The following is a 144,179-nucleotide window of genomic DNA, read 5'->3' as shown; positions in this document are numbered from 1 at the left end:
TCCTCTCTTGGGAAATGGGATTATTATTATATGTTTTAAACAGTAACTATCTTCCTATCCACAAACACAAAGATGTGAAAGTGAGCGCAGACAGGAAATAAATGGGGCTTTACTTAAATCAGTCTGACAACTATATCCAAAACTCTTAGGTTGAACACAAACAATACCCTGTTCTCATTCATTGCAGAGCTGAGATGGTGTGTTTATGCAGGCTGACTTAAAAAAAAATAAAAGATTGATTGTTTCTAGAACAATATATAGAAAGAGATGAATAAGAAAAGACTGTTTTATAGTTATGTTGGTAACACTTTATATTAAGATTCCTTAACAAGCTTTGTTAACACATTAACAAGCATTATAAATGAATTTATAGGGTGTTAGTAAGACATTTATTAGTACAATAAGTCTAATAAGGTTTATTAAATTACTTAGTTAACACATTTAGCTATGATGCTAGTCATCCAACACCAGTATATATGTTTTTAAAAAAAAAATATTTGTCTGAATTAAATTATTATATATCTTTTACAGAACGATTTGTGTATGTTTAGTCTGTTTTAATGTCATAAAGTTCTTTTTACAATCTTTATGCTTTGTGGTTGTTTGTGCTAAAAAACGTCCACACTTTAGATGAGGTGCTGCAAAACAATTAATAAACTATTTACAAAGTTAATTAATACATTTGTAAAGCTTATAAGCAGTTTAGTAATATGGATTTAGAAGACAATGGTCTGACTTTAGATGTTAATAAATCTTATTAACACTTTCAGGTATTTGCAAGACATCTATAATGCTAATAAATATCTTACTAGCATCTGACACATTAATAAAGCCTATTAATTTGTTAAGTTAATTAATAAAACTTATTAAGCTTATGAACACTTAGGCTTTTGTCAGGCGTCTACAATGCTAATAAATATCTTACTAGAACCCCAAACAATAATAATACTTCTTAATTTGTTCACAAAGGTTGTTAATAAATCTTATTAAGCTTATTAACACTGACACATTTGTTAAGCACCTATAATATCAGTAAATGCATCATTAGCATCTTAAAAACATCCTAATAATAATGCTTGTAAATGTGTTAACTAAGTAATTTAATAAACCTTATTAGACTTATTGTACTAATAAATGTCTTACTAACACCCTATAAATTCATTTATAATGCTTGTTAATGTGTTAACAGAGCTTGTTAAGGAATCTTAATATAAAGTGTTACCGTTATGTTTTATGGCTGGATTTGAGCAGAAAACCAGAGATGAGGTTTTCTTATGTGATTGTGTGGGTATGTAACCCCTACTTGTAACTCGTTTGCCAACTCCAGATGGCCTCAAAGAGACAAAGGCCAACGCTAGTGACACACACACACACACACACTTAAAACACACATAACGGGGAGCCACCCCTGAGACTACCACAACCAGGTTAGATGTGGGGATCAAATAGGGCGCATAAAGAGGCAGCAAAAGCAAAAACATGAAAGAAGAAAAGAGATAATGGGAACTGGGAGATCTTTGTGACAGCATGAAAGCAACTCCAGTAGTGGATGGATGTTACACTCTAATAAAGTCACAGCACACACTAGAAAACTGGAAAAATAAAACATGTTGCAGCGTATTACCTCCCACTGATCACAGCTGGATCAGAGCAAATGGTTTACCTGAAGTGGAGTTCTTTAAAGCAGAAAATCTGCGACAAAATTTTACAACAAATTTTACCCACAGCTTTATGTTGGCAATCGGCTTGAAGAACAATTTTGACTGCTTTTTTTTATTATTTCTTCACAAAATCAAGGAGTAAAATGTATTCTTTAAAAAAAAAAAAAAAAAAAAAAACACAAGATCATATCCTAATTAATAATTGAAATGTGAAGTGATTGTTTTTAAATGATAAAACTACTATTAAAAAAACTAAAACTGTTATGTCTTTCGTCTAATTTCTTTTTGGGTCGTCACAGCTACTCAGCCGTCTCCATTTACCTCAACCACCCTTATTGTCATGATTTCACAAGGATGAGGAACCCAGATGCTGCAACCCAGAAGGAAGACAGGTAAGTGGAGGATGAGAATGGATTTATTGTTTGCTCCAGATGTGAAGATGGCTGGTTTGAGGAGTGTCCAGGTTAGACGTGGCTGTGGCGTGGCTGGAGGGTCTTGAAGCGGTTAGCGGCTGCCGAGAGTTTCCGTGCTCCTGAGGCGTAGAATGGAAGGTCCGTGCTGCCGTCACTCGTGAGCGGTAGGATCCTGAGACAGGGAGCAAAGAATTAGTTAGAGCCAGAGACTTGGAACAAAGCTGTAACGAGGCTAGAACCAGAGCAGTCACCATAAGGGGTAACAAACTGGCGTCGAGTAGTGGCGTTGATCTCCTTTTGAATCCACAGAAGATGATCAGGAGAGTGATGGCAGCTGGTGGCAATCAGGAACATTAGGGCAGAGCTGGAGGGGGGAGGAGACCGCCAGGCACCGTGACAGTACCCCCCCCTCAACGACCGCCTCCAGGCGGTCCGGGACGCCTATCCGGGTGGGCACGGAAAAAGTCAGCAAGGAGGGCACGGTCCAGGATCAGGGAACGGGAGACCCAAGAGCGTTCCTCCGGACCGTAACCCTCCCAATCCACGAGGAACTGGTGGCCGCGACCCCGGCGGCGGACATCCAAAATCCGACTGACCGTATAAGCCGGGGCACCATCGATGAGCCGGGCGGGTGGAGGGGAGGCGGATGGCGGGCAAAGCGCGCTGTCAACGACAGGCTTGACCTGAGAGACATGAAAGGTGGGATGGACTTTGAGAGCCGCTGGGAGGCGGAGGCGGACACAGGTGGGATTGATGACCTTTTCCACAGTATAGGGACCGATGAAGCGGGGGGCGAGCTTGCGGGAGGTGGCCTGAAGAGGAATATTACGGGATGACAACCAGACTTTCTGACCAGGGTGATATGTAGGACCCACCACACGATGACGGTTGGCCGTACGGCGATTGGTCTCCTTAGTCTGGAGCAGAGCAGCCTTGGTCTGATGCCAGATGCTCTGGCATCGGCGGAGATGGTCCTGAACAGAGGGGACAGCGAGGTCTAACTCGTGGGAAGGAAACAGCGGAGGCGGGAACCCCAGAGCAGCCTCGAACGGGGACAGGCCTGTGGCAGAAGAGGGGTGAGTGTTGTGTGCATATTCGGCCCAAACCAGATACCTGGACCAGTCAGAGGAGTTCCGGTCGGCGAGACAACGCAGTGATGTTTCGAGCTCCTGGTTAGCTCTTTCAGCTTGGCCGTTAGATTGGGGATGATAGCCTGAGGACAGGCTGACTGTGGCCCCCAAGGCCCCACAGAAAGCCTTCCAAACCTGGGAGACAAACTGGGGGCCCCGATCCGAGACAATGTCCACAGGAATACCATGGTGACGGAATACATGCTGGACCAGGATCTCCGTGGTTTCGGTGGCCGTGGGCAACTGTGGGAGCGGGATGAAAAGGACAAATTTAGAGAAGCGGTCTATGACGGTGATGACGACCGTGTTTCCCTGAGAAGGAGGGAGACCGGTTACAAAGTCCAGGGCAATGTGGGACCAAGGACGCCCGGGAGTGGACAGCGGATGGAGGAGACCAGACGGTGGTGAGTTGGAGGTCTTGGAGCGGGCGCAGGTGGTACAGGCAGCCACATACTCCTTAACGTCCTTAGTCATGGAGGGCCAGAAAAAACGCCGACGGAGGAGGCAGAGAGTCCTGGTGACCCCGCCGTGACAGGCAAGACGTGAGGCGTGGGCCCACGTGATGACGTCGGACCTGAGAGATCGGGGTACATAAAGTGTTCCGTCAGGAGGTTCTGGGTGATTGGGTTCCTCACCTTGAGCTTGCATCACTTTATTCTCAATGTCCCAGGTAACGTTTCCAACGATGCAGGTGGAGGGAATGATGGGGTTCCGTGAGAGGGCGTCGGGCTTAATATTGCGGCTTCCTGGTCTGTAGGTTATGGTGAAATTGAAACGGTCAAAGAACAGGCACCAGCGGGCTTGACGGGAATTCAGTCTCTTGGCGGAGCGAAGATATGAAAGGTTCCTGTGATCAGTCCAGACAATAAATGGATGAACCGCACCCTCCAGCCAGTGTCGCCATTCTTCCAATGCTAATTTAATAGCGAGAAGTTCACGGTTGCCCACATCATAGTTGCGCTCAGCAGGGGTCAGTTTCTTAGAAAAGAAAGCGCAGGGCTTCAATTTGTTGGAGGACTCTTCCCGCTGAGATAATACTGCCCCGACGCCTGAGTCGGAGGCGTCAACCTCGACCACGAATTGTCTAGCTGGGTCGGGTTGTATTAGTATGGGGGCTGTAACGAAGAGGTTCTTGAGAGTGTCAAAAGCTTCTTGGGCATCCGAGTTCCATTGGTAGGCCCGAACAGTGGAAGTGAGTCGCGTGAGGGGAGCCGCGATGGAGCTGTAATTTCTAATAAACCGCCTATAGAAATTAGCGAACCCTAAAAATTGCTGAAGTTTCTTACGCGTGGTAGGGGGTTCCCACTTGGAGACAGCCTCGATTTTAGCGGGGTCGGGTCGAATGCTACCTGCCTCGAAGATGTACCCTAAGAAGGGGACGACGGTGGAATGAAACAGACATTTTTCGGCTTTGACAAAAAGCTGATTTTCAGACAATCGTTGGAGTACCTGACGAACGTGGTTTCTGTGCTGATCAGGATGTTTAGAGTAGATCAGTATGTCGTCAAGGTAGACAAAAACGAAGCGGTCGATAAAGTCCCGTAGAACGTCGTTTATGAGGCGCTGGAACACGGCAGGAGCGTTTGTTAACCCGAATGGCATGACGAGATACTCATAATGACCGAGAGGAGTTTTGAAAGCGGTTTTCCATTCATCACCCTCCTTGACCCGTACGAGATGATAAGCATTTCGTAGGTCAAGCTTGGAAAAGATACGGGCCTCCTGAATCGAGTCAAAGACAGAGCTGATGAGCGGAAGGGAATACTTGTCTTTTACCGTGATCTGATTTAGTTCTCGATAATCTACGCACGGTCGGAGGGTTTTGTCCTTCTTCTCGACAAAAAAAAACCCTGCACCGACAGGGGAGGAAGAAGGACGAATGTGCCCCGAGGAAAGTGCCTCTTGAATGTAAACCTCCATAGCGGCTTTCTCGGGGCCAGAGAGATTGAACAGCCTACTTTTAGGGAGAGGAGCGCCGTCCAATAAAGTGATTGAACAGTCGTAAGGCCGGTGGGGAGGTAAGGCACCAGCCTTAACTTTGCTGAAAACGGTGTGAAGATCGTGGTAGCAACTAGGCACGTTAGACAGATCGATCTCCTCAGGAGATTTAACGGAGGCAGAATTAGCGGGTGGAACAGCGGATTGCAAACAGTTAGCGAGGCAGAACTCGCTCCAACCAATAATACGACGATGGACCCAATCAAATTGCGGGTTGTGGTGACGAAGCCAAGAGTACCCCAGAATAATGGGGTTCTGGGGGGTTTGAGTTACGAAGAACCGGGCGAGTTCTCTATGATTACCAGAAGTAATTAATAACACCGGTTCCGTACGGTGAGTAATCACCGAAAGGTGTTGACCCCCCAACCCAGCGGCTCTAATAGGGGAAGGAAGGGACTCTGTAGGCAGGGACAGGCGAGTAACTAGGCTGTGATCTATAAGATTCTGTTCAGCGCCGGAGTCAATCAAAGCGTGGAGATCCAGAGTTTCAGAAACATGACTTAACTTGACAGGAATGCGGAGAAAATCTTTAGAAGATGACAAGACTTGACCCGCCCGCGGCCTGTCCTCTAGCGGGGGGTTTTGGAGTTTAAACGCAGGCTACATTGGTGTACCTGGTGTCCTGGTTTCCCGCAGTAAAAGCATGCCCCTTCGATCCGGCGTCGCTGCCTCTCCTCTGCGGAAAGCTTGGAGTGTCCAATCTGCATGGGCTCGTCGGTCTGACTGCGAGAGGTTTCAGACTGGGTTATAGGAGAAATGTGTGCCGCCGTACCTTGTGGTGGATTAGCAGGACTTCTGCGTGGAGGCTGAGGTCTTTCATGCTGTCGTTCACGTAAGCGGGTGTCCGAACGGAGAGCCGCCGTGACGAGCTCCTCAAAAGAGTGGGTTTCTGGTTGCGAACACAGGTGGTCCTTAACGACTTCATTTAAAGACTGATAGAAGACCCCTCTCAATGCTGGATCCGTCCAGCCGGCTTCCACCGCCAGGATTCTGAAGTCTATGACGTGGTCGCTCACTGAGCGACTTCGCTGCTTAAGAGCCAGAAGCTTTCGTGAGGCTTCCTCCCGCTTACGGGGTTGGTCAAAAACCAGCCTGAATTCATTAATGAAGTGCTCGTACGATAGGTGGGTGACAGGATTGGCGGCCAGGAAAGCCTGAGCCCACTGCAGCGCTTTATTGCGGAGTGAGTTTATGATCAGGGTAATCTTGCTGAGGTCGGAGTCATAATACCTCGGGGCTTGCTGGAACAGGAGACTACATTGCAGCAGGAACCCTCCACAAGCTTCGACGTCGCCGAAGAATGGTTCCGGCTGCAGTCGGTAGTTTTCAGGTGACGGACCGGAAGCGGAAACTGCGGCGATGCTGGAAGCGGGAGGTGATGGTGCGGGGGTAGCCCCCTGGACAGTTAAATTCATCAAAGTTTGCGTTAGACCATCCAGGCGCCGAAAAAGTTCCTGTTGGGCAGAGGATACTTGCGACAGAGCGTCGGCTTGGCGGCCCAGGGCGATGCCTTGCTGGCTGACGGCAAAACGAAGTCCCTCTGGATCAGCTGGGTCCGGAAGTTGGCCAGTTTGTTCTGTCATGATTTCACAAGGATGAGGAACCCAGATGCTGCAACCCAGAAGGAAGACAGGTAAGTGGAGGATGAGAATGGATTTATTGTTTGCTCCAGATGTGAAGATGGCTGGTTTGAGGAGTGTCCAGGTTAGACGTGGCTGTGGCGTGGCTGGAGGGTCTTGAAGCGGTTAGCGGCTGCCGAGAGTTTCCGTGCTCCTGAGGCGTAGAATGGAAGGTCCGTGCTGCCGTCACTCGTGAGCGGTAGGATCCTGAGACAGGGAGCAAAGAATTAGTTAGAGCCAGAGACTTGGAACAAAGCTGTAACGAGGCTAGAACCAGAGCAGTCACCATAAGGGGTAACAAACTGGCGTCGAGTAGTGGCGTTGATCTCCTTTTGAATCCACAGAAGATGATCAGGAGAGTGATGGCAGCTGGTGGCAATCAGGAACATTAGGGCAGAGCTGGAGGGGGGAGGAGACCGCCAGGCACCGTGACACTTATGTCCTTTTGGACCACTTCTATCATGGTCTTCCTGCAGTAGCTTCAACCTCAGCATGCTCTAACCATCATAATCACTGTCCCTCCTCTCAACATGTCCAAAGCATCTCAACCTGGTTCCCTGCATTTATCTCCAAAACATCTCAAGCTACGTTCACACCGCCCTCGGCAAAGACAGTTCAAGAACGCGCTAAACGCAGATTCTTGGTCATCAACACATTTTTTTCCTGAAGAAATCGGGGAACTTTACTCATAGTTCTTTTGAGTTTTATGTTTGTATCTAATTGTCAGTGTAAAGATGGAAAGAGAATGATAATAGAGGAGCAAGATACTTACAGGTCTAATCCGGCTGTTTTCTGGTCTGTGAGAATATTTGGAAGGTGCAGAGATTTCAGCCTGAACATTTGTTCCAGATTATCGGGGAAAAATAGCAATGGTTCACTTTAACCCTTGTGCTGTCTTAGATGATCCCACCTTTACATTGACGTGTTCTCCCTACCATGACAAAGGTGGATAAAGGTGGAAAGATTTCATGTAATCCATGGACACCAGTGAAGATCACAAATCACTGAAGAAAAAAGGTTCAGCTCACTGTCTAGTGGGTCTAGATGACCCAACTCCCAACGTTAAAGTGCCTAGGATAGCACAAGGGTTAATCAGGTAGATAACGCTAATGATTAGATCTTGTGTTACATTTTTTCGTGATTTTACCTGAGTGCCATTGGTTTTGCTAAAGTTCTTTATTTACAACAACTATGACTCTCTTCTTAAAAATAAATATCAGCCAATGACGGTTGCCTAAAGAGGAAACCAAAGGATTGTCTTTACTATTTAAAAACCCATGTCTCATCATATGTGACCTGTCAAGGCTTTGATCCCTCTTAATACTTTAGGTTTGTCACTGACTCCAAAGAAAATTGTGTTTTTGGTGTTTTTAATATGTTCTAATGGCATTTTTTTATGATTAAGGACGTGTATGAAGAACATTTAGCCTAAAATTGCATTTCTTTAAGCAAATCTTTGTGAAACAGGAGCAGAAGAAAAAATGCCGTTGGAAAAAGCTTGTAGTTATGACGTAGAAGCTACAACTCCGCTACATTCTGATGCAACCACTCGTAGACCATTTGACCCATGTACGTCTTTGTTTTCCTCGTCTGAGCTGGCACAGCTCCAATGGGCTTGTAAGCTAGTGGGACAGTGTGTAGACTGATGGATTTTTTTTTTTTTTGGCTAAAAACAACCTAATCATAATCAAATGACCACGGAGAACATTTTTTACAATAGATCAAAGGATGATCGGAGTAGGACTTTAGATTTTTATTTATACCTAAAATATAAAATCTTTAAAAATGTGGGGTTTTTTATTTAATATGACACTTTTTGCAGATTCATGGTTGCACTTTAAGGTTTATCGGGGCAAATAAGTTATGTTTTGAGCATAAATGTACTGTCAAAGCCTGGAGTTACGTCAATATTATCCCTGCGGTTTGCTACCTAAGGACAGATTTTTAAGAAACACAATCCGGTAGGAGGCTGCGTAGGAAAATCATTTTCCCTTTGTCGAGGCGTGCTGACCTTTCATAGCAGGAAAAGCACAGCAGATGCTAAATGATAGAGCTAATTGTTTCACCCCAGAGTCCATTCTGTCTCGCTCATTCTCTTTACTTGGACCGGTCCCTTCCATCATTTCTTCTAATTTCTCTCAATTATTCTCTGCTTCTGCTCTCTCTCGCGGAGGCTCGTTGGTGTGTGAGGGCGCGCATTTGCGTGTGAGTGACCTTCCTGAACTGTATGGCCATTTATGGAGATTAGATAAAGTTGCCTGACTCATTGGCATGCATTAAGCGAAGTACAACAATAACACACATGCGCGTGCACACATCTAAACACACACACACACACACACAACAGAGGTGCACAAGAAGACTGTCTTAAATCAAAAATATAGGAGCAAATTAAAGGTAAAAGCGCTCTTGGTTTCCTTCTTTTGTGAAACCTCCTCTGCTTTTCCAAAAGCCATGTTCAGCATCCTTTTTACGTCTCCCTAATGGATTTTTGATTTTTTCAGAGCATGCAACACAATTAGCTCATCTTTCTTTTTATTAATGACACATTTACTCTTTTCTTTTCCCTCGCTGTTGTTTATTCTTGTGCTAAATTAGGGAGCGAAGAGGCCTTAAAGTGCATTTTGCGTGTGGAGCAACATCTGAATGGGCTGCTTCATTTGTATTTTTACACAACCCATAAAGTCATCAGTGTTTATGTTGAATATAAACGATGGAATAATTTTTAAAAAGGGAGAAACGTGGCTCAATCTGGGGAAGAAGGATCGTTAAAATTCTGTACACGGTCAATTTATCATTGTTTGCTGATTCCAAGAGGCTGAGGCCTTTGTTGTGTTTTGTTTATCTTTTTACAAGGATATTCTTTTAAAAGTACATTTCTTATATTGTCTAAAAGTGTTAACATTTTGACACTATTTAATTGAATCTATCAGAAGACAACAGACACCGCAGATTGATCATGGAGGCAGTGGAGATACGAAAGCGAGCCCACACTTCCATCAACCGGAATGAGGGGGCCTTCCTGCTCTCTCATACCTGGAGCAACATCATCCAGCAAAAAACGGACATCAAGGGGCGAAGTCACTTTTCAAAGTCTGACAGGTGACTGCGCCTCAGTCACAACCATCTGTTTTTAAAGACGTCACATCACCACCACCTGATGACGACTCTTATGAAGGCGGAAGGTATTCCGCCGAAACATGTAAGGTACGTTTGAAGAAAACAAACCGTGCCTGATAAAAAATAATTTAAGAACACTGCATTGGGTCAATGTTGGCCAATTCAATCCTGGGCTGCTGACAGGCCTCACTGAGCAGTTGGGGAAGTTTCCCTTTCTTATAGGTCAGTCCTGTGGGGATGCCACAAGGGACTGTTCTATTTCCATTTCTGTTCATTCTAAATGCATCAGATTCCCACTATGGAACAGAAGAACATTGACGATCTTGCAGTGGTTGGGTTTATCAGAGACAGACAAGTTTTAGGCACACTGATTCATGACTTTGTGGAGTGGTCCCAGGTCAACACTCTGCTCCTGAATTTGGACAAGAAAAAGGAACTCCTAGCGGATTTCAAGAGGAAGAAGATTCTCGTGTAGCCTTTCACCATTCAGAGTGGAATTCAAGTCACTTTATGTATGCAGCAGGATGCTAGAACTCTTCAACCAGCTGGTGGTTGCTGGTGTCCTGTACTAATCTGTGATCTACTGGGACAGTAGCTGCACAGGCTTATCTGCCAGGCAAGACAAGTCATAGGCAGCCAGATGGAGATGCTTGACACTGCTCTCCATCATGAATTGTCCATCCCATCCACTGCATCAGACAGCAGCAAGTGTCAAACTCTAGGCCTTAAGTCCTTACTTGTTTTGTCCTACTATTTTTCCAACAAAACTGTCTTATTTGCAGAACACTTTTGACCCAAGTCAACAGCAGCAGGTAGGAATGGGTCTCTGTGTATGTGAGATCTAAGTCATGCAATTTATTTAGGACACTCTTAATCGACTGCTCCTCCACACAGTCTAAATCCCTTAACTCCCATCTCTACAATCACACTCTCTCCCTCTCTTTTCTTTATTTGCACCCGGTCCAACAAAGAATGAATATAAACAAAACTATTATAAATAAAGCTTAGCCTGAAATACAAAAGGGATTAATACAAATGTACACTTAGTTTGTCTGGAGATCCATAAACCCCTACTGTAACCCCTATTGTAACAGTAAAATCTGTCCAACACAAGAGGCCTTCAGCTTTGATGTGCTTGGTCAGCTGTTGGACAGGACAGGTTAGAAAAAAGAAGGAATGGGTCTCTGAAAAAACAGCAGAATGCTAGCCTTCAAGGTCTGAGGTTCAACACCCCGGAACATTTGATGTGGAGCTCAACCTCAAGCAGACCCATCCAGCTCCACGGCCACACTTGATGGTACAGGATGTATACTGCTTTCTTCACACATCTACAACAAATCATCACATACTGTATGTGTGTGCATTAGTACATATTTTTGTACATATGTGGTCTGTAGGTGAAAATACAGTTTACAGTTGTTAGATATTACTTTGTTGGGTAATGTAGAATGTAGCAATATAGTAATGCAAATACAAATGATTAAATTACTACATCATTCAGAAACAGACAAAGAGAAGAGCACTAGTGGCCTCAAAATACAGCGGGAGACACGATAAAAGGTGAACCAACCAAAACTTAATACTTTTCATTGTGACTCAACATTTGGATGGATGCACATTAATGTACAGCATAAGAAGTAAATGAGATCCCCAATGACCAGAGACATTAGGCAACTGATTATAAACTCAGACTGTACAGTTTTTGAAGCCAACTGCAATAAACACCAGGCCATTTACTTGAAAGCAGATGTTGTTCATTATGCACCAGACTACTCTTTAGTGGCTGTCCAGCAATACACCTTAAAAATATACATGCAGTCCAGTTTCGGATGGGTTTTTTGGGGGTTGATGGAAATTTTTATTGTTATCAATGTCGATTTTTGGAGAATTATTTCATTTTATTTTTTTAAATCAGCTATTTTGCTTTCATTACGGCTCACACGTGAAGATTTAAACTGACATTTCTTTTAATTTCCTTTTTATTTATAGGCTGGTAGACTCAAGGATGAACTCAACAGTCAATGAACCTGTCCCACTTTAGGCTTCATTTTAGTTGTACAGAATGCAATGGCTGACTCCGGAGATTATGAACCCACAAGGTAACTGCTTGCAAGACTCTTGTATAAATTACACCATCAAAGCAGCTGAAGTGTCTTTGAGGACTTCAAAGAATCCATAAAGACCATGTTGTAGCTTGAAACATTTCACTGATGAGGATAGATTAAAGTGTTTTAGTAACACAGCGTCATAAAAGTATTGAACTTTGCATATAGACATGTTTGAACGCCTCCTAAATGGAATAACTCCTAAAACCAGACAGATTTTCTAAAGATTTCAAGTGTTCCACTTGATTCACACCAGTGTCTTCTACACAAAGCCTCACATTGAGGCTTTTCTTCCCATTTCAAAACACTTACCCTTCTGTCGTTTGTTTCCTATGCTTTTGTCACAATGAACCTGCAACATTCTTTTATGCGGTTCATTTAAGTGGCTCAAAACAATCTCCTGAGACTCCAACCAAGACGTCAAAAGTAAAAATAAAGCAGAGACTCCCTCTGGGTTCATGTCCCACTTCCTCGCCAGGCGCGACATGGCCATGCTGTCGCCATGCGACTAGCAGACTTCTGGCTCAAAAAGGGCAGAGCTCAGGGAACAAAATCCCTCTCAAGGAGCAGATGCTTGCTTCCTCTTGACATATGCCCCTAAGATGGAGCATGGTGATGGGAAATCAAGGAGAGATTAGAAAAAGGTTGGAGAAGTAAGGCGACGTGGTGTTAACCTAAAAGACACAGGGGTCTACGGAAGACAAAAAAGGTAGAAGGGATAGTTCCCAAGCAACTTTTTTCTCTCTACTATTTCTAGCTAAGGTGTTTTCAGATGACTTTCAAAAAAAGGTGTATCTTTATGAAAAAAATAACCAACAGGTAGTGCAAGGAGAGATAGGAAAAAGACATAGCTTTATACTTTTCACTGTTTGCATCAGAAAAATGTGTTGGGTTTACATTCATAGGTTTTAGACAATAAATAAGTATGTGTGCATGTGCAGCACAAGAAAATGTACAGAAATGTTTTTTCTCTCAAACAGGCAGCACTTTCATACATACATACATATTCAAATATCACAATTTCAGATAATTACATTTTTTTTGTTGTTGTTTTTATTTTGCCTTTTCGTGTATTCTATGTAAAACATGCCTTGAGGAGACCTTGGGTAATAATTGGTGCTTTGCAGAAAAAAATAAAAATACATAAACAAAAAACAGAACTGAATGGTCCATAGAATCTTTTCATGATAATCTAACCCTGATATGACTACAGTCATAAACAGAGTATGTCCTAGTATATGAAAATTATAGCCACAAAGATCCATAAAAAAGCAAGAAAGGAAATCAGTTTTGTTTATGGATTTTTAATGAGTAGCTAAAAAACCCTAAATACATTTATATGCTGGCAAATGCAACTTAACCAGATAAATACTTCCAAAGCTAAACGATTTTCACAGTTCTTAAACTATTGTTAATATTGAGTAATTAACAAGGCAATTCCAACAAAAATTTTGTCTTTTGTGTTTCTAACATTTTCTTGCTGCTTTTTTCTAATGATCAAGGACATATATTAAGAAAAATCGATCTTAAAGTTGCATTTGACTATTTCTTTATTCAAATCGTTCTGAATCAAGAGCAGAATGCCGTTTGAAAAAGGGTGAGTCATAGGCTTCCTGCTCCACTAGTAGATAACTAGATCCATGAACGTCTTCATTTTCCTCGTCTGAACTGGCGTCTGGTTTGAAATGGCTGGATAGTACCAGTATTGCTCGGCATTTTTGATGCACCAATAATGTTAGGTTGGGGGTGTGAGGGGCTGTAAGCCCGCAGGAGAGCATGATGGGAAATGCTGGCAGGCATACTCCGTGCCTACAGTTCCGCCCACAACTCAGAGACACATTTTTAATGAACTGCTGCCGCTCTATAGAAACTATGTCCTGGAAAACGACAGGGTTTTTTGATTTAGCCAAAAAACGACATAAAAAACTAAAAGACCACTGGGAACGCTTTTACAATAGATCATAGGATCATTGTAGTGGGACTTTAAAGGATTATTTTTTAGTGATTAAGTTGCAACTTCAGTTATGTATATTAGTTGAACTATGTTATTTCAGTTCAGTTTGTTTTGATCCTGATATGCTGTCGCAAGCTTCAGGTAAAAACCACTTCAACTGACACAGGATCTCATCTAATTAGCTAACCGAATAATATCACAATTATGTTTTGTTTTACAATTTTAGTGTATTTAGCTGGAAGCCACATGGAGTTGGTACAAGATTTTAAAAAATGTTTGGAAAAACTATGCAGGTGGTCTTCAGGAAACTTCAAAATAATAAAAGCTCAGTAAGTTTGGAAAAAACCTGCTGTCTGAGATTATTTAAATTATATTCCTAGTTTTTTTTTATCATCGTTAAATGTTATGTAGCGGTTTGCTGTGGAGCCATAAAGGATTGTTTTGTTAAATGTTTACATGTGTGAAGAAAAAAATGCCTAGCATTAAACCTACATTTAAATAAAAAATGAAAGTATTTAATGTTGCAGTTCCTCAAATGGCCACTTGTGGCTGGTTTCAGAAGGAAGCAATGACTCATTGACATGTTACAAAGTCAAGCTTCAAACCAAGAGTTCAGAGTTAGGTTACAAAAACATTTAGATGTTCATTGTTTTATTATCTTTTAATGACAGCTGTGTCGGTAAAATTTCTATTTGTATTTTATTAAAGCAAAAAATTGTACATAATTTTTTTGTTTGTTTTTTAGCACAAAGTCACTTATATTTCTATATGTTTTTATATCTTTGTTTGGGTGTGGTGTTGCAGCCATTTGGGTTAAAAAGCCTATGGGTTTTGCTTCTTGCTCCAGTGTTATAAAAATCCATCTGTCATGGTTTGAGTTTGTTGTGTCTTGTTTTCCGTTTTAGTTCTTGTTTTGTCTTGTTTGGTTCTGTTTCCTGTTTTATTTTGAAAGGTTTCCTGTCTTGTCTTGTTTCTTGAGTTTTACTTCCTTTGGTCCCCATCTGCCCTGATCGTGTTCACCTGTGTCTTGTCTGCCCTGTCTGTATTTAAGTCTTGTCTCTGCCTTCCTCCTGTGCTGGTCCATTAGCCTTTGTCTCGGTGTTCACGTCTTCATGCCATGTTCCTTGTTTCACGCCACGCCACAGTAAGTTTTGTTTGGTTTTTGGCATCCTGCTCTGCAGCGCCTTTTGTTTGTTGGTCATTAAACCCTTTAGTCCTGAACCCGTTGGCCTCCCGTCTCTGCGTCTGGGTCCTACCGGCTCTCAAGCCACCCCACCCATCGTGACACTATCAGGAAAAAAAAAAGAACAGAGGGTGCTAACTTACAAGGATTTGTTTTAATTCTTTCTATTTTTGAATAAAAAATAATCTTTTTTTTTTTGCTGTTCCTCCAATATCCACTAGAGGCTGGTGTCAGAAGGAAGCAAAAATAGATGCTTGTTGCTTTTTCATGACAAGAAAATATATGTGCCTAGTAACGATAGTTATATTTGCTTTAAGCTATAGTTTAAAAAGTATACTTTAAAAAAATTGGCTTAGGTTAGATGGAGCAATCCTGCTTTGACAAATTGTGTTGGTAGAACTTCAGTTAACACCATTTTGTATGTTAAGAACAGGACACAAGAAAATCCTTAGATAAAAATTGCACTTGTATGTATTTTCCGTAAAGACAGGTTTTATATCAAGGACTAAATATTAAAATTCTGGCAATTTACAGTAAAATAAACAATTTTTTTTAATGTTGCGATCATCTAACCAATTTATTAGGACTCACATTCAAAATAATGCATGCTAACAACATTTCTTTTGAAAATGTAATTATTTTCGTTGTGTTTGTGTCATCATATATTAAATGACCTTGCCCCTTTTAGCTCAAACCAAAATTCTGCACACACAAACACACCGTACACAAACACAACCATACAGCCAATGTTGCTGCAAGGTAAACTCTTTTCATTAAAGAAGACAAACACGGGAAAAACACACACAGACTTAGAGTGTGATATAAACAGCAAGTCCTTCATTAATACGCACAAGATTTTAATTAACCGCCATTGATAAGCATTGTCTGTCTTAAAGACATGTTTGTTTGTGGACATGGATTCATGGGTCTGTGTATTTTAAGGACACGCTGTCATCCAGTTATCCTCTTGATTTGTGAAGCGTGAAGAGGCGACGCACATCTATACACTGTTATTTGATTAGATGGGAGGTTTTAATCGTTTTAATAAAGCCTAATTGGCATTTGCTGAAGATGTTGCTTTGGTGAAGTCTGGAAGCACACTAATTAAAATATAAAAACTGTGTTTTGTTACAAGATTTTATTAAGAAGCAGTCAATGATCCTATTTCATTAAGGCATGGCTGTGGAAAAAAAAACATTTAATGAGGAGTTTTTGATTAAGACCTTGCAAAGCATGTTTGACATGCTGTATTTTGGCAGCAGAATAGTGAGTCCAAGTTCAATGCATGCAGATATTGTGGATAAACTGCTAATATTCATAATTTTCTTTAGATTTAGAATAAATTAATTATTTATTAAGCAGACAGTGTAGGCAGTTGAGGCATTATCATGAGATGTATGCTAATGATAAACTACATATTTGTCCACTAATTTGTGTTATAAATGTTACTTCTGTATGAGTCAAATAATTTGTCATTTAAATGAAAATTAAAAAAAAAAAATTTAAATAGCTGTGTTTTGCTTATGTCCTGTTCAATTAGACCTATTACAGAGTTGCGCAATCCCATGCTTTTTGCTAAGTCATGATATGGTAGTAATGTAATGCTTCATAATTATGCATTGTAGACATTCTTATTATACGTATTTCTTCACTTTCCATATAATACGTAATGTCTTTCCAGTTCTTTTATTGCTTATTAACTGTTTGGATCCAACACATAGACGAGCTGAAAAGACCAGAGATCAACTCTATGAGAAGGAGATGTGTTGAACTACATGAGGCAAATGGTGGTCACATCGGTTTTTGGAGACCTCAGACCCCCACAATAAAACCAAACGGCACGTTTCAGATTGGCTTTTTATCCTGGCCAGTCTAAAGCAGTGGTTTTCAACGGCAACTGTGTTTTTATTTGAATCCCCAGAGACATGTTGATAAGAATGACAGCACAGATATGTGGCCGATAGCAGTTTTTGAAAAGTCATGACCAATTAACTCTCTCCACTAATCATTCCTGGGGGTTTCAGCAATACTTCAGCAGTCTGACCAATCAAACGTGGGTAACACCCTCACTCACTGGTCCCAGCATAGGTCAAAGTTTCTTAGTTTCTTCATTTTGGTCTCTTGGTCTTCACCAGTCACCAGTCTTCTGCTAAATGATACCCAGTTCTCCTCGCTTCAAACACAGGAAGTAGCTGGAGTGAGTACCTCATTGTATAGCTACGTTCACACTGCCTTCTGCAACGCGCATTTAAGCGACCAAAGTCGATGTTGGAAAAGTCTAGGTAAACACAAGTAAATATGCCTTTTGGGCTTCCAAGTTCAAAACTCTCACGTTCGCGTCTCCCAATGCAAATTTCTAAGACCGCTTTTGGGCTCTACCTACAAAATGTACGGCCATTGAACGCGCGTTAAAACTTTAACCAGGTCAAACTTTGACCAAGCAGGGACTCAGATTTGGTATTGACATATCTTCTTTCTCTTTCGGCTTTTCCCATCAGGGGTCGCCACAGCGAACAAGTCGCATGGTTTACTTGGCAATGTTTTACGCCGGATGCCCTTCCTGACGCAACCTTCTCAAAGCAACCGGGCTTGGGACCGGCAGAGAAGAAGAGAAGGGAACAGGGAGCAGCCCGGATTCGAACCCAGGTTTCACGGACGGAAGGCGCCGCAAACCAGCACGAGCTAAACCAAGTTGCTGCTGTACATACTGTATTTAATTATTTATGCCATGTACTTTTACTTGCCCTTTGATTTTTCACAACTGTTATATTTCTGACTGGCTGCTGTAACAACCAAATTTCCCTCTGGGGATCAATAAAGTCCCATCTTATGTTATCTTATCTCATGTCGTATGCTTTTTAATTGTATCTACTTAGATGTCATGTAAGGTTAAGAAATCAAGCAGTGATTTTGGTCTTTTAGTCTTCTGTGAATCATAGAAACTAAACCTCTTGACCCCTAAATTTATTTGACAACAAAAAAAACACTTGTGTTTTTGCATTTAAGTAGAAGCTTAATTAAATAAAATAAGAAAAAGATATTTTTATTGATCCCAGCTTGGGAAATTGGGTGTCAGCATTAGGCTCAAAGATACAAACACACGAACAATGGGTGATGATAGAAAACAGAACAAATCAATCAGAAAAAGAAACATCAGAGGAAAACAATCTGTTTGCATGACACTTCTAGAAAAACAGACATGATGGGTACAAGCTTATTTAAAGTCCTCCTCTCCATCACATCTTCAAATGTGTCCATTATGCACATATGGATGACTTTAATTTTTTAATTCGCGGAAGTGCCAAACGTTTATAAATTGATCATGGAAGAGAAATGTATAATTATGGTTTGTGTCCGGGTGGAATTCTAAGACGCCAAGTCTTTCATATATCAAAAATTGAGCTGTTAAAAAAAAAAAGCCTGGACCAAGATCAGCGAGATTTGCACCACTTCGACATTTCGCACCAAGCCTCTTTCAACTCTAGGTGTTGGACATGCGCTAGTAAATAGTGGGAAAACAAAAGAAGAAGCCCCTCCCTGCTCATCCAGTGTGAACACTGGGCTAAATGCACGGTCAAGGACCAGTGTTTAGTGTTTTCCTGAACACGCGTCACATGCCTTGTGTGTCTGTAGCTTCAGATCCACCAGTGAGAATCTGTAAAATCAGTAGTAAATGGAAAACTGGCAGAACAAGAGAGATGCAGGTGATGGTCATAGGTTTGAGGTAGAATTGTTGTTGTGGTTACCCCTCTGAGGTTAGACTGGAGGGAAGCTAGCTCAGTAATCAAAAACTGGCAACCAAGCATCATCATCAGCTCTCTGGACCAGATAAACTATCCTAAAAGTTACAAGGAATCAATCATAAGCTGCTCACTATGAGCTAAGCTGCACAGACACATTTTTGTGCTTATAAACAACAGAGGAGAATTTGTTTCAAAGATAGAAAATTGTGTTTACGACTCAGACAGCGTGTTCAATAAAATGGTGTCTGGTTCTTCTGTGGTTGGCAAGAGTTTTCCCTGAACAATAATTACAGACTATAATCTCACTCTGGAAGATGATGGAGAAGAGTGCAACCACACACACAATCAAACACACACGCAAGCTCTGCCAAAAGACGACACCCAAGACTCCCTTCCTGGATGCACCTCGGGATAAAATAAGTGTAACAACACGCACATCCTCGCACCTGAGTACACTTGTGTGCCAGCAAAAGGCAAAGGCACCGTCTGTTCCTGCCACACACAGTTACACACTCACACCGAACCATGCTCTTTTCTTGGCTTTCCTTGTAATTTAACATTTTGTTTATGAGGTTTTTTGTGTGTGTGTGTGTGTGTGTTTGTCAGTAGAAGTTGACAGTAAGGCTAACCCAAGCTGTGCGTTTCACTTATTTAAAACTTTTCATAGTAATGGAATAAAAACAAACTATTTTGGAGGTCTTCTAGAATAGGAAGCCTTTTCTGATTTATCCAGGGCCAAGGATTTTAGAGTTTGTCCATCTTTATAGTGCCGTCTTGGCACAACAAATAAACAAATAAAATTGAATTGAATTTCAACTCCTAACATATCTCTTTTGTCCTGCAACACACGTTCTGTTCCTTTGTGCTCACCCACTTCCTGATTCCTATGGCTGAAAGAACTAAATTTGTTCTTTTGTCCTACAACAGATGTTCTAGGGGTTTTGTCTAAATCCATTAATTTTAATTTTTCTTTTAACTTGTCCTGTCAAACAGCTGAGCAAACAGCTGAGAGCTAAAGGCCTCTTGTGTTGGACATATTACAGCACTGGGTTATGACTCTTCTGACACATCACAATCCATTAGTTTTCTTTGTTTAATTATTCTACTCGTTCCTGAGATGTCAGATGTTTCAGTATTATTTTTTTTGTCAGATGCTTCTGCTTAAGGTTGCTTTCTAATTTTAAATGAAGGAATCCAGTCATTTCATGGGTCTTTTCTGTGTGGCGTATGCATGTCCTCTCGTTGCATGAATGGGTTTTCGCCGGTCTCTCAGGCTTCCTCCTACAGTCCAAAAATATGCTTAATAGACTAATTGGCCTCTCTAAATCGCCCCTAGATGTGAATGTGATTTTGTGGCCCTGCAACAGACTGATTATTTGTTCAGGATGTGCCCCGCCTTCGCCCAACAGTAGGTTGGGTTGGCTGCAGCATCCCCATGACCCCTAAAGGGATACAGCAGGTTCTTTGGATGGATGGATGGATGGAATTAATTCAAACAATCACTTCATACATCACTGACCATTACTAAATAAATTTAACTGAACCCCTGTTTTTCAGAGCTGCTTCTTTTCCAGCTATCCCTGACCTTTTTACTACTATTGACTTCAAATGATTCCTGGATCTGGCTGACTGAACGCAGTAACTCGTAAGTACAGTGAGTAATTAGAAGACAAGTGTATCCCTGATACACAGTGAACTTCTACCATTCGCACACTCTAAAAAGAGTATTTGGGCTGTAGTTGGAAAGATAAAAATGTTTTTACATTGATCTAACTTAATTATTTAGTTTGGTGAAATTAAATCATTTTTTTGAGTTCATTCAACTTCAGAATAACACTCAGTTGTCTGATATAGGTTTTTTACTTTCAATCAACTTAACCCCTGTGCTATCTTAGATGACCTCACCCTTACGTTGACGTGTTCTCCCTACCATGACAAAGGTGGATAAAGGTGAAAAGATTTCATGTTATCCACGGACACATTTCGCCTGCACAAGTTGTGTGCACAGAATTTGCAGACGCTCTTTAAGTACACACCTTACGAATAACTAGAATGTGGGACAAGGACACCATATGACAGCATCACCCATACATCAGAAGTGCGTGCAACTTACAAACAACAATGGAATGTTGCACTTTCATAACGCCCAATGAGGTGACTGCACAAGCTTCAAGGGCATTGCAAAACACACCTCCCTTTAATGTTATGTAGACACTGGGCATGTGGTGCATTTTCAAGAACACTCTGAACGCGGGTTCTTTAATGCGCTTTTAGAATAGTATTCATACTGGACGGATACTAGCACATGTACTAACAGTTGGAAGAGGGGCTTGGTGCAAAATCTCGCAAACATTGCTACAGGCTTTTTCTCTTTCAGCTCTATCCTGATACATGAATGACTTGGTGTCATATCATTCCAGTCGGGTACAAACCACAATTATTAATTTCTCCTACATGATTAATTTTCAACTGGTAGCTACTTTCGTTAAATAAAAAGGACGCTACCCATTTGCAACGACCAAATCCCGAGTCCCTGATTGGTCAAAGTTCAACTGGTTTAACCTTCAACCCAAGTTCAATGGCAACGTGTTTTGTTTGTAAAGGCCAAAAACAAACCTTAAAAACTGGGTAATGAGGCTTAACCACTAGAGTTTTGACCGCAGAAGTCCAAAAAAAACATTATTGCACTGTCAGAAAAAATGTGCAAAATTTGTACCTTTAGAGGTACAATGGCTTGTCACTGGGGCAGTACCCTCAAGGGTACAAATGTTGTACCCTTTTATATAGGTGCGTATCTGTACCCTTTCAGTATGTACCTTTCAAAGGCAAATATGTACCTCTGTGGACTAAATTGTACCTTATAGTGCTATGGTACCATAATGTACCTTTAAAAAAGGTACAAATTTGTTCTTTTAAGGGTACTGCCCCAGTGACAAGCCTTTTGTACCCTTTGATGGCAAATTTGTACCAGATACAGCACATTAAAAGACCAGTATACTGTTTATATCATTTATTAAACATTCAAAACAATTACAATTCTGACATTTCACAGTATGTACAGTGTCACAACAGGATGCATATATTTACAATTATTAGCAATTTTACAATAATGAAAAATCTATATTTTTCCTTCAGTTCACATTGCATTCATTGTAACTATAACCTTAACATTTGATCAATTGTAAACAGCACATAGCACTTCAGTTACCATTTTTAAACCATGAAATAAAACTTGTGACATTAACAAAAGAAGCACTAGACCTCATTTTAAGTACATCTTTCTACTGCATTCTACATTTTCTAAAAATAGATAATAAAGTAAACTTATAACCAAGTTTAAATGCATAATTTAAATAATAAAATGCATAAATGTGATAAGATAATATTGATACGAATTCTAAAATGAAGAACTATAAAACACACTAAAGATTACCAAGGCTTACGTTTATGTCAATACCTAGTAGATCCTCTGCAAGCATCTCTTCTCTTGCTTCTTTGGAGACTTTGGCTAATGGAGCTTTTCTTTGAACAAGCTCAAGCACCTTTAGCACAATACTGGTAAACGCCGTCCTTGAAGCGCTGGCTTAAACTGACAGGTGATGGATGCATTCGGTCAACATCAAACAACTGAAAATTGAAAAAAATTAGAAAATTAATCATTCACTTTAACTAAAACAAACAAGACATAAAACATTCTAATATTTTTTGTTGCCATTTCCCTTTAGTGATCTCATTGTATAAATATTACTTGGCTTGAATGACTATATATTTATATATGGGTTTAGAAAATTACAATGTTTTTACAATTGAGTTAAAGCTGTTAATGATCATTTTAGCAGATGTCTCAGCTCATATTGACATTCAAAATGTATTTTAAGCTGAGAACTGATTTAAAATGTCACTGACCCCTGAGGCTGTCTTCAAGAAAGGGTAATTCTTTAGTATATCCTCTCGCACTTTGCTGTACTGGATATGCAGGACATTCACATGACCTTCAACGGATGATGCATCCTCACCAATGACAGCAACCACCTATTGGATCAAATTTAAAAGTCCATATTAATAGTAAAAAATACAACTGCAAGCACTGATTACTGGGGTTAAAGCACTTTGAGATGATGTTTAAAGACAGTTTGTGCAGAGTGGTTTGGACTTGATCAGAAATTAACTTCTGAGTTGTAGGCGGGGCTATTGACACAGTAGTTACCCTCTGCTGATGTCCGATCATCCCTTTGTTTACGCCCTCTCGCTCTAGCTTACAGTCCTTCCAACCTAAAACTAACATTAGTGGTGAAAGCAAAATGGTGAGCAATATTGAAGCTTTCCGGCCATAGTTTAGATCAAGCTCAGACAAGTATGATGAAGATGTTAATGGATCTGTTTGTCTGCAAGTGGACGCATCAGAATAGAGCAGAGCAGAGGGACTCGGACCCACCTCATTTCATGTGGTGCGTCACAATAGAGAGCTTCCTCAAACTGCATTTATTTTGTCTGTTCCTGATTCATCCCAATTTGAGTGAATACTCAGATGTGCAGTTTTAAACGTGTTCTTTTAAACGTGCCCATCATGAGAAAAAAACTGCGACATGTTAAAAATGGGGGACCCACTCCAATGAAAGTTATTTTTTAAAATGTAGCATTTTTATGATGACATATTGTTATAAGATTTAAGAATAAAACTGTTTCTGAATATTTATTTTCTCAAATTGGGATGAATCATGAGCAGATGAAAAGATGTAATTTGAGAAAGCTTGTAGTTGTTACATACAAGCTACATTTGGCAGGCCACAAGCTCCCTGCTCCGCTTGTCTTCATTCTCCTCGTCTGAGTTGGCATCTGGCTCACATCTATAAGGCTGGATAGCTCCAATATTGCACGCCAATTCTGTTGCTTGGGGAATCTAGCCACAGGGGTTGCAAGCCAGTTGCCTCTGTGCCGGTCCCAAGCCCGGATAAATAGAGAGGGTTGCGTCAGGAAGGGCATCCGGCGTAAAAATTGCCAAAATAACCATGCGAATCATCCACAACACTTTTGACATACCGGATCGGTCGAGGCCCGGGTTAACAACGACCGCCACCGATGCTGTTAACCTACAGGGTGTCGGTGGAAATTTGACTACTGTTGGTCGAAGAAAGAGGGGAGGCAGAAGGGTCCGTGGCCAGAGAGAGAAGGGAAAAGGCAGGAACATAAGTTTGAGAATAGGGACTCTTAACGTTGGCACAATGACAGGGAAAGGCAGAGAGCTGGCAGACATGATGGAGAGAAGGAAGGTAGATGTACTGTGTGTGCAGGAGACAAGGTGGAAGGGCAGCAAGGCACGTAGTATTGGAGGAGGATACAAACTGTTCTATCATGGTGTTGATAGGAAGAGAAACGGGGTAGGTGTGATTCTGAAGGGGGAGTTTGTAAACAGTGTTCTAGAGGTGAAAAGAGTCTCAGACAGGATGATGAGCCTAAAGTTAGAAATTGAAGGGGTGATGGTGAATGTAGTCAGTGGGTATGCGCCACAGGTTGGCTGTGAGTTAGAAGTGAAGGAGAGATTCTGGAGTGAGTTGGATGAGGTCATAGAGGGTATCCCCAGAGGAGAGAGAGTTGTTATTGGAGCAGACTTTAATGGCCATGTTGGTGAGGGCAATAGAGGTGATGAGGAGGTGATGGGCAGGTTTGGTGTGAAGGAAAGGAATCTGGAGGGACAGATGGTGGTGGACTTTGCGAAGAGGATGGAAATGGCTGTAGTCAACACTTACTTCCAGAAGAGAGAGGAACATAGAGTGACATACAGAAGTGGAGGTAAGAGTACTCAGGTGGACTACATCCTGTGTAGACGAGGTCATTTGAGAGAGGTTAATGACTGCAAAGTGGTGGTAGGAGAGAGTGTAGCCAAACAGCACCGCATGTTGGTGTGTAAGATGACTCTGGAGGTCAGGAAGAAGAAGAGAGGGAAAACAGAAAAGAAGACCAAGTGGTGGAAGCTACAGAATGAAGAAACTTGTGAGGAATTTAGGCAGAAGTTGAGACAGGTCCTGGGTGGTCAGGATGAGCTTCCAGATGACTGGGAAACTACAGCAGAGATTATCAGGGAAACAGGTAGGAAAGTGCTAGGTGTGTCATCTGGAAAGAGGAAAGACGGTAAAGAGACTTGGTGGTGGAATGAGGAAGTACAGGAATGCGTCCAGAGGAAGAGGTTGGCTAAAAGGAAGTGGGATGTAGAAAGGACTGAGGAAGGTAGACAGGAGTACAAGGAAGCGCAGCGTAGAGTGAAGAGAGAGGTGGCAAAGGCCAAACAGAAAGCTTACGATGAGCTATATGACAGGTTAGACACAAAGGAAGGAGAAAAGGACTTGTTCAGGCTAGCCAGACAGAGAGACAGAGATGGGAAGGACGTGCAACAGATAAGGGTGATTAAGGACAGAGACGGAAAGGTGCTAACAACCCAGGAGAGTGTACAGAAAAGATGGAAGGAGTATTTTGAGGAGCTGATGAACGTGGAAAATGACAGGGAAAGAAGGGAGGAAGATGTGGTTGTTGTGGAGCAGGAAGTAGCAGAGATTGGAAAGGAGGAGGTTAGGAAGGCTCTGAAAAGGATGAACAGCGGAAAGGCCGTTGGTCCTGATGACGTACCTGTGGAGGTATGGAAGTGCTTAGGAGAGACAGCAGTGGAATTTCTAACGAGTTTTTTCAATAGGATTCTAGAGAGTGAGAAGATGCCTGAGGAATGGAGGAGAAGCGTTCTGGTTCCGATCTTTAAGAACAAGGGTGACACGCAGAACTGCAGCAACTATAGAGGAATAAAGTTGATGAGCCACACAATGAAGCTGTGGGAAAGAGTAGTGGAAGCCAGGCTTAGGAAAGAGGTGGAGATTTGTGAGCAGCAGTATGGTTTCATGCCCCGTAAGAGCACCACTGATGCCATTTTTGCTTTGAGAATGTTGATGGAAAAGTACAGAGAAGGTCAGAAGGAGCTGCATTGTGAGTTCGTAGATTTAGAGAAGGTGTATGACAGGGTGCCGAGGGAGGAGCTGTGGTACTGTATGAGGTCGTCTGGAGTGGCAGAGAAGTATGTCAGAGTAGTTCAGGACATGTATGAGAGAAGTATGACGGTGGTGAGATGTGCTGTAGGTCAGACAGAGGAGTTCAAGGTGGAGGTGGGACTACACCAAGGATCAGCTTTGAGTCCTTTTTTGTTTGCTATGCTGATGGACAGGCTGACAGACGAGGTAAGACAGGAATCTCCCTGGACAATGATGTTTGCGGATGACATTGTAATTTGCAGTGAGAGTAGAGAGCAGGTGGAGGAACAGCTAGAGAGGTGGAGGTTTGCTCTGGAAAGAAGAGGCATGAAGGTCAGTCGTAGTAAGACAGAATACATGTGTCTGAACGAGAGGGATCAAGGTAGAAGCGTTAGGTTACAGGGGGCTGAGGTGAAGAAGGTGCAGGAGTTTAAGTACTTGGGGTCAACAGTTCAGTGTGATGGGGAGTGTGGAAAAGAGGTGAAGAGGCGAGTGCAGGCAGGTTGGAGCGGGTGGAGGAAAGTGTCAGGAGTGTTGTGTGACAGAAGAGTGTCAGCAAGACTCAAAGGAAAGGTGTACAAGACAGTGGTGAGACCAGCTCTGCTCTATGGGTTAGAGACGGTAGCAGTGAGACAGAGACAAGAGGCTGAGATGGAGGTAGCAGAGATGAAGATGTTGAGGTTCTCCTTAGGAGTGACCAGGTTAGACAGGATAAGGAACGAGTACATCAGAGGGACGGCTCATGTTGCCTGCGTTAGCGACAAAGTCAGAGAAGCCAGACTGAGATGGTTTGGACACGTTCAGAGGAGGGATAGTGGATATATTGGTAGAAGGATGTTGGAGATGGAGCTGCCTGGCAGGAGGGCAAGAGGACGGCCAAAGAGGAGATACATGGATGTCTTAACAGAGGACATGAAGTTGGCTAATGTTAGGGTAGAAGATGTTCATGATAGAGCGAGGTGGAAAAGGATGATTCGCTGTGGCGACCCCTGATGGGAAAAGCCGAAAGAGAAAGAATTCTGTTGCTTGGGGGTTGTGAAGGACTGTAAGGTAACGGGAGCGTAAACAATGGCATGATGGGAAGTTAAGGCCGGTTAACTCTGCAAAACAGTCCTGTCGAGAACTTTAAGGTGAATTCCAATTGAACTGCAGAAACCATGTCCCAGAAAACATTTTTCCCCCTCAAAAAACTGCATAATCAATGTCTGTCTTTGTATAATAATAATGGATTGGATTTATCTGCGCTTTTCAAGACACTCAAAGCGCTTACAGTGTGTCCATTATTCATTCACTCCTCATTCATACATGGTGATGGTAAGCTATGGTTGTAGCCACAGCTGCCCTGGGGCAGACTGACAGAGGCGTGGCTGCCAGTTCGCGCCTACAGCCCCTCTGACCATCACCGGGATCATTCATGCACATTCACACAAGGAATGTGAAGTGAAGGAGGGTGAAGTGTCTTCCCCAAGGACACAACAACATTCTTTGGCTGGTGGGAGCGGGGATCGAACCGCCAACCCTTCGGTCATTGGACGACCCGCTCAACCACCTGAGCCACTGTCGCCCGTATAGTCAATATCTTGTTAATTATGCAGAGCTTTGTTGAAGGAAATACAGAAGAATTATATGTTTGTATGATGAGGACAGTATTCCAGAATGTATTCATTGTGTTGTGACTTACTCGGTGCAATCTGCTGTTTCCCTAGAAAACTTTAAACTAGTTTGGATGATCTGCCTTACTGCACTGTTTGACAACTAAACTGAATTGGAAAGACAACCTGACTTTGAATGCTTGAAATGACTTTGTGAAAAGATTATTTACTTACTTTGGCAAGAGAGGTGTCTTCAAGTCTTCGTCTTGTTGTAGGACTGTGTTGTAATATTATGGTGTCATCAGAGTCCACTTCAACATCTCCACTTGAACTGGTATTGCAGCTCTATGCAAGACAACTCGGCTGATCTGTCAAAGTATTAAAGCTTTGAGTTACTGTAATATTTAAATTAGTATGATAGCAAAAACAAAAAAAGTAAAAACAAAGATTTTTAAATACTGACCGATTTAACAGTTTAGCAGATTTATTATCTTGTCTAAGACAGCAATAGGATATAAAACTCATACTTATTTGCCCGTGTTTTGTTCCCCACACTATCCTGTCAAATAAATCATTAACCCTCAGACTCCTATTGATGCAAATATACAATCAAAACTCTTCAGCTCAAAAATGTTCTTAATTTAGCATGTACTTGAAAGCAAAAACTCAGATTATTTCCCTTGGAAATAAATTCAGGCATCAAAGGGGAATTTACCCAAAACCGTTCAAAACAGAATAGATAAATTACAATTTAAAAGAAAAACTTCACCTTCTGGATTTGTATCTTCGGCCAGACAAATTTCCAACACACCAAGGTTTGGGTTTTCAACAGGAGATCAAAAACCTCATCAACTTCTGTCTTTGAGTCATCAAACACTTTCAAGTCCAAGGTTGGGATGTTGAACTTTTTGGCAGCTGTGACACAGCAAAATTATGTTTACAATACAGCACAGAAATTATCTTTAAATTAAAAAGCAATTAAAAAAATCTGTTTGCATCACAGCTGACAGTTTATCCACAAAGTTGACTGATTCCTGTAAAGAAAAATGCTGGAAATTGTGATGTTTCCACTCACCGCATTCCCAAAAGGATTTGAAGGTCAGCTGAACTTCAAAACTTTTTTTTTTTGGCGTTCGACATGTTCACGCACAGCTTGCATCTTTACTGGTGGGAAAAAAAATAATATATTACAAAAAAGAAAAAAACATTACAACACCAAAAGGTACAAACACAGCATTTATTCAGATCGAAGTCCTGTTCCAAATGAATTAATACATTTTAAAATAGTAATGGCAAATATACAGTTCACACTAGCTGCCACAGCAATGTTGCAGAATTTGCAGAACTGCTAAAAAAAAAACACTGGCGACAATGCACTGGCTTCTAAGGACCTACAGATTTATTTCTTGGAATTTCATTTAAAAAAATTTATTTTTTCCTGGTTTATAGATGAGTTTTTGGTATGGGAAATCGTGACGAGTATCTGGAATCACGGACCTCCATTTAAAAAAAATAATCTCTGCAGGAGAATGTTCAAAATCAACAACACAGTGTAAACTTCGCTTGACCAACAATGAGCGATCATGACAACCTAAACAGTCTGTCACTATCTTGCATTCGAGAAATGGTGGCTGCGCGCGCACAGCAGCTACGGCAGGCTGACATATAAATGGGAAGGACCGCCATACTGCGGTGTAAAAAAAAACGTTTTTGGACTCCTACACATTACAGATTAAAATGATTAACGCATTGAATTCGACGGACCTGATAAATATCAGTAGGAATTATGGAGCTGGTCGTTTCAAAAGTAGCTGGCTTCCTTACTTACTAAGAAAGACAGAAAGAAAAAAAAAGGGGGGGGGGGGGGAGCCACAACAACCGGTGCATCAACGCCAGCGTACATCGGTAAAACGGCGACAGAATTATCTAGTGAAAAAATGTATATATTTCAATGTATTTAACGGAACGCAGTACAACACCAATAAAAACAACAGCTTAATTTATTTAATGGCTGCATTTAGCTGAACTTCAAACGGCTGAGGCTAACCGTTAGCAAACTCCCGCTCGTAGTTTTCAATCTCCTCACAGGCACATACACGGTGGAATAGCAGCATTCCACTACACAAAAGTTATTCCTTACAGATAAAATAACCGAACCCGCTTAAAACAAGTTTCCAACTTATTCTTGAGCAATTAGCAGACTTACCTCAGTCACAGCCTCTATCTTCCTCCGGCCGCTGCGGGATAACAAAATGGCGGAAGAAACGAAACTTAAGAAAGCAGAGTGGGCGTGGTCTCGCTGGTTTACTCCAACATATTTCCTCTACGTTACACCTACGACAAAAAATACTGATGGTAACTCCGAAAAAAGTACTCTCTCATTTTTCCTGTGTAGGTACAAAAGCTAAACGGTACTAATATGTACACTTAATGTATCGTAGTAACAGAGAAATTTACTTTTTTATGAGAATGCATGATTAGAAAAAAAATAACTTAAATTAACAGCTCAAAAACTAGAAATTTAAATTGAACTTAGGCCAAGTTAAAGTACACCATATAAGGTGAAAAACATCAAATAATTTTGTCTACATTGTGCTTTTGCTCTAAATTAAATATAAGTATATTTTTACTTATATATAAGTAAAAAAAACAGGCTCACACTAATACATGTTTAAAAGTTATTATCTTGATGCTCTGCACAATCAATAAAATATAATTTGCTTGTGTACTGTTCAGAACTAGTCATAAAAGATGTGTGCTCTCTTAAATATATTTGGTTATTTAAATAAATAACCAACAACGTATTAAATGATTTTGGGTGACGTTTCATACACTTTGAATTATTACTTTTGTCACACAAGTGATTGTACCTTTGTTTGTGGAATAAAGGGTCCAAATATGGGCCCTCTGATGGTTGGAAACATATTTGTACCTTTTTTATCCTTAAATGGTACATATGAGTACCCTAAGGTGTAATTATGACTCACTTAGGGTACAAATTCACCATTTGTACCCTAAGTGTTCACAAACGTACCCCAACCGTACCCTTTTTTCTGACAGTGTGTGCGTTTAAATGGTTGCTTGCGTCGCGAATGTAGCCGGTCCTGTCGACGAAACCTCCACGGGCCCTGACAAAATAAAAACCTGCAATATCTGGGCATGTTTTGCATTTTCATTTGTGATAAATAATGTTTATTTACCATCCATTAGGCCCTTTTGAAAAACCAAAACATGTGTTTAGTAACTTCCAATGTTTTTATTTTTTGGCCCAAACTTCTCAAAGGAATCAAACAAAAACAGTTTAAAACTCAAGAATCATCAAAAAAACATGCTCAGATTGTTATAAAAATTGTCTTTAACTAGGCATGTGACCTGAAGAAATTCAGTAAATGGATGAGGACAGATGTGAACAAACACAGACTGCTGTTAGTTTGGATGCAAACACAAATTAACTGTCTCCAGCAGTACGCAGCATCTTTAAGAAGGATATTTAGCGGGTTGCCACCTCACCCAGTTGGTACCTACCTGATTTCCACACAAACACAAACAAATTTGGCACCTTATGAAAGGCCCCGGGGACTCGGAAGGAATCACAAGCAGATTGAAGACAGCAGAGGAGGAGGAGATGACATCAAGAGGGAGGAAGACACACCTGTTATTAGCTTTTCTCCAGACGGTTCGCCAGATGAAAGCTGGAGCCCATGGATGCAAGAAAGGATGATGGGAAGTGTGAGGAAGAAGACAGAAGGGGATCCTTAGAGAGAAATAAAGAGATTGTCAAGCATTAATAATGGATGACAGATCCTTAGAGAGAGTGTTCAGACGTTAATAATAGATAAGATCAGCTGGATAGGGCAGAAGAACACCTCAGCAGAATGTCCGTAAAGCCTGATGGTGAATTAGGGGAAGTTTTTTGGCAGCGAAGTGAAATGACCCGAAACATGATTTCTGATAAAAACAGAATGATTCCAACTTTTTAAGTTAAAAAACAACAAAAAAAAAACGACACCAGTTAACCAAACTGAATATAGTTGTGGGGTAATAAAACCAGAACGGCAGAAGTAATTCTCATCAGATATTTGAAATGAAAATCACTCCGACTCCCTCACTGTGTCTGATTTAAAATGAGGCACTTTCAGAGACGTATCATTACCAACGAGCTAAATGACAGAAAAACACGGAAATATTTCCTGAAAGAGGCCAGAGGTGGAGTTGAAGCTTTCCAAATGAGAACGTTTGTGCTTTCTCACAGATGCAAAAAATAAAAAAGATTAAAAAAAAATCAAATTTCTGCACAATGAAACATAGTTTGGTAGCACTTCTTGATGTTAGAGGATGAAGAGGACTCTCCTCTTTCCGTGCATCTCCACGCAATCCCGTACACACTGATGCGCACAGGGAAATGAGCAGCTCACTTAAACTAAATGGGCGTCCTGATGGTGAATCACTGCCATTTAGCAACAAAGAACTCAGCTTGTTGCCCCTTCATCCCTTCATCTACCTCCTTTTCTTTCCCTCTTCCTCGCCAGTATGGCTGCGTAATTGTTGTTGACATGCCTAAACACACACCCAAAAATGTAGCTACACGTTGTGCATCAACACACGTGCATTTAAAAAAAAAAAAACAACACACTGTCGCTCAACATTTGTGAAACACACACTGTTAGGGGTTCATAATTACAGTGAGGGAAGCAGCACTGAGAATAATTACAGAGGCTGCTCGCTGTTGTTGTTGTTGCTTCAAACAAATAAACTGGTACACAAACAAGATGGAGAGGTGAGCGGAGGGTCAGGCGTTTTTGGTGATGCGGCGCACATCGCCTGTATTTGGATACGCACGGCTTCCGGGGGAAGTGGGTCCAAACCGGAAGATGGATTCTGAAGTGTCAAAATGTCTGCAGTGATTTAAACAAAAACGAAGATTTATATAACCGCCTTCCCTCTTTTAGCAAAAAGTAATAAAGTTATAGTTTCTTTTAACTAGAAGGAGCTGTATTTCCAGAAGAAAATGTATGGTTGAATTAGGCCTGCACAATATACAGCAAATTTATCGTTATCGAAATATCCAGCTCTGCAATATGCATACCGCAAAAGACGGCAAAAATTGCAATAAATCGTAAACCTTAAATGTGTTAAAACATTGAAGCATTAAAGGAATCAAATAAATCCCTTAATGCATTTGACCAATCGGATGGACGCCTTCAAGTTGTTGACTAATCAGAGGGAGGCCTATTATGTTAGATTTTTGTCACCTCTGTCGACGAGGGTCATTTGTAGTAAAATTTTTAAACTGTTGCAACAAAATGGGAATGATTTTTGGTTATTTTGCTATTTGTTTGTATACCGCAAATCATATCGTTATTGCAATATTAATCTCCAATATCGCATATCGCAAGTTTTCCTCATATCGTGCAGCCCTAGGTTGAATGCTATATTGCTGAATGAAAATGAAGCTTAAAGGGAAATGATAAGCAAAAAAAAAAAAACAATCGGTTAAAGAAATGATCAAAGTAAACCATAAATAAAGTGAAAACACTAATATCAGAAAATATATTTGTGTGAAAATATTTATTTGGCTGATGCAACCATCTTGTCAGGACATGAAATCATAGAAATATCAGCTTTTCTCAAAAAAACAAACAAAAAAAAGCTAGATAGTGAACAAACAATCCTAACAGTGATGCAGATAAATAAAATGTCGGGATCATCTTATTGGTCATGTGATAGAGTGTCGGCCCAAAGCTTGTGGGTTCAAACTGAGTGATCTGACATCACTCATGATAAATATGAGGAAACTTGAAGTAGGGAGGGCTAACCAGCTGGAATTTGCTCTTACAGCAGCATTTAGGCGACAACACTGACTGACTGTATATAAGAACTGGACCGAGTGAGTGTGACATCCCTCAAAGAGAAGGACTTGCTTCTGGCTCCAACAAAATGAAGTCAATTCAGTCACGAGTTCGTTTGCGATACGGACGTCACCATGTTGGCCCGAGTCGGTGGGACTAAAAGATTTCTTCGACAAACTCTGACGCCGATGAGACATTAAGACACGCAGCCCACTGCCCCCCTGGAAACCAGGTTGAACTTTGACCAATCAGGGACTCAGATTTGACACCTGGATGGCTTTTAATTCCCAGAGGTGCCAACCGTTTGAAAACTGAACATGGAGAAGAAATAATTGCGGTTTGTGCCAGGCTGGAATTATGACACCAAGTCGTTAATATATCAGAATAGAGCTGTGAAAGAAAAAGCCTGAAGCAAGATTCATGAGATTTCCACCGCTGTGACATTTGGCACTAAGGCTCTTCCAACTGTAGGTGGCAGACATGCGCTAGCACACAGTAGCAAAAGAAAAGAGAAGCCCCTCCCTGCTGGTTTGGTGTGAACACCATGGGCTAAATGTGCGTTCTTTAACATGCGTCACATACCCTGCATGTGTCTCCGAAGAATTCCAATGTTGAATGATAAATGTGTATTTTCCTGATGAAGAATTTGTTTTTTTAATGTTTTTGTCCTTGTTTAGTGAACTTTTTTTAAAGTACTTTTAAAGTACTGGACTTTTATTTTGTCCTGAGGAGGTAAAAAAAACAAAACATGTCTGACTCTTTTCTTACAAATTGAATCAGCTAGGTTTTACATTTTATTGCGATTGAAAAATTGTCTAAATAGCCCACCTTACAATAGTATTTTTACCATTGAAGTATCACAAATGATTTTACTTTGAGGCACATTTTTATTCTTTACATTTTCATACATCCTTGTCGACACGTTTAGCTTCTACATCTGCACACACGCACACACACACACGTGTTGCCCAGGCAGTCACCTGCGCTGAAGGTAAATGGAGTGTGAGGTTTTACTGCTGCTGTGATTACGGGGTTCGGCTCAGGAGGAAACAAGTGTTTAGTTTGTTTATATGCTATCAGACAGCAGGTGGCGGAGTCAGCAAAGCACCTCTCGACCCCAACCGGAGAGAAAGGTGCACAAAGGTGAGTGGGAGGGGGGAGGGGGGGGGTGTAAACTTTACCCAAAGGAGCTGCTAGCGCAGAGAAAATGCGAGTGTTTTTTTTTTTTTTTTACCCAAAAACCCTGACTGATAAGAACGCATTTTGAGAGCGTCCATCAATATCTGGCAGAGCGAATGTGTGTATTATCTGCATGTGAAGCGGCAGGTTGTGAGGGTTATCCCGCTGTCAGAGAGGAGTGGAGGGAGGTGGTGGGGAGTGGGGGGGGCTTGCTTGCATGTAGACAAAAAGGAGAGATGAAAAATGGATGATAAACGAGTGCGGTGTGAGGCAGCTTTGTTCTACTGAAGGGCCAGGTTCACTGGCGGATGAAGAGCTCACTCAAACTGAGAAATCACAGTTTGGCACTAGGCTGTGCCTTTCATTTGTTTGCTCTTTATTCCTGGTCCTATCCCTCAGTTTTTTTTTTCTTTTTCCTCAACCTTTTTCTTTTTTAACTCATCACTTTTTTTTTTCTTCTTTCGAACAGTTCAACTGATACACTAACTTCCTTAAAGTACCCATTTTGAGTCTTCTTTGACATGTTCTTGTGGCATTTTTCTGATGGAGGACATTTAATAAGAAAATTAAGCTCAAAAATGCATGTCTGGATGTTTTTTTATTCAAATTGTTGTGAATCGGGTTCAGACGAAATGCAGTTTAAAAAGGATCCCATTTGTGATGAAGAAAATATGCTGGGCGGGCCACAAACTCCCTTCCGATCCATCCACTTGTAGACGACTAGATTTACATCTTCGTTTTCCTCGTCTGAGCTGTCATCTGGCATCAACTATACGGCTAGCGGATAGCTAAAATATTGCTTGCCATTTTTGTTTCACCAGTAATGTTAGTTTTGGGATGTAGGGGCTTTAAGCTACTTTAAGTGAGTGTGTAAACAGGCAGCTGTATTTGTTTATTAAGTTTTTATTCCTTGTAAACTTGTCAACACTTCCCCATCTCCATGTTTTTTTTTGCTCATCTGACATGTTTGTATCTGTACAAATCACTCTGCACATAATTACAGACATTTTTATGTTTGCACATTTCATATCTTGCATATTTGCACACTTCCATGGTTCACCCTGCACATATTGACTTTTTTTTTACATCTTTATATTATACTTTTTTAGATTTGTTTTTGTCTTTTTACACTCTAATGGTGAATGCTTTCATTTCATTGTCCAGTGGACAGTGACAATAAAGGCATACCTTGTCATATCTCAGCAATGGGAAGGGTGGCGGGGTTGCTTCGCGCCAACGGCCCCGACCACAACTCAGAGGCAAATTTCTATTGAACTACTGGCACTCTGCAGAAACAACTCACATTGTTTCATTCAAAATCTTTTCCTTCTGCCGGGCTTGGGTCAGCAAGGTTGACTGAACAAAAGGAATAATGTATGCAGTCATACTCAAAAACTTTAATTGTATACATTTTACTTAGTCCTTTTCTTTAAAAAATAAATATAAAATTAGATTTTTATATTGGTCTGTTCCATTTCTGATTAACAATGATTTCAAACAGCACTAGAACTGGGTATATTTATGTCAACGTTTTTAACAAACTAATCCCGCTTTAAAAATGATAAATGTACATATCTGTAGGATGTTTTTGGTCAGATTTCAGCCTTCAGGACAACAAATAATTAAAAACTAAATAAAAAAATGATTTTTCTTTTCAGATCTTTGACATCTTTTTTAATTTCTCTCAAAACCAGGAAGTGGAATTGATGTGTTTTTGGTTCTTTAACCTTGGTTCTACGATGGATTAGAAAATATTGCATATGGGGAAAATATTAGATAAGAAATGTAAAAAGTAAAAACAAAGAACTAGAAAAAGTGTAATTCATTTAGGAACTCTTGATTTTCAAAAACAGACGTTTTTTCGATATAGATAAGTTATTTGTAGGTGGATTAACTAAATAATTTTATGTTAAAAATGATGATTTCATTGACTCTTGTTTTCTGATTGAAAAGACAAACGTATTTACAAATTGCATATCTAAGTGATTGAAACACTAAGAAAATGGGAAATGTAAACTATTTACTATCCAGGAGTTAATGAATGATGGCAAAATAACACATTTTAATACTTTTGTAAAAAATGAGCAAATAATCAAAAATATTTTAGGATCATCTATATAGTTTCTTGCGAGTAAACAATCCAAAATATGACATTCAGCCGAGGTTTCAACATAAAACCACTGCTGATTGTTGGAGTCCCTGTACATTTATTCAGCTCCACCGAGCTTTCACCTTCAATTATCCTGATATTTCGGCTTTTCTGCACGCCCGCCCTCCGTTTCTCCTCAGAAGTGCGCGTGCGGCGGCCGTGTTTACTTTCTTCAACGGCCCCATTACTCGCCGTGACTTACCTTAAGCTGCATTTCGTGGCCTGAAGCGTTTCCTTGTCTGCTCCTTTGAAGGGGCGGGAGGTAGACCACAGTAATTCGATTTCAATTAAATGAAAGAAGACGACAAAGCTGTAATTGATTGATGATGCCAAGGCTCACACACATAGACAAAGATGCCCTACTTTCTCTTTGCTTGATTACACTCATCTTGTTTCTTGCCAACACGGCAGAATCAAGCATTTAACTTAATTTGACATCTTTAATGGATTCAACTATGTTTTTACATCCATTACTAGCAAAACACATCTTTATATCATTGTGTCTGCTGTTTTTCTAGCTTATCCTGTTTGATAAATGATACACAAGATTAACAAAAAATACATTTATTAATTAAACCCTTTTTTTACTAAAGAAAATAGGTAAATAAAGTGTTTGTTTAAGCTGGGCCCCTGTCCACCAGCTTATTCTAATGTGCAACAGGGTATCGTTTAGGAAAATATGGCAGTAATAAAGCAAGTTTAGTTTGGATAAGCAAACTTTCGATAGTGCCTGCTCCCTTTGCCCTCAAAAACAACTCGGGCCACTGAGCAGAGACACACACACAGAAAAAAAAACTAAAAAGTACTTTTTCTGAGTTTGCGTTTGCTCTTTTTTCCCTTCCTTTGTCTGTTTGTTTGTTTGTTTGTGCTTGGACTTTTTTTTTCCCGCCCTCTTTTCGTCCCTCTGGTTTTTTTTTGGCTCGGTTACAGCCCGTTAATGAAAGCCTTTAAAAGCAAACACGCCGATTTGTGCTTCCGTGGGGATCCGCGAGGCCAGACAATGTCAGCGTTTCGTCCAACAGCGAGAGAAGAAATGTTCTTTCCTTTCATTCAGTCTCCCCGTTTCTCCATTCCTTTTTTATCTCTTTTAGTTGTATCTTTTTTTTAACTCTGGTAGCCCTCTTTTTGTGACTTTGTTTTTGCCAATTGTTTGTCCTTATCAATCTTTTAAAGCAGCTCTTCAGCTCAATTTCTCGCTTTGGTTCGGCCACTTTCCCCCTTTTTTTCTGACCCTCTCTTATTCTGCATTTGCCCTTTGTTGCCGTCTACGTGTGAAGAGTTGCGATAAATGAAGGCAAACACGGCAGTGTGCGTTTGCGTGTTCTTCCGAGAGATGGACGCCAGCTCTCTGATAGCATTGTTAGCCTCTCCACCTCTTCTCACTCCGCTGCACATGCGGCGACGGGCTTTCTTCCCCCTCCCATCCACCCAGGACATAAGCCAGGAAGGCGGATTTGGAGCCAAGTAAAGGCCAGGATGGAGGCTTGGTTGTGGGGCTTGCGGGGGACTGGAGGCTGAGGACCAGGGATCCAGGCCAAACTCCAGACCAGAGACCCTGATCTGGCTTGCCAGGCTGCCCACTGCAGGGCCTTCATGGCTGGGCACAACATCAGGGCAAGAGGGGAGGTGGCGGTCTCAGTAGTGGTAATGGCGGGGACTAGATTAAGACCTTCCCCAGGATCGGCACGTTGGAGAAGGTCCAAAGCAAAAGTGCGCCCACGTGCGTGCCCGGCACGTGCACCTCCGGCTCTATTCAACTTGATCCGTGGTGCCCATCAGAGGCAGAAAAGCATGAATAAATACATGAGGGGAGTGGAGCTTCGCATGTCTGATAAAAAGGAAAGAACACACATGAATTGCACAAACTGAATGAAAGAATGGCAAATTGAAAAAAGGAGCAAATGAATAATTTTGATGGTTTTGTACGGCAGTAATTGTGATGGATGAATTATGAAAAATCCCCATTTTTCCTCAGAACGCGACGATAAGGAAAAGTTTGGATGAGGCCCCTTCTCCAAACATTAATTACCAACCCGCCCTTCCGAAATAAAAAAATAAAATGGCAAGAAAATTAAAAAAAAAATAGGGTTTATTGTTGTTAAAGGTATTATGATAACAGGAAAAACTAACCTGTGCTAAGAGACTTGTAGGCATTATTTCAAAATGATGTCCTAATCTTGGTAAAGCAATGAAAAAAACTATAGAGAACCCAAAAAGTGAATGTTTTTTCTGCAGTCAACGCCTTTTTTTTTTTTTTTAAAGACTCATATATGGAATCATTCTGATTGTGCTTAGAGATGTTGAAGCGATTTTGAGAAGTACATACAGTAGTGCTCTATCCAAATATTTGGTTGGGTGTAATTGGGAATATGCTAACGTGGCTAATGTCATTCTGTGTTTTCCTTTTTGGTGTTACTAACAATATTGAGAGTTTGCATAGTCACAGTAATGTGTGTTTTAGTGAGATTAGTTACTAGTTAACTAATTTTAGCTAAGTGGCCGGGATAGGCTCCGGCAGCCCCATGACCCTGAAAGGGAATAAACGGAAGAAGATGAATGAATGAATAGTTACTAGTTAGTGCGGTCGCCATTTTTTACAATTCCAATGCTCTAGAAATTTCTCTTGAAGACTCTTTGAAAAATCAGTGTGCATCGATGCTCACTAGATAGTCTAAATATAGACCAAAATACATTGCGTTTGAACAATTTTTGCACAGAAAATGTATTCAAAATGTATTTTGTTTTTAATCATCGTCATCTGAACACAGTGAATTCATGAATGATCATCATGAAGCGCTCATATCGATTCGATTTTTAATTTGTGAAATAGGCATTGTCATATTTGCCATTAAAAAAAAAGAAAAGAAAAGTAGGAGCATAGTGCCCGCATTGCTTTTAAAATCCAAGGCACTAGATAGTACCGCACTATAAAGATTTTAGTACCCAGGGATTAAGGTGAGAATTTGGACATAGCATTTATCTGTCTTTTTTTTTTTTACATGTTGCAAGCAAGGTTGGGGGTTAGCGTGATCCCAATAACATTTGTTTTAGTGGTATCGGTCTGGTTTTTTACATGTTTCAAACAACGTTGTGAACGCAGTTAATAAATCCTGACTGACTTATCTCCTACTCTTGTCTTGTTTAATGCATCTTATAGTTCAGTGCGCCTTAAATATGACATCAATTCAAAGATAGACCGTTCATTGATGGTGCGACATGTGATCAAGTGCACCCTATAGTGCGTAAAATATGGAAATCATAAGGTCACAATAATAACATACCAATAGGCTTGACCCACTCAGATTAAAATCTTGTTTTGGGTGTTTTTAACGTGTTCTTGTTGCATGTTACTGATGAACAAGAACATATATGAGAAAATTAAGCTTAAAAGTATGTCTTTATTATCAATTGAAGACAATCAATCATCATTAAGCACTTGAGTTTGTGACTTAAGAAGAATCGATCTGATCAGAACCGGATTAGGAAAACTAAAAATCAAATGAATTCAGTGGGGTGGGATTATATACGATCGCTTTTTCCCCCACTCTTTTTCAAGCAATAAATCAAGCTCTACTTGACTTTAGTTAATTATCACTATGTTCAATTAAGCAAATTTGATTTAAGTGTGCCTTTGTTTTCCTAGTTTTTTTTTAATTCATCAATGCATTTCATAATTTCTGTATTCAGTTTGATAAATCTGTGTGATTTTTTGTTATTGTATTGACTACAATTAACGCTTGAAACAAAAAGAATAAACCAAATTAAATCAATTTTAGGAGCAGACGACAAAAAGTTTGTTATGTAGAAAAAAAACCTGGGCGGGCAACAGACTACCTGCTCCAGTAATATAATGGCTCTACACTAGCAGCTGAAAGACAGAGAGCTCTCAGTGGAGGGGAATGGGGGGGATGGAGTAGTACCAACGGTCCTGCCCACAACTCAGAGGTACAGTAGGGCAAAGAAAATGAGTCAGCCACTAATTTTGCAAGTTCTCCCAATTCAAAAGATGAGAGAGGCCTGTAGTTTTCATCATAGGTAAACCTCAACTATAAGAGACAAAATGAGAAAGAAAATCACATTGTCTGTTTTCACAAACTGTTGCTGGACTTTCAACTCCCTCCAAAGATTTTTTTATGGGGTTGAGACCTGGAAACTGGCGAGGCCACTCCAGGACCTTGAAATGGTTCTTATGAAGCCATTCCTTCGTTACCTGCTCAGGCTGTTTGAGATCATTGTCATGCTTCTGAAAGACCCAGCCACATTTTCTCTACAATGCCCTGGCTGATGTAAGGCGGTTTTCACTCAAAATCTGACAATACGTGACCTTTCTCATTCTTTCTTTCCTTTACACGGATCAGTCGTCCTGGTCCCTTTGCTGAAAAACAGCCCCAGAGCATGATGTTTCCACCCCCATGCTTTACTGTAGGTATGGTGTTCTTTGGATGCAACTCAGCATTCTTTCTCCTCCAAACACGACAAGTAAAGTTATTACCGAAAAGTTCTGACCATGGGTCACCCACCCAACCGTGGGCCGGGTGGGTGGCTGCCTGGAGTGCGGAGCGGGTCTCCCTTGGGGGGTCCTGGCTCGTACCTGGGGTCGGGGCGGGGGGATGCCCGGAACTCCTGGGTGGTGGTGGGGTGCTCGTCTGGGGCTGTGGGCGTCCCTCTCCGGTGGGGCCCTGCGTTGGGCTCTTCCGGCGCGGCGGGGGGCTGCTTTCCTGGCTGGGCTGGGGCGGCGCTCTCTTTCCCTCTGCGCCTCCCTGCTCTCTGGCTCTGGGGGCCTCGCGGCGGTCCGGCTGGCCCTGGCCTGGGTGGCGGTCTTGGTCGCCCGGGGGGCGGTTGTTCCCTGCCTGTTCCCGTGTGGCGTTGGGGGAATTCCGGCTGCCGCTGCTGCTGCGGCGGGGGTATGGGTGTGGGGGTGGCTGGGCGCTCCTCCTCCTTCTTTTCACATTCCACCATCCATTTTAGAAGAACATAAACACTCACCTGAGCACAGGTGTTAGCTCACCTTTGCACTAATAGTTTGCATGATTGAATGAATGAAAGATTTCACACTAGTTGGTTTAAAGGCATAGGTATGCGTTCGTGAACACTATCTGTTTTGTGTGCATGTTGACATGTGGACATTTTTGCGGCTAGCAGGTGTGTTGATAATATTTGAGTGTGTGTGAACAGGCCCCGCCCTTTTTGTACTACATTTGAACCGTACCGTAACGATAAACAACCAGTAAACCTGTCTGCTCTATGCTGCTTCATGGTCTTACCCCCCTTCCCCTCCTATTATCACCCTCCTACCCCCCCTCTCTCTAACGTCCCTCTCTCTTCTTCCCCTCTTTCCTTTTCCGTCCGGTCCAACACCAAAGATTTTCAAACATGATTGAAATTAATAAATTTTGGCCTCAATTACAAAAGGGGTTTATTCAGACATACCTTTGGTTTGTCTGAAGATGAATAACCCCTCTTGTTAAAATAAAATATGTCCAACACAAGAGGCCCTCAGCTCTCATCTGTTTGCCTAGCTGTTGGACAGGACAAGTTAAAAAAAAAAAAAAAAAAAAAAAAAAAGGTCTGACCATAGGACACTGAATCCTCTTCCGGATTATCCAAATGCTCTCTAGCAAACTAGACGGGCCTGCTCATGTACTGGCTTCAGCACGAGGACACGTCTGGCACTGCAGAATCTAAGTCCCTGGCGGCGTAGTGTGTTAGTGATGGTGGCCTTTGTTACTTTGGTCCCAGCAGGACATTCTGGGGTTTTTGCTCACCGTTCTTGTGTTCATTTTGACCCCAAGGGATGAGATCTTGAGGAAATCCCCAGATGGAGGGAGATCATCTGTGGTCTTGTATGTCTTCTATTTCTTAATAATTGCTCCCACAGTTGATTTCTTCAAATCAAGCTGTTTACCAATAGCAGATTCAGTCTTCCCAGCCTGGTGCAGGTCAACAATTTGGTTTCTGGTGTCCTTAGACAGCTCCTTGGTCTTGGTCATTGTGGAGTTTGGAGTTTGACTGGGGTCTTGAACAGGTGTCTTTTATATAGATAACCAGTTCAAACAAATGAGGACAGAGAAGTTACAGGTCTGTGAGAGCCCGAAATCTTGCATGTTTGTAGGTGACCAGATACTTATTTTTCACCATAATTTACAAACAAATTCTTTAAAAATCTGAAAAATGTGATTTCCTGGATTTCTTTGTCTCATTTTTTCTCTTATGGTTTGATTGAAAGAAAATACTAATTAATAATTAAAGGACCACTAGCAATGCTATAAAAATAGCTCAAAAGATGATCGGAGTGGAGACTTTAAGTTTGTTTAAATCAACTCCAAAACTCATGATGCCAGAGAGTAGAATCATCTTTCTTTTAGCTAAAAAATAAATAAATAATTAAATCATCTCTTTACTTTTTTTTTCCTTGTCTGTATATCTAACATTTGTATAACTTCTAACAATGTCAGCAAATTGTTGTGACACTTGGGCAGAGTGTGCAAACATCATGAGCTCCACCCTCAACCAAACCTCTGCTGGAAGGTTACAGTCATCTGCAGGTTGAACTTTGACCCACACACTCTGCATCTCTTTTTTACACAAATAGGGACATATGGACTCGTTGAACCTCACGGTAAGTTTTTTTTTTCTTCTTTTGTTGAGGGGATGCTCCTTTTTGAGATACCCTTGTCCTCCCTTCAACTGATTTAATCTGCTGACGGAAGGTTCTAGGTTATTTGTTTGATATGCTTTCAGACTGGCTGGGGGAGGTGGGGGATTGGTCAATTTTTCTGTCGTTTTTTCTATAAAAATGTGTCAGCTTTGCAACTTTGACACGTTCATACAAATATAGATTGTTCTTAACCACTGTTTTGATGGAGAAGCTGCTTTCTGTTGATGATCAGTTGCTAAAAAGGCTTTGATGAGCAGCTTAAAAAAATACAACAGTCAAACTTATGTGCTATTTTTTCAATGCTTTAGTCAACTAGTTGAACTTTTTCCATCCTCTTGAAATAGCAGCACAAAATGGATTAGTCCAATCTGACTGGATTACATATGCATGCTTGAATACACAGGGAAACGCTAAAAAATGAGTATTTCATGACTTCATAGAAGTTGAATTGTATTATTTTTCATATTTGAAGATTAACTGTGAAGATACTTGTTGATATTTAAAGGGCCTATACCCTGCAAAATTAAATGTTTGAACTTCTAAGTGCATTATACTGTGCATTCCTTCCGAAAAGAAACCTCAAAGCACCAACACCCACTTTCTCCGTGGAGTTAGCGGTGTTTGGCAAAAACTCTGCCCTTTTACATGCACAATGTGCACATCCATCTTTGCAAAAGTTTGGATGTTGTTTGCTTTCGTGGGCGAGACAGGCTGCTGAGGCCGACTCTAGTTTGAGCTGGTGCCTTTAGAGAGCGAGTCGTCTTACTTTGGGGTTGGAAAAGAACCCGGGAACAATAATAGCAGTCAATGAAAAATGTGTCCTTTTGTGTAAAATAAGTATATGAACATACAGTATATATGGATACTTTTTACCATGAAAGAATAGCATGGTAACGGCCCCTTTAACCCTTGTGCTATCCTATGACCCCACCCTTGCATTGATGTGTTCTCCCTACCATGACAAAGGTGGATAAAGGTGGAAAGATTTCATGTAATTCATGGACACCAGTGAAGATCACAAATCCTTAAAGAAAATGGGTCTTATGGGTCTAGATGACCCAACTCCCAAGGTTAAAGTGCCTAGGATAGCACAAGGGTTAAACAAAAATATTAATATAGTGTTAATTACCTCATAAAGCTCACTACATCAAAAAAATTGGCAGAGATTTTTTGCAATTAAGATATTATTAAAACCCTTTAATAAAATCCACCAAAATATCATCATTTTTCTCATGCGATTTAGAGATTATCAATTGTAATCTGTTGTGTGGTTAAGTAAATGTTTGCTCACAACAATGTAAGTTTAAGATAAAAAAATAATGACAGTGTTCCGGAAAAAAACACCTTATTTACCTGCTGTTTTAAACCTGATAGACACACTTTTAAAATCGTGCATCAAAGAATAAATTATCAACACGATTCTCATTATTTCAATACAACAAGCAGGTATTTAAAAAATGAAAATTAGAGGAGTTAGTCTTACCATAAAGTTTTGAAAATAAGCAAAGGTTTTCACACCAAAACCGTTAGAGATTTCATGGAAGCAGCCATTTTGAAATGACCAGAAAAAGCCCTACTACTGCCTAGTGGAATGCTAATTCACTACAGGGTAGCAAATATGTTCCAAGTTAAATACAATGGGAGTTTAAGGAAAGTTTTGATCATATTATTGAGATAGAGCTCTTATAAATGCATGTATCAAATATGATAACAATGGTTAAATAGGGTTAAGTGACGAAAAACATTAAGAGTCAAATTCCGACTGGTGTAGTCCTTCTAAGAAGACTATTCTTCTCTTCCACTACCTCCAAATAACCTTGACTCAATTTGATTAAGCTTTTAGAGAACCCTCTTATTCCCGAATATGCATTTTGGATCAAGCAGCAGTGGATGCAGTTTTTTTTTTTTTTTTTTTTTTATAGAAACAACTGAGGACTTTTTTTGTTCACATTACTTCAAAGAGCACAGCTTTGTTAAGAAAATTCTATATAAAGCTGAATTTGCCACGAATCTTTACCTCATGTCATCATGTCATCACATGTTTTGAAGTTGCTAGGAGTCTGCTGAAAAAACAGCTGCCTATGTTAGCATGTTTATGAGACGCAAAAAAAAAGTGTAAAGCTGGGATCATGACTGATATCAACACAAAAATGTATAATCGTGTAAAGTTTGATATGACTTGGATCGGCATATACCTCAATATGCCACAAAAAATATAAAACACATCTTACGAAACAACAAGTCTCCTTATGGTTTTGAAATAACTTTAGGTAATCATGTTTTCTTTTACAGTTTTTGGGCAAAAGAAAGAATATAATTAAAACCTTTGAAAGTCCAACTTGTAAATAACCCCATGTTGAGGTGGAACAAGCAGAGTACAACCCAGTGTTGATTTTTTTCCTGTGTGTCAGCTAATGTTCATGTTTTTGGTCACAGGGAGAGCAGAGGAGCCTGGATACCAGGTAATATCTGCAATAAGACCTTTCACCACCTCTTACCTCTTAACCTGTGCTATATGGTACTTTTGTAGTCCAAGTGTGCGTGCGTGCATGCGTGAGTGTGCGCTCCTGCGTCAGAGCTCTCAGCAAGGACCCTGGGACCCTCCTCGACATTGAGAGCTTTTAGCTCTTCCTGGCTAATGTCCTGAATAATGGCATCTTGATGGAGACAGAGCAGACAAAAAAAAGAGAGAAAGAAGGGAGGAAAAAAGGGGGAGGAGAGGGACAGAGAAAGAGAAAGACAGGATGAGAAACCAGCCTCCATGTGTCTTTACCTCCAGACCTCCATCGGTTCCAAGCGCACCATTATTCCCCTTTTCAGCCCGTCTATTTTCATTATTTTCCTTTTGTGTATTTTGCGGCGAGATGATGATCCAGAGATGTTACTTGCTCTTGCAAAACATATCTCAGAGCATGTGTGTTTGTCTGACCACGTGTAAGGAGTCTTTACAGGACAGCCTTTTAGCAAAGTGAACTTTTGATGACACAAAAGCATTATGTGGAAGAAAAAGGGAATATGCTGTTTTTGTGACATTAGCTGAAGCCAGTACAGCATCCTCTCTCCTCAATAATGGCCGTCATTGTAGCATCAGTGGTAAAAAAAAAACACAAAAAAAAACCTGTACTGAAAAATCCAAAAGTTTGAAAGGTTTTCTCCAAGCAAACAGTTCAAGTACCCCCTTGATAGAAATTTAAACTAAAAAAGTTTGAATAAAAGTTGATCTGATACAGCATGTGTGCGTCTTCACCGAGCTACGGTTGAAACAGAAAAGTGGAACTGAAGTTCAACGGCTCAAAACGTACAAGACAACGCCGGTTCCTTTTTTTTTTCTGCTCGCTTGTGGCAGCAAAGGCAGACAGATTTTCTGTTACAGCGCCTCAGAAAATGCAAGACAGCCTCTTGTATCATTGAAAAGCTCCATCAATAAATTCTGATTCAGCATGAGAGTTGATCATGGATTTAATGTTTTTTTTTTTTTTTTTCTCTCATGAGTAAAAAAAATAAAAAAATTAAAAGGAGTGTTCGTAAAGCATGGCTCTACTGAAGTCTTACTAAATGAATGACTGCTCATTTGACTGTTTGGGAGGTGAGGTCAGTGCTGGATGTCGGTGTTCAGCAGCTAAAGCAAACTGTAGGCCTGTTCAGGGTGACTCGCCATGACCCCCCCCATACACACACATACACACACTGAGTCTCACACACAGTGTCCTTCACAGTTCAGAGTTCCATCTTGTCCCTTTTTCACAAACACGCTGCCTCTGTGTGTCTGTGTAGCTCTTTCTCATGCTCCCACTCACAAACACTCTGCAGAGGTCACTGCCACATCAGGTAAATAAATACAAGAAAACTCAAAAAGTTAAACATTAAAAGTTTATTACTGGAGTTTGCAACATCTTTAAATATTTTTGGTCATTTTTGTAGATGAAAAAGACCTTTTTTTAGATAAATTATTACGCTTTTAATTTATTTTTTTCAATCTATATCCACACTCCCTTTTTAACCTAAATATTATTTGTTATCAAAAATACATTTTTAAGCCACTTTTAGTTCCCACAAAGTGCGCCCTTTTCTGGTTTGACGCGCATGCCGAAGTTGCCCAAATAAAAGCACAAAGACGGCCGGAGTTGTTCCAGCGCACGTTGTATGTGCAAGATTATCGGTCCCCGAGCAGCACAGTTCTGTCTGAAGGAGAAAGGCTAAATGAATTAAAGGCCTGTGTTCATTTTTTTTTAAATCATGACAGAAATTAGGCTGCAAAAGCATCATTTGAGAGTTCCAAAGGTGTGGGGTTTTTTTTCAGAAGCCATTCACATTTTAAATTTAAAAAAAGTGAGGGTGCCTCGTCGATTTTTTTCAATTGTTGTTTAACTAATAATAAATAAATAAAAATAGAAAGAAGAGCGTATTGTGAACATATGTTGATATCCTGAACCGTTTAAAACCCACGCACACGCACAGCGCCGCATACCTCTGCAGACTAAGACTAAAGCGCGCATTTTTTCATCCTCGGGCGCATCAATTCCAGGTTTTTTTCTTTCTTTTTGTGTCTGTGTGTGTGTGGTGGGGGTTAATTGCTAAAACTTAAAAAAAGAAACGCCTTTTTCCTGCTTAAATGTGCGTCACACAGTTTACTATAAATAATGCTCACGTTGTAGACACAAACTAAAGGCGTTCTGTCCTCTGTTAACCGCTGTGAATGGTTAATGCCTGTGTTGATTGCCCTCATCAAGTGTCGATTTATTTGTACAAAACGCATCAAAACACAGGTTTATGTTCTTTTTTTAACTTTTCTTTTTGACGTTTTATTTATCCTGCAATATTTGTATGTTTGATGGAAAAGTTCTCGTTCGGGGTTTGGTGCCAGAATCTGAAGATATTTCGCTCATTTGGAAGATCCTTTCAAATTAAAGGTTTGATTGCAGCTCCAAGTGGAACGCGAAGGTCTGCGCTGGAAAAAAAATGGGGCCTCCTGTTGGATTTCCACCTTTCCACCAAACCTCCCTAAAGGAAAACTTATCTACTACATTTGAATAAAACTTTATAATCGCTTATCCTTAAAAGAAAATGAAACGTGTCTTTACTCGTCAGCTTTTACGCACGGACATCAGAAAGTTTGTTTGACTAAACACTTTTATTGCAACAATAGGGACTTCAGCTGAACACATTAGATAAAGTTACAAATATTTATCGGAAGAAAATTCTATAAGTAACACATTGAGGTCTGTGCGCTTTTTGGAACATAATTGGTCACAAACGTCCTTTGCGTCGTGAATCCAATTTAATCAAAAACTGGGCCATCGGTGATCCTCGAACAATCAACTTATTCTGCAGCTTCAGTGATGGTTTGGAGGTTGTGGCGGAGCCGGCTTTCACGTTACCCTCCTTGTTCCTCGCTCCTCCGCTCTGGCCGTGCGCACTCCCGGCTTTGCTCCCTTATAAATAAAATCCAACCGTCCGCGCGTCCTCCTTATTGGTCGGGTGGAGCCGTTACCTCACTCCCCAGGCCGATGACGCAGCGTCTTCACGTATCCTTCACGGGCGTCTCTACTTGTTTCTTCTACTTGTCCGTCCAGCGAGAAAGAGAGACGCGCGTTGAGCTCGGAGTGCCGGACGGAGGCGGGTGCACTCGATACGAAACACTTCTCGTCCCGGGAGAAGAGCGGCGCCCTTCTCCGTGTGTCATTTACTCTCTCTATGAGCGCCCCTCTCCCTCCCGCGCCATCCACTCGCGCGCACACGCACGCCGACGTCTCCACTTTGCCGTGCGAATTCACGGCATTGATCTCAAAGGCAGGCGCGGATCTGAGTCTCTCCTTTCCCCGTCGACGGACAGACTTGGAGGAGCGCTCGGGAGGGAAAGTAAGTAGTCCCTTACTGCTTCCGTTTGTCCTTGTCACGTTTGCGCGAGGGCTTTGTGTGGATTTGGTCGGGCTCAACTTCCACCGGCTCTACGACGTGGACGCGTATCCAGACCGTTTATTCTTTTCTTGTTTTGTTGTTTTTTTGGAGCATCTTTGCCAAGAGTTCAGATTTTGCTGCGCCAGTATAAAGTTGTAGGCTGGAAACCAATAAAAGTTTATACTTATTTAAATATCTTACTTTATAAACAAGGTTGTGCGTTTTTGCCAAAAATAATTGAAAGCCTAGGGTTTTTTTAAGTCCACGCAAGTAGGTGTAGCTGCGTGTCAATGCGTTTACTAATTGTTTTGAAGTGGCAAACGCATCTCGAGCTGCGTGAAAGTTACAGCGCTTTCTGTGCGCCTCTGGACCGCGCTGCGCGCAGAGCGCACTCCAACCCAATTCCATCCTTTTATATACCATCATTTAAATTCAAATTCAAATTAATCGAAATCCTTTTAAGTCATTTAGAGTTAAATTAGTTTATATTTATTCAAGTTGCATTCAAGTTGATAAAACAGTTAAAGTGATATCAAATGGATTCGTTTTATTACTAATATTAAAAGGAAGTTCATTCCGCCTCATACATACCTCACTCTTGCCATCATTTTATAGCATTACAGGTTAAAAACAGGTACTTCCCATTTCAGGGCTCAACAGCAGCCAAAAGTTATTCCGGCTCTTTAAAAACAAAACTTTCAGTTTTCATATAAAAACCACACTTTCACATCATCTTTCATTGCTAAACCTTAAACTAGAGTGTTTCAGCTTTTAACTCTCTGTCTAATTTAGTTTCTCTGGAAAATCAAAATCAAACACATTCTTAGATGGATTAAATCACAAACTCCAGAAGTTGGGAATAAAGGTCCTTTTTTTTTTCTGGACCTCACTGATCGGAACTCTGCATGTTTAATCGCCTGTAATGCAAAAGACAGAAAAAAATAGAGTAATGTGTGCATGCATGCATGAAAACAGGCTGTGTGTATGTGGGTCACTGTCTCTGTGCTAATGGTCAGATTTTCTTTTTTTTTCTGAAAAACACAGAATTTCCAACACCAAAAATCCTATTAAAGGCGCTCTTCACAATTCAAAAGCAGCTTTGCCTGTATCATTCTGCAAAACTGTTGAAAGACTAACTTGTGAACTATTTCCCTACTCTGGATCTTTAAGTCTCTTGCAAAACAGATGCAAAAAACAAGTTACGTGGAAAACGCTGCCTTGGGTGTGTGTGTGAGAGGACAAGTAAGCGCATGAATGGAAATGATGTGATCCAAGTCTTTCTCTTTAAATAGTTTTTAGTTTAAAATACTTTGAATAAGAACACAAAAAAAAACAACAGTGAGGCGGCTGCTGGAACTCCTAAAGATTTTTACAGTTTAGCTGAGTTTTTTTAAAACAACATGCTTGGAGTGTCTGATTATTGTGTTGATTAGTTTAGTCAGGGGGATAGGATGTTTTACATTTGTAATAAAAGTGTCTTCATAGACCTTTAGCTCATTCATTCGTCTGCTAAACCGGTTTTGTCCCTTTCGGGGTCACGGGGCTGCCGGAGCCTATCCCGGCCTCTCGTGGGCGAAGGCGGGGGACAGTTCACCAGTCTGTCGCAGGGCCACACTCACACACCCATGCACACTCACATTCACACCTAGGACAATTTAGAGTAACCAGTTAACCCATAGAGCATGTTTTTGGACGGTGGGAGGAAGCCGGAGTCCCCGGAGAGAAAACCCAGACATGCACAGGGAGAACATGCAAACTCCACACAGAAAGGTCCCCCATTTGTGTTCTGTTACAGGTCCCCCATGGACTTCACCACTGCACCACCATGCATTTAATGCATGAATGAGAAAATGGATTATGACTAAAAATGATAAATTTTACCAATAGGATTAAAAAGAAGAGAATTAAAGCCTAAGAAGTTGACCTTTCTAGAGTTTTGTGGTTGAGGAAGAGGAGTTACATGCACTTGTGTTGTCATAGTTTATAAAAACCCTACATTTGCTGAATCAAAGTAAGAATTTTCTTTAAAATGTAGAAAGAAAAGATCTGGAAACAAGTACGTCTCAGGGGAAAAGTGTGCGGACTTAGCATTAAGAAATATTGGAATAATTTCAACTGATTACTAGATTTATTGTTGCATTTGCAGAAAAGGATCTGTTGAACCTAAAAGTGTTTCAAAATGAAATAGAAATATACATATGGAAAAAATTGAATAAAAAGAGAAAGGTTGTCTACTATCATAATCGCAGCTCAGGATTGATCTAAAAAGTGTCTTGAGATAGTTCGGACTTCTGCCATGATGAAAGTGATACGATACGGTCCGACAGAGTCCGGTTACTAATGCAAAAATAATGCTACCAAAAAGCCCCAGGGGGTAATTCTGAAGTGGTGCTTGTTGGAAGACACTTTGTAAGTCAATGAGAACCCCTTAACCCTTGTACTATCCTAGGCACTTTAACGTTGGCAGTTGGGTCATCTAGACCCACTAGACAGTGCGCTGATCCTTTTATCTTTAATGATTTGTGATGTTCACTGGTGTCCATGGATTACATGAAATCCTCTTCACCTTTATCCACCTTTGTCATGGTAGGGAGAACACATCAATGTAAGGGTGGGTCATAGGATGGCACAAGGGTTAAAGAAAGTCTTAACACTAGGCTTGGTACATTTATTGGGAAGTGTTAACATGAAGAAATATTCAGAATTTAGGGGCAAAAGAATTTCCAGGAAGGGGTAACATTAAGGATAGGGGGAACTAATTTTCGAACCGGGGCAGGGAGAAACGCTCCTGACAATAAGTTCCACCCAACTGACACTTCCCATCACCTCACTAGATGTAGTAATCAAGGTTACCCCTCAGGGGCCACAGAGGAAATGGGAAATTACTGTGGTTATTATGCGCAGGTGTTACTTCTCTGTGAGAATCGAGAATCTCTTCTTGATTTTCTTTTTTTGTAGTTTTTGTTTTTTGTTCCTAAGAGTTTAAGAATGTGTTGATGCTCCTTCAGAATAAGACATGTTTATATGTGTTTGCAGGAAGCCTTGTTGGGATGATAAATGTTTTTTCGTTGTTTAATACATTTTTATTTTTTGGACTATAGTTGCAGCATGCATAATTTGCATAATGCATAATAAAGAAGAAAAAAACCATACAAGTCAAAATGTATTTAACAAAATACGGGAGCAAAAATTGACATTTTATTTTGAAAGGCAAATTAATAACAGAATAGATTTAAAAAAAAAACAGACCCTATTTATGCATGCTTCACTACTGCAATACTACGTATTTAGCTTCATGACACATATAGGAGGAATCCAATATATTAGCGCTTTGAAACAATTCTGCCAAGTCCAGCGTAAGAATGTGTGAGACTACTTCTTCTGTGCCGCTGTCAGTAGCAAATACTGATATACACAACTACTGTGCCCTCTAGTGGTTGTTTCTCTTTTTGTAATTTTTGTAATTTTTTATTATGCATGCGAGTATAAGCCGTAACTCAGGCAAACTATACAAAATACAAAGACTTCTACTCTAAAAAGCACAGTATTAGTGCTATATACCTGATTGAATGCTATTTTCCAGCTATTTTCAAGGGCCGGTTAGAAAACAGCCCATGTTAACTTTCTTACCGGGACTTATACTCCGAAAAATACATAACATATTTTCAGTCAAAGCTTGTCGTTGCTGAAAGTCAGATGATGACTTGATGGCTATTTTTTGTGTTTGCTTCTGACCAGGTATCTCCTGTGTTTGTCAGGACCCCTGGTCATGTCGGTTTAGCTGCCCTGCGTGATGCCTGATCATGACAACGCCACTCTCCTACTAGCAAGACAAACCAAGCGCCGACGCGTGGACATTGGGGTGAAAAGGACTGTGGGGAGTGTGATATTCACCCGCGCAAGGGAGACCCTTCTAGACAGGATGAACCCGACGCACTGCTCCGATCAGGACGGAGACTGCTCACTGATCGGCCACGGCCATGGTAGCACCAATGGGGATGGAGAGAAGTCCAATGTTCTGAGGAAGCTGCTAAAGAGGGCCAACTCTTACGAGGACGCCATCATGCCTTTTTCCGGCGCTACAATCATCTCCCAGCTGTTAAAAAGTAGCATGGGGAAGAATGGAGGGAGCGACTCGGGCTTCCAGGTGAAACCTGCACTTTCGTGTCTTGATGAAACTTGTTTGATCCTTAGCAGTTTTTTTGGTTTCAGTAATTATTTTAGTGAAAACTGAGAGGCCATGCCAGTCATTAACCACTTAAATTAGCTACAGCTCTTAAGTACTCAACCAGATCATTTCAAATTTTGATTTAACTCGTTAATTGTTTGTTAAATTGGAGCTTCTTGGGTTTTCATTGCAGGGAAGTGGAGCTCTGTCCAGTGGAGGCTCTGAAATCCACAATGAGGATGCCTGCAGCAACTCCTCCCGTGACCAAGACAGCCCATCAGACTGCCTGTCTCCAGGACATCATCTTCCTCCTCCAACATCGTCCTCATTTGGGAGGCCGCAGCCCAATTCGAACCACAACTCCCACACCTCCTCCCAGACGCTTTCTCTATCCACGTTCGACTTGGACCGTCTGTCCGATGAACACCTCCGTGCCAAGCGAGCCAGAGTGGAAAACATCATCCGCGGCATGAGCCACTCGCCGCTGGTCCGGAGCAGCGGAGGCGACCAGGACAACCTCCGCGAGAGTGAAAACGGACACAGGGGCGACAGGGGTGAGAGGGGCGACAGCGGCGGCGGCCATAATGCCAGCAACCACAACGACTGCCCCTCTTCCCTCCTGAGCTCCCCGGGGTCACGGGGCGGTGTGGTGGGTGTTGGGGAGGTGTACAGGGAGAATAAGAGAAAGCAGCGCCTGCCTCAGCAGCAACACAGCTTCACCCAGCTGGTGTGCTCCAGGCAGGAGCAGAGACAAGAGGAGAGGAGGCAGCTCAAACTCCAACTAGAAGACATGCAGGTTGGTAGCAGGTACAATGACAGAACTGTTGTAGTCTCAAAATGAAGCAAGTGGTTTTGTTTGGATGATATGGATCCAAATTGACTAAAAAGATACATTCTGATTATACTTTTAGGATCTTTAATGCATCATTCGGGTATATTTTTAGTACTAAACAACCTACACATTTGTATTGGGGTCTAAATATTGTCCCTCCTTTGTACAGAAACAGTTGCGGCAACTTCAGGAGAAGTTTTACCAGATCTACGACTCAGAGACGGAAGAAGAGGAGGACAATGGAGAGGGCAGAGAGCCTGAGCGGGGAGGGGAAAGAGAAGAAGATGGGAACTTGTCAGAGGACAGCATTCGGTCTGACGGTCTGGAGGAGAGGCACAGAGACAGAGGAAGGCACGGCCACGACGACCTGTCTGACCTGGACCCAGGTCTGTTCCTGGACCGAGCCCGAGCTCTCCTCCGTGAGCAGGCCTTGATAGATGGAGACTTGGAGGAGGACGCAGACAGTAGGGGAGAAGAGGAGAGAAACGGTGAAAGAGGAATGAAGAGGAGAGCAGCTGCAGGGGGAGGAGGAGGAAGACAGTTGGCCGAGACCCTAAAGCAGGAGCTGAACTGTGCCGTGTCGCAGGTCGTCGACACTGTCGTGAAGGGTTTCTCCTCGCCGAAGCAGACAGCCACTCATCATCACGGCTGCCACAGTAGCACGCCGGCCGCACCCTCTTCTTCCTCCAACTCGTCTTCTTCCTGTCCGCCGCCGTTTGGACCGCTGCCCCCTCTTACCCCAGACTCACGTTTCGGAGGTGGCACCCTGGGACTCAATCTGAATGGCGATGGCAGCCCCACCCCCAATTATCACTCCAACCAACGGCTGCACTGCTTCGGGGACGTAATTGTACCAAGTCCGTTAGATTCTTTTGGGGGTCTTGGCGGCAGACTGAGTGGTGTCCCCACCCCTAACGACCAAACGGAGGCCCTGCCGTTGGTGGTGCGCAAGAACGGTCCGGAGAACACCAACCACTCTCTTCCTCCTCCGCCGCCTCCTCACCACCCCTCCCTTCACCCGTCTCCCCTCACAGCTTCACTTGGGTTTAGCCCTCCATCGTTTCGACACCCATTCCCCCTTCCTCTCATGGGTTACCCTTTTCAGAACCCCTTGGGGTCACATGGGGGGGGCTACCCCTCAGGGCCCAAAGACCACCATCAATCCTCCCCTGATTCCATGGACATAACCCGGGAAGCTGTCAGCCTACGAACCAAAATGGCATCTTTGGGAGGGGGCCACATGGGTCACCATCACCACAGACAGAGCTCTCCAAACCAGCATGGGTCAGAGAGCCTGTCGCTGTCTCTGATCAAGTCTGAGTGCGGAGACCTGCAAGACATGGCCGACATCTCGCCCTACTCGGGTAGCACCGTATCCTTCACCTACATGTGTGCTCCAGTATGGAGGTTCTCTTTAAACTTTGAGTGCTCAAAAGCTTCAACTCCAGCCCTAAGTTTTGATTTGCGATCACAGTTAACCTACGTTTAAAAATTAAATCCTCAATCTCCCTTTTAAAGTTTTCAAAATCTACAAAAGCTATATAACAAAGTCTACAAAAACTGTCTACAAATCTATATAAACTTTAAAACATAGTCTAAAAATACTTTCAACAAAATCTATAAAATTAGAAAACTTTGTAAAGAAGCCTTCAAAAACTGTCTATAAAATTGGAAAAAAACTTTAAAATAAAGTCTACAAAAACTGTCTAAAAGTCTATTAAATCTGGGAAAAAAAACTTAAAATGAAGTCTGCGAAAACTGTCAAAAAAGTTTAAAAGCTATAAAAACTATGATAAAGTACACAAAATCCAATCAACAAAGTCTATAAAGTATACGAAAAATGTCTGCAAAGTCTACAAAAAAGCTTTGAAAAATCTGAAAAAAAGCTTCAAAGAAGTCTGGGAAAACTTTCAACAAAGTCAATAAATCTGAAAAAAACTGAAAAAGTTTACGAAAACTGTTTCAAAAAAAGTATATAAAATCTACGAAAACCTGAAAACGGAGTCTATAAAAACTGACAACGAAGAAAAAAGCTATCCATAAGATCTGTGACAACTTCAAAACAGAGTCTATAAAGTACATACATTCTACGAAAACTTACTTATAAAAATGTATGTAAACTGTTGACAAAATACTGTAAAAAAAAACTAACAATATTGGGGAAAATTCTAGATAAACATGCGTAACATAAAATACACACCACTAAAACAGGGTAAAAATACTATTTGTGCGTAATATTGTGCAAACTGATACCGCAAGAGTCACATTTTTTATATAATTGAATGCACAGCAGCAGCAGAAGGCAAAGTGACACAAAGTCTTTAATATCAATTAATTTGCATTAATCTGCCCCTGTTTTGAGCCTCTTGTTTCCTCGGTGAGTGTGCAAGATGAAAAGGGCACTCGGGGTCTTGCAAAGAGGGGGAAGATTAAACAGGTCGCACACGGCTCTCTTCAGCTCTTTTAAGTCGGTGCAGCAGGTTGTGGTGTTTAAAGGTGCTGAGAAAGGCTACTGAACTCCCTCTTTAACATACGCACACACACACAGGTCCCCCTGTCTGAGACGCTCTTGTGCTGTTAGGTTCCTCTTTCATCACAAAGACTTTGTACATACACGCTCAAAGCAAATCATATTTCACTTTTTCCCTGTATGTGTGTGGGGGTGTGTGTGTGTGTGTGTACAGTGTATGTGAGGTAAGACCTTATTCACAGGAGCTCAAAGCTAATCATATTTCAAAGAGTGCACTGGAGGAGCAGACCAATGTTTGGCTTCAATGATGGCACTTTTTTAAACAGAAGAGGAGCATCATATCATCGACATATATCGACAGTTTTACCTTTACATTTCCAGCTTCCCGGTGTCAGCCCTCCTCCCGTTTTTTTTTTTTTTTAAGCGCTCACTTTCATTTGTTGGCCTTCACTCTCGGTTGCTCGGCAGCTGTGTGTGTTTTGCGCGCACACACCGACGCTCGCTCCCTTTCATGGCGTACGCATGCAGACAGGTGTCTGCAGGTAGCTGTTTATCTTTTTCGTTCCTAACCTTTCATATGGAGAGGGCTTCTCCCGGCCTCTGCACCGTGACTCACCCCGTGCGCGCAAACATGGCCCTTGCACAAACGCGCACACTCGAAACAACAAAGTGAAAAGAAAAAATAAGACTTTGAAGCCAACAAACAGGGACTCCTTGCAGCTGTGATGGGGATTTGATCACAGTGTCATCTTCAAAGCTAATTTAGGTGTTGCTTTAATTAAAAAAAACAAGAAGTATTTGACAAATCTCTTGATCCTGGGAGCCGTTTCATTCCAAAAGCCCTCCTTTCATCGAATGTGGCAAAAGAAAAATCTTTGAAAGTGGACATTAGTATTTCAAAGATAGTCACCACCCACCCAAATCGTGCATTTAAAAGCAAATAGAAATACAGCGTTCCATCACCACTTACATTTTAAAATTATATACATTCATAACCTTTTGTTTGGATAGAAAACAGGCTTAATGACCTAACTTTGGTTAATACCGTTGGGATTATTTAAATAATCTCCGTAATATATTGGTTTTTTTTTAATCCTCTCATCACTTTATGGAAATTCAATTTTAATTCTCAGAAAATCTCAGGAAAGATTTGAAATGGGGGGGGACATTCCATGTCTCACATTTGGTACTACAATACGCACAATTCTCACAATAGAGTAGTTTTTTGTTAACCTACAAAATGCTACAGAATAATAGTACAAAAAGTGGATCCATTTCCAACTGTTTTATATGAAATACTTCAGTCAGTAATTCAAGGACCTTAAAAGCAAATTTAAATAATGGTAAGATTTGTCAATTGTATTGAACTGCATTGAACTGAAGGCCAAAAAACATAAATAAAAGTGCATTCTTAGTTGAGTTCAATCCTAAGTCTTTCTTTATGAGTCTTTTTCCGGCTCTTGAGTTTCAGGTCAAGTTTCTTCACTTATAAAATCAGGAACCATTAAATAGAAATGCTGTGCTCCAATATCTTTCTAAATATGACATGTGGTGACACACCGACACAGAAAGATAGCTAAAGAAATACTAAAAATGCTTTTTCAAAGTATGTCCCACTTTTTTCTGTCCGTATTCATTTAACCTTAGGAAATTGTGCTGCAACTGAAATCCTGTGGGTGTTTGGACTTCAAGAAAGCCTTGCACCCAGTTTAAGATGTTTTTCCACGGATCATAATTCACCTGAAAGGCTCCCTTCTCTCTCTCTAACGCACACAAACACTCAGGTCTGTGTATCTTTAATCCTTTGTATTGAGCTGAGCAGATGTCCTCCATTCATTTATGAATTTATCCCTCCACCCCCTCTTTTCGTCCCAATCCTCCCCTTCCACACACACATACATGCAGTGGACACACGCACACACCTGGTAACAAGGTCAAGTTACAGCTGATACAGTGAGCTCTGCACACCACATTCACAGGCGCTCTGACAGATATGCATTAGGAGGAGCGGAGACCTAACAGGGAGGAAGGAAGAAAAAGGGTTGCATTGTTTCTTTACAGACTTCAGCGCCGTTTGTCGTATCACTCGACGTCGTGGCGTTTGTGCGCTTTGATTTTCTGCTGAAAACAGAGTCCAAAAGTCTGAACACAAGGTTCGGTTCAATCGACAAACACACACACGCACAGATGGTGACAGGTTGGTATTAATGTTAACTAAGCACTGATGTTGTTTTCCGGTGACCTAAAGTATCTGATGCTAAATGAATAATGGATCACGAGAAGCTGCTTTGGCTTGAGAAAAAAATGCTTTGGCATTATTACATTTTCAAAAAGATATAAGATATAAATCGTAATTACTTTTTCAGAGTATAAGTTGCAGTTTTCTACATAGCTTAGTGGGGGGGGGGGTTAAAATGGCATATATTCTGCCAATATTGTTATTTATTCCGTTATTATAGTTTGCCTTTCAAAAGACAAAATGTCTTCTTTATTATGCTTTTTTTGGCACCTATTCCGGAGCGACAAATAGTTTCAAATTACAATAATTTACTTTATTTATACCATGGTCCGGGTAAACTCGATTCTGATTGGCTGTTGGATGTGGATTAAAAAAGTGATAATCCACAGGGATAATAGACACCTAAAAAAGCATTTCCGGTCTCATAGCTTAAAAGTTCTGTATCATTGCGCTGGCTTCTTTAAAACAAACCTTTGCTTCATCATCTGGACAAAAACAAGCGGTAAAAGGTGAACTTTCTCTCCGTATCGTTACGATCAGTATATATATATCGCTCTCCTTTGCCGCTGCAGTGCCGGCTAAGCAGCGCGTTGTCATGTTAATGTGAGAACCACTAAACAAATGGTCTGTTTTTTGCGGAAAAAACCCCAATCCAAACCAAAAAAATAACAGGAATAAAGTACTAAAAACGGATTGCATTATCAGATATTCACTGACTTCGCGCCCGAGGGTTCAGGCTTCCACAGCATGCGTTCATTTTCTGATAATACACAATTCTTCGGCCATCATCCCTTACTTACGCGGCACAAAAAAGAAAATATAAACAGTCGTAAAGAAGCCGAACGTTTATTTTCTTCACACCCAATTGCTCATTCTACTCTTTCCCTCTTTGCAACCAAACATGGCCACTGGGGTTTTCTTTCTGTGTGTGTGTGTATGTATTTGGCGTGTGCTAATTGACCTTGCAGGGGGCTCCATTGATTGCCTCATCTTCTCTGATAGATTATAGGGCTGTTAATGTGGTGGGGAAATGGCAGCGTGGTGGGGCACAGCTGTTGTCACACACACACGCTGCTGGACACACACTCTTGGCGCCCCTGCATCTGAGGCCTCCTCAATTATTATTTTGGTTGAGGCGATGGTGGAAGAGCCAAAGCAGGGACTACAGCAGCCATTGTGGGATCTGATTAAAAAAAATTTTTTTTTTTTTTAGAAAGCCAGCAGGTGCTTGCTTTTGGGGTGTGAAGTGGCACACCCACAAAAACCTGCTTCTGCTTATTGTCCGTCCTTCATTTTCAGCTTTTTTTTTTTGCTGTGGGATGGTGACACTTGTAAGGTCCCTAGAGCTAATAACTCTGCTCTTTCTGGAAAGATTTGTAAAGTGTTGCCAAACCTGAGATGTTGCGCATTAAATTCACTAAAAGGTCTTGTGATAAACAGGTAAAATATCACATCTGAGTATGGAGAAAAGTAGGGCAAAGTGGATGTTCTTCAGGTCTCAACAAAAGGTTGCAATAAGCTTTGTAAAGAGATCCACTGGGGGTGGGCCGGCATTGCATTTTCATACCACGGTGGGCTAAATGTGGTTCTTAAATGCCAACCGTTTGCAGGCACTGTTGATAAGGTATGTAACGACTGTGATTGTTGACGCAGTGCATCAACACAGCTTCACTGTCACCTACCACACACCGTTCTGCACGTGATAGCAACGTAAACTAACTTGATCTGATCACTTTTACCAAATACATCCACTGTTTTTTTTTTTTTTTTTTTATAATCCTTGACAAGGTTTCCTTCAGATTCAGGAAGGCTTGTCTCCAAACCATCTGAAGAAAGCCAAGCTGATGTTCTTCTACACTCGCTATCCTTCCTCCAACATGCTCAAGATGTTCTTTTCTGATGTAAAGGTAAGCTTTTCTTTTGTTTTTAATCCTTCTCCTTTTGGCCATTTTATTCATCTTTACATATATACTATAGTGTTTATGGTACAATAAAGCAATAAGTGGTGTCAAAATGTTCAACTTGCACTCATGTTTCCTTTACCAACCCTAAAAAGATATGTTTTGGTTCTTTTTTTTAGTCAAATGGGAAACAAATATTGAAGGTATTGTACAGGTTTTATACTTTTGACCAATTTTAATACAGTACAATGTGGTAAATGCAACAGATCTCTTTTACATCGTCCTGTTATATATATATTTGTGTTTTTGGTCTCTTCAAATTTTTGTTTTCTGGTAGTTTGATGAGAGTCTCTCAGTTTGTTTATATTCTTTGGCTTTTGAGAAGAAGAAAAAAATGTATTCGTCAGAGTCAAGTTTGGAAATGTATAGCCATAAAAAATACAGGACATTGTTTTATTTGGGGAAAGAAGGTTAGCAGATGAGGATGATAAAATGCAATTGTACAATTGCACAATTTTAGGGGCATCAAAAAAAATGGAGCAGAAAAATGTAATTTAAACAAAGGCAACACCTAGTAACCACACAAAAATCTACCCAGTTATTTACTTTATCGATCTTATCGTTTTTTTGTGTCCATTCAGGAATGGCTCCAAATGTGTCCAACGGTTGATAAAATGTTACGCCTACAGACACAAAAGACAAGCATCTAAAACACATGCAATAGTTATAATTGGCTTATGCTACAATGGAGCAACACTTGTACATTTTAATAAAGACAAGCTTGAAAACCTGAGAGGAAGTAGAACCAGATCAATGTGGCAAGCTCCTAAATAAATTTTAATATATCTCGCGTTTAGATCTAATGTCTTGGAAAACGTCACCGTTTCATATGTGTTCAAATGTAAAAGTTTGATAAACAGATTGTTTATTTCTCCTGCCTACTACCCATTTTAGAAAAGACAAGAGTTTGAGTAATTCATACCCAGATTGGAACGACTGAAAGCTAAAAACAAATTACAATTGAGGCTACATTGAGCAAACATGACCACAGTTGATCGGCCTCCAATTAGCCTCATCTCTTCCTTTTAACATCGAACATGTCAATGGTGACACCAAAATACGTTGACATACTGCCATTCTTTGACCTTTTACGCGATCACGTAAGTGTTGCATGACGGCGCAAAGCTGCATTTCTTCGCCACCGAACCTGCTGATTTCACTTCACTACTAAAAAAGTGTTGCATATCAGCGCAAGGTTGCTTTTCTCTGGAATTGCACTTCAACCTGCCCTGCTGTGTGTTGGAATCATGTTACCTTTTAAAACCAAAAGTTCCACAAAGGTAACTTGTGGTTATTAGACAAAAACGACCTAAAAAAAAGCACCTAAAGTGACAGATGGGATGAAATGCTCAAACAGGTACGCATTTCTTCCAGCTGGGATTTTATTGACCATTTTGTGGTCAACTTTCACTGCCCGTGTCGCACCAGTCTAACTTTTGAGCGTCGTCAGCGAGGAATCGATTTTGTTGCTTGACTGCTTTTGTGTGTGCGGTGGTGTTTGTGTGTGGACCCTGCAGCGCAGATGGGTGCTTCAGTCTGTCACGTTTTTTTTGGAGCATAATTAGAGTTTCTGGCCTTAATCGGCCCCAGGTTGGGGTGTGTTCTGGGAGGGGTGACTCCCACTTTCCCTCTCGCGCATACAAATACTGTAAAGAACCCCCCTCCCCCAACACGACCTGAACCTTTGTGCTCCACTCACCCAGAACACACACACACAGTGATGCTTTCACTCTCATCAACTACGAAGCTGAACTTTCATTTTAACAGATACATGAGTTTAAACCTTCATTTTTGAAATAAAATGAGTAAAAAAGAAAATACAAGAATCATTGGGTTATTCACAAATGAAACTATTAATATGCATTTTCTCTGAATAATAATTAGAGGAGGGTAGGTGGGGAGGAGGGATAAACATGACAACAGCTTTAAAACAAAGGCCCTGATTGTTTTATGTTTACAAGCTGCTACCGGTTTTGCAAAGGAGCATACGGCTACTCGACAGATCCGAGACGCTGTTTTCAAATGAACAGCAACACACACAAACACACACACACACACCAGCTGCCCTTTGGCTCATATCTGCGTTGACCACTTCCTCGTGGCGATGCCACATCCTCATGGGCTGCCATAGCAACAACGGTCGCTGGGACACGAGGTTGCTAGGCAAACACAAGGTTGCTATGATGGCCCACAGTAAAAGAATAAGTCTGATTTGTCGTTTTAATAGAGTATTTAAACTTTACAGCTGCTTAATTAGGATTTAGATTTAAATATTTTGTATTTTGACTAAGTACTTCAAATTATGTTATTTTTAGGAGAAACATTTTCATTATTATTTACCTAAAATTTAGTTTGAACCACAGTTAGTGTTCAAAAGTCAAAAATGAAAAATATTTTCATATATTTTGCTTGATTTATAAGTTAAAATATGAACTATGCTCCATAGTTATCTCAAATGCAGATGTTTGCAGCTGTATGTTGAAGCCCTATCAGATAAAGTGCGTTTTTTTTTTCCCCTCAAAGCAAGAAATAGAAATGATTTAACGTGTGCAGCCATTGATAAAGTATAATCATCTTAGGATATACTTTAATTATCTAAATATTTCTGCTTGGTCTACCTCTGCAAATAAATAAATGGACTAATGAGTTAATGTGCAAGCTCAGGTTGAGTTCATCTGCTGGAGATTGATATTAGCTTTTCCAATTAATCTTGTTTCCTTTCTCTGGGTTTATCCTCAAACTGATGTTCAATTAGTCCCTCTCATTTTGACAAATGTGGATTTAGATTAGGAGATGCGTGCAGCACTTTGGCCGGCCACGCCGCTCTCTGCAGATGGACAGCGGCGGCGCCGCTGCTGCTGCTTTGGAAACTGCCACATTGGAAAGATCCTTCTAGAGGAATTTGCTGCTGGGGATTTTGATTTGAAAAACTTGTTTTTTTTGTTTGTTTCAATGGTAATTGATCAAAAACTTATTTTTTTGCTTTCTCATTTTGAAATTTAAAAGTAAAAAAGAAAAGTTAGGATTAAAAACTTTTAATAAAACTTAGGAAGCTCGCTCTTTACGTACATGAATTACACCAAAGATTTAAACTCTGTTTTTCATAAAAAAAAGCTTTATTTAGTAGTTCAATAATTTACTATACATAAAGCCATTGTGATTGACTTTATTTCCTATAATAATAATAGTAAGTTAAAGGTTGTATTTGGCTTTTTACAGCATCCCTGTGCAACATTTTGGCCCCTTTTTAATTCATAGTTTATGCAAATGGTGGTTTATAATATTTGTTTGTTATAATTGAGTCCCTAATTCCAGTTAATCCAGCATATTGATGAGTGGGAGGAATTCTGCCGACCTTATTATTTATTAAAAATTTAAAAAAAAGGAATCGCTGCTAATCCTGTTTATGATGAGCGAGGCTGTTCTTTTCAAGGCGGGGAGACAGAGAGCGCCCTGTTGCTGTACGTCTTTATGTCTACATCCCCCTGTCGCTTTGTCCCACCACATTCATTACCCTCATCATTACCATATTTCCAAAATCCGGGTCAGTGTCTCCCTTTCTCCCGCCCTCGCCCCTGCCATTACCGCATATCCAAACCCTCCTTTCCTGGGAACAATAAGTAGCATGTGTTAGAAGGATCAGGGAGATTCACTGTAAGGGAATTAGGACCCTGAATGGTTTCCCCTAATTGGACTTGAATGGACTTTGTCTATGGGAAACTGGTTCTTAAAGATGAGCCTCTTATTCACAATAGCCTCATCCCCCTGGTGTGGGAAGTGGGTTGACAACTGTTTTCGGGTGCACACATACACAAGAATCTTAATTGCTCGCCGAAACCTCTTGCCTTCTGACCAGACAATCACACGAGAGCACGAGACGCGCAGGCTGCCCCATGTCTCGCCTTGAGAGAGTCAGTCGGAGTAATTAAGACCTCGTTAAGACTGGAGGGGAATTAATTAGACGCTCACTGGCTCCTTCAGCGCGTTCTTGCTCCCCAGTTTCCTGCCAACTTCCACTCTCTTCAGTTTGCGCTGCGTTATTCCAGCAAGAGCCTGGAGACTCCTTCCTTAAGAGGCTCGGATGACATCTCAACCCCGCCGTCTCAGTGAGAATCAATTAGCGGCCAACCTGCCGCTCGCCCGTCTTGTCAATTAGCTGCACAACAAGTCACACAGCCAATTTGGCAAAGCAACGCTATCACCAGCAACAGATTGTCGATACTGATTGAAATGAACGTTGACGGTCCTAAAGTGTGTCTCGAGACGGTGGGGATGCAGTATGTACCCGCTTATGACATCGTCTTTAATTATCTACACGTAGGTTCTTGGATTGCAAACCTCAAAACAAAACTGATTACAATAGTTTGAGTTCATTCTGATCCAGATGATCAAAAAGGGGGTTTTCTCTGCAATAATCTGGAGATTTGTTCGTTTCAAATGAAGGATTTGAGGCCGACCCACCGATGGTTTGTACATTTTTGTCGATCGTGCACACTGGGCGCCATTCTCTAGAAAATTTGCCGAGCTGTGACCATTCCGGCTGAACCATTCTTAAAGGATGTGAGTGTTTGCCCTTCTGCGATGGCCTGGGGGGCCATCAAGAGAAGAAGAGGGGGGTAGAGTCAGGCCACCCTGACACTTTTTTTCTGACACTCTCTCTTTGCCCGCCTTCATTGTAAACAGAAAATGGCATTCTTCAAACTCAGCGTTTTGCCTTCTCACCACTTCCATTATCTTTCTGTCTTTTGTGTCTCTGTTTTTTTATTTATTTTTTTTAAAGTTTGTGCTGAATGTGTTGAGTCGGGCGGGACAGAGGGTGGAGGAGGGAGCAGGTTGGATGTGTTTTGCTCCAAAGTAACCTCACTTTCTGACATATCTGCTTTTTGTGGTGAAAAGTTTTACTTTCTGCCACCTCCCATGGAGTGGACAGAGCCCACTGTTATCTAATAAGTAACTGTGGTGTGTGAAACCATCATGACATTGGGAGCTGGCAACAGACGTGCCGCACCGGTTTGGACACCAACCATTTACAAACACAAAAAAAGTTAGAGGAAACTTTATAAAATTATTTTTAAAAAAATTACATTTCAAGAAATTGAGTATTCTCTTTTTTTATTATTATTTTTTATTTAAGAGTTTACCATATGTTCTGCACCTAGGGGCACATTTAAAAGCCCTTATTTTATTTAACAAAAAAAAACAACAGTGTGCCTCACAATCAAGAGCGCCTAACAAATTGATTCATTCTGGTTGTGCTCACTGATGTCAAAGAACTTTTGAGAAGTACACAGCACAAACTGCCAGCCTGTTGATATCAGGTTGGATGTTATTCTAGCGCGTGTGGCGGTGTCGGACTGTGTTTTTTTAATGGGTTGCAAACAAGGTTGGGAGTTTGGGTGTTTGTTTGTTTGATTGTTTAAATAAAGTTAGACATTATATACTTGTGATTTAAGATGCATGAAAATCCCCCATTATTTTGATATGACTTGTTTGGCTCTCCAATTAAAACTTTTTTTTTTAAATAAAACTGACAGAAGTAATTAGGTATGGCTAGGGTCATTAAAATATGGTTTCACAACATTACCGCGTTAAAAAGAGAGAATTTGGCTCCAGATTGTAGGAACTTTCTGTACCACACAATAAAACCAAAGGTTAAGGTCATTTTCATGGTATCTGAGGCTGCAAAAGTAACCTCTCATTTTGCACAAACACTAGTCTGGTTAGTAAAGTTTATCACATTTTTATTCTTGACTGAAAATTTCAAGACTAAGACCCAATATTCTAAGAACGTATTTATCAAAACAGATAGATTACAGCTTTAGTGGATTTTTTTTTTTTTTTTTTTTTGTGTGTGTTATAAATGTGTGCTGCCATGCCAAAAATAAATAATTAGCCAGTGGACATTATCACTTCTATATTTGGGTAACTATGTGCACAGCTGTGCAGCAGGTTCGTAGCTCAGCTTCAGGTCAAAATAATAACTGTTAGACATATGGACAGAAGGTGAGGTCATATGATCCACAAGTAATTTTTTAGCTTGGTGACTGTTACTATCTTGGCTGGATGTGACCTCAAAGAAACTTAACATCTGTTTAAAAAGAACAACATAATGTTTAAAAAAAGAAAAGACAAAAACACATTCTCTGTAGAGATCTTTCGAATTTGAAATATGGCCTCAAAAGGGATGATCAAGATTTTCTGTTTATTTTTGTTGCAAAGTTGTTGTTTTGAATTGTACATGGAAGTAAATGAGGACCAATTTGTTTGTGTGACAAGCTTCTAGTGGTTGCTCAAAAAAATATGCCTCGCTCTACTTTTATTTTTAAATTAGCTTCAATTTAAAAGTCCAAGGTATAAAAGGTTGGTTCTATCTCAAAATCCTCCAACAGCAAAGAACACGAGTGAAATTCTTCTGAAACCACCCACTAGAGGTCATTTGAGAAACTGCAACATCGATTACTTCTGGCTTCAAATTTAAGAACTGGATGTTGCTTAATTAGAAGCAGAAGGAGGCAAACTTGAACTTTTATGCTTTTTTCCATTTAACCACTTGTTTGTGGTTAAATGTTGTAATTTAGGTCCGGTCAGTTCAGTAAAGTCAGGTCCCATTGAACCCCAATGTCAACTTTAAACTGAATTTATACAGATTTCTGGGGCTCACACACTTGTTTTTTTTTTTAGATTTAACATCTGAGATTAATAACATCTTTCTACAGTTTTCATTTTTGGGTATGTCTCAATAACTACCCCCTTCCCCTTCTGGTTGCTCCATTTTAAGACAGACCTGGAAGTATCCTTTGGCTTCTAATGAGAATTAAACAGCCTTTCTCATACTTTTTCTGAAGTGCAAGTTATTCGAGTTTAAACTGGGCAATCACATGCCTCGTGTCAAACGTTTGAAACATTTGACAGTTTCCCTGAGGCCACTTTCAAGTGGTGGGGGGTGTGGCCTTCCAACAAGCTCACTCCTGATTTGCAGGAAAAATGTTGACTCATACCAAGTCAGGTCAATAAGTGCCTACTGACGTTGTCGGGCTCCAGCATGGCAGCGTCCATATTGAGAAAAAATGACAACTGAATTGACATAATTTGGTTTAAGCTAGAAGTTAGTCATACTGTATGGGTGACGGACGTCCCACTCACTCGATTCAGTTCGTATAAAGAGTCAATGGATCAGCCAAATCCAAAGCTAGAAGTGATGTCATCGCAGATTTACAGTTATAGATTAGAACCACAAAAGCCTTGATAGAAAAATTAAAAAAACAATCTGTAGAAAATCAATTAACCATAATTTAATTTTCCACATTTGTTGTTTGCAAAGACAAAGACAAAAGAAGAAGACTCAAAGACGGTGTAGAATTTCCGACTTGGAAGTTCATACACTTTGCTTAAGCAGAAGCAACTTTCTGTAAACTTCAACCATGCAGACAGTTGGTGGCTCCACAACAGATAAGCCCTCCTGTCAAGATAAAAAATAAAAAAAGTTTCCAGGTCGCTAAACAATGGATGGGATTGTTTCCCGTAAGGATACGGAAAACATTTCTAGGTGTGTTTGAAGAGTAAATTTTTTTTTTTTTAAATCTCTCTAAGAATGTTCTAAAACAAGCCATCTTTAGGGTATAATTTGATGTTTCTGCTGAAATACTGAAGGTAAAATGAGCACAGATGGTGTTTGTGTGTCTGCAATGTTTGTTTTCATGGGTGTGCAGAGGTCATCTTGTGTTTATTAAATGCTGAGTAGCCATGCTGTTTGCATGCCAGTCTTTTTTGTGGGTCAAAACACCCCCAACTTCAGACCCACATTTCCCTCCTGTCACTCGCCTTTGTGAAAGCAAGTCCATCTTTTTCTCAAGGAAACACTAACCCCCCCTCCCACCCTAGAGTTATGCTCCATTATGTCACCCCCTGTGAGCGCTCCTGAAAAAATATCTCTTCCCTCTCTGTCGTCTGTCCCGCATGCAGCCCTGTCCACCCCCCAAAGCCCTGTCCCTCGTCCCTCATTCCTGTGAGACAATGTCTTCTAACAATGCGGAGCTTAATCTCCATGTCAAAGCTATTTTTCCCCTTCACTGCTTACACACACTTTCACTGGGTTGCCAGTGTTTTCTTTTTTTTTACCTGGGAGCAGAAAAAAGCCAAAAGGCAACGTCGGCATCACATGGGCTTTACCCACATTACAACAAATACTCTTAGGGCTAACTACCATGTCTAAGGTTTTAAAACATATCCCTTGTGTGTGAATATGCCTGATTTCACAAAACATTTAAATGGCCCTTTATCAGATAAATAAAAAAAATGAAAACATAAGAAATCTCTTTAAAATGTCGGTGTAGATTCTCAGTCATTCAGGTCCTGATTAAAAGCAAAGTTCAACTGGACCAAACATGTTAAAACAGAAAACGCTTCCTTTAGAATTCATGAAATTCATTTTCTGTACATCTGACTGGATTGAACCACCTGATCTTGCAAACAATGAACTTTTTTTCCCCCTACTTTCTCTGCTTCCTGTTTATGAAGGGATTCAGTCCATTTGATTGGCCAATGTTTTTATCTCAATCGGAAACAGAAACATGTCCTGTTAACACCAAGTTAATGTTTAAAACGGATTCATTTTGGGCCAAAAGGCCTCTTTTACCAATGGCATAAGCCTGACAAGGTCAATTGGAACAGATTGCAAACACTTTTTAAAGTCCAACGTGCGGCTGGGATTCAAAGAAACCCAAAAAAGTAGAGTTTTTTTTTTTTTTTTGAAAGTGAGGACTCAGTAACAAACATCCCATTTTAACAGGCAATAAATGCAACTGTATTGTGTAATTTTACAGTATTTAGCAACTTACATGCAAAAACAAGGACATACTGTGGGGCTTTCAGTCTGAATCCTGCTCACTTGTGACCTTCAGGTTCACCCTTCAAAAGCACTTCTCCCTCTTGTCGTCCGACAGCCCAGAGTCCTTTTTCTATAAGGAAACAAGTTCACTATTTGCATGTAAAATCCACACCGCAAAACAAAAACCAAATACTTGTGTAGATGTGCCATGATGAAGGTAATCAGTCACACAGATGCTCGGTTCAAAGGAAATCTGATAACATCTCTTCATGCAAATCGGAGCCAAAGCCAGGTTTATGACATGAAAGCTGATATGGCAGCAAGCATCCCTGATATTAAAATTCCCTCCAAAGAAATGACCCTAAACCTTTTCAAGGAGGTCTTTTAAGTTTTAATTTTCCAAATCTGAACTTAAAACCCTTCCAGTAAACTTTTCTTAAAATCACTTTTGTTTAATGTGTCGCTTTACAGTTCAACCGCTGCATCACTTCCCAGCTGATCAAGTGGTTCAGCAACTTTCGGGAGTTCTACTACATCCAGATGGAGAAGTTTGCTCGGCAGGCCATCAACGATGGGGTGACTGGTGCCGAGGAGCTGACAGTGGGCCGGGACGCCGAACTCTTCAGGGCCCTCAACATGCACTACAACAAAGCCAATGACTTTGAGGTAAGCAGGATTAGAAGGGACAATGAGGCCTAGTTATTGAGATTTGTGGGGGTCAAATTTAACGTTTAAAAGCCAATCGTTTTCTTATTTAAAAATGAAAATTCCGCTCTCAGTTGTTAAGTCAAAGTTGAACGCACTCTCGCACGGACGTCCTTTACCAAGTCAGCTGTTCGGAGTGCAACAGTCACCTCGCGATTCTGCTGAGGTGTGGATGTCACAGTACGTGTGTGTTTGTGTGTGTTCGATGAGGCGAAAGAGGACGCCGCTCTAGGCACGGGTGTCCTTGTCAAAGCGATTTGCAGAAGTCACATTCCCTCCCTCGCTTTACCCCCCTCTCAATATTGGGCTAAGGGGACCCGAGGGCCCTTAAACTATGCAACGTAACATCAGCAGCATTTAGATGTCCATTAGTGCACATCTTCTCGCTGACACACACACTTGTCTTTTTTGCTCAGGGAGATGATTGTTGAAGCTGAAATGCCAAAAGGATAAGATTTGCAGACAACTCAGAAATGTAGGCGCCGGTCGTAAGGATATTCAGAAAAATGAAAAGCAAATACTTTGCATACTTTGTACAATAAGAGTCGGGTAGCTTTTCGCAGGTGTACATGTAAAAACGAAGGCATGGCATGCAAATAAATTCTGCGCGTTTAGCCTGTTGACAGAAGGGTTATTTTTACTTTTGGGGTTAAAGGTTAGCGCTGTTGAGAGTCTGTGCAAACAGAGCATTTAAACTTGGAATCTTCTCAGAAAGAGTTGAACCATACAAATGCTGACAACAGTCAAATGTTCAAGAACATTTGCGCTTTTGCTATCAACTGTTGTGAAACAGTTAAAACAGTTGGTTGCCAAAGTTAGACCACTAATCATGTCACACGTAGTGTAGACCTTCCAGAGGTGGATCACAAAGCTAACCCAGCTGTGTAATATTAGGTAAGAATGAATAACATATAGAGACATATATTCATATGGTGTGCATTTTGTCTTTTGCTTTCTAAGCAAGTTTCCTTGTTCTCAGCGTGGGTGTGTTTAGTAAGGTTGTAACGAACGCATAAAGGACAGATGGATGAAGCCAACTGGATGAGTGACGTAATGTTTCAAGGATGAAAATGTTATACCCTGTTGCTATAACTCAACTTCAAGATGTCCCCTGGTTGAATTAGAACTTTCATAAGTACTTTCTCCTTTATTATAACATAAGGTTTTAGTTACACAAGATCTTCTGTACCACACCTGGGATATTTTTTGACCCAAAGGTTTCTCTTATCTGGTAACCATGATGGTTTTACCCATTGGTCAGGTTCAGTGGGCCTAGCTGTAGCATGTTTGCATCCATGAGGGTATATGTGAGTTTACAGACTGCTTGAGATGTAGTATTCGTGTATTGGAAGTGCTAGAAAACTCATCACCTTTGGATTTATTGGTGGACAGTAGACCAGTTGAATAAGTGCTTACAATCAGCTACAGTAGGATCTGTAAAAGACAAAAATTTTAAATTGGATTATTGCATGGGTGCAAATCATTCGTGGTGTTTTAGGATGTAGTGCATTTCTAATGCTACGTTCACATTGGGCATGTGACGCGGGTTCAAGAACAGGCTAAAATTGTGTTCTTAAACACACTTTTAGCCTAAGGTGTTCACACTGGACTGTTGCTACCTGATACTAGCGCATGTCCGCCACCTACAGTTGGAAGAGGCTTCGTGCGAAATGTTGAAGCCGTGCAAATCTTGCTCCAGGCTTTTTCTTTCACAGCTCTAATCTGATTTATAAAAGACTTGGTGTCATAATTCCAGCCGGGCACAAGCTGCAATTATTGTCTGATCAATTTTTTAAATGGTTGATACTTCTCTGATTTAAAAGGGACGCCATCCTTACATCACTACCAAATCAGATGTACCTTGATTGGACAAAGTTCAACCTGGTTTAACTTTCAACGTGCAATCAGGGGCCCCGGGTTTGGTACACAAAGTCTGAAAACGGCTAGAAACTTCCGTAGCTACACATGAACATGAGAGTATTGAATGTGAAAGCCCAAACTGTGCGTTTACATATACCTTTCATTGAAAGTGGTCGCTTGAACATGTGTTGCCGAGGGCGGAGTGAATGTAGCTTAAGAATCGTGCCTGGTGTTAAAGCACTGTTACACATCTGCTTTAGTTTCTAAATCACTGGTCTTAAGAAGTTTTATCAATTATTCCAGATTCTCTTTATGATACAATCTGTATTATCGCTCATAAATGTTTGTCATATATTTAGAACAAGATGCAATTCCAAACCCAATTAGGTTGGTTATAGGAATGAGTGGCGCTGTACCCTAAATGTCAGAGAGACTAGGTTTTTGGCAAGAACTCAAAAACTTTAGATCTAACAATGACAAAACTTTGAAAAAGGAAAATACAACAAAGTCAAATCCAATGACCTAGCCGGCTGAACTTAACCCAAGACTTTTTAATGTCCTGAGAATGACTTCCTCACAAAAACAGCGACTCAAACAATATTAGACTGCACCAAACCTGAAAAGAGAACAAGATTTGAACCAAAGATAACCTATCTAATGGGCACAGTCCACACAGTTGGCGGATTTTTTGTTTTTTTACACACATGTACTTTTAATCCATGAAAAGTAGGGGTGTAACGATTCATTTTAACAATGATTTGATTCAAATCATAATATGTGGTTGACAATATGATTTATAGTTGATATTTGTTTCTTTTGAACTATCAAATTCAATCCAATTCACTGACCTAAAATCGATCCAGAACATATTTAGTCAAAAATTCAACCAGTGTGATAAATATCAGTGCAGATGAAGTGTTCCAGATTCCTTGCATTTTTTGCAAGATAATCAAGTGTAAATTAAATGTGTGCAAACAAACAACAAGAATTAATGGCAAATCCATTCACATTTTTAGTTCCCTAAAGTTCATCCCACTTGTGTTTTTCCACATCAAAATAATACAAAAGGAACCTTATAAGAACATTCTACCACACTGTATGGTTACTTGTCTTTGCTAAATTCATAGTGTTTCCACACATTGAGCTGTAATGAGGTTTTGCTCATGTTTTGCTGCCATCATATGTGGGTTGTTTGCTTTGATGGCACTTTGCATTTATGTTCTAGTCAAATAAACCTACCGAGCCTCAATCCAAATGGTATTTTCCAATAATGATATCATCAATTTATTTCATTTTAAAACGATTTTATAAGGGTATAGGTCAATTCGATTTACAACTGGCCTCAGACGATCAATTTGGTTGGATCGTAGAGATATAAATTGATCAATCAATTAAGTTGATTAATTGTTACACCCCTGAAGAAAAGTCTTCTTTTAGCTAAACAATGGATTTGATCAGGATAGGTAGGTCGATATGTTTTCATTTTTATCCACTATGACCTCTTGTTTCTCTGTTCATCTAACATTGGCTAGTAATATACCAACTTTTACTTTTTCTCATGGCAGTTAGGGTTTTTTTTTTATTTGGCAGCCTCCAGTTCAACGTTTAATATCTCGTTAGTGGATTTTTTCAACCAAACAAAACCTGCTTTGCATAGTTTCCACCATTTATTTGTATATTGGTTTACAGAATTCCAATTAATTTTAGGTAAAATTGCCTTATGGAGGCTAATGAAAATACTTAAAAAAAAGATTCAATTAAAAAAAGGTGGGTTTCCAAAGGTAAGATTCTTCTCCTTTTCCTTTCTACTTCCTCCTCTCTTCACCTTCCTCCTTTCCTTTCATCCATTCACCCTGGGGGAACATTGCTGGCTAGGGAACTTCTCCCTCCCTCTTTCTCCTTCTCTTGCTCTCTCCACCTTCGTCAAACTCAGAGGCGTGAAACTGGAACCACAGCCGATTCAGCAAGTCTCCTGACGCACACACACACACACACACACACACACACACAGAAGTCTTCTCCTTTTGTCAAATTTAGCATCATCACAGTTCCACCTTGGTTTGTCCCCATCACACCCTCCCCCCTCTTTTCCTTTCTCCTCTCCATGCACTTTCCTTGCTCCCTATCTGCCTTCTCCTACTCTTGACCGTGTCCTCTATCAATACGCTATCGTCCCCTCCTCTTATTTTTCTTTTGGTCTTTTCCATTTTTTTCACTTCTTGGCCCCTTTTTTTCCCCTCTTTCTCTTATTGGCTTCTTCATCACTATTGCTAATAATTTTCATTTCTTTTTTTTTTTGTCATCCCAGGCAGCAATGTTCATCTCGCTCTACTTTCCATCTCCAGACTGGACAATTGTCTCATAGTCTTTTCACCATTGCAGAAACAGGCAAAGGTTTTGGCAAATTAGACTAATTGCAGTGGTGCCGAGCAGATGATAGTATCATTGTCCAAGTTTTTCTTTAAAACCCCAAGTAATTTTCATCCTAATCATTTTAACTAAAGATTTCAAGTGAGATATGGGCTGTCTAAGGGCAAAAAATGAACAAAAATGCACAGGACACAAAGGTGGTTGTTTGAAATGTGTACTTTAATTTTTGTTTTGTTTTTTTGAAGAGGAAAAAAAGAAACTTGACTTGTTTTTTTTTTTTGTTTTCTCTCATCATTTAGGTTTTCTTATAGCTTTGATCAAGGTTGGGCAAAGTAAATATCATGGGAAAACTTTAGCTAGTCCCTGATTTAGGAGGTTTGTTTGATCTCTAAAGAGAGAGCCGGTTTAGCTCGTGCTGGTTTGCAGCGCCTTCCGTCTGTGAAACCCGGGTTCGACTCCAGGCTGCTCCCTATTCCCTTCTCTACCTCTGTGCCGGTCCCAAGCCCGGTTTGAGAAGGTTGCGTCAGGAAGGGCATCCGGCGTAAAACATTGCCAAATTTACCATGCGACTTGCTCGCTGTGGCGACCCCTGATGGGAGAAGCCGAAAGTGGAAGAGTTTGATCTCTAAAGAGCTTTACACTATTAGGACTTAATACTTCGAATGATCCAGACTGAACTAAATTCAGTTTTTTGGGGGGCTTTTTTGCACTTTTGGGCAAATATAGTTGTCAGTGACAGTTTTCATTAAGCTAAGTGAAATTGAATTGAGTACTGTCAAAGTGACCACTCCACCCTACATAAACCATACATAATTAACTTCTGATCTAAATTTAATGATAGATTTTGAGGAACCATCTAATGTACAACTTCCTTTTTTGATTAAAAACATCCCATTTTGTTGGTATGTTTGTTGGTATTTCTTCTGTCTGGTTTTGTAGTCAAGGCTTCCTTAGTCAAATCTTTGCTCCCGATAGAACATTTGTGTCATTAGTAACCACTCATGTTAAACAGTTACTCCTTTCTAAAAGGTGAGTCGTTCATTGCGAGTTTGTGAGTGTTGTCTTCTAAAGTTGGCATAAACAGGCGCCGGTAATTATCGCAGCTTCATTAATTACCTCCTCCTCCTCCTCCTCCTCCTACTGCCTCTTTCGCCACATTCTTTCAACCTTCCTTTCTTGTTTACCTCCGTCACTCCACCCTTACCGTCTGCCCTCTTCTCTCTCCGCAACAATTTTGTGCTAATTGCAGCTCTGCCCACTTACTAATGAGGAAGGCGAAGAATGGGAGGAGGCTGGAGGAAGGAAACAGCAATGGTCTCATCTTCAAATGCAACAAAAAGACATGTTTTCTGCCAGGACACTCAGGGAAAGGTGTGAGCCTCAAGCTTCTGCCAAGAGGAAAAGAACGGCTTCCTCTTCCTCTTTGGACTTTTTACACTCAGAACAGATTGACAAGTCAACGGTGGTTGCCAACCGCTTTGGGCACGGCCCTTAAAAACAGCGTTTGTTGAACAGATTACCTGCAACTTTGCGGCTTCATGATGCCAAAACGTGCTCAGTTTTCCAATTCCTGCAGCGCAGAATCCGACAGAGCTGCCTCTTTTTTATTTTGTATTTGTTGTTGTGTGCACTGGGCGACGAGGGACAATGAGACATTTTTATAAAGGCCTTCTAGAGGACGTTCTCCTCTTTCCAGTTCAAGGATCCTCGCTGGCTCCGTCAGCACCAAATGACAGCACAGCTGCGCCTCAAACACACACATACACACACGTAGCTGTTCACAGGGAACTCGGCCCTTGAAGGGTGGGTGTGGCAGCCACGAAAATCTGCCCTTTGACTTAGACTCACACACACACACACCTGGAGGCCACAGAGTGGTCACACACTCATATTTCAGAGCTATCAGGTTTCATAAGCTGCGTGTTTCATGAAAGGCTCAACTTCTCATGTCTTTCTCCACCGTTTGAGATTCTTTGTCTTCCTTTCACTCTTCTTACTTGTCTATTCACTCGTCTTTTCCGCTTCCTCTTCATGTGAAAAGAGGGCTGAACTCGACTCCCAGGAATCAAGATGTCTTTTAGACTCCCACTTCTCAGAGAAAACCCCTTTAGGATTTTGATAGGGACTAAAATATAAACGATTGGCCTGTTTGTATTCTACTTTTATTTTTTTTTTTTAATACGTTTTGCGGCAGTTTCGTCGTTGTCCTTTGCTGCAGTTGTAACCTACCCAGAAGGCGCACACATATGCACGCACACATACACGCTAGGAGTTAAGGGAGAACCTTCTGGGATGAGGTGAATCTCAAAGACGACATCTGTCCTGCTTTCTTTGTCTCGACACCTTCTTGCTTCTGCTCCAATTTTCTTTGTCCTTCACTCTCATTCTGGAGTTGGGAAAATTATTTTTGCTTCACTTCATTTATTTTGGGTTTTCCTTGCGGATACACACTCTTACTGTGCAAGATGTGGCCTAATAATGTCAATTATTTGGTCATAGAATATTTTGTCTAAACCAAACAATTTTAAACCAGAGGTTTTATGGACTTTGAAATCTTAGGAATGAGATGCGTCTCAACTACGAAATTGCAGAACACAAAATTTGCACATATCCAATGTATCCGTTGTTACACCTATCTCTAAGAGACAGGACAGTTTATTAGTGGACACAAGAAAAAGCTAGCTGGGTTAGTGTGAGATAAAGCTCCCATCTTTATTTTTTTCACCCACTGCCTTTGGCAACATGTGTTCCAGTGACACCTTCAATGAAAAGTCTATGTAAACACATAAATGCACGTTTTGGGATTCTGCATTCAAAACTTTTGCGTAGTTAAGCCAGTTTCTACAACCGTTTTCGGGCTCTATGTACAAAAGGTGTGGCCACTGAATGCGCATAAAAAGTTAAACCTGGTCAAACTTTAACCAGTCAGGGATTCGGATGTGCAAGTGACATTTGGATGGGGTCCCGTTTAATACACGGAAGTGCCAACAAAAACAAAAAATATGCAAAAACACAAAAGGTGAACTGCGATACACCATCAAAGTCCCAAAAAGTAAAGTTAATTTCAGTCTGTTCAACCTGTTCAACCTGATGCTAGCATCCTGAAAACTTATGAAATCTTGCTGAAGTTTCTTATAAAAGTCAAACATTTATGATTGATGCAAACTTTTGTCGACATTCTTGGTATTCCCACCATATTTTATACGCGGTTTATAAGGTGCATAGTCAATGAATAATCTATTTTTAAACTTTTGTCATTATTAAGGTGCATCGTAATATAAGAGGCATTAAGCTAGACTAAAGAGTTGGAAATAAGTTGATCAGTCAGATTTTATTCACTGCGTTCGCATTAATTCTAGAACTTGCTTGTCACAGGCTATACGTTGGCCTTATTGGCGTAATCTCCATACTTGTAACTTCGAACCTAGTTTGCAACACGTAAGAAAACAGATTGATACCGCTCAAACAAACGTTGCTGTGTCTACACTAACTTCCAACCTTGTAAGTAAGGGTGTGACGATAACCGCATCACTGCGGTGATGAGATGATCATCGCGGTGATGAGTTCTGGTTTGGTGGTGGTGGTAGTGGTGGTGGGGGGGGTCGCAAGAGTCCCGACACCGCGATTATTGTTGCTTCATTACAGCGGTGATCAAAAATCCCACACCGTCACAGCTCTGGTAACACGTAAAAAAATAAAAGCCCAATGTTGCTATACCTTAGCATATTCACATTAACACCCAACTGGACAGACTGAAATTTATGGTTAAAGGTGCATTTTTGAGCATTTCACAATTTCGATGAATCCAGAGCAGATGAAACAATTCCATTTGTAAAAGACTCTCAGGTTGAGAAAAGGGTCGGCCAAAGTCTCCCTGCTCCGCTCCATTCTGATGAATCCATCTCCAGACAAATAGATGAACATATTTTCCTCGTCCGAATTGGCATCTGGCTCCAAACTGAACAGCTGTATCGCTCCAATATTGCTCGCCATTTCTGTTGCCGCTAATGTTAGCTTGGGGTTGGGAGGAGCTGTAAGTTAGCGGGAGAAAGTGTAAACAAAAGAATGATGGGATATCAACGGAGGCTTACTTCCTTGCCAACAGTGTAGCCCACAACTCAGTGGTGAGTTTCTGGTGAACTCCTGCTGCTCTGCAGAAACTATGTCCTATAAAATTATATTTGGCGTAAAACTGCATAATCACAATTAAAAGACCACCGGGGACAGAAAAAATAGATCATATGATGATTGGTGTGGGTCTTTAAGGGTGAATATTACGTAACACGGCCCTCTCCGGGTTTCCCTTCATGCTCTTGGCTCCGGGTTAAAGCGGCACACAAAGCCACCTGCCACTTTCTGTCACTGTAATTATAGCTATCTGCCTGCATTGTGTCCGCCTGTGTGTCTTCCAGTCAAGAAAACGAAGGCATCATCTTTGACACTGAGCCTGATTGGAGTCACGATGGGGCGGCGTATAAATGCTGCAAGTGCGAACGTGTGATTCCCTTCCCCAGCTGTCTCCTTCGCTGTGACAATAGGCCTGCTAACAAAGACGTGGCCTTCACCCTCTATCATGTGACACTAGTGGTCTGCAGCCTCTTAGTCAGATGACCCAGGCTATTGTCCTCTACGGAGGGGGGGGGGGCACACAAGTCGCACACACAGAGGGCGAGCACAAAAGCACAGAAGCGCACACACAACTCGAAGGAAGCGCTGCACGTGCGTGTGTGCGCAGGGACACGCCGAGGAGATAGGGGCACGCACACTCTCAAGACACCCACACCGATGAGATAGCGAGAGGAGACGCAATCTCAGGACGCAGACCCTTCCTCTCGGTCACATGCCGTCCGAACAAAGAGAAACTTTATTGTCATTGCCCTGGTGACAGTGAGATCAGTGACTGATCGACAAAAGAGCAGCTGAGAAAGGAAGCATATTGGCGATGTCCTGGAGGAACCCCAAGTCTCTAATTGTACCTTAAAAGGCAAGACTTCAAAAAAGCCTGATTGAAAAAAGATTTTATATTTTATCTTAAACTGTTTGGATGTCTTGTTGGAGGGGAGGGCGAATCGTTTTACCTTGGAATAGCTGCTGAAAATCTGGGTGACTGTGTCAAAGAGCAGCCTACCAGAGGGGGACTGTCTGTGTTATTTATGTGCAGGGTGGATGGTGCAGCAAAGGGCTGCCTAGGTGATTTGAAAAAAGCTGGCGTTGTAGGGGAGGGCGCCAAACGGCACTGACGGGGTTAAATGAGGCAAAAAATAATCATTTTTGTGAGCATGAGGGGCATTTTGACCACAAATTTTGAACAAGGAAAAGGCTTTTTTTTAATTATTTATTATCTTCTTTTTTTTTTTTTTTTTTTTGTTCTTTTATAGGGTTGAAAACTCCCAAAGACATAAAGACGGTAACAAAATTAAAATGTAGTTTCCTTTAATGAATTCAGGGGAAATCTGAGATAAAACTGAATGAAAGTTTAATCATTTCTGTGATTTCTTCTTTTTTTTTTTTTACACACTTAAACCAATAAGTATGAAGGCTCCAACTTATAATTAAATATCCATTAAGCTACGGATACATTACCAAAGTTCATTAAAATTAAGATTTTCTTTTGAAAAAAATGCTACCAATTAGTTTTTAATCAAAACCCATGTTTTTGTCTAAATATCCCCCACATTCCTTTTAATTATTTCTTCAAAAGCTCGTGAAAAACCTGTGTTTTCTGTTGAATTTTTGGCTATTTTCGGGCTTTATTAAAAGACATTTGCTCAAATGTTCCTGCGTTTTGCGTAAATCTGAAACTTTATTATTTTTTAAGTGATTTTCTTGGACTAATTAACAGTTCCATGATTTCCAGACTTCTTTCAAAGATATATAATCTGTAATTTGTTGTATTTGTTTCATTTTGAGGCGTAAAAAACACGATTTGGTTTAATTGGTGTCGCACAAAGACGGTGGATCTATATTTCCACAACAGTCAATTTGAAAATACTTAAAATAGTCATATTCAGAACCACCACACAAAAACAAAACGGTCAACATTTCAGTGTCCATTCAAAAGCTTGAATAAAAGAAAACAAAGCGGAGCTAAAGTCTCCCCACTCCAGCAGTGTGTTATGTTTTTCCTGCCAGCGTGTGTGTGTGACTTAAACCAGGTCCGATAACAGACGAAGAGAGCGCCTGATAGTGACGAGAAGGAAAAAGGAAGCAGATGCTTGTGCGTTGGCACAAACGTGATATGTCCACTTAGTACCCCTCTGAAGCACGCACAAACACACACACATGCACATATTCTGTTTGCATGGCTGCAGAAAGAGCAGCACATGAAAGAAATCCTGTTATTTTTGATACGACTGAGAGTTGAGCCGCTGACCAAGATGAGGGCCAAACTCAAGGCTGCGAAGCAAAAGACAGGAAAAAAAGAGACTCAAGTGTGTTTTCAGGGAAAATTAAAAAGCTTTGAAGACTTGAAGGTGATTAAAAAGAGACAGAAGGGGAAATTATTACTCAATGTATTAATTTCAAGAGTTTTTTGTTCATTGCGTTTATTTTTTTTGAGCAAAACAAACTCAAAATTATTGTTGTTTTTTTTTTTTAGGTGTGACCAGACAAAAGCGGAAGACAAAAACTTTAAACAAAATAATACATTCATAATAAACCAGGTGCTTCTACATCCTAGATGAACAATAAGTGTTTTTTCTTTATTTAGCCCCAACATAAACCTTTTGTTATTTTTTTTAAAAAGCCAATTTTGCTGTAACCTACTTCTGAAAATGTCTCTTTTATTCCATTATTATTTTTAGTGCCACCCTGTCCTCTTGTGTTTGTGCCCTGCTTTGTTAAAAAAAAATAAAAAGAAAAACTACTAAATTAGAAAACTGCACGTCCTTGTCATTATGTCCAGTTCTGGTCCTTTTATTTAAAAATTTAGCCACAGCTTATTGTGTGTTTGCCAAAAAAAAAGCAGCTGATGGAAACGTGACATCCAAATATAAACGGGCTTTTAAATTACTTAAATGTTTTAATTTTCTATAATCAGAAAAACATTTTTTAAAGAATTGCAGGAAAAAGGAAAAGGGAGATGACAATAGAAGCTAAACCCAGTTTTGGTACGTCAGTCAGTCGATTTAGTGTTAGATGAAGAGTGGATGAAATGGATCTTACTTAAAGCTTCTATTAAAAACTTTTCAAGTGCACACTCGGCAAATAATTCAGGGTCTGGAGCTACAGGGGGAAAGAGGGGGACATTTTTGAGCCAATATAAGTCACATTATTGACAAAGATTAAGATCAATAAAAGCTTCTTTAAGCAAATGCTTAGAGAAGCATTAAATAAGTAAAATGTGTATTTCTGATGCTTTCATTTGCAATGGCTGTCCACTCTGCCGTTTCCATTTGCCAACCTTCCAAAGTCTTCTGCCCCCCCATATAAAATGTTTTAGCTCCGCCACTGATTTGATCCATGCAAAGATTGAAAACAGTTTTTAGACATTCGAGGTATTTCACCAGGTTTTAAGTTGATCTTACCTTTTCTTTGCTCTACACATTTCCCGGGTGTTCTCAAAAACAGCACAGTCAAGATTTTTTTTGTTTCATTAGGAGCTTGGATTTAGAAATAAGGAAGTTATTTTTTAAAATGAGTCAAAATCCTTTTGCTTCATGCCCTTGACTGTAGAAAAACTTGATTGAAAGTTTACAAAGGACTCATACTGCACTGTAATTTTGATTCAATTTTAAGGATGTTATTTTGGAGCTGACAAGTTCAACTGGCATTTGTTGTGATTATTTTGGAGCACGATTCATAAGATTTGCACCGATACACCATTTCGCTCCAACTGTATGGTGAATTCTAGTGAATAGTAGAAAAAGAAGAAGAAGAAGCCCCTTCCTGCTCCTCCAGTGTGAACACCATATGCTGAAAAAGTGTTCAAAAACCCGCATTTCACACCTTCTTGAATCCCGTCCCCGATGTCAACGTAGCTTAGCAGTTTGCTTTTTTTTATCTTTCTCTTTTTTTAAAGTTGCGTGGAAGTCTTTGTGTCTAGATTTTGATATATTATACATTTCTTGTGATGTAAAAATGACTTGCTACGCAGACAATTTGACAATTTTCTGGTGATTTTCTTCCTAAAATTTTCATCCTAGTTTTAGGCCACCTCTTTTTGCGGTGCACAGGGAGAAAAGTCATCCCTACAGGCCTCTTTGTTGGTCGGTGATGTAGAGATTTACAGCCTCTTGTCCTTCTGTATGTTTGTGTGTGTGTGTAAGACAGAGTCATTGAGCCTCCCCTCATCCAATATTTACCCACCAAGCCGGAGCAATTACGCCAATTCTGTTTACTGGAAACAAAACGTCTTTCTTTCTCTTTTTGCCTTTCCTTTTTCTTCCCCACTTTTTTAAACTCACAACACATCCCGACTCAAAGGCTGAGGCCCATCTGCGCTGATGATGGCCTAATTTAGATCTCTTTATTGGTCTGATTTACGATGGCCAGACAAATCGGAGCGTCTGGACCCTTAAACGCGCGTCCGTGTGAGGCCGTTTGTCCCGCACACGCTTAATCCCCCGAGCTTGGGTTTCCTTACCTCTGTGTAGGTCGGCGCTTTCTTTCTGTCGCTGTTGACAGACCTGAAATGCATTCAAAAACACACCGATCATCATTCTGAGCCTGGCAATGACACAAAGACACTCTAACAGGGCCAAAGTCCTTCAATCCTTTGACCGTGCAACTCAAATAACCAATAGATCCAGTCCAAATCAATGTGTGTGTGTATATGTATATATATATATATATATATATATATATATATATATATTTATATAAAAAGATATATATATAAGATTTGAACAACTAAAGGATGCCGCCAGGAGGGAAAGGATGTCTCAAAGGCACATTCATCTTCAAGATCAAGCTCAGGTTTCAACTTTTATTTGTCCCAGTGGGCAGTTTCACATCAACCATTAAACACCATCTTGACTTTAGGGCTTTCTCTGTGTTCTGCAGCCTTTTAGCGATTACAGGAGTATTTTTAGGCACCTGCTCACGTTTAAGGGGTTTTCAAAAAGTGCCTCTCTCTTCTCCTGAAACACGCATTGCTGGAAAGAGAGAAACACATGGCAGGAAAAATAGAACTTTCTTTGGCTACTCTTTTGAAGTGATGGTTTTTACATCAAGATGTGGATGTACTTGAAGCCAGACATGAAAAACAATAAAAAAGAAGAAGAAAAAAACACAAAAAAAAAAGGACGTTTATCCAAAGTGTGCCAATTATTTGTGATATATGGGTTGTATGACTTTACCAAGGTGTGCAAAAATAAAAAGCCTCAATTTAGGTAAAGGGGATCAGGTAAAAAGGAGTTTTAAGGAGGCTTGCAGTCTTAAGCTACCCACAGCCCTCGGCAACATGCGTTCAAGCAACCACTTTTAATCAAAAGTGTATGTAAACACATTTAAATGTGCTTTTTGGGCTTCTACTTTCATACTTTCTGTGTTAATGCGAAGCTCTACGGTGTGAACGTAGCTTTACTGATAACACGACCTTTGTTTTCTATAACTGTGTTCCACTTTATGTAACATCTTTGGTGCTTCCAACAATCTTAATTTACAATACCAAGCCTCAAATGCTAAAACAATACAAAGGAAAGAAGAAAAAAAAAACGTGCTTTTCTTGACAAATCCACTTAGCTTAATTTCTGCACTGCAAGACAGAGACTTATCTTGAAATAAGCAGGTGGGAGGGGCTAGAATATGTAAAATATGTAAAATTATCATGTCTGAAAAGATCCTGCATTTACAACAACTGATTTACTTTTCTTCAAAACAATCGTTGATAAAAATAAAAAAAATTGAGTAAATTTAAGTGCAAATAGCTCAGTGTGAAAGCTTCCTGACATTCTTCACAGAAGAGTTTCAAGTCTCCAACTACCCTTAATGAGGATCACAATTAAATAAAAACTCTTTAGTTTCAGAGAAGTAGCTCAGAGTCTTTAGACAAAGACCATTGCAGAGCACAGATGAAGAAGAATTATGGTGTGGGCAGACTTTCAAAAACTTTTCTTTCTTGGAATTATAGCAAGGTGTGGTTTTACTATTAGATACATGATCAATCATTGCTAGCAAACGTGACCCAGTGGTGAAGCGCAGAGGTAATGTAGAAACTCCATTGGAAACATGCTTGTGGTCTTTTGGAAAAGTCTTCCTGGTAACAACCACATGAAGCTGACTGGGAAAACAACAAAATCATAAAAAAAAAAATATGAAACCCTTGAAAGTGGTACTGTACAGCAGGAAGGTTGAATCCTAAGTCCATAGATGTGTTTGTACAGTAGTGTCTACTCTAAGACAATGACAGAGGGCCTTGTTGAAATAACAGTGGCCCCAAGGGGCCAGCTAAAAAGAGAGAAAGGGTAGGCAGAGGTAGGTGGGGTATATGAGAGTCCAGGGAATCATTTAGGAGAGGAGTCAATGTGTTAGAATGATTCATCTGTTGTGGTGGTGGCTAACCTTGGTGTGTCCTGCTGTATGTGACAGGGTTAACACCCAAGTCTTCCTAGCTCGCGCGAGGCGATGTTTAGTCGGTAAACGATCGTGCACTCGTCTGCGCATCTGCATGCAAAAACAAAAAAAAAACGGAACAGACAAAAAGAAGAGGGTGTGAGTTGAAGTTTGGCGTCTTTGGATGCTCTTGCCCACGGGAGGGATGGCAGAGAACAAAAAAAAGTGAAAAATGTGTGTGTTTTTGTGCCACTTTTCTGCAGCTAAGCTTTGTTCTGACTCTTTGTTTACATCCACGGTTCCATGAGAGGCTCACATCTTCACCCGCCGTTCTTACCAACTGACTATCATCCGCGTTCGTTATAGGGAACTCACATACCAAGTACACGCAAAGAGCCAGGGGCTGTTAAGAAAGAGGAAGTGAGTTTTGAGGAAGTTCCAAGGAAGAACTTGGTTACAGGAATAGTACTACCTTTATACCAAACACCTGAAACTCACTGCTTATTTTCAGGCACTATAAGATCTATCATATGTTCTAGTCAACTAAAATGCCATAACTATCTTGTTGTTTTCCTTTCTTTTTATCATTAAGAAATTAAATGTTATGATAAAAACCCATGTTTTCTTTATATTATTTTTTTTATTTTTTTACAACACGTCTTTGTAACTTTCTTAGTATTTTGCATGCAAGTTTCTTAGTAAGACCTACTGAACAAGGTCTTCCCAAAGAAAATAAAAGACTGACCTTTCTCTGCTTTATAATTGAAAAATTCTTAGAGGGAAACTTTTTTTCTTTTTTCTTATACTTACTGTACTTCAAAATTTTTGTTTTGGTTTGTTTAATCTTGAAGTATTAGTATTTAAAAGTCATTGATTGATTGTGCGGTTTTGCTTGAGGAGAGGAAACCTCAGCGGCAGCAGATTGTTTGGTTTTCTCATTGGAGACCTCAATGACCCCATTCCCCTCCCACACACAAATCAATACAATTTTTAAAAAAATGTAACACAAAAAACCCTATTAATAAGTTAGATTCGAGTTTAAATATCTGAACTTTGGTGAACTTTGGCAGAGACGTGTTGATGTTGATGTGATCAGTTGTTGGATTCTAACGTCAACATGGGAGCCATATTTTATTTTCTCTTTTTGGGGACAAATTCGGGGCAGTAAGTTGTCAAACTGGGTCACAAAGAGACAGAAGTACAGCTGATTGCCTCAGTCATTCAGATGCAGGTCCTGCAGTAGATGGCAAACCCAGACATGACAACATGCCAGCCAGTGCCTTTGTGAAGCTCATCAAAATAAACAACATCATCCGCGTCTTCTGTAATGTAGAAAATGAGCCCGTAAATAAAGGTTAGCCGTAAGTCCTCCCACAGGCAAATTTGCGCCAGGTTTAGGAACTGGAAAATTTTCGGAGCGACAGAAATGGACGCAAATTTGGGCGAATTGTTCCGTTTAGCCAGAAACTATGTTAGCACCTTTTAAAAGGTGTTTTTTTTTTTTTTTTCTTGGATTTTGTGATTGAAATTACTTCGTCTCTAAGATTTAGATAAGTGTTAGATTCAGCTTAATGGGGCTAAACGAAATCAAAAAATGCCACTTGTTGTACCACCCTAAATTTCCATATGACACATTTGCCCCACCCCTTCAATGAAGGTTTTCTTGTCTTTTACAGTTTTCATTTCTGTGTTCACTAATTTCCTAATTTCTCTTAGTCACAGCAATCGATTTTTTATTCCTTATGCCCATCCAGGTTCCTGATCGCTTTCTCGAGGTAGCCCAGGTGACTCTGCGAGAGTTTTTCAACGCCATCGTGGCCGGTAAAGATGCCGACCCTTCTTGGAAGAAGGCCATCTACAAAGTGATTTGCAAACTGGACAGCGAGGTTCCCGAGGTGTTCAAGTCCCCCAACTGTCTTCAAGAGCTCCTACGTGACTGACTAGAACTCGGGAGAACACAAAGAACGCAGGAAAAACCTCTGAACACCAGGGGAAGACTGGGATGATCCTTGAATGGATCAAGGAATTCATTTGACACCTTGACGTGGTTCTCCTTGGAGAACGTTTTGTTGCCTGTGTTTTTTTTTCCTCCCCATCAGTGCAGCTTTCAAAGACAATTTTCCCCTCGAAGATGTTTTCTCATAAAAAAAATAAACGTTCATATTCAGTAAGTTAAAGGGCTCAGGCTCAAAGTCTGATGATGCTCTAGGTGACTCATATGTTGGGACTTTTATATTAAAAAAACAGTAAAAGACTTTAAACGTCTTTAGTCCTGTCGACCCCTTCTCTTCCATGATCCTTCAAGAGGAAGATAAGGTTTGGGGGGGCGAAAAAGAACGAACGGACGGATAAATGATAAGCCAGAGACTTGAATTTAGGAGTGGACTAATAATCGAGAAAATAATATATACATTTCTTTATATTGTGGAGGTTTTGAAGTTACATAGACGTTTTGTTTTGTTTTATTTCTGAGGGGAAAAAAAAGGATGTTTCTGTATTTTGGCCCCAGTTTCCTCCGTTCTTTGAGACCTCCGTCTTGCACAGACACACAAACACATGTAAGAAAGCACAGCTGCACATTTACCCACACAATTCCACTCTAGAAATGGGATATCATCCAAACTTTCTCTTTTTAGTTGAGCTGCAGTTTTTCTGAGCCTCCCTGCTTGTTTTGATCATTGATATTATGAACTGGACAGAGTGGCCCCTCCCCCATCGTATTACAAACATCCACTGGATCCAATAAGCCAAAATCCGAATTTTTTAACATTTTCTTCCTTATTCTCATTTTTTTGTTTGTTTTATGGAAATGTATTCGAGTTATAAACTGACCAATCAGATGCCTCGATGAAAGTATGTGGTCTCTTGTCAAACGTTCGAAATGTCTGACCGATTTCATGTAGCCCGGGTTCAACTGGTCGGGGTGTGGGCTTCCAAAAAGTTCACCCCTCACTAGCAAGAGCGGCTGCCATAAAAAAACCTTGATTTGGACCAATCAGTGCTTACTGACAACATCTGCTTCCAACATGGCGGCATGCTTTTTGTGAAGAACGGTGACTAAATTGGTTTTACTTTGCTGGAGCTGCAAGTTATCTGTTTTCAATTGGTCCAGTTCTCATAAACACTCATGGTTTGGACTGTTAAGCTCAAAAAGTTACTATGGCACTTGACAGTTTCTCATTGTATCCCACTGCATCCTGAAGATTTTAGACAAAAAAAATGGTAGGGTCATTGTGAACTAATACCGGGGCAGGAAAAAGTGGTAGTAATATATGTAAATGCATTTTGTTTCAGTTTAAATAAAGATAATTTTTTGTAGAAAGGGGTGGGGGGGGGTCACGTTTCTTATGGCAGGAATCTCAAAGATTAAAATTGTCTGTGAAACCCACCTATTTCTAAGATATGTGAAGTTTTTATTTTCTGCTAATTCTATTTTGATGGCTGGATTAGCACTAAAAACACAAAACAAAAAATGGCTTTTGAGTCAGATTAAGCACTGAAACCTTCAGGACCACCTAAAGTTTTGTCTTTTAGAGCATATCCTACAAAAAAAAAAAACCTTTTGAAATTGAAAAACGGGGCTTGAACTTTTCCACTTTGTTGTCATAGATTTTGCACATTTTTTCTTTTAAGACATTAACCATTTTAACTACAAATTGTGAGATTCTGAAGAGATGTTTTTCCAGTTTTGCATCTCCTATAGTTTTTAAAGACCCACTCCAATGAATATTGTAGACTGGTGTTCTTAACATGTTCTTGTGGCGTGTTTCTAACGATGGAGGACATATATAGAGAAAAATATACTTAAAATTGTGAATCAGGAGCATACGAAAAAAATGCCGATTAAAATTATCATATTTGTAACAGTAAAAACATACACAGGGCGGAGCTCCGTAATAGGGGAGGGGAAAGGGGGATGGAGCTGCTCTTGGTCAACAGTCCCGCCCACAACTTAGAAGTGAATTTCTAATAAACTACTGACACTCCACAGAAACTGCCCTAAACAGGTTTTTTTATTCATAAATTAACAAAAAAAAAAACAAACACTAGGAACCCTTTTACAATAAATCAAAATATGATCGGAGTGGGTCTTTAAAGACCACCATAATCTTTTAGGACCGTCATAACTCTACAATCTGTATGCAGGTGTGAAAAAGATGCTTTTATGCACGATGGTTTGTAAAGTTTTCTTACTCCAGATGTATAAATAAAGCTTACATTTTCCTTTGACAGAAAAATAACCTCTGTAACTCAACTTGATCTGCCTTTAAACCTATTGTGTTTGGTGTTTTTTTTCTAGAAATTGTTTTTCCTTACACATACATTCTGCAGTTTTTAATTGAGCTCAACCTGTAACTAGCTTGTAATATTTGAAGAATATAGCACTGATTTATAAAATGCAGGAGATTCAAATTGTTGCTTCTGAGTCTTAAAATATTTTCAGATTGAATTTCCTTCTTTCTTTTTTTTTAAATGTGATGTGATCTTATTTAAGCCATCTTTGTGGAAATGTGTTTCATTTTGCTATTAAATATAGTTTGAACACACAGTGGAAGAAAAAGCTTTGCATTTCTTATGAGAAGCTTTGATTTTTTTGGGGCAAATTTGTTTAATAAATGAGTGTTTTTGTCTTTTTAAACTAAAATATCGATCACAGTTGAGTAAATGGTGAGGATTTAAACATTTGTAAACCCTTTTAACCTTAGAGCTCCAACTAAAATAAAAGGTTCACGAACACTGGTCATATCAGATGGGGTATTTGTGCAAAATCTGGAGGAAATAATCCTCAAAAAAGCTAATCTGGAACTTGCATAAATGTATCTATAGGTGGTTTTTAATACTTGCAACAGATTATCTATATAATTTCACGGATAAATAAACTAATAAAAGAGGGGCGGGGTTGTACTTTTCTGGGCTGGTTTTTTGGATGCATAGGGTGAGTGGGCCCACACCTAAATGTAACCAGGCAACCCCACGGCCCTCTTACCACTGGATTTTTTATCTGGGTAGTGGGGGACATGTGATCCCTTGTTGTTGCTGATGAATTGAAAAGAAGAGTGCTGTGTGATTATTGTCAGCACAAAAGCCTCAAAAAAAGCTGCTGACGCCTAGATTAGCCAGTACAAAGACGCAGAAAAAGACAGACGGGTGCACATGAAAGCGAGCCGGGCCCGCCCCCGCTGGCCTACCATCCGTCTCTTTCCTCTCCCTAAAGTCTCCGATGCTACCTCTTACCTCTCTGCTTCCCCGACATCACTTACCTCTCTAAAACATGTGCCTGCTGGGCGCTGGCAAAGCCAGCCGCCATCACCAGCATGGGGTAAAATACCAGCACTCTACCGTTTTCTGCGCACTTACGCCAGTTTAAAAGTGATTAAGTAAGTTTAAAAAGAAAAAAATCTAGTAGTTTAAGTTAGAAATGAAAACTGAATACAACAAAAAAACAACAACCTTAAAATCAACAATTAGAGAAAAGTCTCTACATTAAAAGTTTGGTTTGCATGAATTGGGACGATGTTCCAGTCTGTCATTTACTGACCTCTAGCTGTCAAAGCGATATAACACAGAACAACTGCCCTCATGGTTTCATTTTATGAATCAAATCATCTCTCCAAATTATGCATTATATCCATCATTTCTGGCAAATAAAGATGTAATATTAAATATTGACCCCTTTGAAATGTTGAATTAAAAAGTATCATATAGTGCCACCCTGTAATATTATTTTGATAATAAAACTCAAAATTGGTTGGACAGTTTAGTTGATTGGACACGTAAGTTAGCATGAAGCATGTTCACATGAGCATCTTCAGTCGTTGGAATAAAAAAGAAAAAAAAGGAACACGCATCAACTACAGGCTTGATCCTGGCAGGGTCCAGGCACTGTAGATGCATTCTTAATCCAGTGTTTATATTGAAAGCTCTACCATGAAACATGCTTCGTAGTCACTATGTTTCTGGATATCCTTTTTATTTCTCTGGATCTAAGCTGTTACTACCACTGAACTAGACAATTAGGAGTTTCTCAATTGACTCCATTACTCTTAAATTAAAAAAAAAATTGTGAAAGTAATGCTTGAATGCTTAGTTTCAACTTAAGGAGATTTAACCCTTTAACATCAGAGATGTTAAAGATGCTTGTCTTCCTCTTTCTTTTTCTACCATTAACTTGCACACCTACCGTTGGAAGAGGCTTTGAGCGAAATTTTGAAGCAGTGCAAATTTCGTTTATCTTGCTCCAGGATTTCTCTTTTACAGCTCTATTCCAACACATAAAAGACTTGGTGTCACAGAATTCTGGCCAAACACAAACCGCTATTACTATTTTCCCGTCTATGAATAATTTTCAAACAGTTGACACTTTTGCGTCTTAAAAATTACCCTACTCAATCCCAAATCTGACTCCCTGATAAATCAAAGTTCAGCTGTTCCACTGCTTGAACTTTCAGCACGCTCAATGAACGCCCAGTTTGTCGGTAGAGTCCAAAAACAGCTCAACAAGGGTTTACGGGAGTTTACATAGACTTTTATCAAATTCGATCGCTCAAACACCCGTGACAGAGACCGGTGTGTAAGTAGCTGAACACCACAAAAATGCTTTTCTCAACTTCAGAACCCCCTGGAATTACATTCATTTTTTTTAACGGTTAAAGAGTCACGGTATCCAAAAGAATGTCGACACTGGAGCTAAAACTCAGATGTTGCACTGATTTTCCAATCAACCACTCTACCACTAGCTTACAGTCTTTAAAACTCCAAGCTAACAGTAGGGGAACAAAAATGGTGAGTAATATTGGAGCTATCCAGCCTCACAGTTTTGAGAAAGATGCCAGCTTGGACAAGAAAAACCAAGCCGTACATTGATCTTTTTTTCTGCAAAAGGATGCATCTCAATTGAGCGGAGCAGAAGGCATGTGGCCTGAAGATTGTAGTTTGTACATGAGTACTACAAGCTTTTTAAAACTGCATTTTTTTTTAAAGAATTGTTCAGAAACTACAGTTTTAGTCCTAATTATTTATGTACGTGTCCTACATCATGAGAAGAATGCAACAAGAACATGCTAAAAACACTAAAAGCACAATTTTTATTGGAGTGGGTCTTTAAAGCAAACAAGATGTTGAATTTTTGCAGTGAGGATCCCTAATGCTTGATAAACTTGTGTTCCTGGAGGTTTCATTTAGAATCTTGCAGATTGTTGAGTTAACATTTCAAATCTTAAACTTGTGTTCAAATGTCCTCTAAATGTTTGAGTTTTCTGAGTGTGCTCCTAAAATGGGAGTTTCAGAGTTGCTTTGCGATTGTGTGGTGTTTTAAATGAGCAGCAGGACGGTGAGATGATAAAACGCTGAGCCGCACACAGCTAAGCAGATGGATGAAATGCAGACGCAATGAAAACTGGCGTGGTCCTTTAAAAGAAAACAAATACAAAGAAGGGATCTTAGGCATTGTCTTAGGCTGATGAAGCTTTTTGTTAGAAGAAGAAAGTTTGAACAGGAGGTGGGGTCACTCCGTCGTCTTCTGATACTGCGCACACGCACAAGAACGTCGGATGCACATATAAGCGACAAAACAATAAAACAGGTGTGTTTGTTTTGGCCCAATGATGGCTTTGTACTCCGAGTTGTGGTCAAACCCAAATTAAGATGTTAGGGGGTATATAGACAGGGAAGTGTATAGACAGCTGGTCACTGAAGGGGAGCAGCCACTTCCTGAATTTGACACAACGGATTTGTGATAGGTTGAGTCCACCAAACTGTACTACAACATGGGTGACAAACTGTGATTTAGAGGCTCCTTTCCTGTTCTAACAGCTACCGGAAATGCCACCAAAGTCCTGAAAAACCAATCTTTGATCAGAATCTTTTAATAAGTGACGTCTTTGCTTGTCGTAACACCTCAATTCATAGAACGAATTGTTCAATGATTATTGCCATAATCGTCTTTTAGGTTTGAAATTGGCAATGAGCAGTTCAGCAGTTATATGTATAAACGATAAATTTGTTATTAATTGTGCAGACCTACTTTTTGTAGATTTTTGCGACCTATTTTTAGAACAATCAACCTTTTGGTCTTTGAATCCTTTGAAGAAAGTGGTCGACTGTACCCTTTAAAAGGCTGAACTCCCCAGCTTCAATGAAATGACTTAGCAACAAATGACTGGACCTGATCAACACTGCTTCCAGCACGCTTGAAACGCTTGTTGAACAGATTTTAATCAGCCAACTCAGCAGGTTTATTTGCCTGGTTCTTTAAGATGGGACCCAGGTGAATGAAGCTAATTGTTGTTTAGTGCAGCTGCCACGACTGCACCGTAACCTCTCCCAGTATTCAACGCTTTCACGTTGTCCTCCGTCCTACCAAATGGGCTCACTTCTGATCTTGTCACACTCTTGTCAGCGCTAAATGTTTTCCCACCTCTCGGTTGACTCGCAATCGGTCCATTCACTTCTTACCCCCGTTCCAAACTCAAGTCCGTCCCCTCCCTCGTTTATTCGCCGCCCCCATATCTACATCCATCAGCGGTCTGTTCGCTAATCAAACACCATCTGTCCTTCAATCCCCAACCTGTCAAGAACAGCTGCCAGACGCTCTCCTAACAACACTTTTAACAACCCAGCTGCATCTTCAACTGACGTCGCCAGTGAGGGTCCACCGTCTCCCCCATGATCAGCGTGTGAAACACTCAAAGGAAAGGCACATTACGGACGTAGCTAACTCTACGAAGACATACAAGTCAAATGTAGACGTGAGTAAAGAAACAATGAAGATCAAGGTCCCTCTGGCCTCTGTTTGAACCTTAATGACACTACTGTGAATCACTGAGAGAGAAAATAAAATTCAGAAGCAGAGGGAGTAATGGAGAGATAAAAGAAAGGAGATATGGCGCTCTGTAAATGGGCATAAGTCTAAATAGTAATCAAGGGAAGAATGAGACGCATGCCCAAAAAAATATAAGAGGTTTAAACCTAACGACAGGAAATAAAAGCCTCCCAACCACACACAAGAACGCAACACGATGCACAGTCAGACACACACCAACATAAGAACACCATTAGCATCAACTCGCTTCCACAACCAGTCCAATCATCCCCTCACACACACCCCAAATATAATACTGCAACTGCTGTTGTCGTGAACATGCCAAGACATTTTCAAGTGTTATATCCTAAGGAACTTCCCCGACCAATCATTGGCTCGTAGACCAGATGTTCACTGATGCTTCAATTAGGTTTTCTACAGGCACACACTGGCATCACTATCGCACACTTCATGAATTTGAGCTTTGTTTTTATTAAAATGAAAACTAGGCCTTTCTCCTCACACAATTGGGTACAGAAGGGTTGTTAGAGGAACTCAACAGAAGTCAAACTAATGACTTTACATGAACAATTGACAAAGAGGATAAAAGTTTCCAAGAGTCTAACTACACATACTTTGTGTTCGTTGAGTGCCAGGGCGGTTACAGGCCTTTACTGTGAAACTACTTGCAATAATTTCTATCCATTTTCTTCTACTCATCTGGGACTGGACCCAGACTTTCCTCTCCCCAATCGTTTCGTCCAGCGCCTTTGGATGGATTCGGAGGCATTCCCAGGCCAATCACGAGGTGTAGTTCTCCAGCGTGTCCTTGGTCTTCCCTGGGGCTTCTGCCCAGTGGGACATGCCCAGAGCACCTCCCCAAGGCAGGCTTCAAAGAAGGTATCCACACCAGCCAAATGCCTGAGCCAAATCTACTCTTAATATGCAGCAGCAGCTTTACTCCAAGCTCCTATGAGGTGAGTGATGGGTCTCACCCCATCTCTAAGGGAGCGTCCAGCTACCCTGCTAATTTTGGGTTTGGTGTATTTGGGATAGTAAATTACACGAGTGATTCAGACTGGATTTTAACACTGATGTTTCACATGAAAAATAACAGAATAGCATGAAACAGTTATTTGGTTGTTATGGTAACACTACACCTTGCATATTTGGGCTTGAATTTTCATTTTACAAAAAAGAAGAAGATATTATTCTGCTAAAGATCAATTTTATTTTACAATCTTCATGCATGCATCTCCAAACCAGTTTAAAACATTTGATTTTTCTCCATGAAAAATAAAGCACTATAAAACAGCTTGGAAACTTTAAAAAGTTTGGCTGGTTTAGAGCTGCCCAAGTCAGTACTCAGAAGTCTTAGATGGTGGGGTGTATTGGACTAGTCTATATTGAGGCTGGGTCTTGTACTCTTACTTTTTGGCAGATGATCCTGGGATGAACCCTCTGGCCTGGTTCCTGTTTACTGGTTTTGGCTCGCCAAAGGGTGTGTCTCAAGCTACATACACACTGGACATGTGATGCACGTTCAAGAACGAACTAAACAGGCATTCTTGAATATGCTTTTAGCATATAGTGTTCCCACTGGGCAGTCACTGCCCAATTCTAGCATATGTACTCACAGTTAGAGGAAGCTTGGCGTGAATGCAATTCAATTCAGTTTTATTTATTTATTTATTTATTTCAGTTTTAGGATATGTCCAAGAAGTACAAATCTCTGGATTCTAGCTCCATGCTTTTATTTCACAGCTCTATTCTAGTAGAAGAAAGACTTGGTGTCATAACTCTGTCAGGGAACAAACCGCAATTTTTTAATTCCTCTTCCATCATATATTTTCAAACGGTTGGTACTTGTGTGTTTTGAAAAGGAAAGTATCCATACACCTCTACCAAATCAGATTCTCTGATTGGAAAAGTCCAACTGGTTTAACTATTGATGCACGTTTAACTGTTGCATGTTTTGTTTGCTGTGCTCAAAAAGAGACTTAAAGAGTTTTAAACACCAAAGCAGGAAACGCGCATATACATTTATATATACATATACATAGACTTTTCATTTGAAGCGGTCACTTGAACACTCGTTTCTGAGCCTGGTGTGAACATAGAATCAGTCTGCTTTTCCACATGGGAGGGATCTGTGAAGACCCTCGCTGCCATTGTTGCTGCACTGTCTTCTGTGGATCTCGTCATTCACACCGTCTATTTTACATTCCACAGCATTATTGCGCACTTTAGTAAACTCAACTGCCTGCTCACCCTTACATGAACATTAGTCTTTGTACACAAGTTCATTGTGTTGGTTGTAAGTGTTTATTTGCATGTGAGTTAGTCTGTACGTATGAGCCCATATAGACACGTGTATGAAGGTATGTGCAGTCAGTAGCTAAGCGTGAACTATGTTCTGTGTGTTTGCATGTAGATAAAATCTGCTCTTTGTTAAATATGGACACGTAAGCAATAATGACATACCTTAAGCAACTATTTTTGCCTATCGTAATGTTGTTTTTTCTTTTTCTATCCCCAATCCTTCCTTTGTCTTTTTTGTCTGTCTGTAATCGCCCCCCCATGTAATCCCCCCCTAAACATCCCCTTCACTCTCCCTCTCTATTCCATCTGGTCCAAAACTTAAAAGGAATAGCAACAAATATGCTACATTAATCAAGTTTCACCTCAACCACAAAAGGGATTTAAAAAACTTGTGTCAAACACAAGAGGCTTACAGATTTTGTCAATTGGCTCAAATTCTGAACAGGACTAGTTAAAATAAATAAAAAGAAGATGTTATTGTAGGAGAAGGTATATGATAACGTAGCAACACTAATACGTGAGATCTGAAGTTTCGGTAGACAGCAAACACTGACCAGAAAATAAGAACATGATGGGTGGGCCACTGAAGCCTCATGAAGCTCTTATGTTTCTGTTTAAGAGCACTTTTAACCCTTGTGCTATCCTAGGCACTTTACCATTAGGAGTTGGGTCATCTGGACCCACTAGACCAGGGGTCGGGAACCTATGGCTCGCGAGCCATATATGGCTCTTTTGATGGTCGCATGCTCGCTGACAAATCCTTAATTACACTTTTTTTTTTTCATTAGACCAGTCCTTCTCGGGCGCGATGCCAGAGGCGCGCAGTAGTAGCGGTGCTTGGAGAGAAAACTATCAGTTTACTATTATCTATTATTTCACAGAGTTTGTACCACCCGGAAACCTGTGAATTGCCGTGCCTAAAACTGCGCGCTCCCGTCTCTGAGAAAGAGCGCGCAGTTTCGGGGACGGGATGTGTGAGGAAGAAAGCAGAGGGCGGGGGGGGGATAGGCAGCAGGTGAATCGCGCAGGGATGGTAAAAACGTAAACCCGCTGCCCGTCACTCACTGCAGCATGTGAGTGTGTGTTTGGTTCCATGTCTGTCTCACATCTAAAGAACGTTCAGACTTAAGATCCCGTTTAAAGTCTCAACGCCTGCATGAAGCAGAAACTCACCACGTATCAACCAGACTAGACCATCAGCAAAACCACCACGAGAAATACTCATCATTTATTAACAACAGCATAATGATGTTATTAAAAAGAATCCACAGACTTATTGTACTTTAAAAGTGTTGAAATTAAATCAAATGCACACATTCACTTGTATATTTAGTTCTAAACATATTGGTCATAGCGGTCTGACTTTGACTGGGTGGCTGTTGGGCCGCGTTAAAAGTTCTTGGTTTCCTGGAACGCATCGATCAAGCAGAGATCTGATTGGCTCTCAGTTCTGTCGCTCAGCCTGTTGTTAGGTAATTTGGACCAATGGGGTCCAGCTATGGGCCGAATAAGGGAAATGGGAGGGCTGGAGCGGGAGGGGGGAATATAAAGTTGGGAGAAGCGCTCTCGTCTCGGCGGGAGAGAATAAGGAGTTGCTGAATTAATTATACGGCGTATGTTGCGGTGTACAGTAACCAGAATAAAGAACCTTAAAAGAGGTTAAGTCTCCGTGCCTCAGTGTGGGAAAGGGACACTACATTATTGTATGGCTCTTTGGAAATTACATTTAAAAATATGTGGCGTTTATGGCTCTCTTGGCCAAAAAGGTTCCCGACCCCTGCACTAGACAGTGCGCTGAACCTTTTTTTCTTCAATGATTTGTGATCTTCACTGGTTTCCACGGATTACATAAAATCTTTCCACCTTTATCCACCTTTGTCATGGTAGGAATAACACGTCAAAGTAAGGGTGGGGTCATCTAAGATAGCACAAGGGTTAAATAACTTAAATAAAAAAAACTTTGTATTTAAAAAGAGAGTGCAAGGTGGTGTAATGATTATTTTTCTCACCTTACAGCAAAAAGGCCCTGGTTTGAATCCCGGATGGGTCCTTTTTTTTGCAATTTCTCCAATCCCAAAGTATAAAAACAGGCTTCATAGGTTAATTGGTGACTCTAAATTGACCCTTGGGTGTGAATATTAGCTTGTGAGGTCGTTTGTTTGTGGCCCTGTGATGGACTCAACCATCCACCTTTGCCCAAAAGTAGCTGGGCTAGATACATAATCTAAAGTTTAGAAAATAGATGTATGCATTTTAAAGTTAGTGTCCAGAAGATTAAGCAAAAAAGCATTGGTTTAGACCACAAATTCAAAATTCTTGTCTGTGAGTAAAGCTGTTCATTTAGTCAGTAATGTTTAAGTTATGTTTAAGTTGACTGAGCATTAGCATTAGCCGTCCTATTGGAAATTCTATTGTACGTTAGCATCAAGCTGACGGACAAGCTGCTGTTATGGGTTAGGTCACCGGAAAAGGAGAGATATAAAAGATTGATCTCTACTATTATGCATTGATTATTGATCTATTAAGCTAGCATCAATTCAGATCGATTGATCAATTTTATCATAGCTAGAGCGGTCGAACTCTCGAACCCCACAATGGTTGTATGTTGGTGGCAGTGTAATTCTGCATTTACACCGTCCTCAACAATGTGCACTCAAGTGACCATTTCCAATGAAAACTATGTTAACGTGCGAATATCCGCATTTTGGCCTTCCACATTCAAAGCTCTCATGTTCACACGATGTTGGGCAAGTTTTTAAGTCTGTTTTCGGAAAGCGCGTTCAATAACTCGCGTTTGGCGCATTCTTGAATGCCTGACACATGCCCCATATTAACCTACCTTAAGGTAGCGGCACCACCATCAGTGTGTGAATGTGTGTGCATGGGTGAATGGGACTGTGGCAGTACAGCCCTTTGAGCCTTCAAGTAAGGCAGAAAAGGGTTATACCATTTACCATTTTTAGAAATATTGCAAAATGCTTTAAACATACATAAAACAAGCAGAATCTTGCAACACAATTCAAGGAATAGCAGTAGATGTTAGCATAAATGCATGCAATTATTGCACAATTAAAACATTGGATTTCAACTGTTTAAGTCTATAAAATCAAAGCTTTTGAACTTTTAACACATTTTTTTAGCTTCAACATGACAACTGTGGTGAGCAGACACCCTGTGATGAGGAAACTCAAGCGAGCGCAGACAGGAGGTATTTGGTTGAGGCGGTCAATAATGCCTCACGCAGAGAGGCCACAAGGACCCGCACACAACATGCTAATACATTTACATGCAAGCTCTCTAAAGACCATGCCGGCCACGTGTCTCATGTCCAATAAGAGCATTAAGGATGTCAATAAAAGCCTTTCAAGAACATCAGGGGATCTATCATCTGACATACAGATTATACACTCATCCAACCTAACCCTCACACTCTTTGTTTAACCCACTGAAATGGTTACAAGTTTGGAGCATTTCCATTTAAATCCACACACCTAACATTCACAGACTCATGTTGCTCCAACTTTCCTTCTCAAAAGCCAAATAATAACCCAAAGATAATTGACTTTTGCCCAACGGTATTATGTCAGTTGAGTTTTTAGTTTGTACAGGAAACAAAAGTTGAGCTTTCAAGTTAAGTTTGTAAATGATGCTGGTTCAACCATTGACTGTATACGAGAGCTGGACCAAGTGAGTGTGACGTCACCAATAGAAAACGACTTGCTTTCGGCTCCAACGAAATAAAGTCATATCCAATTTTTCGTCAAACAGATGTCGTCATGTCGGAACCAGAGATTGTTAGTAAGCAGTGATTAGTCTGAGTTTGTTCGAGTCATCATTTCTATGGCAACCATTCTCGCCAATCAGAAGTAAGCTTATTGGCAGGCCACACCCCTACCACTTGAAAGCAAGTTCGGGAGAACCTGTCAAATGTTTCGAACATTCGACATGAGACCACATACTTTTATTAAGACATCTGAATGGTTGTATAGATAGTTTGAGGCTGTACAGGCACTTCAGACTTTATACACTTTTCTCAGACAGACATCTTCATACTGTACAGGCACTTCAGACTTTATACACTTTTCTCAGACAGACATCTTCATACTTTTCTCTCATAAAACTCTCGAAGTTCAAAACCTTGTAGAGAAATCAGTCCAGTATTATAGAATGAAAACAAAGACCTGCTCGCAACCAAAGATTTATGTAAATGTGGCAAACTGAACGCATTGCGACACGAAATGGGGATTGACTGACAAAGTCAACAGCCAATAAGGACGCAGAACAAAGTGTGCTGTTTAAAAAAAAATGCATGCAAAATTGCAGAGAAAAAAGATCAGCGAAACCACAAAGGGTGAGTCGCAGTATAGCGAGGGAACACTGTACTGCCAAAGGAGCAGGTATCGTCTGCAAGGGAAAGCGAAACAGAAAAATGACCAATTAGTCACCACATGACACGCACCCAGCCCTGATTAGCCTCTGGTGGCTTTACCTCAGACAAGGGTATCTATATAAAAAGGCTGAAGCAGCCAGTGAGGCTGATAAGGGCACCACTGACAGTGTTCTTTGGCTTAAAACATTAACTGAGGGCGTTAAAGTCACACCATATTTTAGACCTGCAAGGTGATTGCAGGTCTAAAATATTTTAGAAACTTTCTGGACGTTTGAAATTTGTCTTCTTTTTGTTTTTTTTTGTTTTTTTACTTGTTCTGTCCAACAGCTGAGCAAACAGATTAGAGTTGAAGGCTTTTTGTGTTGGACAGGTTTTACTATCACAAAAAGAGGTTATATAGCTTCGAGAAACTAGAGTGTAGATTTGTATAAACCCCTTTTTGTCGTATTATTTTTTATTTATTTGTTACATTTAGTGTGTGTGGGGAGGGATAGGGGAAGAATGTGAGGGGAGGGTGGAAGAGAGTAAAAGGAAGATAGGTGAAAAGGTGGGGGATACAAGCACTGATTTGAATAAGTTATTATTTTAAGCTGTAACAATTATACCAGATCTGCTGGAAAGACGAATGTTACATCAAAGGTGAAAATCTGACACTAAGATGAGCGGAAAAAAAAAAATCTGTCCATCAATACACTGTGGGTAAGGAGGAGGGATGAAGCAGACAGGGAGCAGTGTGGCAGTGTGCACGTGCACGTGGGGGTGGAGATACATGCATGCTGCCGACGTGAACCGTGTGTTCATAAGGGGAACCAGATCCTACCCAGCCAGACCAGCCAGACCAGGAGAGGGGAGGAGAGCCCCCCAGGCCAGAAGCCCCCCCAGCACCCGGACCCAGGCAGCCCAGGAGGGTAGGAGGAGGGGACCGCCCACCCCACCAGCCAGGCACAGAGAGGGCCCCCCTACAGGGGCCCCCCCAATGCCCAGAGGCACAAGCGAACCCAGTGTCCGGCCCCCAGGCCACGAGACAGGAGCGCTTAGCCGTACCAGGCGGCAGCCATGGGGGCCACCGGGCGCCGGACACCGAGACAAAGGCCAGGGACGAAGCCAGGGCCCCCGGGACCCATGAGTCGGCCACCCCCCGACCGGCGCCCCGGCTCTGCAAGCCAGCCCAGACACGCGACCTAAGCAACCCAGGGATCGCCACGCACCCACAGCCACCCCCCATAACCCTACAACCCTACACACTACAACCCCCCCCCCCCCCCCCCCCCGCGCCATAATATCTGAGCCCCCCTCCCCAACCCTCTCAGTGCCCTCCCCTCTCTGTGATGGGGAGGGAAAGCCCCAGAGGGTCCCAGCGAGCCAGCCCCCAGGTCCGTCCTACCCATGCACTCACGTGTTTGTGCTGCAGGTAAAATAGGAGGTCCCCAGTGTGGGGGGCTCCACCGCTGCCAAGCCGCAAAGCCCCTCACTCCGGGGTCCCTCTGTGAGTGGTGTGTATTTGCTGCGTGTGTGCTGCTAGCATGCAGTGTGTGTGTCTACAGAGGAAGTTAAAATTGTGGGGGGGGCCAGCGAAAGGTGAGCACGGATGTTTCACCGTGCCCCCCCCACCAGACCCTCTCCACAAGGCCCTAGATGAATCAGAGTGTCTAATATGCAAGTAAAAAGCGGGGAGGAGGGCGGGTGCCAACGAGAACCCAGAGAGGGGCATCCTCAGTGAGCCCCGCCAGCATACCCCTCCCATCCAGATCCCGGAGCCCTATGTGCCTGTGTGCAATATTTGTTTGGGTGAGAGCGGGGAGGAGCAGGCGGATGGGCACAACCGGGGGAGAAGGCTCCCCCGAGCGACCGGCCCCCCAGCCGGCCACGGTAGGCGCCCCCCCTACCAGAGCGGCCAGGCAGCCAGAAACGGCAAGCCAGCCGCAGTTGGAGGCCAGAACCTCGTAGCGCCGAGAGACAGCCAGCAAGGAAGGGTCCCGGTGCCAGAACGGAGGGGCAGGGGGTCCAGCCCCACCATTCATACCCTGGCCTCCCTAAGGACTAGCACAAACACCCCCCCCCCCCCCCCCCCCCGCCTGGGGGGGGGGGTGTTCACTAATTATTATAAAGTCCTAATTTGTGTTTATACCTGCAAGATACAAAATGTCATTAAAACTCACAACAAAACATCACAATGGACTGTTTAGATGGGACCTACTAGATTTTGCTTCACAATAAAAAAAAACATCATTATTGAATCATTCTTTGAAAAATAGAGCAACCTATACATCCCTTTAAAGCAATTATTTTCTTTGTTCAGTATTTTATCACTAGTTGTGTGGATATGGCTTTTTATCACCAAATAAATTTGAACAAAATGATCAAACTATGCATTTTCTAAACCTATTTTGTCCCTTATGGGGTCAGGGGACTGCCGGAGCCTAACCCAGCCTCTCATGGGCAAAGGCAGAGGACTTCCTAGACAGGTCGCCAGTTCCTACTATCGAATATTTTTACCAAACAGACAGCAACAAAAAGAACTGTAAGATAGTTTTAGTTCAAAAATAAGACAATTTTACACTTTGTTTTAAAAAAAAGATAATATTTCCTCCGATTCTCTTTTAAAAACTACATCATATTGTGTTAAACTGTGATTTTCACAATTCAAGTTCAGCCAATTATTTTATAAGTTCAGCCTTATTATTATTTTTTTAATCATTAGTTGTATGAATTTTTCAAATACCTAATTAAATTGGTTTTGTAACATGGAATCTAAGGAAAAAAAACAAGAAATGAACTAAATCTTCAAATTACCTTTTAATTTGTTAAATTGGGTTTTTCACAATAGAAGTTCCACTCTTTTTCAGTATTTTATCACTCGTGTGAATATGGATTTTGAATTACCAAATGAACATGTTTTGAAACATAAAGTGGGGGGAAAAAGAATCGACATCAAAGCAAATTTTTTAGTTGGTTTTGTTGTGTTAAATCGTGATTTCCACAATGTGAGTTCAACCGGAAACACATAAAATATAAAAAAAAAAGAAAAGAAAATTGATCCCTAAAGAAATTCGTAAATTGAACTGAATCGTGATTTTTGTGAAATTTGCAGAAAGAATCCTTGAAATGAAATAAAATGACTAACGTGAAAATTTGATGCAAAAATTTCAATGATTGTAAGTTTGGTGCTGTTTTTCAACAGCTACGACTTTCTTTCTCGAAACCTGAAATTCAAATTATGCATATTGACATGGGACCCAAGAAAAGTGAATGAAACTTTGTTTTATCTTGGGGTTATCTGTCATTTCTACATTTCTTTTGTTGTTGCATTTGTTGTTGTATTTTGTTAATGGAGTTCTTTGTTCTTGCTAGTTTTTAGGTGCTCTGCTAAATTACTTTTTTTTTTAAACTTAGAACAGAAAATATGTTCATTTTTCTCACTTTTTAAAGAAAAAAAAGTCATTTTTATACCATGACAAGTTTTTAGTAACGCTGTCCGCACGTTTTGTTAGCTATCTTACCTAATCTTAATATTAAATTTTGTTTTTTTAAATAAACAAAATGGGTTAAGAAGAAAAATAGAACTCCTATTTAAGAAAACATTCTGATCACTGGGACATGTTCTCTTAAAACTAAGATTATTTTACAATTGAAAAACTTTCAGATTATTTCTCGGGCAAAATTTAAAAAAAAAATTAAATTCTTGAAACAAGGGTCTTTTGCCTTTAACAAAATTTATTTCACACGCAGTGAACACCAACAATATAAATAAATAAAGATTTAAGAGGTTAAGAATGATCTTTTTCATTTAGCAAAAAAGAATTTAAAATAAACCTTTCAAGAATAATAATCAGTGTCCAGCTAGACTGAGATTTCAAAGTGCAAAATTGTTTTAATAATTTAGTTTGATTCTAAATACCGTATTTTCCGGACTATAAGTCGCCCTTTTTTTCATAGTTTGGCAAGGGGTGCGACTTATACTCCGCAGCGACTTATATTAGAAATAAATTGAAATAAATACATTGTTAACCCTCCTGTTATGTTCATTTGTGAGGAACAGAGATGATGTTCCTGGGTCAATTTGATGTATGAGGTATGTTAAGTTTTAAGAGTATGTTAAGTGACTCAGAGAATCAGCAAACTTTTACAGTAAGATCTTGAAGGCTAACAACATAATATTCTATTTTCCAATGATTTCATAGATTCAGAAATGCAATAAAAATGACAACTGTTTCTACAAATACAGGATCAAAACAGAGTATTAGTTGGCCAATGATGCTTCATGAAAGGAATAAATAAGTATGAGAAAGAATTACTTTGAAATTATGAGATAAACATTCTGCTATGATTGTGTCATATGAGGTTGTGCAAGTTATTAATACTTGGTCTCAGATTTTGTCAAATAAATTTCCCGTCAAAATGTGACTTATAGTCCAGTGCGACTTATCTGTGCTTTTTTCTACTTTATAATGCATTTTTGGGCAGTTGCGACTTATACTCCGGCGCGAGTTATAGTCCGGAAAATACGGTACATATTTTTGGTTCAGGTTATTAAGCCTTATTAAGCTTAAATGAGCTGCAAAGGGTTAATACACAGAATTTTACCTAGTTTGTGGAAGCAAAAAAACAGACTTTGAAATCATCTTGCTCTTTTACACTACAATCTCCTTTTGTCACTGTTTATTTAAAAAAATCAAAGTTGCTATTATTGATGGGGAGAAAATTGATCAAAAAAAATGAGGAAAAACTAAACTGAAATAGTCATTCTGATCATATTTGAATAATTTGAAGTAAAAATTGTCAAATCGGTGACCCAGAATCTTTAGTCCCGACATCCTAAATTGTTTTTGTTTTGTTCAAACAAATTCCCTTAATCCGTTCTTTTCTAATACATTTATACGATCACAACAGTCTGATCGAATTTGTATGATGAACGTTTGAATGCCAGCAACTTCAAGATCCTCACAGAGCTTAAACGTTGACCTCCATCACTGAGCTCAAAGTAAGAGCACATGCCAGGAATTGCACAATTCAAAGTCATTTACAGAAATATAATCTGACTTTAAGCAGTTTCTGGCCTTAGGACATAATCTCCCTAAAGACCACACAGTCTTCCTCCACTAATCTGACTCCTCCTCACGTTGTGAAGCCTCTGTCTCCAGATCAAAAGCTAGCAGCGCTTTTTGACAAATGAGAATAAAAACAATTTTTAAAACGACAACCTAAAGCAAAAAATAAAAACGTTTTCTTTCACAAAAAATATAAATTTTATGTATAATAACTTCTTAAGATTTAAAAAAAAACTGGTTTTATTATGAGGGGAAAAATCTTTTTCATTGGAAATCCAGATTTTTAGTTCAAATAAATTGAGAAAATGGGAACTTTTTTTCATTTTTAAATAAAGATTAAAAGTGACTGTTGGTGCTTTTTAACACATGAGAATGGATATAGTTATAAAATAAAGCAGGAAATTTAGAACATCTTTATTAAATAATATTTCATGTAAAATACTCCTGATATTTCAAAATAGATTTTGATGTTAATTTTTGAACATCTTTGATCTGAAAATTAAGATTTTAGTTCATAGAAAGTGGTATTTAATTTTTTTTTTTTTTTTAAATAAAGATTCAAAGTGACCAGTCGCTGGATAAAAGACTTTATGGTTTCCGTTGAGAGTGTTAACAAATAAAAAATAAAAAACAAGTCTACAGACGCTTAAAAATATGATCCAATTGCCAAGGATAATATACTACTTTTTAGCAAGAGGTAGGATTGTTTTCAAAAGAAAAAAGAAAAAATACGGACTTATTGAGTCAGAATTTGGCTGAAATTTCATGGGAAAAAAATTAATTACGTTTTCAAAAATTTAGAACAGTTTGTTATTTATTTTTTTTAATATTAACCTTCAGACAACAAAAGGAATAGATAAAAAGAAAACACCAGGAAAATGCTTTAAAGATCCACTCCAATGGAAATTATGTTTTGGGTGTTTTAAACACACTCTTGTAGCGTTTTTTTCTGGGGATGGAAGACGAATATGAGAAAAATTAAGATTAAAATCGCATTTGTGAGCTTTTTATTTATTCATGTTGTTGTGAACCAGAGGCAGACGATAAAATTTTGGTTGGAAAAGATCATATTTTGTTAGGTGTGAGGGGCTGTAAGCTAGGGGGGGAGAGTTTAAACAGAGAACTTTGAGCAGTAGGGAGGGGAAGGAGACAGGGTTTTTTTAATATTGAATTAAAATGACTTAATTTGAATTAAAAGACCAATAAGAATGCTTTAGCAAATAGATTTAAAGATGATCAGAGTGGGTCTTTTGGACTATCTTGAGATAGATTTAACTCAGATTTTAGATCCTGTATTTTTCAGAGTATAAATTGCATTTTTTTACATAGTACGATTTATATATTTGTAAATCACTCTTCACTGGATTTAGTTGATCTTAGAGCTGGACTTTTTAAGTTTAAAGTTAAAAAACAATGTGTACCCGCCAAAATACTGTGTTTGTTTGAAATTAAAGTTAATAATTATGATTTTTCAGGGTAAAGATATGTTTAAAAAAAAAGTGGTCAGAACTAATGCAATAAAGAACAGTATGTTTGCTCAGGGGGTCAGCATGTGGAATTTATTATCCGAAAATAATAAAACTCCAAAATATTTAAAAAAAAATACCTTCTGGACTGAGAGACTCTGGTGGTTGTGAAGTCATTTTCAGAATAGTTTTTTTAAAATATTTTTTAAGGTTCTATCAATTTGTAGGTAGATGTGATGTTTGTTATCAGGGTCGGGTAAATAAACCTTGGCTTCATCCGACACCTTTTTCGGTTAATTTTGTTCAGTGTGTATGTTGCCGCTGTTCAGTGTCATATGTTTATGAAGATGTTTTAAGTTTGAGTGTTTAACATAACCGAAATAAATGTCTCTCTCTCTACTCCTGTCCAGCCCAAAGACTGGAATGAAGGAGTAATTGAAGAAATGATGCTTTGAAAAAGTGACAGCAGCTGCAATAGGCTCCACCCCCTCCGTACTCCAGACCTGGATTTTTTTATGTAAAAAAAATAGTATTTTAATAACTGTTGGTACAAAGTGATTAAAGAAATTGGAGCGAACAGATCGGTGGGGGGGGGGGGAGGGGTTCTCCTGTAGCTGAATGAGCTGAAGCTGGTTTGAATGAGGAGGGGAGTAACCCAAAGTGACGAACCGGGCCTGAACCCAGTGGATGCAGGTCCTGGTTAAGCCCGGCTGATTCTGAGGTGACATGACGAGCCCACATTCTGTGATTGAACGCCCCCCCCCTCCCCCACAGACTCCTGTCATTATAACACAGCTTCTTCTTGAGTCCCAAATCTACTTACGATTGTTTTTAAATTTCTTTTCCGTACATTCCTTATCATTTTCTTTAATTCAAAATGACAATCTGGACGCCGTAATCCATCATGGATTTAACCATTTTCCCCGCACTGCCCCCCTACCACTGCCAAATAATTGCAATGATTTAGGACTTCGGGGCCCGACTCGAGGGGGATGGAGAGATTTAAAAAAAACACAAAGAAAAGTCGGAAACATTTACGAAAACGTGAGTGGGAGGAGCTTCAAAAATGCATGCAAGCGCAGAAAGGAGGACACAAGAGTTTTTCAAAAGTCACTTATCTACGGTGGCATAGAAGGGTCTCAACACTTTAGATTTCGCAACAGAACCCAAAATAACTCAGTTAAGGAGTAAAACAAGGCTGTAATAATTAGAAAAGGCTGCCTCCCCCCCTCAGACCACCCACCTCCCCTTGAGCCTTGATGGTATTAGAAAAATGAAAACTAAATCTTTAGATTGGAAAGATTGGAAAAATTGAATTATGACGGCTTCATGGGGGCAGAATGGATGAGCCGGACCCAAATCTTCATCTTGGACAGAGCAGCAAGGGGCGGGGTGAGGGGGATGGGGGCGAAAATGATGAAAAATGACATGGAGTGGGAGGGGTATCTGCAGAGAGAGCTGAAAAGAGGAAGAGAGGAGGGATGAGGGGGTCATCACCTGCTCGGGCAGATTTGCCCGTCAGAGAACCGCAGGAGTGATGGGGATTCCTGGTTTCTATGGGACGTCTTTTTCATTTTATTTGAGATTTTAAACACAAAATCAATAGAGAACTATAGAAACAAAAAGCTTAATACATGTTTAACCCTTGTGCTGTCTTAGATGACCCCACCCTTACATTGACTTGTTTTCCCTACCATGAAAAAGGTGGATAAAGGTGGAAAGATTTCATGTAATCCATGGACACCAGTGAGGTTCACAAATCATTGAGGAAAAAAGGTTCAGCGCACTGTCTAGTGGGTCTAGATGACCCAACTCCCAATGTTAAAGTGCCTAGGATAGTACAAGGGTTACATGTATAAAAAATGTAAAAGTCACAGTTAAAAACTGATCTTAATCCTGAAAAACTGCTATTTATGTCATTTTCATTTAATTCCTAGAAGTAATACAAGGATAAAACTAAAAATGTAGTTAAAAACAACTTACAACAGACGTAAAACATTTAAAATGTATTCATTAAAAAGAAAAATAAATGCAAAACTTTGTACTTAAACTGATAAATATGAAATTTAAGGACTTTGTCAACTACATGTCATAATTCTGTCGATAATTTAAGGCTCAATCTCTTAGGTTAATACTAATCCCAGTTCTACTTCTAATATGAGCTCAAATAAGCAATTATCTGTGTTTTGGTGACAAAGAAAATACACTTTTCTACTTAAAAACTCTGTTATTTAACAATTTTTATCTTGTTTTATTATTTATTTATTTATATATATATATATATATATATATATATATATATATATATATATATATATATATATATATATATATATATATTCTTCACCTTCCCTTCAACCCAACTCAGCATTTTAACATACTAATGTCTCCCTCTAGTGGCCAATAAAGGTGACGCAGCCTTTAAAAGAACTTACTCTTTGTGGTCATTTATGAGTGCTCGATTATAATGTTTATGTGTTACTAAATTATAATTTGGTGTCTTAAGTTATTTATGGTCTTCCAAGTTATGCTTTGTACTTTTTCTGCTTAAAAATGCCTTTTTAATGTAAGAAATACTAATTTAATGTAAGAAATTCAAATCAAATAGGAGATTTAAAAAATAAAAATACCGGAGAACTTTTAGACACAATATTAAGGAAAGCAAAAATGTTAAATACAATATCAAGAAATTTTCAACTGGATGGGAGAAAGAATTTATCCGATAAAATCAGAAATCTGTTTACGTTCTGTTTGTTATTTTTCTCTTTATTTTGTTTGCTTGCTTACTCATTTTTAAAAAACATTTATTTAATAAATAAAATTAAAAAAACACAAAAACCTTAAACTTCACGTGTTTTAAAACACGCAAAAGTTATTTGACAATCTTAATTTTTTTCCAAAGTAAAAACTAAGGGACAGAAAGCATGTTTTAACTACCCTGACTTTAACCCTAAACTCTGGCTGAAATCCGCCTGAACTTGTTTACTCTGGATATTTCGGTTCCAAAAGACCGGATATCAGTTGGCGTAATTATGCTCAACTTGGTAACCCTGCGTTAATGCACGTGCACAGCAAGTACATGAAGACATTCTCAATGTATCGCCGATTTACGGAGTCACCATGGAAACGCGTGGAGAAAAAAAAAGAGAGAGCTATACTTCAATGAGATGGAGTCAGAGATTTAAATGACGGCGTATGAAGATTATACGTCTATCAAAAAAGTAACACGGCTGCATCATCAGCAAAATAAAAGAGTTTCTTCTTCTTGGAGAAAAATAACGGACAAAGTAAACGCAAGAGTTTCTGATCTTATTTTCATTGTGATGCATATGTATAACTTATCCAACTTAAACTTAAATTACTTGTTAACTGGTAACAAGTAATTGAGTTAAATATACTTCTCTTACGTCTAGCCAATTCAATCTTTTTCTTACAACTCAAATTTACATATTTATCTAACTAAATGTCATATTACTCCAATTCAATTCAAGTTTTTCCATCTTAATTTATTGTAATTCTTGAACTCTCATATGTCTAAATTTGAGCCTGAAGATATACTCATTTTTATTCAAACAAAATGAATGAAACAACACTGATTTGAAACATGTAACTATATACCATATCTCTGACTTTATCATTACTCTACTATACAGAATCAAAAAACTCACACTGTCCAGCAGTTTTTATTATTTCATTTTAATACTCTATATAAACTCATCATCCGCTTCCTCCCTCTCACTCATGGTGTAGAAAGAATTAAACATAACAGGATAAAATAACTCGGCAAAACACAGTAAAACAGCTAAAAAACTAAACGCATTTGGTCAAAAACCCACATTTAAACCCAAATCCATCCAAACAGGCAAAGGGAATAGTATCCCACAATTCTTTGCAGTGCCAATCTAAAGGCCTGTTCACACCGGGACGAATTTCGCCGGCGATTTTCGCCGACGTTTAACGCCTCGTGACTAAACAAAGGGCACCAACGAGAGTGTGCACACCGACGCGAAAAAACGCCAGGCGTTAAAGCGTCAAAAAAAAAAAACGCCTCGGGTTCGTTTTTTTTTTTCGACGCGTCGCGTCGAAATCTACTCGACCAATGAGAACGGCGCTTTTGCTCACGTGTCTGGAGCTTCTGAAGTTACAGTAAAACACAACTTGGGGGCGCTCAAACACAAAACTGCCTTGCTGAGCACACATACCAGCGAAGAAGATAGACGCCAAGTAGCGTCTACACAGCCGCGAAGCAATAATGACGGACATTCTAAAACATCCCCGAACCAAGCACCAGTTGGAGCTACTGGTGCTTGAAATATTCATGTTTTCTTTGTTTGATTCTGACAAGCGTGTAAATACTTGCTCTCTTCTTCTGAGTGAAAAGCGACTTTAAGAAGCGTAAAGTTGCGCAGCGCCACCTTGTGTACAGGAGTATTTCTGTTTTACATTAAGCGCCATCTAATGTCAGGGAATGAAATTGCATGTTCACTCCACTCATCGTCAGCGAAAATCGCCTGGGTGTGAACACAAAAAACGTGGCGAAAAACGCTGGCGAATAACGCCTGGCGAATATTCGTCCCGGTGTGTACGGGCCTTAACAGCAGCACCAAAATTACACCTACTTAATTGAAATTATTTAAATGAAAGTAAAATAAATGTCTGATAAACTACGTTTTATTTTTAAGCTCACTTAACTAAAAAAAAATGATTTATCTTAACTGAAGCAAATAATTAAGTTAAATCAAAATAAAAAGGTTTATCTTTCCAACATCCATACGTGGTCTTATCACCCTCTCAGTGGAAAAACTATTATCCAAGCTTCATAATCCCCTAAATTATCTTCAAAAGGACACGCCATGCTGCTTCACCTCTCTGAAAACTAAACCTGCTCCAGACCAGGGGGGTATTCCAGGAAGCATGTTTAAACTAGCCAGACTTTAACCCTGAACTCTGGCTGAAATCCGCCTGAACTTGCTTACTCTGGGTATGTCGTTTCCAAAAGACCGGATATGAGTTGGCGTAATTACGCTCGACTTGGTAACCCTGGGTTAACGCACGGTACATAAAGACATTCTCAATAGATCGCCGATTTCTTGGGTCACCATGGAAACGCGTGGAGAAAAAAAAAAAAAGAAAGCGCGACACTTGAGACGGAAGTGAGACGGAGTCTGAGATTTTAATGACGGCGGATAGAAATTATAAATCCATCAAAAAAGTAACACGGCTGAAAGATAATTTAGTTAAATTTATTCAAACTCAATAATTGTTTATACAACTCAAATTTACGTATTTATCTAACTAAATGTCACATTACTTCATTAATCTTTTTTCCATCTTAATTACTTATATTTCTTGAACTTTCATATGTCTTAGTTTGAGCCGGCAGATATGCTCATTTTTATAACAATAAAAAGAACGGAAAGTTTGAGCCGGCAGATATGCTCATTTTTATAACAATAAAAAGAACGGAAAAAATGCACGGAGTGCAAAAATTCATCACAGAATATTCCATCACTGTCATAACAAGTTTGGGTGGTAGAGGTGCTATATAAACTCATCATCCTCTACTTTACTCTCACTCATGGTGGAGAGACTTAAGCATAGAAGGACAAAATAGCTCGGCAAAACACGGTGAAACACGGTAAAACAGCTATTCAACTAAACACATTTTGTAAAAAACCCACACTTAAACCCAAATCCGTCCAGACAGGCAAAGGGAATGATATCCCAGAATCCCTTGCGGTGCCAATCTAACAGCAGCATCAAAGTCACACCTACTTAATTGAATTAATTTGAACGAAAGGAAAATACTTGTCTGAAAACTATGTTATTTTTAAGGTGACCTAACAAAAAAATGATTTATCTTAACTGAAGCAAATAATTAAGTTAGATCAAAGTAAAAAAGTTTATCTTTCCAACATCCATATGTGGTCTTATCACCCTCTCATGGTGGAAAAAGTATTATCTGAGCTTTTTCATCCACTAAATCATCTTCAAATGGACACGCCATGCTGTTTCACCTCTCTGTAAACAAACTAATCTTCAATTAAACCTGCTCCGGACCAGGTTATGTTCAGAGCATGAGTTGCCATGGTAACTTGACCTACCCTGAAACATACCTCCATTTCTGGAACCGAACGCTGAGGTTATCAACTTCCTTAGCCTCAAACTTATCGTGGGAGCTAGCATAACCTGCTTTCTGGAATACCCCCCTGGTTATGTTCAGAGCATGAGTTGCCAGGGGAACTAAGCATACCCTGAAACATACCTCTGTTCTTGGAACCGAAAAAAGCACTTAGACACTGGTTTATTATGTTTCAACTTGTGTGACGAAACTTCATTTTCTCTTGGTTTTCATTTGAAAACGTGAACTAAAAGTTCTCACATCAAATCTACAAGCTCGTCCATTTAGACACATTTTACCTTCTTATGAAACGTCTCCGTCGAGTTTTCGGAGTTTGCACAACAACTGTGCCGCCAAACTCTTGAAGCGGTTCAATCCATAGCTCACGGCGCATGCGCAGTGTCATTTAAAATTGAGACGAGCTCAAAAACGTAATACTACTATACTTACTTTCACTTACTTATAAAACAGGAGAAAACCAATAAATAGTGTAGAAGAAGATTAAAAATATAGAAGACCTCTTAATAGTAAAATAATACATAATTTTGATTATTACGCGATCTCCGCTCCCTTCAGATTCAGTTCAGGTTTGTTGCATTTTTAAAGGCATCCACTAGGTGTCGCCAAACACCATATAATATCAAGCAAAATTAGAGCAGCTTTTCATGAGGAGGAAAATTTACAAATTTACAGAAAGAAAACTGTTTTCGTGGTCTTTTGCTAATTATACAAGTTTTACTGTTGGTCAGAAAGTGCTGCTTTCAATCCACTGTGACGAAATGATTCCTAAAAGTGATCATCTGTAGCTGAAATAAATTTCCATCTGCCCCTGTGATTTCTCTGCATGTGGCTCTCGCATCCCAGTTGGGATCAGAGTTTCGGTCACATCTGTTGCTGGGGGCCAGCAGAGGCCCTCTGCGACCTTAGGCGCTCTGGTCCGGCATTTCAGAATATGCTGTGAGCAGATGCTAAAGCTTTTTGCAAAGTTACATCAACCCTCCCCAGGAGGCAGCATCTACTCAATGCTTCTGCTTTTAAACTGATTACTTATTGGAAAGAAACAGACAAATGACATTTAAAAAAAAATTCATTCAAGCTTGTGATTTGCTAGTTTTTGTTCCTCAAACAAGAACACGCCGACATTTGTTGCATTGGATCGGACAGCAGACGGGTTGTGACAGATTGGAAAAGCTCAATCCTCATTCGAAACGACAGATTGGACCGCTTCCGCCGTGTCGTTCTTCTACTTGGACTAATACTGTCACATCTGAAGCGGTGAGGCTGAGCCCGACATGAGTGGATTCAGCTGCAGAGCTTATGTAATCCACTCCGCCAGGCCTCCGGAGGACACACTCATGAAGAAGAAATGGAAAGCTGAAGTCACAACTTCTCCGCTGATATCATCCCTGCTCTGCACCCATTTTGATTTATCGCAGTTTTCTTGGCATTTGAATGGTACTTCCCTACAGGGCGTTTCAAATGTAAACCCATATTTATTGCTCATTAGAATTCGATGAGGTTTTCTTTTTCTCCTGGAAGATAAATGAGGCTTTGATTCTCCTGCTTTCTCTGGTATTTGTATGCGGCAGCGTGCTGAGCAGATGACAAAAAGTGATTCATATTGCATGACAAAATGAACACAGTAGTTTCAGCTCAATGTTGAGCGCTGTTTAATGAAAATCCATCATCCTTTTTTTTTGTCAAAGAATGCTTAAAAATACATAACATGGCATATATTCTCTCCCTGGAAGTTTCTTTTTCAAAACATTTAGTCACACGCTTTTATTTTGTTTTAAAGAAAGTTGCAAAAGACAACACTGCATAAAATAAGACACCTAAAATATAAGTAAAAAAGATCCCCCAAATTTGAACAATGTTCTTTAAATGAGTAAAAAATCTGCAAATGGGGTAAGATGTCCAGACTTCCCTCCCCCCGGGTCACTTCCTCCAGCTCTTCTGAGGGACTAGATCAGTGTTTTTCAACCTTTTCTGAGCCATGGCACACTTTAACCTCAAAAAAAATCCAGCAGCACACCAGCATCCAAAAATTTAAAAAAAAAGGAAAAAACTCATAGTCTGTTTTGATCTACAGCCCCTCCACAATCTCACATGCATTTTTGAGATAATTGTTACAGAAAAAGCTGGAAACTGCAGCTGTTTTTTTCTAAAAGATGCAAAAAAAGTTGAGTTAGAAGATTTAAAAACAGTTTGATGTGTGTTCGTTGGTTTCAAGACGTTTAACAACAGATCTCCTTGTGCGCTGTCACTCTCACAACCCAATGCATCATGGGAGATGTAGTGCATGAAACGGCCGAAGATCGCTTTTCGGAGCTTCATTGTTTTGTTCAATTGTTCCACGGTCTGACACCGGATTCTGTGGAAAGATACACCGCTAAAAACGAGCTTTAGCTGGTATTTTTGTTAGAACCAACTGAGCGACTTTACGAGCTAAATCGGGACAAGGAAGTGAAGACTTTAAGCACTTCTGATTGGTCAGACTGATGACATGTGATTAAGCCCCCCAAGAATGATTGGTGGAGACAGTTAAAGGGACGGGACTTTTCCAAAATACAGCCGAAGGTGCAGCTGAATCGCGGTACCGTCATTCTTATCAAAATGTCTTTAATAAAATAAAATAAACGCAAGGAAAAAGTATTTTACGATCTTTTATATTCCTAACTCCTCAGTGTTTCATCAGGGCCTGTTTGGATGAACACAGAGCTGAAATCCTGGAGATGGGAAATGTTTTTAGATCAGTTAATGAGGGCAATTTCCCACGGCACACTTGACCATCTCCCACGGCACACTAGTGTGCCGCGGCACACTGGTTGAAAAACACTGGACTAGATGCCCGATCCACCTCAACTGGCTCCTCTCCATGTGGATGAGAAGCGGTTCTACTCTGAGCTCTGCGCAGGTGACCGACCTTCTCACCCTATCTCTAACCCTTGTGCTATTTTAGATGACCCCACCTTTACATTGATGTGTTCTCCCTACCATGACAAAGGTGGATAAAGGTGAAAAGATTTCATGTAATCCATGGACACCAGTGAGGTTCAAAAACCATTGAAGAAAAAAGGTTCAGCGCACTGTCTAGTGGGTCTAGATGACCCAACTCCCAACGTTAAAGTGCCTAGTATAGCACAAGGATTAAGGGAGCGCCCAGCCACCCTGCAGAGGAAGCTCATTTGAGCTGCTTGTATTCGGGACCTCGTTTTTTCAGTCATGACCCAGAGCTCATGACCATAGGTGAGCATTGGAGTGAAGATCGACCGGTAAATTGAGAGCTTTGCTTTCTGGCTCAGTTCTCTCTTCACCACAACGGACCGCCAAAGTGACCACATAACTATGGATGCTGCTCCGATCCGCCTGTCAATCTTGTGGAAATTCTGCTTGGGTCCCCAAAGAAAACCCCCACCCGCCCCTGGCTGTGTCCAGAAATTTCTGTCCATAAAGATTATGAACAGAACAGAAGAGTGATAAAGGGCAGCCGGAGTCCAACATGCACCAGGAACAGGTCCGACCCAATGCCGGCAATACGAACCAAGCTCTTGCTCCGGACCTACAGAGACCGGACAGCCCTCAGTAAGGATCCCCGGACCCCATACTCCCAGAGGGCCCTCCACAGGATACCACGGGGGACGCCTTCTCCAAATTCACGAAAAAATGGTCTTACCGAGAATTCCTATTTTAAGAATAAAAAATTCTAGCCAACAAGACATTTATTCTCAAACTAAAATTAGTTCTTGATGAGATTATTTTTCTTGCAAGACAGAAATCAAAACCATGTTTGTTTGTTTTTAAAAACAGGGCTCTTTTTACTTTAGGATCCAACTTTTTTCAGTGCGTTTATATTTGCACCTCGGCCACAAAAATCTTCACAGCTTTTATGACAAGAATTTATCAGTAAAAATGTAGAAACTTTTTATAAGCAGTACAACTTTATTTCACATAAAGAGAAAGATTCATGTAAATAAATGGTGACTTCAAAGTGAAAGGAGGGAATAACAGTTGGGTTTTTTTAACTTAATTTCTCACAATTAATTTTATCTTTTTTTATTATTATTGTTTTGCTGTGGTTTCAGAAGCACATTTCTATATTAAAACAAGCAAAACCACTTTAAGAATTTGAGCTGCAGACTCACCAAAGTTACTTAGGAACCATGCAATTAAATAAAAACACTTGGATTTCATATTTGGACAAAAGAATAAAGAGAAGTATTGGAGTTTTCATGGAATTTTAATACTTAAAATTTTTCCAAAGCAAATATTAACGATTTTTCCCAAATAAAATGTTACATTTATCTTTTAAAATGTGTCAACAAAAACAAACATTTTCTTTCGTTTATATTCGGAAAATGACAACTTTTTTTTTAAATTATTTTTTTTTAGCAAAATGTCGACATTTTTCTCAGAAAATTTTGACTTCTCATCATTTTATGACTATGCTCATATTTTTTTCTTTTATGAGGGTCTTAACACTCCATCATGAACAGATCCACTGCGGTATTTTGACACGTGAGACAAAAAGTTTATTTTTGTTGAAATTCTTCAAATGAAAAACGATGAAGTGATTGTTAAAGGTTATAGTTTTAACATGTTCGCTGTTTATCCCTTTGTTGAACAGATGCAGTGGAAAATAAGGACTGAAGAAGTGAACAAACACAAGCAAATCCTTTCAGTGTAAAAGTCTCTGCAGCCTCCTGCCCATTAAAAGGGGAGATTAGCTAAGTGTTTACAGTCTGGCTTAGTTTGTTGACCTTCATAAACCTTTGGTGGAAACTTTTCCTGCAGTGGGAAAAAGCCGCACAAATGAGGAAAGTTTCCATTGTGAATTTTTTTAAGTCTGAGCAGACATGAGCTAAAAAAAAGAAAAATTAGATTAAGAAGAGTTTTCACAGAACTGAGCATAAAAATATTGCATTAATCCCTAAAACTAGTTTGTCTTGAGGGCCTTTTGTGGAAAATATTGACCCACTAGTTGGTGTTTTCTTCACTTTTGGTGATCCAGGAGCTGAGAATGAGTCCTGCTGAGGTGGCACAACACGATTAGAGAGGAGGAATTTGAAAAAACTTGTGCAATTGTTCACAGCTTTTTGGGGAGGGGGGCTGTTGTTTAGAAACCACATGAAACAAGGTCAGAGGTCAAAAAAAGAATATGTGCCCAAGGCGACACATTATTCCACCCATCACACTTTAAAAACTGCTGTTAAAAAAAAACCAGTCCTCCTTTGGGAATAATATTATGTATGACCTCAATATTATCATGTTTTAAGGCGCAGTTAAAGGCCTCAATTTATTTTTAAAAATGACTGTGTGCCTATTTATGGATTCATTCTGGATATTTCTCTGGAAATTTCTTGTCATCGCAATATCAAGCGGTGCAATATGCATATCATAAAACATGGCGAAAATTGCAATAAATGGTTACCTTAAATGTGCTAAAACAATGTTATGGGACCATGAAATATTTAACGAATTAAATAAATCTATTTATGCATTTGACCAATCGGATGCACTCCTTAACGTTGTTCACCAATCGGATGGAGCTCTTCTTTGTTAGATACTCACCTCCCATATAAACGAGGGTCATTTGAAGGATAATTTAAGGTATGTTGACTCTTATTTAATTTAAACCGTTGCAGTGAAATGGAAATTATGTTTTTGGTTGTTTTGCTATTTGTTCATGTATCGCAAGTTATACTGTCATCGCAATATTAATCATTAGTATTCCTTTTTTCCACTAAAAATGAACAAAAAAGTTGTCATATAAAAGCTAGATTATTAGAAAGAACATATTGGTTCATAATTGCATCAGTTTAAGGCTTCTTTGCAGAAAAGAAGACTCCAAATACCAAAAAAAGGAAAAAATCAAGTTATAAAGTTCAGATAATTGTGAGGTCAACAATGATATTTTTAGTTGATTTGAATTGTTTTTAAACTTTTTTTCATAACTTTCATAACTTAGAAACTGAAGTAAGCGTGTAAAAAAAACAGGGCTCCCCGTTTGCATTTAATGATCCACTCCGATTAATATTATTGGTGTTTTTAACATGTTCTTGTGGTAATTTTCTGATAATGGAGGAAATACATAGAGACATTGAAGCTCAAATTGCGTTTCTGAGTATTTAGGCAAATCGTGAATCAGGAGCAAATGATTAAAAAGTTATTTGAAAAAGAGCTCCCTGCTCCGCCCCGTTCTTATAGACAAATAGATCTACGGATGTCTTTGTTTTCCTCGTCTGAGCTGGAAAGTGGATCCGAACTGTACGTCTGGATAGATCCGATAGTGCTCCCCATTTTTGTTGCACCGCTAATGTTAAGTTGGGGGTGTGAAGGGCTGTAAGCTAACTGGAGAGACTAATAAACAGAGAACTCTCAGCAAGTGGGAGGGAAAAGGTTGCTGTCCTGCCCATAACTCGGAGGCACATTTCGAATGAACTCCTGCCGCTCTGCAGAAACTATGTCCACGAGAATGAAAAAGGTTTTTTCATTATGGCTAAAAACGGCAGGATACTAATTAAAAGACCACTGGGAACGCTTTTACAAAGGCGATCAGAGAGAAAGACTTTACAAAGAGCTCTAAATCATTCATTTATTCCTCTTCTTCCCTTTCGGGGTTACGGGGCAGCTGGGGCCTATCCCGGCCACTTGTGGGCAAAGGCAGGGGGCACCCTGGACAGGCCGCCAGTCTGTCGCAGCTAAATAATTCAATCTTTTGAAATGTAATTATTTTCAGCTCTTTTGAAACCTGAGAATCTCATTTTGTTAGTAATTTTAAAAATCATCGGAACGTTGGTGTCTTGACTTCGCATTGGTGCTTCATGACAAACAGAGTCTGTATCTCACTCTGGGATTTCTTCTTGCATTTGGCAAATTACTGAGAAAAATAATGAGCCGTTTTATTGATCCAGGCATCAGAGGAATCACTTCACTCCGGTGAACCGGCGACGTGAGAGAAAACTGACAGTAATCTGTTAGTACAGCTTAAAGTCAGTTTATCTGATGTGCAGCAAAGCACATTCAGCAGACACCTGGCGGCTGAATTGATGGCTTTCCCTTTTCACCTGACTGTTTCCTTTCATTATTTCCAAATTTGTTGGCTTAGTTTAACAAGTTGCTTTTTGAAAAACAGTTTTGGTTTGGTTTTAGGCTGCACGGTGGCGCAGTGGTTAGCGCTCTTGCCTCACAGCAAGAAGGCCTCCAGTTCAAATCCCGGCTGGGGGACATGTAAAACACAACATCAATGGGGGGGCCTTTCTGTGTGGAGTTTGCATGTTCTCCCTGTGCATGCGTGGGATCTCTGGCTTCCTCCCACCGTCCAAAAACATGCTTCATAGGTTGATTGGCAACTCTAAATTGTCCGTGAGAGTGAATGGATGTGTGATTGAGGACATTCTACCCTGCGACAGACTGGCGACCAGTCCAGGGCATCCCTTGCCTACGCCCAAGTGGCCGGGATAGGCTCCAGCAATCCCGTGACCCCGAAAGGGAATAAAACGGTTAAGAAGATGAGTTTTGGTTTTATAGGTTTGGCCTTAATACATCATTAAACTCTAACGTATAGGAAAAAAAATCACATACTTTATTTTAAAGCATAATTAAATTTGACAGGAACAGTCAACTTTACTATTCCAAAAATGCGCACTTTCAATCTGTGTTTTCTCGTAACCTTTGTGCTATTCTAGGCACTTTAACATTGGGAGTTGGGTCATCTAGACCCACTAGATAGTGCGCTGAACCTTTTTTCTTCAGTGATTTGTGATCTTCACTGGTGTCCATGGATTACATGAAATCTTTCCACCTTTATCCACCTTTGTCAGGGTGGGGTCATCTAAGATAGCACAAGGGTTAAGCAATGAGTGAAACTGCTAATGTTTTTGAGTAGTTTGTGAAATTCATTTTCTTCAGAAACCCATTGAGATAAGCAGTGGCAAAGTTGTTTTAAAAACAGGCAACAGAGAAAAAGTGATGGTTCCTAGAGTCACTAATACCATCACCCAGGTATACAGGTGACATGGTAAATGATGTTTGCTCATAGTCCTGCCTTCAAGGCCAAAGGTGCTTAATTGTCACAGGGCCGTTCACACACATGGCGCCTAATTATTACCACCAGGAGCAATGTGGGGTTCAGTGTCTTTACCTATGGTGGGAACCAAACCTGTGATTCTCCGATCAGAGGTCGACCGCTCTCCCTATGCACCACAGAAACCAGAGACCCACAGCAAGAGGGGGTGGAGTTGGCAAACTGCTATGGTTGAGGAGGTTCTTAACCTTAAATATTTGAGTGGATCAAAAAAAACGAAATTGCTGGACGTTGGTCCATTTGGGCAACTTTTTCAGGTGAGCAGAATGCCTATGTTTGGGTTGGGCAAATATTTTTTTATGAAAAAAATGTATTTTTATGATTAGAAAATAGATCCACCAAACTTAAATTTACGTTTAAATAAAATAAATCTTTTGAAATGTATCCTTCTTAGAAGTTGTACCACTAAATACCAAGAAGGGGGGTCTCCACTTCAGCTTAGTCTGTTTAGCTTAGCAATCAGCTGTTGTATTTTATAACTGATTTTATGTACTGGACAATTAGTGACACCCGTTAAGACAACTGTGTTGTAATATTGGGCTATATAAATGAAACTGACAAACATTTGTCTGAAAGTCCTGCATGTGGTTGCAGCAGAAGGGATCTTAATTGGTGAGATCCATATCGTGCAATAATGGTGACTGAATTGTCTTCCTTTGGTTGGAACCAAAATTCTATAAATCCTTCCTACTAGTGAAATCAAAATTGTCTTTTTTGGCAGACTCCCCATAAATCTGTTGGATCTTGTAGTTACTATACAGTTTTCCGTCAATTATTTTCCCACCACACGCCATAACTCTCTGTCTGCACGGTGAACGTTTCAACCGCGTAAATTCATGTCCCGTGCTTGCGGGGTTCGGTTAGGAAGACCTTGCAGATTTTTAAACTGTACTGAGAGGCACTGTAGACGTAGATCTGCCGCAGATCTTCTTGATTATTTCTTTTTTTATTATCCACATTGATGCCACTACTCCATACAGCTCACCATCTGCACACAATAACATACTGCGTCTACATTTTAACCCGTAAAACTGTGTTACTCGCCCTTAACCCTTGTGCTATCTTAGATGACCCCACCCTTGCATTGATGTGTTCTCCCTACCATGACAAAGGTGGATAAAGGTGGAAAGATTTCATGCAATCCATGGACACCAGTGATGCCTAGGATAGCACAAGGGTTACGCTTCCGACCTAGCATCAAAATTGTGCGTTGGTCCATGAACAGTAGGTAGGATTGTCTGATAAGGTAGGTCAGTTGGATAGCTACATCTATCATCTTGTGCCACAGGTAGGAATATCTCACGAGGTAGGATAGAAGGTTAGAACACCGGACGCAAGGCACTTTTTATGGGTGACGGCACTCTCACTCGGTCCAGTCCTAATCTACAGTCAATGCTTGTGATCAATTGATCCGAGCCATCAAAAGATTCTTTAAAGACAAAACGAAACAAACTTCAGACTCAAAACTGGTCATGAAAACCTTCCGGTGAATAGAATTTAATGACTCTTAGTAGTACCTGAGAATTTAAATTTCAAAATTTTAAAACAATTTGACCAACACAAACTTGTTAGGGAAACTCTCAAAAGATAATTAAAATACTTTACAAAGGCACTGACCTGATAATAATATGATTATTTAAATTATTATTTACTGAAATGCATTTTTTAAACAGTTAAAAGCTTTAGGCCTTTATTTTCTTTGAGGGTTAAAAAAATGGAGACATTTTTTCTTGTCCTTGAGTAAAATTTTAGCACATGTTTGTGTTGGATAATGAAAAAGATAAATCAGAAACATATGAAAGAAGAGAAGGCCCTCAAAACTAACAGATCCCACTCTGGTCATGTGGAGTTCAACAAAACAGCAAAGAAAAAGGAGAAAAGCACACGGCTATGCTGCCTCTAATTTCCCCACGAAGAGGATAATGGCTTCTCCTTAGGACGTGAGTGTGTGTAGACTCGGGTAAAAAGCAGCAGGATCAGACCTCCGTTATCTATTAATAATTAAACTTTAATGGCCAATACAGCCAGAGATGCTGAGAGCTGAGCGGCACTGCAGAAAGAAAGATGGAAAAGAGCCAAAGACAAAGTGAAGAAAACTGATGGCATACGCATGAATGGAGATACTCTGAATAACATCTGGTAAAAAACAAAAACAAAAGCTTTCTCCCAACAATAAAAATTAAAGAACACAAATGAAGTTGTGCAAAGTACTTTAATTTTACTTCCTCCTTAAAGGTAGCTCTAAAACAAAAGTATATGGAGCAAGGTCAGTTCACTGAGTGACCACTAGGGGGCTGATCACATACTCAATTCATTTTATTTTACCTTTGTAGTTTGATTTTATTCAAATAACTGATTTGATCATTAATTTGATTAACAAGTGACGATAGAACAGCTCTGGAGAAACTATTGTGGATGTGTTACACATTACAAATCACTGTTTTCACTAGAAAACCAAGCTTAAATTGGGAAGACCATGTTGACCAGAGTTGACTATGCCTAAAAATGGGTAGTTGGGCTGAATGGACAAAGCAAAGTTTCAATATGCGTTTTTGTTGATCCACTTACTGATCATAATCTCCGCCCCCATATATATGCAAATTGAGGTTTCTAAAATGCACTTTTGCAAGCGTTTACACAGACTTTCCATTGGTAGCGGTTGCTTGAACGCGCATTTCCAAGCCTGGTGTAAACATAGCAGTGAATTGATAATGAAATCAAGGTAAAAGTGGCTTCGCGCAGTTAAGCTTTAGGATAGTGATGCCTTGATAGTAAGCTGATAGGAAGAGCGACTTTTTTAGAATCAGTCAATTTAAATTGATCACGTAAATGGTCAAAGATTTAGGTGTCGTTGGCGACCGCTCCAATGTCAGAGGGTTACGACAAGGGATGTTTGACATTAGCCTGTAAAGACACTGGCCACTAACGTAGCTCACCAGTGACTATTGATGACATCACCAAGCAGTAATAACGTCCACATTTGAAGACTATTCTTTCCACATCTCTCCACTTGAAGGGATAAATGTAGTAAAAGGGAGAAGCTGTGCGGGGAAGGAAATCAATTCGGATTCAGTCGTTTAATGTTGATTTAAAATTGGCCTATCTAACATGGAAGTCAGTGTAAATGTGCTCCAATCTGACACCAGCTCCCAGTGGTCAGTCGAGGAACTGCAACAGTAAGTACTTACTGGGTTCAATCAAATTTGGAAATGTACAATTTGTGAGGCTTTTTTGTGGTGTCATTTAAGGCCACAAAGGTCATGACCTCGGAGTTAGAAAACTAGCTTCAAATGAACTAAATGCAAACCCTTGCATCACATGATCACACCTTTGTCTATCACTATATAAAGTCTGAGTTTTCAACTAAAAGAAATATAGCTGTATTTCTCCAACTTGTGCTCTTTTCAGCCATGCTGTAGAAGCAGGAAAATATGTAGGAGGAAAAGCAGCTTGAGAAGATGAAAAAGGGAAAAGCGGAGGCCATGCAGCTTATCTTTGATGCTGCAGAGGCACGTCAACAAAAAAAAAAGATAACTTCTCCTTTAAATAAATACAGTTGAGCACTAAAACTTTGTAAGAGCACAGATAAAGTTGGGTCTGCTAAATGGTTGCAAAACAGAAAAAAAATACTGTTTTAAGTTACATTTTAGAGCATAACACTTTAAAACGAGTTATGTTTTCAATTCTTTCTTGAAAAGAGTACAAACATTCCCCGGAAATTACATATTTCATAGCTTTTTAGGGCTGCAGTGCATCTAAAACATTGAGAGCCCAGGCGGCGGTTTAGATTTCAAAGAACTGCACTGTTTTACTGCAGCTGTAAAGTCGGACAGGCGGAGGCAGAGCCCGGATTTATGATTTCATCAATCTGTTCCAGCTAAATAATGGAAACGTTGCTTGCAGCAAATTCAGCGCTATCTGCCATACATCTTTGAGCGCTAAACTAGATTACAAATTTGCTTCTTACAGGAGATCAACCTTCGGCAGAGAATTAAAAAATATATATTTTTCTTTTTTTAAAAGACGGTGTTACGTTTTGTACCCCGCTGAGATGTGGCAACCCCAACTCTGCAAGATGCATGAATACCGTCTTGCAGCATTTCCTTTAAAAGACAATCCATTAGGAGCAGGGCCATAACCACCAGAAAATTGATTACGATTGGGAGGCCAAGCCACACCTCTGGCTGGTTTGCTAATGCAGCATTCACCAAATAGCAACGATTGGCGGGTTTTCCTGCTGATGACAGACTTTTGTTTTTCTCATCAGGCGTTTTCTGCGCTCCAGCTCCCTTTACTGTCGGGTCCAGATAAACACACTGCAGCAACCCTATCCCAGTTTTTATGGTCTTTTCCTCTTTTTTTTCTTAATTACGCAATTATGCTATTCTTTTCTTTATTCTCTAACACGCCATTGATTGGTTTCATTGCTTTTGTAGAGACAGTGGGTGAATTCTGTACAGTTGTTTCCATTTCCACAGATGTACTGCCAATTCTTTCTCATTGACAGGAAAAAAAGAATGAAGTTCTTTACAGAAAACTGTTTTGTTTTTGTTTTTTTGGAAAAAACCTGTTCCTAAGTAGACTATGTTTAGGTTCATTGCAGCCCAAAATTCACTAATTTAAAATAAATAAATATATTCATCGTAACAAGGAAAGACTACTCTAAAAAATAAAAGCTAAAAATGTACACCTTTTGGGCAGTCTACGTTTCAAATAAATGAAAATTTTGGATCAGGACTCAGTGACTTTAAAAAAAAATGAACTACATTTATCAACAGCTCCAGGTTGTCCACTATTTTTTATTTTATTTGCTCTATTTTATCATGTGACACTCAAACTGGGCATTTCTGTAAAGCAGCTTGAACAATCAAGCAGATATAGTGCCACTATTAACTTAAAAAGTTATTAATAGCTATTAATAAATAGGTGAGAAAGTTTGGTGACTGACGTTAGGATCCTCAGAACTATGGAGCATTTTTGATCATATTTCAAACTGATTTTTCCTTGAAAATTGTTGTTGTTCTATAGTTGTGATGCTGCGCATTCTTTTAGCTCATAAATTGCTGGTCTTCCTGACTGAACCCTTGTGCTTTCCTATGGGGTCCAGATGACCCGAATCTTACATTGACGTGTTCTCCCTACCATGATAAAGTTGGATTAAGGCAAAGAGGATTTCGTGTAATCCATGGACACCAGTGAAAATCAAAAATCATTGAAGAAAAAAGGTTCAGGGCACTGTCTAGTGGGGTCTAGATGACCCCACTCCCAAATGTTAAAGTGCCTAGGATAGCACAAGGGATAAACCGTTCAAAGTCAATGAAGTATGTGCTTGAGCGTCCCCACAATCATGCCAACTTGCAGCTTTAATGACAATATTATGGACTCTCTCTGTGAGTAAGAAAACACAGGAAGAGTGTGTGTGTGGTGGTAGTGGTGGGGAGGGGGGTTGCAGGGGATCCTTCCATACCAGCATTATAAGTTAAGTATTAATATAATCTATTATTATGTATACACAACATGAATGTAGAGAAGTACAATAACTAAATTAGCTGTTACATTTATTTTTTTCATTTTGTTTGTGGTTATGCAGGATTTGTGCAATTACCATTGGTGTTTCCATATAATAATTCCTTTACTTATCTTGTTGTTTTGATTGTATTTCTGGATTTGAAAGGAGCTTCCTGATTGGATGCCATCTCCCAGAAACTGCTGCAAAGGACTGCTCCCCACCCTTTTTCCCTTGCATCTGTGAGCCCACCATTGCGGAGGGGATAAAAACAAGTCTACGGTTGGCAGCCTGAAGTGTTAGAACGCCACACCCAAACGACATAACACACTGCAATAAAGAGGCACAGGAGAGTGAGCAACCAAGCCACAGAGGATTGGCTTTATTGGTGTAGTCACAATATTTGTTCATGAGCGTAAATCGAAAAAAAGAGGAGCAAGGAAAGCTGCAAGGATTATTTTTATTATTGTGACATCGCTGAACAAATGTCAAAATGGAGCCGAAACAAATAATAAACAGTGCAGCGAAGAGCGATTAGCTCCTTTAAACGAGGACCATCAATCCACGGATCCAAAGCACAGAATAAAGTGCCTCCCTGTAGCCACTTTATTGCCTCTGCTTGGAGTAATAGCTATAGACTGTCAGTAATTTACATTTCCGCTGGCCCACCTTCTTTTTTCTGTCACTAAACTGGTGTCAACTATTTGCTGGGCGCCTCCCGGGAGACGAAAAAAACAGGGACAAAATTGTTTTTGTTTTTTTTTACACGGGCTGCTGCATTTTGAAAAACCACTCCACTTTTTTTTTTTTTTTTTTTTTTTGCTTCCCAACACTAGCGTGTCTGTTTCTTTATTCTAATCACGTCAGAAAATTCGCAAACCTTTGGGTAAAAGCCTGAACCAGAGAGAAACAGCACTACTCAGCCTGAGGAGCGATTTAAGCAGCACATCACGACCCACTAAAAAGCAATAGTCACTCCTCCAAGCTGACATTTTAAAACACAGGGGCCACACTAAAGCGCACTCACAATGTGAAGTACAGTACTTGCAGAAAAAAATGATGTATGTGGGCGGAACCTTCAATCGGCTAATCAGGATTTAGTTAAAAGTTACATTTGAGGGGGTAGAAAAAAAACTCTAGACAGAGAGTAAAGAGGTCGTAGAAAAACTGGCACACATCTCTTAATAATTGAGTTCAGGTGCATGAAGTAGGTCATTCTGCCAAACAGGTATTCATGTGATGGAGCTTGGTGAAAAGAGGTTATGAGAAATTGACTTATTTTGGTCCAGGTGAAAACAAACTTTGGTCTTCTGACACTTCAGAAGTACTGTGTAGCTATAGCAGTATTTTGTAGCAAAAAAGAAGTACTTGTATGTAAATGTTGCTGGGACAGTGAACCAAGAAGGGATTCATTTAGGGGGAAAATAGATATAGTTATTTCATATCTAGGGGAAATTGTTTTCTTACTACAGGATATAGTTTTAAAGGGTCGTAAGAAAGGTTTTTTACCCTAACGCTACCTGTAACCCTTGTGCTATCCTAGGCACTTTACCATTGGGAGTTGGGTCATCTAGACCCACTAGACCAGGGGTGGGCAATTCCAGGCCTCGAGGACCGGTGTGTCTGCATGATTTCCAGATAGTCTTGCCCTACTCATGGCTGATTACCTGGTTCAGGTGTGTCCAGCCAATTAGAACATGCCAGAGCAGGGTATGCTGGAAAACATGCAGGAATGCGGCCCTCAGTGCCCACCTCTGCACTAGACAGTGCTCTGAACCGTTTTTCTTCAATGATTTATGATCTTCACTGGTGTCCATGGATTGCATGAAATCTTTCCACCTTTATCCACCTTTGTCAGGGTAGGGAGAACACGTCGATGTAAGGGGGGGGGTCATCTAAGATAGCACAAGGGTCAAAGGTTGCATCTGTGCTGTTAGTTAGTAAGTAGTGAGGCTAAAGCTACATGTGTGGAGGGTTCAAGAACACGCCAAACGTGGGTTCTTGAACCCGCTTTTAGCATGTGGTCTTCACACTGCATTCTCCTTCATTATCAATTTTCAAACGGTTGGCACTTCCATGCTTTGGAAAGGACGCTCCCCTTACGTCATTACCAGATCCAAGCCCCTTGGAGTCAAAGTTCAACGGGCTGAACTTTCAGCGCGCGTTCACTTGACACATGTTTTGTACTTAGAGCCTGAAAACGGACATTAAAAATTTGCGTAGCGACGTGGAAATGCAGGGGGTTTTGAACACGGATGCCTGAAACGCGCACACGCGCACAACATCCCGTTTCCGAGATCAGTGGGAACTCAGTGTGAGTGCAGCATTACAGCAGCGGTTTCCAGCTGAAAGAGATGGGTGTGGTCAGACAAACATAAATAACGGCATGAACATGATCGACATGGAGAACATCTGATTCTGCTCGCTATTGACAGCAACACTTTCTACAGTATTTGCAGCCTGTTTTAGTCATAGAAAAGATTTACAATAAATTTACACGATAACAGAGAAGAGGACTTTAGTCACACTGTATAAGAGAACTGGACAGAGTGAGTGTGCCACAGAAAAGGGCTTCCTTCTGGCTCCAACCAAATGAAGTCGATTTTTTGCTACAGTATTTTAAGTTGAGTCATGGCATTTGGACATCGGTTCTTTAAACATTTCTCAGCTCATCCAATTGACTTCATCAGTCTAGACTGATGAAACGGAAAAAGCCACTTGGATGAAAACATTTCAAGACGGATTTATGTAACTTCGAGAAAACGTCCCCCTGATAATGACAGACTTCTTGCTTCACTGTACCGACCATCTTTGTACATCACAATCACAAAAAGTGCTACCTTAGCTACACAGTAATTACAGGATAAAACTGAAGCTGTATTCTTAAGCGTTAGAAAAAAGCTCAATGGGTTTTAGCTGTGATTTATTTGTTACGTTTCTTTTAGTGTCGCTTGGGTTACTGTTTCTGGACTTAAGCTAGAGCTTTAGCGCAATTTTTGTTGTTTTAAATGATTTCTTATGTTGGTTGTGTTTGCAATGCAATATTTCTTATTGGTAGTTAATATTTTAACTTTTCAATTCAAGAAGACAAAAATAAATTGATCATTTCTTTTTAATTACACGATTTTTTAAAAAGGGATTTAATTGCTTGTTCTTCTATTTTGAAAGTCACTAATTTTAAATAAGATTTCAGGTTTTTTTTTATTTGTATTTAACTCACTTGTTCTGTTATTTGTTACATAAATGACATCATTGATTTTTGACTCAACTTCAATTGTTTTTCCCTCTGCTGGAAACAGGACTCAAACTTCTGTTTATTTTTTTCTAAAGTAGATGATTTCAGCTGGAATTTCCTCCTCTGCGCTACGATAAAATCCAGCTTCTCATTCCACCCATCACTTTCCAATCAGGAAATTATCCAAAAACTCAGCACTTTAAATATTTAAAACGTTCCGCACATCATCGGATTTATTTAAACTGATAGGGGCCTACTTCTTCCCCTAAAGTGGTGGATGATGTATTATTTTTCTTCATATTACAAGGGGAAAATGTTTATAGTCACTGGAATTTTCTTTTTCATGCAATCTAAGGTCTTAATTTTCGCTGAATCTACCCAGTGATTTAATTATCTCATCGACTACTAAAATATGGCTAGTGATACAGGACATTTCAGGTCACAAAGTCTTATTTTATTTTGCTTCTCACTGGTTGATGGGGTTGTCGTATGGCTTGAATTTTTCTATCTTATGGGGTCCAGATGACCCCACCCTTACATGGACGTGTTCTACCTACCATGACAAAGATGGATAAAGGTGGAAAGATTTCACGTAATCCATGGACACTAGTGAAGATCACAACAAGATCCAGATGACTCCACTCCCAATGTTAAAGTCCCTTAGATAGCACAAGGGTTACAAGGATTGTAGGGCTATCATCCATACATTTGTATACTGAAAGAATTGGATAAAATCCATAAATGTGTACAGAGCCTGTATGAAACAAGAGAACCTGTCAGCCACACGAATCAAGTTTTGCAAAGAACTTGGATTCAGTTGACTAGAAGCTTCACATTGATCCTTTGAAATATGGAAATCCAATGGTATGGGCTCTGCTAAAGCCCGTCTGTGAAGCTTCATACACACATGTTATGAGTGTTCTTGAACGTGCATTTAGTCCACACTGTTCACACTGAACGAGTAGGGAGGGGGTTCTTCCTGTCCTTTTTTTCTACTGTTAACCAGCGCATGTTAGCGACCTACAGCTGGAAAAGGCTTGGTGCAAAAGATCAAAACGGTGCAAGCCTTGTGAATCTTGCTCCAGGCTTTTTCTTTCACAGCTCTGTTCTGATAAATGAAATACCTGGTGTCATACAATTCCCGCTGGACACAAACCGCAATGATCAATTTCTTCTCCATGATCAATTTTCCACCAGTTGGCACTTATGTGCATTGAAAATGACAGGACGGCACTACCATATCCGAGTCCCTTGTTAGACCCGGTTTAACATTAAACGTTCGTTTAATGGCCTCATGTTTTGTACCTAGAGCCTGAAAATGGTCAAAGAAACTTGCGGAGCTATGCATGAACGCAAGAGTTTGGAATGTGGAACAACGAAACTTTTCTTTGGAAGTGGCTCCTTGAACGTGCATTGCAGAGGGCGGCGTGAACGTAGCTATAGAACCAAAAGATGCATAAAACGTGCATTTTAACATCAAAGTTGAGCAGCTTTAGTTTTTTTGTTGTTTCATTGCCAAAGCATCTCAGTTTGATCAATAAGGGCTCGGAGCCGCAGCGGCAGGTGATTTATCTGACAGAAAATCAATCAGCTGCGTATTGATCGGAGCTGAGAAATGCCCACATTAATAACAGAGCACACTCTTATGATCTCTCCATGGGAGCTATCTGGGACAATGTGCACATTTGCACAGCATGTAAGAAATCAGCTGTCTTCACATTGATTTTGTTTGTGCCCATTTAGGCAAAAAAAACAAAAAAACAACTGGGCGCATGTGTGTGTGGCTGTCTCAGCTGCATCCTTCACATGACATTAGCTTTTTCATGCATGTATAATGCAGCCCACATCGCGCATCCAGATGCCTCCTAAGCTGGGGGAGGGAGAGTGCCGTCTTTCTTCGTTTTGGCACAGCTGATGCAACCACAGGAGCACAGATAAATATGTTCGCACAGCCGTAGGAAAAGCGTTCATCTTTCATCAGCAACAATATCGGAATATTTGGGAGCCGTCCTCTTTAGTGCAGATGTTGGATGATGGTGTCACGGTAGACTCTTGGTTCTTTCTCCGGTGTTTTCCTACGTTTAAAGACGTTCTCTGTTTGCCTTCAGTCCGATTTTTTGGCTTTCTTAGTTAACGTAAAGGTGAAATTTTGCACAAGTGGAATGTTTTTGCACAAAGGTGAAGAAGTACCAGAACTAAAACCTCACAAGATAAAAATTTGAGTGAAGGGATGATCTTTTTGTAATTTGATGTAAAAATGACAAAATCCCATTCAAATTTCATGAAAGATAAGGATATTAACATGATAAAGACTGCTTATACCTATATAACACCAGATACCTCACCACCTAAACAACACACATCTCATAACTCTTCGACCATTTACGTGGTCAACTTCAATTAGCCAAAAACCAGCTTTTGTATCGGCTTGAATGGGATGCAATGATTCACCTCCCATGATTCCGTGTAAATTTCAATTTTTGCTCGATTCTATTTTTTGTGTGGAGATTTTTTAATTGAAAAGCTTCAACTTCAAAATCAAAACAACAGCACAGTAAGCAAATGATTCTTATTTAAAATACAAATCATTACTTAAAAAATAGGAAAGGCCGTTTTGCTAAAGATGATTCCAATAATGATAAGGCAGACACAAATTTGAATACATAATTCAATCATAATCAAAAACACCAAAAACACTTAGATCTGCTGGCTATGCTTTGGCATATCTACCATGACTTGTTACCATAATGAAAAGAAATTGCTTCAATGTGGGAGCAGCTTACTGAGATTTTCAAATCCCAAGAAATTATTGGAACCAAATCCAAATTTTCAGAAGGGATAAAATGGGAAAGATGAAGGAACAAAACAGAGAGCAAAGAGTAGGACTAAATCCTTGGCTTTGGTTGATCATACTAGCAAGAAAGTGAGCTCAAGGGTAATTGCATTGAAATTACAAGGTGATTTTGTGCACAAAGCAACAGCCCAAACTCACTTCCTCCCAGTCATGATGTTCACATCTTTTACATTCTCTTGTTTGATTAGTCTTATAACATTTCTTTATCCATGTAGAAATTTTATAATCCCCGGACAGATTTTCTTTTAGCTATCATTTGACAAAAACCTGGCTAAAAAGGGGCCATATCTATAGAAAACAGCAGAAACTCCAGAAGAGAGCCTTGATGTAGTCCTACAAACAATCAGTTAAGACTAAACATGGGGAGTCTGCAAGGAAAAATGGGCATATCTGCACGCGGCATGCAGGCAGCCCATAAGGTCATATACCGCTCGGTGATTCCGTAGAGCACTGCTGTAATTGCTGTCATTCTGCGGGAGGCAAGACTCGGGCTATGTCCGAATTCCCACCCTAACCCCTAGTGCAAGTAATAGTGCCTTCGCCATTTTGTAGTGCCGTCCAAATATACAATTCCCAAATCAAGTGCCCTAGAATTTTCCCAGAAGTCTCTACGATAAACCAGTGAGCATCGATGCTTACTAGATTGGTGAATCTAGACCACAATGCATTGCATCTGAAAATTTTTTGCCAAAACAATGTATTTTTTTTAGTAAATCATCAACAATTTTTATCTTCAGGAGACAGCGGACTCATAAATAATCGGCGCAAAACGCACATATTATTTGATATTAACTTTGTAAAATCGATGACATAATATCCGCAGTTAAAAAAAAAATTCAGGGCACTCACTATTTAGTCCTGCACTATATAGTTTTTTAGTAGTTAGGGATGGGGGTGGGAATTCAGACACAACCTGGGTGTCATAATGCCGGGAGGGCAAAAAAAAGCAATTATTAATTTCTCCTCCATAATCAATCAATTTTCAAATGGTCAGCATTTCCCTCAATTAGTACGGAACTATCAAAACCTTGACTGGCCAAAGTTTGACCTTTTTAGCTTTCATTGCACATTCAATAGCCATGCGTTTTGTACATAGAGCCCAAAAACGGTCTCTAAAATGTTTGTAGCTCCACGAGAACATGAACGTTTTGAATGCGGAAGCCAGAAACGGCATTTATATAGACTTTTTCGCTGGTCATGCCCACTTGAACACACGTTGCAAAGGCTGGTGTGAATGTTTACAACTGTGAGAAACTTTCCTTTTGTGGTTTTGTTTAGCGTTTTAGTCATCTCTCAATGATAGAGGTTCCCACCTGTCCATCTTACAGTCCACTCCCATCCACGCCCTCCATCGCTTGCCGTTTTCTCTCCCTCTGCCACACTCCATTTGCACATGTTCTTGTTTTCATGCCATGCTCCCTCTTCCTCCACTTTCATCTCCTCCTCCTAATTGTGCCCCCCCCCCCCCACCTCCTCGAGTGGTCCAGTTTTCCGCAGTGTCACTAACAGCCTTCTATCCCCCCCCACCCCCCCCCACCCCTCCTTTTTTTCCATCCCTAAGATCCCACTCTTTCATCCTGGCTCTTGATCACATGCTTTCAAACCAATTCTCCATCCGTTGTCATTTATAATGCATGAACGATGTTCAGAGAGGAACGATGCATCTGCAGCGTGGAGAGGACTCGCTGTCGGCTCTGCACCGACTCACGATCAACTTTGCTGCTATTCGAGTGCTTGCTTCTTGAAAGAAAATCTCAAAATAATGTACCAATTTCTGTAAACTGTCATCAATATTTCTGGGGCACAAAAAAAATGAAAGGCTTTCAAACAAATAAGATAAATGAAACAGCATCTGTTATGATTAAGTATATTTAATTTTCAGCCCTGACCCTTGCAAAACAAGACTATAAATAAACCTCCCACCATACACACGATTAGTGAGCCTGGGGCGCTTCCTGTCCACTGTAATCTAGGCTGACACCCACCTACACATCCAAACTCACAAGTCCAACTTGGACCTTGGATTTGCTCACTGTTATTTCACAAGCATTAAGCAGTTTGCTGTAAAATCTCAAGTCCGTCCTTCTAAATAAAATGGTTGGGGGGGGCACGCGATAATGCACATACCGCAGATAATACCACCGTCCATTTTCCACAGTGGGGAAAAGTCTTTCTCAAAATATTTGTCCACCAGGTGGTGCAAATTACAATTTCTACCTTCAGGGCAATTACCCAAATTCGTTTTTTCTAAAACCCACCTGTAAAACAGAAGTGGGTAATATAACAAACAAGCTAAGATCGTCCTTCAAAGTTGGTGCTGATAACATAAGTAGCAATGTCATTAAAGCCATAGTTAATGAAATTGCAGAACCTCTCGCTTATACCATTAATCTCTCATTAACACATGGCAAAGTCCCAAAAATGACCAAGATAGCTCAAATAATACCTGTATATAAGTTTGGGGACAACAATAATATCCAAAACTACAGACCCATATCTATACTACCAATTCTATATAAAGTATTTGAGCGAGTTGTGTACTAAAGATTGACAGACTATTTTGTGAAATACAATGTATTAGTGCCTCAACATTATGGCTGTTGGAAAAACAGCACCACGGGTATGTCTATCTTAGATCTTGTAGAAAAAATTAATGACGCCTTTGAAAGAGGTGAATGTGGTATTGGGTTGTTTTGGATCTATCAAAGGCACTTGATACTATAGATCATGAAATATTACTCTGCAAATTAATGCATTACGTGGTCAGGGGACAAGCGCTTCAGTGGTTCAGGAGTTATACCTGTGGAAGAGAGCAAAATGTGAAAGTTGATGAATTAAAATCATATAAACTTAACATTCAAACAGGTGTCCCACAAGGATCCATTATGGGACCACCTCTCTTCGTAATGTATATAAACAATTTTGTGTACTGTTCCGGAGACATCCACAAAATACTTTTTGCAGACGCTACTAGTTTATTCATGTCACATAGAAATATAGACGTATTAGAGAAATTCCTAAATGAATTACTAGTAAAGGTAGATATTTGGTTCAAATGCAATAAATTGTCATTAAACTCTAGCAAAACCTGTTTTATTATGTTCCACACAACCAGACACAAATCCACCCGTAGGAAATTTAACATAAACATAGATGGACGATCTCTACAACAGGTGGACTCAATAAAATTTCTAGGAATCCATATAGATCAATTTATAATTTTTGAAAAAACACATAGATGAACTAGTTAAAAATTATCAAAATTTGTTGATTTATTTTATAAGATTCGACATATGCTCCTATCAGATGCATTACTAACATTGTATACTGTAGATCCCCGTTTGAGCCTCACCTGAATTACTGTAACTTCATATGGAATAACACATATTCTACCAACACTGCAAAACTTCTGACTACACAAAAAAAAAGCCATAAGAGCAATAACCTGGTCCATGCCAAATTCTCCAACAGATCTACTCTTCCACAGATACAGCCTCCTTAAGTTACCAGTACTCAATACATATCATAACGCACTCACAATGTACAGTGTTGTTAATAAATGAAACAGTCGTTTGTGTGACCTCATACCACTTTTTTCACCCTCTCATCACCATGACACCAGGGGAAAGAACAGAAAGTTACAATGTACTAGCTTCTCTGTCTGTACTAGAGGTCCACGAATTTGGAATATTTTAGTCAATGACGTCAAACAGTCTGCTACAATGTACATGTTTAAAAGGAAACTGAAATTGCAATTATTGTCAACATACTGTGCATAATTTTGCTGCGGCCGAAAATACTTATTAATGTGTTTGTGATTTCTCTCAGTTTGTGACACTTTTATGGCTACGCACCTATGATTATGTGTATCAAATATATGTGTATTGTCTTATTTAATTTAATTTTTATTATATTTTCTTTCCGCCACTCATCTTTTATACTTTTACGCTTGACTAAAATGCTGGACCCCTAGAAATTAACATCTGCTTTGGGATTGTCCATTTTTTCCACGTTCTGTATTGAGATGGATTTTGTTATTTGTGACATTGTGGAAAACTGAACTAAACTAAACTAAACTAACATTTTTTTAATGTGTTCTTTACTGTGCTAAAAGTAATATATTATCATACGTATGAATATAGTTTACTCTGAACGGCTGAGGAAAAGCATAATATTGTCCCTTTAAAAATTTAGGATCAGATGGTAGTTTTTGTCTGCATCCTGCTGGCGTCTTACGGACACACATCACCTGCAAACCCGGTGCATGCAACACGTGCAGCGTCTACAGTGTGGCGTAATGACACCGTACGACAGCATTACCCGTACGACATAAGTGCTTGTAACTTATATTAGCCTTATAAATACTTCCCAATACATTTACCACACACGTTCCGTTGTCATGATGTCTTTTGAGGTTGCGGAACTTTGAGATGCCAGAATTCCCTTCAAGATGTGGCTGTTCCTGTCTCCGACCATGTTGGTCAAACCCAAAAACCTAGAGTAAAGTAATGTAACGTAAAGTGCTGAAGAACAGCGCAAAGCCGCTTTGCTTAACAGCGGAATCAGCTGATTTACAGTGATCGCGTAAATGCATGTCAGCATATCAGCGCAAGGCTGCTTTTCTCTACTCCGCTGGAAGTGATAGCGTAAACTGTAGTCAAAAGAATATCACCATTGGGGCTAAAGCTCCAGTGTCAGATGGTTAAAAGAGTGTTAGCAAACATTTTCCAAACATAGAAATCCATTTTTAAAGTTCAACTGAGTAAAAGTGGCACATCTTCATTGGGTCAAACAGCTGCCGCCTCCTTTAACCCTTGTGTGGTGTTCATATTGTTGTTACTCAGCCAGTGTTCGTGGGTCTGGTGGACCCGTTGCATGTTGTGGTTTTTAATGCCTCACAATCAAACACTTTGATGTTAAAATACTCGACAGATGTTTACCTCATCCAATTACAATCAGTATATTTGGTTGATATTTGCCCTTAACCTTTGTTAGATCACATTCATAACTCATTATTTAAAACGTGATAAAGAAAATCAATTAAAATCAAAATATGAGTGGAAACAAATTTTCAAGTGAAGCAAGGGGTTTTCAAAACTACTGACTTTTATTTATTTGAACACAGAAACTGAACCCATTCAGGTGCACAACACAAGCTGAACACATAGAGTAAACCTATTAGTCTAGACAACACATCAGCCCCATTGAACACATGGCCTTTTAGCCACTAGCCTATACAACACATGGTCCTGGCTGCTGATGGCCTGGTCCTGTGGCTGGGTGCTGATGGCTTCGTTTTGGAACTGGCTGATGCTCAATCTGAATGGTAAATTGTAAATGGCATATACTTATATAGTGCCTTTCTTCCTACAAGGACAAAACACTTTACAGTCACAGACCCATTCACCCAGTCACACACACATTCACTCACACATTCAGACACTGGTGGCGGCTCCGCTGCCAAACACAGGCGCCCGCCTACCACCAGAGGCAAGGTGGGGTTCAGTGTCTTGCCCAAGGACACTTCGACTCATGGGCGTGAAAGGCGGGAATCGAACCTGCAATATTACGATCATGGGTCGACCGCCCTACCACTGCACCACGGCCGCCCCAATCTAATCATCTTCTTCAGAGTCACTGTCAGACTCTGAATTTTCAGAAATGTGATCCTCTAATTCTGAAACCTCCTCTTCTGAATCGTCTCCCTCTACATCATCATCAAAAACGTCTCTCTCTTCTAAAATCAATTCCAGGGCCCTCTGCGCAGAAAGCCTTTTGGCCATTTTGATCAGTTGTGATAAGAAACCACACTGGCAAAGCTATATTTATAGTGTCCCGCCTCCAATTTGTAGCTGATAAAGATGGAGATATTAAAGATTCCCGTAAGAAAGTCAAATGGTCAAATGTGCGGGAGAACGAGAGCAAACAGAGTTGATGCTTGAATTATTCTAACAATGTTGCAACCTTGTGCGGGAACCGCAGGTGCAGAAACAGAACTCACATTTACAGTGAATCTTTCTCTCTCTGCCACTCTCTCTCTCTCTCTTTCTCAGTGGTCACACACACACACATACACACCTACACACACCCACACACACATAGCAGGCCCAGACAGGTGGAGGACAGAGTGTAGGTACATAAAACATCAATTTCCACACTTCTATTAGCCCCGGGTCCAGTGGACCCGAACATCTTATATGTAATAGAAATGTGTTGGGGGGGTATACGGTGTGTGGTCATTAAAAATGTATTCTGATATATGTTCTTCACAGAAAATGAGCCAAGGCCAGTGAGTCTGAGTTTGAAAAATTAATTAATTATATCATTTTTCTTTTGATAAAAAATGAAAACGGGTCCCACAGACCCGAACACCACATAAGGGTTAAAGCAAAGCTTCTGGCAGCCTTTTTTGGTCCGACACAGAGACCTACTCTTTATCTACATGTCAGGAGCCTTTTCAGATGCTTTTCCTAAGAAGAGGAGGACCAGAGGAGGCAATCGGGAGAAAAAGAAAGAGCTGTGACATAATACTGAGCTCCTTCTTTAGGGACTTCCATGATGCCTCCCGGTTCCTATTAAACACAGCAAAGCCAGGCAGCTGCTAAAAATAGCTGCTGTGTTCAACACATGAGCACAGACGCACACTCCCTGTGAAGGGAGGCTGTTCTGGCCTCATATTATGAGTATGTAGTGATACGTGCACACACACACTGTGATAGAAAAGAAGAAAAAAAACACACACTGCCAGACATGTCCTCTGTGCTTCCCAGTTTATCGTTCGTCTGAATTTCCCTCCTGTCTGCTTCCTCCAGCTCCTCTTGGCTGCAGCTTCTTCCACTTATCACGCACTGTCTAACAGACGGTAATTACCAAACGGTAATTACCAAACGGACTAAACCATAAGTACAGGAGCTTTTTTCTGGGGCTACAGTATATGCACATGCTTGTTCTCCTCTGGCAACCCTTTCAGAGCAAAAAAACAAAAAAGAAAGTGTAACCTTTGGCATTATTTCAGAGGGTTTTCCTCTAAAAACAAAATGAAAATGAGATTTAAAAAAAAAAATCCAAAACAGATGTGTTCAATGTTTCAGAATGACCTCACATGAACCCTGCTCCTCGGGGGGGAAGCGTACGCAGAATAAAACACAGTAACTTGATTATTTATATCAATCCCAACAGAGTGTATCGCTTAATCTAGCAATAAATCTGTGTTTGGCCCTTCTAAACGAGAGGGCCTTCAGCACCATAAATAATGGTGTCAGCTTCAAGCAGCAGATCAGCTTCCAAATAAATTCCCCCCACCTGCTACTTTTGTTGTCTTCCTTTTCTCCTTTCCACTCTCCTTCCTTTTTTTGTAATCGCTGCAGTGATTTTCAGATCCTTGATCTTCTACCCCTGAAGCTGGATAACAATTAATGAGGCCGTATTTCATAATTAAGGCAAAAAAAAATTCAAATGACGGCCTCGTCTTTTTAATCTCAAATTTTAATGAAGCTGTCACAGGGAGAAAAGCACAATCCCAACGGAGAGATGAGTTTTTTTAATTGCTTCCATGAGCAAATCGGCACATATCTGACATTTGTGCTCGGGATGGAGCAGATGCAACAAAGTTTTGCTCCTAAAAAAAGTTCATGTTTCAGTCTGCATGCTGTCTTTCATTGATCCACTATGTGTACTCATGAACAGTGGTTGTGGGTTATTGCTGGATTTCCATCCAGAAAAGACATTTATATTACTAAAAAGACAATTAGTGAGGAAATACAGACAAACGGAACAATGGGAGCATGTCTAAAAGCACAGAAGCAAGAGGTTCTCTGTGTAGCTTTCTACAAATTGAAAAAAAATACTTCATAATATAAAACAAATTTGCAGTTAAACATCGTTATTATTATCACATTTTGGAAAAAATAATGTGCTTGATAAAGAAAAAGTCGGAATCAAAGAAAATAATTAATTGTTCCACCCGGCATTTGATGCGTGGCTGAGAATTTGCATTTAGCAGGTTACATGGTGTTCACACTGAACTTGTACTTTTATTTACTGTTCACTAGCGCATGCCTATGATGGAGTTGCAGAGCCATGTTACAAACACTTTTTTTTTAATTACATCTTTAAATTCATACATTTACAAGAAAAAAATTCATAACTGTAAAATTATGAATCTTTAATTTGATTTAATTAAATCTTGTAGTTTTACTTTTTTTTTCTTTTTTAGTTGGCCCTAAAACTCTGTCATATACACTGACCAAAAATATAAACGCAATGCTTTTGTTATTGCTCCCATTTTTTATGGCATGAACTCAAACATGTGAAACATTTTCCACATACACAAAATAACCAGTTCTCTGAAATATTGTTCACAAATCTGTCTAAATCTGTGATAGTGAGCACTTCTCCTTTGACAAGACAATCCATCCCACCTCACAGGTGTGCCATATCAAGATGCTGATTAGACGGCATGATTATTGCACAGGTGTGCCTTAGACTGGCCACAAGAAAAGGTCTCTCTGAAATCTTCAGTTGTATCACACAGCACAATGCCACAGATGTCGCAAGTTTTGAGGGAGCGTGCAATTGGTATGCTGATAGCAGGAATGTCCACCAGAGCTGTTGCTAGGGGATTGAATGTCCATTTCTCCACCATAAGCCGTCTCCAAAGGCATTTTTCCGAGAATTTGGCAGCACATCCAACCGGCCTCACAACCGCAGACCACGTGTAACCACACCAGCCCAAGACCTCCATATCCAGCATGTCCACCTCCAAGATCGTCTGAGACCAGCCACTCGGACAGCTGCGAACAATCGGTTTGCATAACCACAGAATTTCTGCACAAACTGTCAGAAACCGTCTCAGGGAAGTTCATCTGCATGCTCGTCGTCCTCATTGAGGTCTCGACCTCACTCCAGTTCGTCATCGTAACCGACTTGAGTGGGCAAATGCTCACATGCGATGGCGTCTGTTACGTTGGAGAGGTGTTCTCTTCACGGATGAATCCTGGTTTACACTGTTCAGTGCAGATGGCAGACAGTGTGTGTGGCGTCGTGTGGGTGAGCGGTTTTCTGATGTCAATGTTGTGGATCGAGTAGCCCATGATGGTGGTGGGGTCATGGAATGGGCAAGGATACTGTATGTTATTGGCGAAGAACACAGGTGCATTTCATTGATGGCATTTTGAATGCACAGAGATACCGTGACGAGATTCTGGGGCCCATTGTTGAAGATTTCAGAGTGGCCTTTGTGGCCAGTCTAATGCACACCTGTGCAATAATCATGCTGTCTAATCAGCATCTTGATATGGCACACCTGCGAGGCGGGATGGATTGTCTTGGCAAAGGAGAAGTGCTCACTATCACAGATTTAGACAGATTTGTGAACAATATTTCAGAAAACTGGTTATTTTGTGTATGTGGGAAATGTTTCACATCTTTGAGTTCATACCATAAAAAATGGGAGCAATAACAAAAGTATTGCGTTTATATTTTTGGTCAGTGTATGTCCGCCATGCAGTGCAAATCTTGCTTTTTTTTTCACAGCTCTATTCTGACACGGGAGTGACTTGGCATCATAATTCCAGCCTGACAGACTCCACAACTCTTAATTTCTCTTCCATGATCAGTTTTCAAATGGTTGGCATCTTCGTCAATTAAAAAGGGACAGCATTCATACGTCACTACCAAATCCAACACCTTGATTGGTCAAAATTCGACCTGGTAGTATAGCTTTGAACGTGCATTCGATGGCTGTTTGGAGATAGAACCCAAAAATGGTTGTAGAAACGTTCATTGCTACGTGTGAACGTGTGATCCTTGAACCCAGAAGTTCAAACCGTGTGTTCACTAAGACTTTTTTCAAAGTGCCCGACAACCCACGTAGTTGACGATAGTGTGAACGTAACTTTACACTAAATGCTATGTCCCATTCCGCTCATCTCACTGTTGTTGGTGTGTTGCTTGGAAACATTGAATGAAGGATTTGGGGTCAAAACCTCATATGTTGACACTAATTGTTAAGAAATGTCAAAACACAAGAAATAGATCAAATTGTTTCCTTTGATCTGTTTAGTTTTCTCACATATTCTGTTAAAAAGGAAAATAAAATGTCTTCATACTCTTGGCTTTGAAGTGTCTTTCATCAAAGGACACTCCACAAAAAAAGAAAGAACAAATCCCTGAATGGATTAAGGACAAGAGGGAAAAAAACAGAGGGCCAGTTCAAAATGGGTCAGAGGGTTCTCATCCAGTAACAGCTGAAAAAATAAGTAAATAATGTGGGACTCCAGCAACTCCACATTTGAAAGTTGCTGGTTTGAGTCAGAACGTACCAAGTTCAAATCTTAGTCTTTGATAGTTCAGTTATCCATTATTGTTTAAAATTGAATCTCATTTGAAACCTCAACAAAAACCCTTCATAAACCCTCCGAACTATTTCTTAGTCAACATTCATCCGTTGGTCATTAAGCTTTTTGATTTAGAAATAAAACTATCCAGTTCCGCCTTAGTCACATGCACCCACACAGGGGATTGACTCCTACGGGTCCTATGCGTTTTTTTGGGTTGTCTCGGCCCGTCGAGGATCATGGAGAGTACAGCTGCATCGTAAGAGGAGAGCAGGTGTGTCTCTCAGCTCCCTTGAGGCTCCTGCAGCCACCTCAAGGTCATGTCATGGAAATGGAACATACAATTGTGGTGCAAGTGTTTCGTGAAGTGTTTGTGTGGATAAAGTAAGTTGCACGCACTTATGACATACAAGTGATCCTTACACCACACTCCAATAAGCTGCGAGTACTGGCCACTTACATGCAAATTCTGCACACACGGGGTGTGCTAGGGCATATGCAAGTGCCAGAAGGATTCCCACACTTGTTGTCAAAGTACCAAATTTCTAACAGCAACTCTGCGTGCAAGAAGCATACTCGTGTCAACATCTCACCTCCTTGACTCTTGCATGTTGTGTACCCCCTTTTGCTATCTTAGATGACCCCACCCTTACATTGACGTATTCTCCCTACCATGACAAAGGTGGATAAAGGTGGAAAGATTTCATGTAATCCATGGACACCAGTGAGGATCACAAATCATTGAAGGTTCAGGTTCAGTGCACTGTCTAGTGGGTCTAGATGACCCAACTCCCAAAGTGCCTAGGATAGCACGAGGGTTAAGTGTC

The 144,179-nt window shown here is 40.2% G+C and overlaps 1 protein-coding gene and 2 long non-coding RNA genes across 9 annotated transcripts; 1 reads left to right on the top strand and 2 right to left on the bottom strand.

Annotated features, from left to right (window-relative positions):
* Window positions 1–21,921: 21,921 nt before the first annotated feature.
* On the bottom strand, window positions 21,922–30,615 carry LOC111948834 (uncharacterized). Of its 4 annotated transcripts, XR_013648368.1 has the most exons (7): window positions 29,735–30,612; window positions 29,293–29,351; window positions 28,604–28,692; window positions 28,298–28,443; window positions 27,763–27,896; window positions 22,833–22,958; window positions 21,922–22,553 (listed from the first exon to the last, which is right to left on the bottom strand). It is a non-coding gene; the product is annotated as an uncharacterized LOC111948834 (long non-coding RNA). The 4 variants fall into 4 exon arrangements; XR_002874821.2 differs by having other exon boundaries at window positions 28,604–29,351; window positions 29,735–30,615; XR_013648364.1 differs by lacking the exon at window positions 29,293–29,351 and having other exon boundaries at window positions 29,735–30,611.
* Window positions 30,616–47,911: 17,296 nt separating this feature from the next.
* prox1a (prospero homeobox 1a) lies at window positions 47,912–89,748 on the top strand. Of its 3 annotated transcripts, none has more exons than XM_023961336.2 (7): window positions 47,912–49,222; window positions 53,020–53,408; window positions 53,623–54,225; window positions 54,431–55,633; window positions 60,770–60,877; window positions 70,230–70,424; window positions 86,942–89,748. In XM_023961336.2, the coding sequence occupies exons 2-7, from the start codon at window positions 53,055–53,057 to the stop codon at window positions 87,125–87,127; spliced, it is 2,649 nt and encodes an 882-aa protein (XP_023817104.1). In that variant the 5' UTR covers window positions 47,912–49,222; window positions 53,020–53,054; the 3' UTR covers window positions 87,128–89,748.
* Window positions 69,760–113,712, bottom strand: LOC144984566 (uncharacterized). Of its 2 annotated transcripts, none has more exons than XR_013648361.1 (3): window positions 85,197–85,584; window positions 83,278–83,320; window positions 69,760–69,888 (listed from the first exon to the last, which is right to left on the bottom strand). It is a non-coding gene; the product is annotated as an uncharacterized LOC144984566 (long non-coding RNA). The 2 variants fall into 2 exon arrangements; XR_013648362.1 differs by lacking the exons at window positions 69,760–69,888; window positions 85,197–85,584 and adding exons at window positions 71,834–71,897; window positions 113,634–113,712.
* Between the last annotated feature and the right edge of the window lie 30,467 nt (window positions 113,713–144,179).

Source organism: Oryzias latipes, chromosome 2, assembly GCF_053564925.1.
Source record: "Oryzias latipes strain Hd-rR chromosome 2, Olatipes_Hd-rR_3.1".
Classification (NCBI taxonomy): Eukaryota; Metazoa; Chordata; class Actinopteri; order Beloniformes; family Adrianichthyidae; genus Oryzias; species Oryzias latipes.
Note: the sequence above shows the minus strand (reverse complement) of the source record. Positions and strands in the feature narration are given on the sequence as shown.

Coding starts and splice junctions, on each gene's coding strand:
- prox1a (XM_023961336.2), top strand. CDS start 53,055: ATGCCTGATCATGACAACGCCACTCTCCTACTAGCAAGACAAACCAAG. Junction 54,226..54,430: donor TCCAACTAGAAGACATGCAG/GTTGGTAGCAGG, acceptor TCCTTTGTACAG/AAACAGTTGCGGCAACTTCA. Junction 60,878..70,229: donor TGTTCTTTTCTGATGTAAAG/GTAAGCTTTTCT, acceptor GTCGCTTTACAG/TTCAACCGCTGCATCACTTC.